At 48.5% G+C, this 143,612-nt stretch overlaps 3 long non-coding RNA genes across 4 annotated transcripts in view; 1 reads left to right on the plus strand and 2 right to left on the minus strand.

Moving 5' to 3' along the window:
• Positions 1–334, minus strand: part of LOC132532981 (uncharacterized) — a 4,106-nt gene extending 3,772 nt beyond the window's left edge. The window contains exons 1-2 of the long non-coding RNA XR_009544878.1: positions 248–334; positions 64–162 (exon numbers count right to left, since the gene is read on the minus strand). This is a non-coding gene — a long non-coding RNA (uncharacterized LOC132532981). The remainder of the gene's footprint in view (positions 1–63; positions 163–247) is intronic.
• A 46,150-nt stretch (positions 335–46,484) lies between these two features.
• On the plus strand, positions 46,485–112,101 carry LOC132533099 (uncharacterized). Of its 2 annotated transcripts, XR_009544983.1 has the most exons (6): positions 46,485–46,575; positions 78,915–79,004; positions 102,244–102,405; positions 107,209–107,303; positions 108,072–108,153; positions 111,948–112,101. It is a non-coding gene; the product is annotated as an uncharacterized LOC132533099 (long non-coding RNA). The 2 variants fall into 2 exon arrangements; XR_009544984.1 differs by lacking the exon at positions 78,915–79,004 and having other exon boundaries at positions 46,495–46,575.
• On the minus strand, positions 111,513–119,453 carry LOC132533100 (uncharacterized). The gene is made up of 4 exons (XR_009544985.1): positions 118,878–119,453; positions 118,480–118,578; positions 117,372–117,585; positions 111,513–111,841 (listed from the first exon to the last, which is right to left on the minus strand). It is a non-coding gene; the product is annotated as an uncharacterized LOC132533100 (long non-coding RNA).
• Between the last annotated feature and the right edge of the window lie 24,159 nt (positions 119,454–143,612).

Below are 143,612 nucleotides of genomic sequence, written 5' to 3' on the forward strand. Positions count from 1 at the left end.
TACTTCCCACATTTCTGTGGGCATTGAGGCCACTGTCTGTCTGTCAAGCGTGTTCCTTCTCACCTCAGAATCTGCCAGTCTGGAGGTCCAGAATTCCCTCTTCCTAGTCATGTAACAGGCTGCTGCTGCTTCTCGTCCAGATCTAAGTTTCAGTATCAATTCCTAGAGAGGTCAAAAATGAATATAAAAATATCCAATCAGATATTAAAAATGAAACCATCCTGCCTCCCAACAAATTATTGCTTACATTCAGTCAATCGAGGAATCAGTCATCCATTAGTAAGGGCCCTCTGAGACTCAGACAGCAGTATTCAGTGGACAGTGAGCAGGCCCCCTGAATGTTCAGAGCCCACATTCTTCTGGAACTGGACAGTCTGCTTTTGACAGCCCAGCCCCAGGCAGGAGGAGGGGCAGGCGAGGTGACACAGGATGATGTCACCCTGAGAAGGCAGTGGTGGGGTGCTGAGGTCCCTTCACCAGGAACTCTCATTTATTTCTCCCACTGGAATTCTAATCTGCCCCTTGACAAGCTCAGATTTGGAAAGAAGAAAGGATTCATTTTCAAAGTGACCCGAAGGCTCTCCAAAAGCACCATTAACCTTCCATATTTAAGAGTCTGGCCTGCCTCCCAGACCTAATTCCAGGAGTGACTCACTGGATTTGAGAGAGGGCACAGAGGCCCGACACATACCCCCCCCCCCCCCGTGTTTGCCCACAGAATGTTCCAATGGAAGCTCTGTTTGACTTGGGCTTTTCCCTCCTTGTGAGGAAATTGATGAGGGCTGGTTGTCATGGTGACACAGGGTACTGAGAACCTTGCTCTGAGGGGTGGTTTTCTTTGTTCTTCTTGCTGGAGGAGAAATGAGATGGGTGGGACCAAGAGTTGGGTCTGGAATCTAAAACAGGTAGATACCTTGATTCCAGAGGCCACTGGCTCTGCTTTAAAACTCTAGGCCTGCCTAGAGAAGCTTTAAGAAGCTCCGTGATCCCAGAAGGCTGACCACCCCTGGCTAGCCTCAACTTGCTCATTGGAAAATTGAGGATAATAAAGAACTTGGCATTAGAAGGTCTCTCTGCAGAGTGAACACAGCTGTCCCTTTAAGACCTTAGATCAGTGCCTAGCACCTAGCAAGACCAACAGGATCATCCTCACCACCACCACCCCAATATCATCTTGGTAGAGAAAAGAGGCATAGCACAAGCAAGTCCTGACTCCACCGTTTAGAGCACCTTCATTAACATGACTCTCCCTTTCCTGGGCTATAAGATAGAGACAATAAAAATCCATCTTTCAAGTTGTTTTAAAGATTCAGTAAATTTAATTAAAATTATCCAGCGCATGTAACTACTTAGCACAAATTAGTTGCTCCTGGATTTGAGTACAGAGCTTGCAGCAATAGAACCTTTGGTTTCAAGATGTCTTTCACTTCTAACACTTAAAAGGGAATGAATAATTAAAGAAATAACTTAAAACCCAGTTCTCCAAACAGTGAAAATCCGATAATCTCTTGTAACCTGTTTGAAATAACAACACTCTGTTAACTCCTTTGAGAATCTGATGTTATCAACACTACAGAAAGCTGGGCCATTGGCTGGATGGTCAGCAGAGATTTGTGAATGTATTCCCTGTGTTCAGTGTCACACTCAGCACTCTGCAGAAGGTGAAGAGAGACCCAGAAAGTCTCAAAGAACTTGAGGAGACTGATACGTAGGCATTGGAGCAGGAAGAAACTGGACTGGGCATCAGAAGATGCCACAGTTCCCAGAGTAAAGATTCTGCCCTGTTTCCTCAGGCTCCTGTACTGGTTCGACATCCCTGTCTTTCTAGCCATCATTCCTAGTGTTCCCACCAATGCCCACAGCCCAGTTAGTGAGATGCTTTCGCGATATTCTTTTATACACCAGGAGCTTTGCTCTTGCCATGACTGCTCTCTACATCCCCTGTCCAAATTTTTTTTTTTAATTTCATGTTGCACATTGAGCTGAAGCACCTTTCATTTGCTTGGACCAAACCCCTAGGTATGTCTGTGTATACCTCTGGGAACTGGCTCCAAACCCACCTCTACCACACATCTGTGCTGTGTGACCTGGGGAAAGTAACTTACCCACTCTGTGCCTCAGTTTCCTCATTCATGAACTGGCAGTGATATAACTTATAAGGTGGGGGGATTGCATAGGAATGTAGACTATATATAATTTAACAGAAGCACAGGTGTAAAATTAATGATAGAATAAGTGTCTGCTGTTAGGCTGTAATTGCTGATTGCACAGGTGTAAAATTAATGATAGAATAAGTGTTTGCTGTTAGGTTGTAATTGCTGATTTGTTTGACTGGCTACTGTTTAGAATATAAGCTGGAAGAGAGCAGGCCCTGAGTCCTGTTTAAATGTATCACCCTGTTGTCAAGAAAAACACCATTGACAAGTGGCTGATAGATGTTTGTTGAATACAGACCTAGGTTTCAGTTCCAGCTCAGGCATATACTAGCTGTGTGACCTTGGACAAGGCACTCAACCTCTCTGAATCTCTTTTTTTGTTTGTTTGTTTATTGTTTCATCTGTAAAATGAGAATAACAATCAAAAATTCCTTTTCTGTCTACTAACTTTTCTGTTCCTACCACATTGATATCTATTCATTCTTTCATTGATGTAGACTTTTTGTGTCTGCTATGTATGTGCCTGAGAGTATGCTTATTGCCAAAACATTCTGAAGATGAAGATGCCTTGTTGTCTATAAAAATCTAATCGTAGAATCAGCTATTGGACATGAGAACAAAGATATCTTAATATGAAAGCACCCCAGATGAGAAAGAAAGTGGAACATCCATTCTGAGACCTGAGGCCTGAGAGTAGATCAGTAACAGTTCACAATTAGCTTTTCAAAATTTGCCCTCAATGGCTCCTTTTTCTACAGTTGGAGGCCTACACTTTGCCATGTGGATTGTCAACTACAGAGGGAAGATCGGTGGGGTCACAAAACCATGAGGAGCTTCTTTGAGTAGAAAGAGGAGAAGTGGCAGCTGGAGTCAGACTGCTGGCTAACACACCTGCCTCGTGGCCCATCGGAACCCTGAGTCTTCAATGATTGCAGGTCATCAGTTGGCATGTGAATCAGGTTCAAGTACTGGTCTTAGGTCAAAGACCTTGGTGGTCTCACTGAGTGAGAAGGGGTTCTCATGACCCATCACAAACTGTCCTCACTGTACCACACTCCCAAGGACATCTCCACTGTCCCAACCCAAACTGTCCCAGCTGACATGTGGTGGAGAAGGAGGAGCCACTCTGTTAGGAAAGGGACCAGAAAGGTAGACCAGGAACTTTTTCAACTGGCACACTGCCAAGAGACAAGCATCTTCAGGACAAATGAGTATGGAGAGAATTGCTATGAATCACTATATAATCACTTCATAATTGCCTACAAAGTAGATAGATGATTTACATATATCCTGCAGAAAACACATCATTACAGAAAAATCTTTTTTTTTTTTTCATTTTATAAATGGGCAGAGTCAAAGCAGAAATAATGTGACATAGAAACAAATTGTCAGTAAGTCCAAAATTATTTTTTTCTACATCACCTTGATAGCAGTCTGTTCTCTGACTATTGATTCTTGCTTATAAGTGATAATAAAAGTCCACTGAGTTTCAGAAGACTAGGAATGCTTGGCTCCCCTTGGACCAAGATAGCTCAGTCTAATGGGAAGCAGGACCTTTAATACCCTCAAGATGATCTCGTGCCCCACTTCTTCTCTCAAGGGCTGTTCCATTTTCTTTCTCCCTCCCCAGTTTGGATTGTTCCAGTTCCAACCAATACTGCTCAAGTTTTGCATCTTTACATCTCTGAAGACATATGCAAAGCTTCTTTGTCAATCCCAGAATCCCAGGGAAGAGATCTGATTAGATCCCTATTCATGGAGCATCTGGTATCAGCTCTGTCTGGGAGTGGGGTAACGTGTGTCTAAAACATCAGCCTGCACAATGTATGAAGAGCAGATGGGTGACAGGGACATCTTGACAGACACCCAGCATGGAGGTGAAGAAGCTACGTGGCTAAGAAAAACAGTCCAAGGTGGTTACTGCAGCGTAACGGAGCTGATATACCTTAGACCCAGGTAGCCACCACATGGCAGGAGAGGAAGTGGCTCATTTCCAAGCCCAGCTCTCAGACTGGGCTTTAAGCAGGAGCAGTGCACGCAGGAGCAAGAGGGAGAGAAGCAGCCACACATGGCGTGATCTGTGTCTTGTTCTGTCGTTTCATATATCTGCAAATTTTTGAGTTTTTTTTTTATAAATCTTTATTTGTGCCTTATTATATTTTTCTTATATTTGACAGGACAGAGAGAAATTGAGGGAGGAGAGCAGAGGTAAGAGAGAATAAGAGAGAGAGACCTACATCGCTGCTACATCACTTGTGAAGCTCCCATCCCCTACCCCTAAACCTACCCCCACTCACCCCTGTTGAAAGTGAGGACCAGGGGCTCAAACCTGGGTCCTTGGGCATGGTAGCATGTGCACTCAACCAGGTGTGCCACCACCCAACCCTAACTCATTGAGTTCTTAGCCCCAGTGTGCTGATATAGAAACGTGAGGTTCAAAGAGGTAGGTGTTCAAGGTCACACATGTAATGAATGGAAAACTCACAAGTTCAATGCTGTGATGTTCCCAACACCTTCATCCATCTGAAGCCAAGCTCATCATTTTCCTCTCCTCCCTGGTGTCTTTGCAAACTTAGGAAAAAACTTCTCAGGATAAAGTTAGGCAGTGACTATCTGTTTACCTTACAGGCTTCTATACAGCCTTTGGTTCTACTCTGGCCTCAGGGGTTCTTGCCAGTATCTCTGAGTCAGTCAAGCCGTTCCTTTAAAAAATGCAACCAACCCAGCCCTCAATGATTCATGGGCCCCAACATACATATTTATAGGCTCTATCCAAGAGAGAAAGCCACTGCAGGCCCTCTTGTTCACACCCCCACGCATCTGCACGCCTGTAGCAGGCACTTGGAAGAAGCGAAAACCCTGCCACTTACTCACCCACACGTGTCTGTGATGGGGTTTGAACTCTTACTGAACCACCACCAACTCACAGAGCCAAGCTCTAAGTGCCCATATGGGGAACCGAGTTCAGAAGTGAGAACTGTGTTCTTGGCCCCAGGGAAATATTTTCTCATGCTGAGGCACCAGCCACCCTCCCTCCTTGTAGAGAGGTGGGGGGGTGCGGGGCGGGGAGCCTTGGCTTTGGAGCTGGACAGATCTGGCATTGAGGATCTGTTCCCACTGACCCTGGCCTTGAACATACCCTGTAATTGCTCTGAGATTTAACGTCCTTGTTTAAGACAGACATTAGTGGCCTGCACCATTGGAATTTTGTGGTGGGCAGAGTGTCTGACAAGGTGCAAGGAAACCAACCAGGCAGGATGAGTCCCTCTGGGGCAGTTCCAGAAGGTGAATGAGAATGATGCCGCCCCCGTGACTGAAAGAGGGAGAGGGAGCAGTGGTGCCTGGTAGCACCACTGGTGGTGGTGCAGAAAAGGCTTGCAAACTGATACAGTTGACTGATCATCCCCTGCTGCTCCCTGCTGTCCGTGAGCCTCTGGTTTCCTGATCCAGCTAGAAGATGGAGGATGAAAGGAGCCATGTGTCTGTACAGGCTGGCACCCCAGCACCCAGGGCAGATAACAGGGGTGGAGGACGACCGGGAAGGACCTATGGACGACATTCAGCTCAGGTTCCAAGAGATGAAAGGGTGGCATGCAGGGAGTTTTATCTCAGTGTCCGGCATACTGTGTGTGACTGTGCTGGAGACTGGCCTGATGATGAAGCCAAAAGTCTGTGAAATTAGACAGCTCCCACTTTGTGAATCTGTTCTGCTTCCATTTTATTGATTAATTTTATCAAAGACTCGGTAAGGGGGGAGGGAGAGTGCCCATCAGGAGAACACAAGCCTTGCATACGTGAGGTCCCTGGTTTGATCCCATCACTGCACTGACCAGACCTGAGAGGGCTGTGACTTCTCCTCTCACACAAAATGAAAACAGATGAATCTCAAAATAAACAGAAAAAAAGACAAATTGGGGCGAGGAGGTGGTTGAGGAGGTAGTGTCCCCTCTGAGCATTGCTTGTTTTGCTTGTCCAGTCTCACCACCCCAGCAGCACAGCCTTCTGGCACTTTCTACCTTTCTGCTCAGGGGAGACACTCATTCACCTGCTGGCTTATTCAGTAATGACCTCCTCAGCACCTTCTATGTGCCACGCATGGTGCAGGACACTCAGCCCGCGGTGGTGGGCATACGCCTGTGATCGCAGTGTTCGCGGGCTGGCCGAGGGCAGCGACACACAGGCCATCAGTTACAAGACAGCGTGGGAGCTGGGACGTCAGAAGGGTGGGGGCTCCAGCCCCACTTTGTCACCTCGAGACCTTTGAAAATGAACTCTCAGGGACTAGCAGAGAGGAGAAGCTTCTTGGGAAGACCCGCCTTGCGACTCAAAGGTTTGAGGACTCACAGAAACAGTCGTCAGTCCCAACTTTGGTGTCTTTCCAACTGTGGGGTGGGGTGTGTGTTTAAATGAATAAGATTAGGGTCGATTCTAATTGCTGTATGAAAAAAAAGGCTCTTGTTTATGTGCTGAACACATTCTTTTCCAGCTAATTAGCTCGACAAAGCTGAACAAGAGAATTGTCTGTGACCCTCCCCAGACAATTAAACATAAGTGTTTTATCCTGTCTGTACCCAGTCTGCTGCCTTCTAAGTTCCTGCTGCCAAGGGGTAGTGTGCCAAGGGGCATGTGGGCTGCTCCTCTCTAGCAAAGGGATCACAGTGTCAATGGGAGCTCTGCTCATGGTGGTCACTTGGCACCATTCTCTGCTTCTTGTCTCTGCTTGTCTGCAGGAAGCAACATGGCTAAGAAATCAATGTGGTGTGTGCCCAAAGATGCCCAGCTTCGTGTGCTAGAAAGAGCAAGGCTCCAAGCCAGAAGCCCAGAGAGTGACCCCTTCCCCAGTCACTTTGGCTGGCAGAGGACAAATGGAAGTGGCTAATGGTCTGTCTTCTTATTTTGAAAGCAACATCAGAGAATGAACTCGATCTTTCCCATGTGTGGTACTGCTGAGTGGCCTCCACAGCCCATTTTCTGTTCTTTATTTCTGAGAGGGGGTGGGGAGGTACCACAGCTCTGCTCCACCATTCCCAGAGTCCCCCACTGTCATCGAAGGTGCTCCCGTAACCCTAAAGGTGCTCAAACCCAGGGTCTCTCAGGTGTGGCAAGGCGTAAACTTGAATAGGGTAAGTGAGCCTCAAGTCTGAATTTTTAATACTGCCTACCATTTCTCTTCAGGTATTTCTTATTCAGGAAATTGGAAAAATACCCCATTAGGCAGATGTAGACTGAAAGGCCCTAGACAGCTGCTATTCAGGAAACAGGCTTGATGTGTGTGGTGTTTGTCAGAGTCACTAAGCCATAAAGTTATTTCTCATATCCCGGTCTGTCTGAACTGGAGTGGATCCTTTAGGAAGGGTCTTGGTCAGCGCTTACATTTCTAGTCAGAAGGAAAGCTACAGCAGAAGGGCTGGGTTTCTGGGAGTCGGGTACGGAGTCTGGACCCGGCAGAGTCCAGGGCTGTGGAGTTTTCCTTCTGATAGGAGCAAGCAGGAACCACACTGGTCCTCTCAGGTGGAGTCTAGTTTAGGAGGATCATACTGATTTGAAGACAGCATGTTGTTTCCCTCCCCCTCTCCTCCCCTTTCCTCCCCTCTCCTCCCCTTTCCTCCCCTCTCCTCCCCTCTCCTCCCCTCTCCTCCTCTCTCTTCCCCTCTCCTCCCTTCCCTCCCCTCTCCTCTCCTCTCCTCCTCTCTCTTCCCCTCTCCTCCCTTCCCTCCCCTCTCCTCCCCTCCCGTCTCCTCCCCTTTCCTCCCCCCTCCTCTCATATCTCCTCTCTCCCCTCCCCTTTCCCCTTCCCTCCTTCATTCCCCTCCCCTTCCCCCTCCTCTCCCCCCTCTCTCCCCTTTCCCTTCAACTTCCCTCTCCTCTCCTCCTTTTTTATTTTTATTTATTTTTTATACTTTATATTTTTTAATTTCTTTATTGGGGATTAGTGTTTCACAGTTGACAGTAAATACAACAGTTTGTACATGCATAACATTTCTCAGTTTTCCACATAACAGTACCACCCCCACTAGGTCCTCTGCCATCCTATTGCAGGACTGGTACACTTCCCCCCACCCCAGCCACCCCAGAGTCCTTTACTTTTTTTTTTTTTGTGTGTGTGTGTGTGTATTGTTTGTTTGTTTTTTGCCTCCAGGGTTATCGCTGGGGCTTGGTGCCTGCACTCTGAATCCACTGCTTCTGGAGGCCATTTTTTTCCCTTTTGTTGTGCTTGTTTATCATTGTGGTTGTTATTATTGTTGTTGTTGTATAAGACAGAGAAAAGTGGAGAGAAGAGGGGAAGACTGAGAGGGAGAGAAAGACAGATACCTTCAGACTTGCTTCACCGCTTGTGAAGTGACCCACCTGAAGCAGGTGGGGAGCCGGGGGCTCGAACTAGGATCCTTATGCTGGTCCTTGTGCTTTGCGCCATGTGCACTTATTAACCCACCGCGCCACGACCTGGCACCCTAGTCTTTTCCTTTGGTGCAATACACCAGCTCCAGTCCAAGTTCTACTTAGTGTTTTCTCTTCTGATCTTGTTTTTCAACTTCTGCCTGAGAGTGGGATCACCCCATATTCATCCTTCTGTTTCTGACTTATTTCACTCAACATGATTTCTTCAAGCTCCATCCAAGATGGGCTGAAAATGGTGAAATCACCACTTTTAATACCTGAGTAGCATTCCGTTGTGTATATAGACCACTCTCCTCTCTTCCTTTTTTCTCTTTTTCTTCCTCTCTCCCCCCCCCCCCTCTTTCTTTAACCCCAGGGTTATTGCTGGGGCTCGGTGCTTGCACTATGAATCCACTGCTCCTCACAGCCATTTTTTTCCATTTTTATTGGATAAAACAGAGAAATTAAAAGAGGAGGGGAGAGAGAAAGGGGGAGAGAAAGAGAGACACCTGCAGACCTGCTTTACTATCTTTGAAGTGACCTCCCTGCAGGTGGGAGCCGGGGGCTGGAACCTTACACCGACTGGTCCCTGCGCTTCATACTATGTGCACTTAACCCAGTGTGCCACCGCCCAGCCCCCAGTATTGTTGCTTAGGTCTCCAGTAGTTTGTTAATTCCACGTGTGATCTTACAAATCATACATTTCACTGTAGCTTGTCCTCTAGTCTTACCTTTCTCGCTTATTACCATCTTGTCATTATGTCCATTTATCCATTTGTTGATCCAACCAACTATCCACCTATCTATATGTCTCTCATCTTTATGTCTTCCTAGCTTTCAAAAAAATTTCCTATATTGAACTTTAGGAATTCCTATAGCTCATCTTGAGTTGCTAATAGAATAAAAAGAATAAAACATTTTTTATTTTTTTTTAAATTTATTTTCCCTTTTGTTGCCCTTGTTATTTTTGTGTTGTTGTTGTAGTTATTGTTGTTGATGTCATTGTTGTTGGATAGGACAGAGAGAAATGGAGAGAGGAGAGGAAGACAGAGAGGGGGAGGGAAAGAGAGACACCTGCAGATCTGCTTCGCCTCCTGTGAAGAGACTCCCCTGCAGGTGGGGAGCCAGGGGCTCAAACTGGGATCCTTACGCTGGTCTTTGTGCTTCACACCACGTGCGCTTAACCTGCTGCACTACTGTCCGGCTCCCAAGGGGTACATTTTTTAAATGCTCTGAACAGGTTTTCTAAAAAGGGTGAAAAAATATGAAACTTGAGTGTGACTGTCAGGTGATGGTAGGGGTCCTTCCTGAAGGGCTCAGCTGTAGGATGGGGGCAGAAATGATAGGACTCCCATCAGAGGCAGTGCTCACACCAGATCAGTACCACCAACCACCCCTCCCTGCCGAATGAGGGCTCCCTTCTCAGGGATTCCTCCAAGAGTTTCCATTTCTGTAAAGAAAATAGATGACAGAACACAAGGTCTCAGCCTTGAGAGGTGAATTTTAGAGGCAGCCCCTGACACAGAAACAGAAGAGGGGTTGGAGGTGGCGAATGCCCCGAAGTAGTAACTCCGGAGCCCTTTCATGTGTCTTAAAATATACACAGACGGCAGATTCTGTTGAGGCATGTTCCCCCTGCAGGCTCTCTTTCTAGTTAAAAGAATCACTGGATGGAAGAGGAACAGAAAGAATTTCAGATGAAAACACTGAGAAGCCCCCCAAACAAAAGATGAGCCATGAGCAGAATAAAGCAGAATAAAGTCTCAAGAAAATAGGTTTGGAGCAAGCCAGCCAAAGCTTGTCTTTTAAATACAGATGCCAATTTGCAGGGGAAGGGAGGCCTCCCCCCTCCTTATCTTTTCTCTTCATGCGTGTGCGTGTGCGTGTGCGTGTGCGTGTGTGTGTGTGTGTGTGTAGGACTGGGGCAGTATAAGAGAGAGGAGGAAATATAGGAATAGGACACTTTAAAATGAAATCCTTGTTGAGGGACAGCCCAAGTCCCCTTTCCAGCTTTATCTCCTAGGATCCCCCCTTTCACTTTCTGACTCAAACACATCAGAGCTACTTCCATTCTCTTATGATTTTACTTGGACTTCCCTGTCTGCCTAGACATTCTATTCCTTTTCTTTCTGTTTGGCAAAACTGTCCACCTTTTCCTCCAAGAGAACCTTTCTCCTCCCCCCCCCCCAACCCCCAGTCCCTGTTAGGTCCCCAGCCTACGAAAGCCCAACCCTCCTTGTGCTTTTCTCTGTCCTGATGCTAGTTACTCAGGACTGAAATCTTTGGCTGTGATCCTCCTGTCAGATGTTGAGTGCAAATGTAGATCCTTTGCGGACAGAGAGATCTCTTAGGAATTTCTGCTTCTCCAGTGATTGGTACACAGTAGATGGTGTGTGTGTGTGTGTGTGTGTGTGTGTGTGTGTGTGTGTGTGTGTGTGTGTGTGTGTGTGTATTTGTCAGGTTTCCTGAAATAACCACTGGTGAAGAAAAAATAGAAGGAAAAAAACCCAAAGGTGAGGCAAGACGCAGGTGAGCTAAGTGGAAGAACAGGGAGGGTCTACATAGTCCCAACTCTTGGGTTTCTCCTTTCAAACCCAGAGAATTAAGTCAAGTTCCTCTAAGCACTGTAATTGAAGCAAAATATCCGGTGTGTGCAATTATTGGTATGCTCTTTCCCCCTCTACAACTCTGACTTCCATGAGGGTGCATGATGTAAATGAATTCTTATGGGCTAGCTGCCATCTTTGGCAAGTTATATATAATTTTCCCCATATAAAATCTCTTTCATTCATTGTTAATGAAGGTAACGACTCCTTAGCCATTAATAATAATAATAACCCTGAAAACAGCTCTTCACTGTCACCTTAGAGTCAGTCCAGGAGCAATCTCTGAAAACTCCTCGTCTAAAATATTTTCCAAATTCTTCTCCATTGTTCTCTTTCCAATCACCATATCCTGTCTAAGTTTTCCCATCCTTGGAATAACTGCCAAGCATTCAAATTCATTATCTTCAGTCCGATCCCCTCATAGACCATTCACCAAAGAGCAAGCAGACTGACTTTATTTTTAAATTATATTTATATATTTATTGGATAGAGACAGCCAGGTATTGAGAGGGAGTGGGATGACAGAGAGGGAGAGAGACAAAGAGACACCTGCAGCCCTGCTTCACCACTTGTGGAGCTGTCCTCCAGTTGGTGGGGACCCAGGGCTCAAACCTGGGTCCTTGCACTTTGTAACCTGTGCGTTCAACTAGGTGCATCACCATCTGGCCCCCAGACTGATTTTATAAAATAGAAACCAAAGCATTGCAGCCCATCCCCACCCCCCAGGCTTAAAATCACCTGGAGAGACACCATGTACTGAGAAAACATTTTGCATGACCAACAGACCTTGCCACCACCTACAGCCTTCCTTCCTTCCACATTGTACATTTTAGCCATACTGGATCCCTTCCTTCTTCCTACGCTAAAAACCCCACCATCCTTGTGATCAGCTGAAGACCTTTGCACTTCCTGTAACCTCTGCCTGGATACTATGTTTTTACATAGTTAGTTTGCTAGTCACTGAGAGTTCACCTTAAGTAGCAACCTAAAAACAGCTTTCACAGTGACATGAGATCTCAGAAAACACAGCTCTCATGTTTTAGCATTCTTCCGAGATCTGTTCCTAGCCCGGTATTTTTATTTAATATGTCTGACGCTGTTTTTCTCCCTTACCAGAACTGAGCCCCATGGGTAAAAAATTACCTTGCATCATGCCTGGTCTTTGCCACAAAGCCTAGAATAGTTTTAGTAGTCTAGAAATAGTTACTAAAATAAATAAGCCTATAAAGCCCTACCTCTTGGTGTCATTTTGAAGATTAAATGAAGTAGTTTATACAAAGCACTTAGCCCAGGGCTTGACATATAAATAACATGCAGTGAACGTACCTAATTATTTATTAGCTTGCTTTAAATAAAGATAGCCAACTTCAAGTCTCTATTTATACACTAGCTCTCAAATCCATTGGGAGGTCTTCCAAGCCGAACCGTCTTGTGTGTTTGGGTGCGCGCTGAAGCTGATATCTGTGAAGGAAAGGAGCAGAAAGGTGTAAGACAGGATCATGCTCAGCTGCAGGTAACAGAAACAAAGTGATTAGCTCATACAAGTGAGGAAGCGGCCTAATGTGAGGGAAAAGACTCACCCAGAAAAGGGAATAGTGCTTCATGCTCAGAAAGGTCTGGAACTGCATCTGTTTCCACCAGTCTGAAACCTGAGTTTAGGAGGCACCAGGGTGAGGAGAGAGGGGAACCTTGCCGCTTAATTGGGAGCAATTAGTCCAGGACTCAGCATCACTTTGTTCCTGCTTGACAAATACTAAAAGAAAGATCTAAAAGGATAAAAATCTTCTGAGGAATTTAGCTGTGTCTCGTAACTCAAGAATATTTCTAGGACCACGAAGATATTCAGCACCTAGCAAGGCATAATTCACAATATTCAATAAAATGAGAAAGGGACTACAGAGTAGCGTAACGACAGAAATCAGGACGGCATGGATACGGCCCCAGGTTTGTTCCCCAACACTAGAACTCTAGTGCCAGAGCTGAGAAGTGTTCTGGTCTTTCTCTCCTCTCTCTCTCTCCCCTCTTGTCTCCTTTCTCTCTATATACCTCTCTCTCCTTCCCCCTCGCTTTCCCCCTCTCTCTCTCCCACTCTCCCAGCCTCCCTCCCTTGATCTCCCTCATAAAAATAAAGTGAACAGCCAGTAAAATGTTACCCACAATGAAAAGAAAAATTAATCAAGATTGACCAAGAACTGACAGATATTACTAGAATGAGCATACAAGGACATGAAAAATAATTACTATAATGGTGTTCAAAATACTCATTATTTAAGTAGATATATGGTAGATATAAAAAAGACTCACACTGTCACTCATCTAATATATTTTTATTAAAATTATTTTTTATTGTTGTAGTTATTATTGTTGTTGTTGGATAGGACAGAGAGAAATGGAGAGAGGAGGGGAGATAGAGAGAGGTAGAGAAAGATAGACACCTGCAGACCAGCTTCACCACTTGTGAAGCGACTCACCTGCAGGTGGGGAGCTGAGGACTCGAACCGGGATCCTTACACCGGTCCTTGCGCTTTGCATCACATGCGCTTAACCAGCTGTGCTACTGCCCAACTCCCTGCTGAAATGATTTTTATTAAGCTATTTAATGCAGTGTTTCTCTGCATTAAACATTTTGTAGATTTCAGGTTGTCATCACTGAAAATTGACTGTGTCCCTTTTGTCTTTACACTCCCAGGCCCTTTGCCTACTTTCTTCCCTTGGTAATGACTAATTGTGTTCTTAGTTCAAAAGCAAATTATTGTTTTATTTTATTCATCTGTTTGTTTTCTCCACATAAAATGTGTAAGTGAGATAATAGAGTGCTTCTCTTTCTCCCTCTGGCTTACTTCACTTAGCATAGGAGCTTCTAGGAACATCTATGTTCTTAAAAATGGCAGGATTTCATATTTCCTTACAGCAGAATAGCATTAGATTATGTATATATCACACTTTCTCTTTTCATCTTTGTCCATATTTATTACCTTAGAGGAAATTTTTTTATTACTTATTTAATATTGATTTACAAGATTGTAAGATAATAGGGGTATAATTCCATACAGTTCCCATAACCAGCGTTCTATGTCCCATACCCTCCATTGGAAGCTCCCCTACTCTTTATCCTGAAAAACCAAAATTCTTGATGGGGTGCAGAAGGTGGAAGGTCTGGCTTCTGTAATTGTTTCTCTTTGGGAGATGGACGTTTGCAGGTTTATCCATACCCCCCAGCCTGTTCCTCTCTTTTCCTAGTGAGGTAGGGCTCTGGAGAGGTGAAGCTTCTGGATACACTGGTGATAGTCATCTACCCAGGGAAATCAGGATGGAATCCTATTAGTATCTGCAACTTGGTGGCTGGAAAGGTTGTAAGATTTAAAGCAGGGAAAACTGTTTAATAAACAAGAACCAAAAGGTAAGAATAGAGCAGATGAAAGCTCTTAGGGTGTAAAGAAACTAGGAAGTCTATTTTTTAAATTTTATTTATTTATTCCCTTTTGTTGCCCTTGTTGTTTTATTGTTGTAGTTATTATTGTTGTTGTCATTGTTGGATAGGACAGAGAGAAATGGAGAGAGGAGGGGAAGACAGAGAGGAGGAGAGAAAGATAGACACCTGCAGACCTGCTTCACCACCTGTGAAGCGACTCCCCTGCAGGTGGGGAGCCGGGGTTTGAACCGGGATCCTTATGCCGGTCCTTGTGCTTTGCACCATCTGCGCTTAACCCGCTGCACTACAGCCCGACTCCCAGGAAGTCTATTCTGAATATGTTCCATGGGGCCCAAGACTTTTAGTACATTTTGTGTGAGCCTTTTAGCTAACATGCAGTTGACTAAAAATATTGTCTGGGGGAAGGGTGGTGTCAGATTTGAGTATCAGGCTAGATAGCTGAATCAGGGCAGAGAGTAGCTCCAAAACTCAAAGGAAGTATAAGCACAATGAACTGTTTACCCTATCGATCTGACCTAAGACTCGTGTGTATTCATATTTAGCACAGGAGCCTGTAAGACTTCTGAGGCCCTGTTCTTCTTCTTCTAGCGTTTGCCCTTCTTCCGTAGCCAGTCAACAGCGTCAGGTTTAAAGCTGTCAGGAGCTGCTTGTTGCTGGCTTTGAAAGTGACTGGGATCCATGTGGATTCAGCCGGCTAGGAAGGATCGTCAGTTTCCCCAATGAATGGGTACTCACGGGATGCACCACATGTTGATCTGAACCTGCAGACCTTGGTCATGGCTAGGAACATTCTAGGCTGTAGGCATTTCAGTACCAGTCTTTCTCGAATGGCAGAGTAGGATGACCCAGCCTCCCATCAGAGACTGGGACAGTCCTTACCACTGCTGTTTATGGTGAGTGCCAGGTCCTAAAGTAAGGCCCACAAGAGGGCTTATGATGACGTTCCTGGTGGAAGTGCCCCATGATGGTGGAGGGAGGTATCTGTTAGAGGTCTAGTAGGATCATCATATTTGTGTGGGAATCCAAGGATTACCTGACTAGGACCCCAGATGGTGGGTGGCCTGGTATTGACCAAAAAGAAAAAAAAAGACATCATTAAGTGAGCTAGTCTCTTGCCCTTCTCCAGCTTTTTTAGTCCTTTCTTTATCTGATGAAGTTAAACTTTCTCCCAGTTATTAAATAATTGAGTGTCACTTGTTGTATCCAAACCACTATTAGGTTTATGGGGTCTGGCCTCCAGTTAGGGAGGAAATATACCTAGAGGTTTAGCGGGGTCTAAGTTAACCTTCAGTTTTACTGCACTTTACTTGTTTGCTGATTCTAATAAAGGTTGTCATGGGAATAATAATTGTCCTTTAGTTGATATATATATTTGCCAGTATATCCTTGGCCAATTGTATACAGTCTTCTAAAGATTATCAGGGGGGTGACATTAATGCTATTGCTGTCAGAAGAGATTAAGAGATATCTCTTACGTACTTTCTTTGTGTAGTTAGTTGAGTTGATAGAGTGATTAAAGGAAGTGAAGTAGGGGGATAGCAGAGGAGGGTGTCTAGGCCAAAATAGTAAGTATTTGATTAGACACTTTATGGTTCCTTCTCTCAGTCTTTCTACTTTATCGCTGAGCCTATCAGGTCTAAGTCTACTCAAGTGAAACATTGAGCACTTTTACTTTGAGGTTTATAGTGGCCCCTACTGCCAGGAGCCATTTCTCTGCTTGATAGAAGCTAAGCCTTGAAACAACAGAAGCCCTTGAGACAAGTTTCTAATTCCCGTAGGAAGGATGTTTGCCAGAAACTAAGTGACATACCATATAGTTATAGTTTAACAGAAATAGTTGCAAGGGACCCTCCACCGCAATCTCTGCCTCACCTTTCCCCCTATGCTCCCCCTTCCCCAAAGCCTTAAAATGCCTGTGAACACAATAAAATTTTGCAGCTTGATCAGAAACTTGTCTTGCTGTTGTTCTTTCGTGTCTCTTGCCCCTGTCATTCCAGGTCTTTTAGGTTCCTAGTTCCTGTTCACTGCCCCGCTGGTCGGGGAACCCTACCTTAAAGGTTACAGGTATACATGTACCCTGTCCCCTAAGCCCAGCTCTATATCTAGTATCTGTAACTATGTTAGGGAATGCACCATTTGAAATGAAACTAGGGAGTCCCATGTGTTAGGAAAGGTCTCACCAGATTATTGGAGCTGAAATGTTGGCATCTCTGGCTTGGCATCTCTGGATACAATCCGGAGTGAAGAAGCAGTGGCAGCATAATGTGGCATGGTGACGCTGGTTGCATTGATTGACTTGCCTTTCTTTATCTGTCTGTCAGGTGATGAACACTTGGGTTGTTTCTGGTTCTTGGGTTCTTGGCTATTGTGTATTCACATTGGCATTTTTGTGATAAAGACTTCAATATGTGAGATTAAAAAGAAAACCACTAGATGGGAATAACAGAATAGATACAGCAGGAAAAAAAATATTAGTGTTCTTGACTACAGCAACAGAAACTCCCAAAAATTAAGTAAAAAGAATTTTTGAAAATATTGAGGGAGCATTAATGAGCTGTGGGGTGAATCTAAGCCACCCAGTGTATGTAATCGGACTTCTCAGAAGAGGCAGACATGAAAATATTTGAGCAAATATTTCAGAGCTCTTCTAAACACAAGAATGTCCTGAAGGGAAACTGGCATGATCTGGGTGGGAGACACTGCATCAATTGCTCATCCTTCTAGTTCAAAGGCATATATGTTTACAGATCAGTGCAGAGCAAGCATAGAAAAACAGCACTTGGATTCCTCTCAAATAAAAAAAATGTATAGTTTATTTATTTGTTAAAGAGAAAGATAGGAGGAGAGGGAGAAAGAACCAGACATCATTCTTGTACATGTACTGCCAGGGATTGAACTCAGGATCTCCTGCCTGAGAGTCAGTGCTTTATCCACTGTGCCACTTTCTCGAACCATGAAACCTTTCACCTCTCAGGACAGTTTTGATTCAGATATGAACACCCCTGCACCGTTCCTGGTCACCTCAGTCTGCAGAAATGGGTATCATATATCCTCCACAAGGAATATCCTAGAAATTACCGTGACTTTTAGCTTGTATTCTCTGAGGCTGTTATATAATTCAGGGTAGGTTAAGCTTTGTAGTGGTAAAAGCTCAAGTTTCAGTGGATTGACATGTAAAGGCTGACTTATTGTTCACTTGAAAGCCACTGCAGGTTAATCAGCTCACTGGAGCAACCTTGTCCAAAGTCATGCTCCTTTCTTACAACCACTTTAGTGAATGTAGTTAGGAGAGTTATTCCACTGCAGGAGAAGAGAAAGATGGACAGTTAGAGAAATACTATCAGTGTTTTAGATCAGACATCACAAACTAACTCTACTCTTAGTCTAGTCAGCAGAGTTAATCATTGCACGGGGTCTGGAAATGTAGTCTTTTGTGTTTTGATAGGGAAAAAATAAAGGAGAGATGGACACAGACGGGCACCTGGAATTCCAAACAGTGATTCCTGAGTTGTATATACAGATCACAAATGTTTCGGATGTTAATAACATAAAATTCTGATTTATAAACAAATAAAATAGCAGTGTTAGGGATGGACTTAATAACATCTCTTCAGTCCTATTGCTTTCAGCACTACCATGGTGGACAGTTCCACACCCCCTGCTCAGAGTCCCACATTTAAAACCCTGTCTTTTCAGGTCCTTGAAATAGCTCATTCGCACAGCATGCTGCTTTTGTCATATATAAAGCTCAGGTCTGAGCCTGGGCCCCATTGCACTGAGAGAAACCTCAATGCTGTGGTATCTTTCACTCTCTCTCCAACTCTCTACCTTCTCTGTCTTGAATAATAATAATAATAACAACAACAACAACAGAGGACCAGGTGGTGATGCACCCACTTGAGTGCACACATTACTACGTGCAAGGACCCAGGTTTAAGCCCCCAGTTCTCACCTGCAGGGAGGAAGCTTCGCAAGTGGTGACGCAGTGCTACAGGCGTCTCTCTATCACCTCCAGCCTTCTCAGTTTCTCTCATGTCTCTAGCCAATAAACAAATAACCAAACAAAAATCCATAGTTTAACTCGTGCTTTTCTTAATCCTGGGGTAATCTCTGAAATGATACACTCAGATTTATGGGAAAGTTTAGGTCCCTTAGCCCACGTCCCAGACAATAAGTGACATGAATAGGACAAGTAGCCTGCTTTCCTGTCCTCCAGCAGGATGAATGTGTGATGTCTACAGGAGTCCTTAGGGCATCCCCAATGAGATAAAGGCCAGGCTATCTATAAGAGTAACTCTTCCATTAATTCACTCTGGATTGCCTTTCTTATCTCTCCTGACTTGCTTTCACACTTTCCACACTCTTTTCCTTTCTTTTCTTTTCTTTTCTTTTCTCTTCTTTTCTCTTTTTCTTTCTTTCTCTCTTTTTTGAAATCTCTTAATTAACTATTCCCAAGTTTTTCTGATAAATTTGATTTAAAAAAATTAATGGGGAAACTACTGAGTTAACTGTATTTAAACAAGTTTCTTTGTTATGGGAGTTTACGAGACTTTAACATGCTAATTTTCTTTATGAAGTTTCAAAAGAGGAATACAGAAACTAGAGCTTCTTCCCCTAAGTCCATCTCCTGTGGCTGTCACTTCACAAGATGTGCATATGTCAGATCATTAGGTGGCGCCCCTAAACTTGTACAGTGTGTCAGTTATGTCCCAATAATCCCTGGGCAAGTAGAATGAGAGTTTTCCCAAATACATATTGTAAACTTTGACTCAAAGACAACATGCTGAGTAAGCACTTCTGAGACACATGTTGGGAGGGCCTGGTCCCAGTTCATTACAACTTTCCTTATTATCTGAATTCATTAAAACATTACGATATTTAAAAAGGGATAGAATAGTTAGGAGGGGAAATGTTTCAGTGCATGAGAGCAGGAGTATCTCATTCTGTACCAACAATATGGGGAAAAAATGACTGTTGTCATCCTGGTACCTAGCCCCAGGTGTGCAGTGGACAGTACCCAGAAGGAGTGTGAAGTGGTCAGACAGTCCCTGGAAAACTTGCTGCAACTTCCATCAGAAGTTTTGCTCCTTAGTTTTGAAACACAAACTCTCCCCCTTAATCACTGTGCTGGATGGTGAAATTAAGCCCAGCAGGAAGGCAGCCCCTGTACAGATTTCTGAAGTTCTCTCATGCTCTGGTTAATTGTGTCAGCCTGAAGAGGATGATTAGTATAATTAATCTTACCCCATGATTACCTTGAGGAGGAAGAAGTCCTGAATGCACAGGTGTGTTGGGCAGTACGCCAGCTTCCCCTGCTTATCCCTGGGGTCTATTTACATAATCAGTTACCTAGGAACCGCCCTGCCTGCAGGGCATTGGTTTAATCCCCACTGGTTCACGATGTCTTCTTCCTCTGCCCCCTCCTATAGTCTCCCTGATTTCCACCAGTCTCTTTTCGCTCCACCCTTTCTACATCACATCCTGTTTCCACCCTACCTGGTGAGTATATATACAGCTGCTCTTCTGTTTTAACACACTTGGGATTGCCTTCTGGCTCTGAGATTTCCAGAGTCTATCTCTGCGATGCTAGCTCGGCACGAGTTCCTGATCCCTCTCCCATGCAGCAGCCTAGGTTGGCTTCAGTTGAGTTCTCTCCAACCCAGAGAGCACTTGCTTGGGAAGAAGCACCCTCAGGCTATCCCAGAATTTGGCATAAGCAGCAGATTTACAAGAAGATGTCCCAGATAAGTATACACCATTTGGGTATCTGCAACCTCATGTTAGGGTACTGTGATTTTTTTTTCTCTTTTTTTTTTCTTATTATTTTCCTGAGACCTCTCCGCCATGGACGATCTTTTCCAAATCCTGTACTCTTTTTTTCTATATACAATTTTTATATCGCTGGGACATTTTTCTCGGGGCCACACCATGGATACTTTTGACCATGGATGCAGCTTTTAGGGGATATATAGGGCAACCTCCCAAAAGGCTAAGGGACCTTGAGGCTGAGGTCCAAGAATTAAAGCAAATGGTCATAGCACTTACCCAGCACCATAAGTACTTAAAAGATGAAGCAAAGCCTGTCCCAATCTGGAACCACCCTAAGCCCTCTGCATCTTGCCCTGAGGCTCCCGTTTTGGCAGACACATGTCCGGATTCCCCTGCAGCCTCCACAGCCGCTTCTTCAGCCACTGCTTATCCAGTGGCTTCCAATTCTGTGACTCCTCCCCCCGCTGCTACACAGCTATCAGAGCAAGTCCACACATTCCCGGTCAGTGTTGTCCCCAATAGACAAAAACCTCAGGCCTGGTATCCGTATTCTGCCACAGACCTGAAAGAACTATGCCAGGCTATTAAGGATGATGGTATTCATGCTCCATGGACCAGGTCCATTTTACAAGGCCTGCTTCAGAACCTTAATACCCCCCAAGATTGGAGGGGCATAACTTGCGCTACACTCCCAGGCCCCCTCTTCCTGCAAATGGGAGGCATTTTCTTGTGACCAGTGTTTACAGCAGTCGCGGAAAAATAGTCAAAATCAGCCAGAGTGGAATTTTGATGCATTGTTTGGAATGGGTCATTTGGAAACTGGAATTCAACAGGCAGAGGCCAAGTTTCCACCCGGGTATTTTGATCAGGTACACCTCTGCGCATTAAGAGCATGGGAGCGGTTAAAACCACCCATGGGAGTGGCCTCAGCCTCCATTCTCTCCCTTCAACAAGAACCGGATGAATCTCTGGCTAAATTCATTGCCAGGGTCCAATCGAGTTTGGAAAGGAAGATTTATAATCCTGGCGCCCATTTTCTCCTCCTGTGAGCCATTGTCTGGGATGGCATGCTTCCAGAATTCCGACAGGCATGTATCAGTCTTAAGAACGAGCACCCAGATAGCTGGATTTTAGCTACACAGGATCTTAGATCAAGCTCTTGTCGGGCACCTACTGTGCAGGCCTATGCAGCTACCCTACGTAAGCGAAAAGGGACTTGTTTTTCAGTGCGGTCGCCCAGGGCATTGGCGTAACCAATGTCCAGAAAATAGACCATGACCCTGCCTCCAGTCAGGGCAACCCCGCCTCCAGTCAGGGAACCAGAGACCATGAATGCCTTGTCCCAGATTCCAGAAAGGGTTTCACTGGAGGAGAGATTGTTGGTCAAGGTTAGATAAGAATGGCATGACCCTGCCAAATGTAAACAGGGATTTAAACTAGGTGTGGGGCGTGCCTTAGCCCCACCTTCAAGAGGGAATGAAGCAGGTTGTCTGCTCAGTGCCGCACCCTTGTTTCATAAACAGAAGCCCAGGTTGGGACCCAACCTGTTGCTACACCCACCACGCCAAGTAGCAATAGCAGAGGGTGAGTGGAAGGAGGAGCGCATGGTGTGTGGGAACTTCCAGCATAGAAATAACCAGCTGGAGCAAGAGAACGGTTCAGATTCAGAGCCTGAGATTTTGTGGACCACCCGTTTTAGAAATGGATCACCCGACTATGATGATAAGGATTGGTAATATTCCTTTTAAGTGTTTGATTGACACGGGGGCAGATAAGACAATCTTAAAACAAGCAGAGGTTCCCCAGAGTTGGGAACTCCTCCCAGGACCACGCTTACATGGTGTTGGAGGGTTGACTCAAGCATTCCTTACATGAGATTCCCTTGTGTGGGAAGATCCAGAAGGGACTGCTGGATGCTTTCGGTCTTGAGTAGCTGATATAAGCACTAATTTATTGGGGAGAGACTTGCTGGAATCTCTGGATGTAGTTATATCCTCACACACCTCTACAGTGCACCACACTCACTCCTGTGAGACTATTAGACCTGACCAGCACCCCCAATACTAACTGCCACTGTTCATAACAGAACTCCCCACTTAGATTGGCTTTCTAATGAGCCTGTCTGGGTGGAACAGTGGCCTTTGCCTAGGGAGAAGCCAGAAATTTTAAAAGAGCTTGTCCAAGTGCAGTTATCTTTGGGACATTTTCATCATTCCTGGAGCTCATGGAATACTCCTGTCTTTGTGATTAAAAAGCACTCGGGAAAATGGCGCCTCCTCCAAGATCTTCGTGCAGTTAATAAAACCATGCAGGTTCCTTCTATTAATAACGCCAGCCCTGCCGATAGATATGAATGGGTGGTACTGCCCCAGGGCATGACCAATAGTCCTACTATTTGTCAAGAGGCGGTTAAATCTGCCCTTTTTCTGTATATTCATAAGGGCCTTAAGGTTTTTCATTATATGGATGATGTGTAATATGGGGAGAATTAGATACAGATATCTCCGCCCTACGTGATTTTCTTATCCCTGCCTTAAAGAAAAGCAGCCTTAATGTAGCTACTGAGAAGATACAGCTAATTCCTCCAATGTCTTTCTTAGGCTCAGAGATTTCCCTAACGCAGATTCGTCCTTTAAAACCTTGTGTTACTTTTCCTTCTAATCTCACTCTTGCTTCTTTACAAAGTTTTCTTGGAAATTTAAATTGGCCTAGGCAGTATCTTTATCTCCCTACTAGCTGCCTGCAACCACTATTTGATCTGTTAAAAGGAAATAAACAGCCCTCCTCAAAGTGTATGTTAACCCCAGAAGCCTCCATGAACTGAAAAGAGTTAACCAGACTCTCCAGGACATGCACCTCATTTGGTTCTCCCCCTCCTCTCTGGTAAATCTTCTAATCTTTAACTCCACCCCCATGCTAGTGGGGGCACTGTGGCAGAAGCATGGCATTCTCGAATGGCTTCATACACCAGTAGGAGGAGCTCCAAGACTTCTTACAGAGATTGATGCCTTAGCATTTATGGTTCACCAAGGAAGAAACAGATCGGTACAGGTCCTCGGAAGGGAACCGGATTCAATCATTCTTCCCTTTTCTCTCACAGATACAGAGTGGCTCATACGCCACCATTCTCATTTTGCTGTAAGTTTAATGGGTTTTCCAGGACAATTAGATAATCATTTTCCCTCTAATAATTTGATAGCTTCTTTACCTCTTTTGCCTCTACTAGTACCTAAACTTTTCTCTCAAGATCCCATCCCCTCTGCTCCTACAGTGTTCACTGATGGTGGAAAAAAGGGAGCTGCTGCCCTTATATATTATCCAGACCAGAAATACCCCAAACCTCTCTTTACTCAGCTTCCTGATAATTCCCCTCAGTACAAAGAACTTTATGCTGTTTTCCTTGCATTAAAAGCCGTACCAGAATCCTTCAACCTTTTTTCTGACAGTGTGTATACTGTTAACTTACTTACATGGCTTGGTTGATCTTATGTAAGAATTGATGACAACCCACTTTCTCCTCTCTTAATTCAAATTGCCTCTATGCTCTGTTCTCGAACCCAACCACTGTATGTTCAGCACCTTTGATACCACAGCCCTCTTCCTGGTCCCCTGTCTGAAGGGAATGCTGCAGCTGACCACCTCGCCTCCACAGGAATCCTCCTAGCCTCTGTCTCTAATCCTGCTGACTTTCATTCCCTAACCCATGTTAATCTTAAAGGACTTCGAGCTCAATTTCCTGATATTCCTCTGGCACAGTTGAAACGCATTCTTGCTACATGCTCCTCCTGTGCAGATCTAATAAAAACATCTGCTATTCAAACTCTTGGGGTTAACACCTGAGGCTTAAAAGCCAATGCTCTTTGGCAAATTGATGTCACCTACATACCCAACTTTGGCAAACAAAAGTATGTTTGTCTCAATTGATACCTTCTCTAAGTTTATGTGGGCTACAGCTCAGATGGGAGAAAGCTTATAAGCCTTATGCTCTCTTGTTTTGCTGTAATGGGCATACATCTTCAACTTAAAACTGACAATGGGAGAGCAAACAATATAAATATTTTTGTTCCCTCTGGAACATTACTCATACTACAGGCATTCTGTATAATCCACAGGGACAAGGCATTGTCGAGAGGGCCCATCAAACTCTTAAGGCTCAATTAAATAAAGAAAAGGGGAAATGTAACCCCCAATATCCAACTAGCAAAAGCCTTAACTACGTTAAATCTCTAATATTTACAAAAACTCGGACCAACCTCCTATTATTCTTCATTGGCAAACACCATCCACCCTCGCAGCTATTAAAGTCAAATGGAAAGACCCACTCAATAAAATTTGGAAAGGGCATGCGTTTTTCCACAGAATTACTCCAAATCTGTCTGGGTTCCTGCCCACCATGTCCGGCAATACCCACTTGATGGTGCTAATATCTCTGAGGAACAAGAAACACTGCAAGAGGACTGGTTGCAGGACGCACCCCAGGATCCATAATATGACATGGCAGAATCTGAAAAAACTGATTCACAGAGCTCCCCCCCCCCATGAGTGTCTTATGCTATGACTGGCCAGTTGTATTTTATGAGTGAGTGAGTTGAAAAAAAAAATTTGAGTTGAGTGACCAAAATTTTTTGTATGCCCCATTTTTGCTCAGAGTACTCTGAAACTTAATTGACTTTATATAAATTTGCTGGACATAGCCATGGTTTCTGGAGATGTCCAGAAACAGTCTAAAAATTGTTTTTTTTTTCCCTCTTTTTGATTTCTTTTTATGTCTTGGTATAAATATGAAACGTTTAGTCTTAAACTGTGTGAGTAAAGGTTGTTTAACTATGACAGTACAGATCTAAATTCACATTTGAAATGATATGTCTTAGTTACAAAAGTTTTTCTCCGCCTGTGTGTTATAAACTACATGTTTTATATGTGTGTTTCAAGTTTGGTAAACATTAACTTAACGGTTAAAAGTGTAACTTTGAAGCTACATTTTTACTAGGAAAGATAAAATTAGTTTGCTAAAGTAACTGAGTATTTAAGATGAAAGTCTAAATATTCAGTGTGACAATTCATCATCTCCAAAGTTAAAATACAAATTCTCTATACAGGACATTTTTGGAGGGCCCCCCAAAATGCCCTGTAAACTAATCTTGTGGAAATTAATCCACAACAAATCTGGCATCAATCTAACATTGTAAATGTTAAAAAAAAAAAACATTGTCACTAATATGTGAGTTTGTTTAAAAGTCCAATGTAAAAAATAATTAAAAATCAATATATATTTTACCTAAATTTGGTCTGAAAATTCTGCTGTACAGAGACTGCTTGCTGCATGAGGTCACATAAGATGACCTTTAAAATTATACCTAAACCAGTTATAATCATTGAGTTATCAATTATAGTAAAGTTCTAATTTGTTACAAGTTTTTTCTTCATAAGTAATTGACTACAGCTATGTTGAGACTTCACATAGTGAAGCATCTGCTCATATGTAATCCCCAGAAATCCATCTTGGACCCCTGTCTTCTGACATTGCCCACAACTACAGATACCCCACCCCACCAAAACCCATGATGTGACCTGATACGATCTGGAGAACCTGATTCACAGACTCCAAAGGACAAGACTTTCCTACCACCTTTCTCTCACCCATCGCAGTTCGCTCTTCCTGCTTCTGCTTCGCCTGTCACATTTTGGTGGTTCCAGCTCACTCTCTACAGAGAAGAAAAGTTCCAGTGGCTGTCCTCCCCCATCAAGATAGACGTGTGGCATTTCTTCCCTGGTCATTGACATTGGACTGACGCTTCTATCGGACTTGCTGGTACGCCTTTGGACACTCCCTTTACACTGCTGGACTTCTCGAGGACTGACTGTAGCAGTCCATGGACCTTTCCACCAGCTGTCTTGGGACTTTGCAATGCCAGATCACCCCTCTTACCCCTCGGGCTTATCAGGCCCCCACTCCTCCACCCATCAGGCAGCCCTCCTCTCTGCCTACCAGACCTCTCTTCAGTCTGACTCTGTCCCTTGCTACTCTTACTTATCCCTCTCTGTCTTGTGCTAGTTCTTTTTGAAGATGCTTACATGCTATCATTCAGGTTTCTTCCCAACAGGTTTCTGTTCACCCCTACACTGCTATTCCCCTGACAGAGATGGAGCCTTTTACAGAAATTGACCCATTTATATATGACCATTAAGTAAGAGGGAGATGTTGGGAAATTGTGAGGATGTGGTTGAGCTTGGAAGGGTTCGAACCTGAGGGGTATGTCAATCCTGTTAGTCTCTCTCTCTACTGAGAGGTTGAGCAAGGAGGGACAGTAGAACCCCAATGGTGTGGCTCCTCCTATCAGTCTCCCTGCCTCACAAAGTGCCCCGCACTTCTGATACTATGGCCATTAGTTAAAAAGAAAGGGGGAAATGTTGGGCAGTACACCAGCTTCCCCCTACTTATCTCTGTGGTCTATTTACATAACCAGTTACCTAGGAACCGCCCTGCCTGCAGGGCATTGGTTTAATCCCCACTGCTTCATGATGTCTTTTTGCTCTGCCCCCTCTTGTAGTCACCCTGATTTCCGCCAGTCTCTTCATTCCACCCTCTCTACGTCACATCCTGTTTCCACCCTACTTGGCGAGTATATATACAGCTGCTCTTCTGTTTTAACACACTTGGGATTGCCTTCTGGCTCTGAGAGTTCCAGAGTCTATCTCCTACGATGCTAGCTCAGCACAAGTTCCTGATCCCTCTCTCACACAGCAGCCTAGGTTGGCTTCAGTTGAGTTCTCTCCAACCCAGAGAGCACTTGCTTGGGAAGAAAGACCCACAGGCTATTCCAGCACAAGTGGTATGTGACTGTGCCTATCTCCAGGTGACAGAGGTGCCTGGACTGGGGTAGGTCTTGGGAACCAGAGCTGGATTCACTTATGTGAGTGTGCAACTGAACTTTGTGGGATAGAGGGGAGGGGAAGGTAAAGGAAGGGAAGCATCTTGTTCAGGTCAGGCCACAGGAGTTGGGGTAGAGTTCTAGGTCTCCTCCTGCTAGGGGCTCCCTGAAGACCAGGTCCTAGTCTTCAGCACTTCCTAGAGTTGCTTCATCACTTGGTGCAGTAGTTTGAAGTAGAACAAGACATTAAAGATGAGACAAACAAATAAAAGAGACTAGGACGGAACTAGAAGAAGTCATGAAACACAGGAAGAGAAATGGGTGGCTAGGTGGATCCATAGATGTGAAGATGAACTGACAAGTGACACGGATCATGGGCCAACGTCTGTGCTATCACACTGCTGAAAACCACACTGAGCATCCTGTTTAGTCATCACAACAACCCAGTGCCTCTTGGGGCCCAGCCTTAAAGCTGCATGCGAATCACCCACAGTGCAGAGTGAGGACTTGTACCTACAGGCATGTTTGATCTGTGCTGTGAAGATGTAGCTGGGAATCCATGTGATCAGTAAATGACACACAGGTGGGCCCTGGGATCTTGCTTTGGGAAATTATCTTGAAGGAATGAAATGAATAAATGAATGAATGGATTGAAGTGAATAAATGAATGAATGTGGTAGGATGATCTGTTCATTAGCATGTAGGGAATGCATGAATGCATCGACCCCATGGTGGGTCTCACCAAGCATAAAAACCTGGACTCGAGCCCCAGCTCCCCACCTACAGGAGGGACGCTTTACAAGTGGTGAAGCAGTGCTACATGTGTCTGTCTTTCTCTCTCCTGCTCTACCTTCACTGCCCCCTCTCAATTTCTCTCTGTCCTGTCAAACGAACTAGAAAGAAAAAAATAATGGAAGAAATGGCTGTCGGGATCAGTGGATTTGTAGCACTGGTACTAAGTCCCCGTGATAACCCTGGTGGTAAGAGAGAGAGAGAGAGAGAGAGAGAGAGAAGTGGGGGACTCCAGAGAGACATACATCTGAGAATAGCCAGAGTGGACATTCTAATTCTCTAGCATGACAAAGGACAGGGATTTTTTTCCAACCAGAGTCTGTATCCCACCTCAAGGAAATGAGAAAACGGGAAGATGTCCTTACTTGAACTTGACTGTGTGACTCTGAGCAAGGCACACTCCCTCTCTGAACTTCCTCTCCTCTGCTGGCCTCCAGGAATCTGAACACATGAATATTTGTTGAATCATTGAAGATAAATATACTTGCTTTCCAGCTATAAGCTTTATATGGAATGGAGCTATTTTTTCCCCCTTTAAAAAGGTCCCTTGAAATACAAGAACATCATTTAAAAATGAGATCTTGCAGTAGATTGATATGTTCCAATATTAGATGAGAAGAGGGAATGAAACCACATCCATTTGAAAGCTGACAGAGGAACAGGGAGAATAAAGTCCTCTTAGTGCAATGGCGGGATGAGATAGGTTTTGTTGTGATATTAGTCGCTGTTAAGTTTCTCACTTCTTTTGAAGGGAGATAAAACACTCTCAAGAATAGCAAAAGTATATAACTGGCAAATTTCAGGAACATTCACACCATGCGATTTGTGGTGCAAGTCTTCCTTCCTGGATTGTTGTCACTTCCCTAGTGAGGACTACTTCTACTAGAGACAAATGAACTCCATTTGGAGTAAATTGGGAAGGAAGCAAGAAGCATGGCTGGTGACCCAGAATCCCATGCAGGAACAGAAGGGGTGAAACACGAGTCCAACACTTTGCTTTCCCCTCAGCTCTCTCCAGTAGAGGAGCCCCAGAGGGCAGCAGTTGAGACCATTCCCCTCAAGGAGAGAGAGGTTGGTACGTGTTTTACTCAAAGATCAGCGAACACATTTGCAAGACATTGGAGATCTTGCATCTCCTGTTCCTGATGCTCAGCTGTGTTCTTACAGATCTAGTCACAGCTAGCACTGCTACGTCGCTGGACACAGTGTGTATATACGGCAGAACCTTCTGCTCTGGACCTTGTCTTCAGTCATCCAGACTAGCTCTAAATTAACCAGGACAGAATCTGCTCCATGTTCAGCTCCATTTGAGAGCTGGTTCCAGGAATTATTCTGTCTATTGAGTCTTGGTCCTCAACCTGGGGCTGTTGTGCCCCTGGGAGACATTTGACAGCACTGTGAGGCGTTTTTATGGCTGTCACCGCGCTGGAAGGGGTGTTACTGGCACAGACTGGGTGGAGAGTAGGGATGCTGTCCTGCAGCATGGGGTGGGGTGGGGGTGTGTGTGTGACCTCACAGCACAAGCTGACCTGGCCCCAAATATTAATGGTACTGAGACAGTGGGCAGGAGTAGAACACAGACTGCACATATAAGGTTCTGAGTTAAGTCCCAGGCACTGCATGTGTCAGAGTGATGCTGAGGTATGCCTTCTCCCTCTCCCTCTCCCTCTCCCCTCTCTCCCCTCTCCTCTCCTCTCTCCCCTCTCCCACCTCTCTTTCTTTTTCTCTCTCTCCACCTTCTCATCAATAAGTAAATAGACCTTTGTTGAAATAGTGCCAACATGCCTAAGGTTCCACAGGCTGCAGGTTCAATCCCTAGTACCAGCTTGTGCCAGACCTGAGCAGTGCTCCAATTTCTCTCAGAATTTACGATATAAATCTTAAAGGGAGTCAGGTGATGACTTAGCCAGTTGAGTGCACATGTTACTATGCACAAAGATGGGCAGGGACAGACAGCATAATGGTCTTCTTCTTCTTCTAGCGTTTGCCAGCATAATGGTTATGCAAAGAGACTCTCAGGCCTGAGGCTCCAAAGTCCCAGGTTCAGTCTCCCCGCACAACCATAAACCAGAGCTGAACAGTGCTCTGGTAGAAAATAAATAAATAATAAAATTAAGTAAAATGAAAAAACTATGCACAAAGATTTGAGTTCAACTCCAGCTCCTCACCTGCAGGAGAGAAGCTTCATTCTCTTTGACAGAAGCTATGCTTTAGAACAAACTTTGTAATAAAATCTTTGGCCATGCTAGGTCCCTATCAACAGTGGAAGGGGGCCACACACCTGTCTGGGGGCTTCTGAAAGTTTTTACCGAAAGGGAGTACTTAAGGCTTTTCTCAGACATTAATCTTTCCCAGCTAGCTTCTTCTTCTAGCATTTGCCCTTCTTCCGTAGCCAGTCAACAGCATCAGGTTGAGCCTGATGTAAAGTTTCGAGACCTCCTTTGAATCTGGAGAGGTGGCAGCTAGCACAGGAGGGGAACAGTAGATGTAACCTTGGGGAGTTTGCGAGGACTGTGCTTCCATGACTTACAGGACTGAATCGTCAGCAGAGCGCTGGGCACAGAGGAAGCACAGAGAGCCAGCACATTGCTGTTCTCTGGGTAGTGCTCACCGTGCTGCTCAGAGCCTTTGTCAGGGGAAATGGATCAGCAGTCAGTTTGAAGAAAGAAAAGAAATGACTTAATTTGGGGCCCAGACAAGATGTAACTGGGTTGTAGAGAAGGAAGCTCAGCTTGAGACAAGGAAGTCTGGCTCTCAGGCTCCTCTTACAAAGCAAAAAACAGTATTGATACATACATACATATATATATATATATATATATATATATGTAAAGTGATGTCAGTGTTGTAATTTTTTTAATTCTAACTCATGATACTTCTTTCTAATGTATTAGAATATAGTTCATTCTTATACTCCTCTTTTTTTTTTTTCCCCAGAGCATGGCTCTGCTCTGATTTACAGTGGTGTGGGAGTATTGAACCTAGGGCCTTGGAGCCTCAGGCATGAGGATGTGTGTGTATACATTTATATGTATGTACATATATATTTACATTTCTTTATGCAAAACATCTGCACACTGACTCCAAGATGGTCAGAGCAGAATGAGGGGGTTCTACAGTACGGTTCTATAGTGGAATTCTATGGGAAACAGCAGTTACCACAGCTAGGCCCATTTTATAGGTAAGGCCATTCGAAGCACAGAAAGTTTAAGGGACAGATGTGCTGTGCAGATCTCATCACACACCTGTAGCGAGGGAGAGAAAGGAGGATGTGCTTCTGCTTCCTGTGTGAAGGAGGAAGACTGGACCTTTCATTCTGTTCATTAGCACCCCCCCCCCACCCCAGGGTGACAAGATAACTAGGAAAATGAAAATGAAAAAAGAAAAAAGCTGCAAGTTCAGCTGCACCAACTAAACAGTGAAGTAATGAGGTGAAAGTCAATGTTAACAAGCTCCTGTGATTCCTGGCCCCAAAGGCTAGGATTCAGAAGCCTCTGCCACTTAGCAGTTTTGTAGGCTCCTGGCCCAGGGGGAAGGAGGCGGCAGGAATGGAATCGATTCTCTGCCTGCTGATTAGTGGCTCCAGATTTCCCCTGCAACTGGCCAGCCAGAGCTACAAGGATGCTGCATGGAGGAAGTGGTTGAATATGGCCTGCCTGCCCAGGAGAGGAAACAGTCTCCTTCCCCACACTTAAGCAGGGAGATGCACATTAGAGAGCTGCTCCCCCTACTTCTCCACCTGGGCTCCCCAAGGCACCAAACCGTGAAGAGTACTGTCCCTCTCAACAGAGTCCGTGGTGCTGCAGTTGGGCAGATGTGGCAGAGCCCAGGACAGGTGTTCAGTGTGCAGGCCAAGTGCCCAGAATCTGCCTGGACTCGACTCTGCTCCAGGACCTCTTGATAGTTTGTCTCCAAGACCGACTGTCTGCCTCTGCAGCCCTCTCCTCCCAGCCTTGCCCCTCCCTGGCCCAACAGCGTCTGCTCCCACCCCCAATCTCCCAGAATTGCTCTCACCCTTCAGACGTGCTCATCCTTCCAGAAAGCCACAGCAAACATTCTTCACTGCAGCTTTGGCTATCCCAGCACTGTCAAAAATGTGTTTTGTTTTTTTTTTTTAATTTATTAGATAAGAGACAGAAATCAAGAGGGACTGAATGGGGACAGGAGGCTTGGAAGCCATGAACATCTGAGGCACAGACACTTTGTTACATGCCGTCACATGTTTTCCATGTCATTGGGGAAGAAATTGAAAGTAGCACTGGGGAATGGGAGTGGGCCAGATCTTGGAAAGCACAAAAGGAAAGACTTCCAGAGTGTGGAAAGATTTTTTTAAAAAAATAATGTAGCCACACCTGATAATCTTAGTGGACTAGTGGGAAGCTAGCCTAAGCTTTCTGTAAATGGGGTAGAAATAAAGAGTATTTGCAAAGACCTGTTCTCTTTTCTACTCTTAAAGGGAACTCTCTGAGCTTTATCTGCACCTTACTTCACTTCTGCACAAATCTTACCTCAAAACTGTAATAAAAGGAGTTGGAATGTTGTATACTTGATCGCAGACTATCTTATAATTCTTGCAAGAGGTGTTGTGAGGAACTCTCACAGGAGTGAATTGGTGGTCTTGGGACTTTCATAGACCTAGCCAGTTCCCTCTAATATAACCCCTTCAGCAGGATAGATACAGGAAGAGAGGAAGTAGATACCTGCAACTCTGCTTCACCCCATCAGAACTCCCCCCACTCGGTGGGGGCAGGGGGCTTGAACCCAGGTCCTTCTGCATGGTAACATGTGCACTCTGTTTAGATGGTCCCAATACAATCAGATAGAATTTAACCTCCTGGCATTTCACAGCTACCTGAGTGACGTTGGGTAGCTTTGCAACCATTGCAACTCTGAGGTATTTTTTTTCTTTTTTTTTTTTCTGAGAGTTTATTTAATCACTTGAGAGGCTAAGCAGGAGAGATAAAAGGAGAACCAGAGCTTTATTCTGGCATACGCTGTGCAGGGGATTGAACCCTGGACCGCATACATGCAAGTCCTGTACTCTCCCAACTGAGCACCTCCCCAGACTCACAGAGCTTCTAAAATGGGGCTGACAGGACAGACTGGAGGCAGGAGGGGGAGAGGCAAACTAGAGAACTGAGCACAGAGTTCCCAGTAGACAGCAAGCAAGCAATCCATAAGTACCAAGTCTTTGCCATGCCCCAATAGTGATGTCATTCCTCTCCTGGAAGGACTCAGCTGCCCGAGGCCATTTATGTGGAATAGACTCCATCTGCAAGAGGCCAGGGACTCTCCCTCTGCTTCAGAACCTTCTATGAGCCCAGTGCTGCTGGGCGTGCAGCCGACACCCACCCCTGTAGATGTACATGTTAGGGGTCAAGTTACCATCCCGGCAATGTTGACACTGACTGAGGTTGTCTAAGGACTCTGAGTCTCTTTCTCCTGTCCCCACCATCGTAAGGTAGGGCAGCTTCTACTGACCATTTAAGGGCCCTTTCTTCTGCCCCTCTGCACCAGGGTTAATTGTGTTAGAACACCTCTGTGAAGGTCTGTCGGCCTGATACGCAGGGTCAATTACAGTCTAATATTAGCAAACACCGGGCTGGCAGAGGTGAAGAGAAATGCATATTTCTCTCCCCTCTGAAAGGGAAAGCTTTCCTACCTGATAGAGAAACTCCTAGGAGTTTTTGCTGTCTGGCCCAGGGCACTAAATAATCCAGTTATGGCCTATTTCGAATCACAAAGGCGTTAAGGCCCCCAGGAAAGAAGGAACTCGAAATCTATAGGCTAGAATATCTCCAGGCAAAAGGTGAAGGCCATACACTAATTTATCTTGTTCTCTTTTTTTTTTAATTTTTAAAAATTTCTTTATTGGGGAATTAATGTTTTACATTTGATAGTAAGTACAATAGTTTGTACATGCATAACATTTCCCAGTTTTCTACATTGCAATACAACTGCCACTAGGTTCTCTGGCATCCTTTTGGACCTGTATTCTCCCCCCTCCCACCCACCCCATATCTTGTTCTCTTGATAATGCTCCCTCTGTATGCTATGTTCCTTGTTCTGTACATGGTAATGGGTGGGAAGGGGGTGGAACTGAGAGAGAGTGTGGAAGTTTGCTTTAGAAAGCCTCTGCAAAACCCTTTCTCTCCAGAGGAGCCTAGGCCAGGACTGTGCTTAATTCCTAAGGCACAGAGCATGGAGACGACCGACCTCCAGTCCTTCCAGCAGAGTCTCCATCACTGCAGTGCCCCGGGGCCCAGAGCAGCGCAGGGGTGGCAGGTGTGCAGTCTAGGTGACTTGAACCATACTGCTCACATTTATTGAATTCCTAGTAACACGTCAGGCACTGTCCTTGACAGAAAGCAAGGAAGGTAGGAAGGAGGCAGTTGAAAATCAAACAACAAGCTCCAATGGGTCACGCAGACCAGACCAAACAGATTGCAGTTCTAGCTTCTCCCCAAAGTAGAATTCTAAGCCAGTCAGTTGGAAAACTCAGGGTCAGGCCAGGTGAGGTGATCTGCCTGCTAAGAGCCCCTCAGGGGAGGTGGCTTTGTCTGAAAGTCATCTTTCTTTTCTTTTGCTAATTACCTTGTCCAGCTCTTTCTGATTCTGAAAAGCTTTCTGCATAGCTTCTCCTAGCAACTTTCTATTAGCTACAAGGGACACTGCCCTACCATCAGTTATTGACTAAAGCCAATTACGTCTTCAAATTTCCTTGGATGAACGTTATTTTTTCAAGCAGTGACAAACTAGAGATTTTCCCCTAAGACCTTGCCTAGAGAACCCTAGCCATATTTCTTATATGGAAGCATTCTCTTCTTTAATTTCCTCCTCCTTTCTCAGGCACATTGCCTGGACCTCCATTCAGGAGGTCCTATTCTTCCTATTCAGAGTCTATGCCAAGCATAGAAGGTAGAAATAAAAGTTGGGAGAAATGTATTTACAGATGGCTAAGCAGTCAATACAAAGAAACCCAGTTCAAAGGGAATTAATATTATTGTTGGCAAAATGATTCTAAATCAAATAGAAAAGGGCAAGGGAGAGTAAACAGAAAAGAATGCAAAAAAAAAAAAAAAAGACTCATACAGAAACAGGAAGCAGGTGGCTGATATTAGGGACTATATAGTTACAGAGAAGAAAAGTCACACAAGACTGCCATCAGTCACAGGCAGGGGGAGGGGCAAACCACCCTTACTTTCATGATGTGCTGACAGTACTCCTAGGCTGTGAGCTGTTATGCTCATGGTCAGAGTTCACTACAAGGGAAAGTTGTGGGCGAAAGAGACACAAGTATCTCCCCCATAATGTCTGGTTCATCACAGCAGCTTTCCACAAAGAATTGGGGAGTCCATGTTCAGACATCACAAACTTTATTTAAGAAAATGAAGATACAGGGTACTGGTGCTCCTGGTTGAACACACACACACACACACACACACACACACACACACACACACACACACCCCACAGTGCACAAGGACCCAGGTTCAAACCCCCATCCTCACCTGCAGGGGGAAGCTTAACAAGCAGTGAAACAATGTTGCATCTCTCTCCCTCTCCCTCTCCCTCTCCCTCTCCCGCTCTCCCTCTCTCCCTGTCTCCCTCTCTCCCTCTCTCCCTCTCTCCCTTCCTTCCCTCTCAATTTTTCTCTGTCTTTATCCAAAATGAATCGGTAATTAAGAAAATATACACTTATAGACACGACTGTGTTCTCTCAAGAGAATGGGCACTAGCTGGTTTCAGTTTGCCTTTTAGATCCTGACCTGTCTGCCTGGAATGCACTTGACCTTCTATTGGTCCTGTCCTTAAGGGGTGTTCTTTCTAAGCCCCACCTGTACCTATTCCATAATAAGTACTTCTTACTCAGGTGCCCTTCCTTCTCCTTCTGCCATTATGCTAAAACCAAAAACAAAAGGTCCAGGTCTTAGGTGACTCTGTAATGTCCTTATCTTGCCCTGATTTTGCCTCTAACAGGAAAGACACAGATTAGAATGAGCCAAGGAAGGAGGCACAGGGCAGGAAGCAGGAAAGGTTTCAGGGGTAAAGTTTCATGTGTTTCATGTCTGTTCTCCACACAGTCCTCACTCAGGTCCTCTGCTCATGAACAGTGTGACTTTCCCAGTACCAATGGCTGGCCATACGCACAGAGTATTGTAGCCAGGGAAACGCCTTTATTGGGAGTTTACTGACAGGCTGCTCATGTGGCAGTCAGTCCCTCTGGAGTCAGAACTGCTAATAGGAGACTGCTATTGGCTTTCAGCTCCTGCAGGGGGCGGACTGACTAATAGGCTGTGGCCCAAAACTTCTCTTAGAATTCATGGTTTTGACTGTCTGGTGTACCTGGCAAACAAAAACAAGGTCAGGGATGCATTCAAAGGGCCTAGGGATTATGCTTCAGAGAGGCTAGACCTCCCTTTCCCTGAACCAAGTTCCTCACTGCACAGTGGGCTTAAAGGATTGACCTTGGCATTCAGAACAACCTCAGTAACCCATTCTTCACTCTTCTCTCTGCAAGATCAAGTGCTCAGCACTTCAGGGGAAATGGCAGTGGATAAGGTGTGGCTCAGACACCAGCAGTAGCTGGAGATGTGAGGCAGACATAGGATACAGAAGTGATCTAGATCCTAGAGAAGACAGCCCCGGGGCTGGACACAGGGAAGTTCAAGTTCACAGTTCAGGAGCACAGGACTCTCCATTCGTATTCAGATGGTGAGAATGAGAAGGCCCAGTTATGTGGACAGGGCATGTTGACAAGTTACTCATATCCATTAAAAAAAAAAAAAAGACAAAGAGAAGTCATAGCCTGAGTTCTTATCCCAGTATATCCTCTTCTTAGCCCTTACTGTATCTGAAGTTATCTGGTACACCAGTCTGGCTGGCTTTTGCCTCCCCCAATAAAAAGAGGAAGAATGTCTGCCTGTTTGCTCAGCACTCTGCCCCCAGAAGAGTGCCTAAGATAAAGCAGACACCCGTTATCCATTTGTTCGTTGGATTTTAGTCTAATTCCACAACACAAGAAGGATCCATGAACTTTCTCAGGTTTTCCAGCCACATCAAAGAGACATTTACAACCACCAACAGGGCATCTGGCTGCACATTAATGCTTATTAATTCCTTGTAGCAGAAGAATGATGCCTTGTCTCAAGGGGAGGAGGCTGCTGGGAGTGTGGTGCATTGGTTTTTTTGCAGATCCACTTGAAAATGAAAGGGTGATTGTAGATGCAAACTTGTTGGCTTTCACTAAAAAAAAAAAACATACACTGCATTAATGAAGAATTAGACACTTAGCTTCATGGCTTTGCATCTTCACACGTGAAAGCATTTTGCAAAGGGTTGAATGAACATAATCATCAATTTCCACATGCACATTAGGATTCAGCTGGGGCCAGGCAAATGCTTCCTAAACACAGGCTGCTGACAATGGTGGTGGGCATTTTTCTTATCCTCTGGGCACATTTACATCACACTCTTTTTTTTTTAACTCCATTTTATTGACTTCCACACAAATACCTGGTGAAGGCAAATATGATAAGGCTGCCCCTGCAGTCAGTCCAACTGGGGATGCAGTCCAGAAGGAGATCTGACTTTTCTTTCTGTAGAAAATATTAGAAGGACTCCATGAGGGGTTGGGGGAGGTATTATAGGTAGGCAGAGGATGCCTTAGGGATACTACAGGGCTGGGTTTCTGTGAATTTTTTCCCCCTAGAAGGTCAGATGTGCAGGCAGAGGCTGGGGCAAGAGGGGATAGAAAAGGAAACATTTGCTGTGGAGGGGACATGTACATGTCATTGTGTCTACAAAATTCATCTGGGTGCATGGCTTATACAGATAGAATTCTGCGGCTCTGTGTATTTGGAAATAGTCTGGTGTGGAAATTAAACCGTTGGGAATAATAAAGTTGGGCAGGAAGAAAGCAAAAGGAGGTGGCTGGTTATGTCGCTGTGACAACAGTGATGAAATGGGGGCACAGGCGGGTTCATCGGAGTGGAGTGGAGTGTCAGGCTGAGAGCAAACACATGAGCTTCCCCACTTCCTGGCTGTCAGTGCCCCTTCCTTCCAGCTGATCCCTTTGTGATGAAGAAAGCACCCTGACTAGAAGTACACAGCAGCCAAAGCTGACCCATACAGACTTAGTTAGCAGCTCCCGTTTGGGGGAGAAGCCATCAGGTGGAGCATAAAGAGGTCATTCCTCTCCCTGCTGTCCATTTCCACTGTCCTCACACCCCAGGGTCTAGTGTCACATCCTGGGCCACAAGCCACAGGGCACAGTGGGGTGTCTTTTTCTGAGACAGTCTACACACAGGCATCAGAACTGGATGTGACTTTCCAGTTTTTGCTAAGTGACTTTCCAGTTCTTCATTTTTCCTCCTCCACAAAACAATGGTGGCAGCCCTTGTTTAGAATGATTGGGAGAGTTCTGTGAATTTATGCAAGTCCTAGTATGTACTGGACACTCATCAAACACTTTCTTTTTATTATTTCTTTCTTTCTTTCTTTATTCGTGAGAGAGAAATAAAGAGAGTGAGCGCATCACTCTGGCATAGGAGATACCAGGGATCAAACTCAGGACCTCACATGTGTAAGCCCCAAGCTGCACTACTACACCACGTCCCAGGCCACAGGCATTCTTCTGATACTTGGTGCTCAGAAATGAGGACCAGGAAATGGGCATGTGAGCCTGTGTGGAAGTGCTGAGCTCCTACACCACCCAAACCCATGGGACAGCTCTTAGTCCCGTTCCCTTCTGCCTGAATCCTTCCTCCCCCATTCCCTCCCCCGGGGTAGTACATGGACACAGTGCGTCTATCCTTCACTTCCAGAGTCTGCAATGGTTGTGTGTGGTTGGTCATATGTGTCCTGTAGGGGGAGCCATTCCCTTTCCCTCTGTCATCTCACCACCATCCCATGAAAGAGAAAGATCTGTCCTCTCAACAGCAAGGAGAGGGGAAGATGTGGTTGTCTCTCCCTTTCAGCTAAAAAGCAGCGGGAGGCCTCTCCCTTCTCTCTGCTGGATCCACCATGCCTGACCCTTTTCCTGTGTGGCTCCATACCCCACTTCACTACTGACCTTAAAAGGTGGTGGTCTAAAGCAACGGTGCTTATTATATATTTTTTAATTTTTTTATTTGTTACTAATAGTTTGTTGTGCTAATGTAAGATCACAGTGTGCAGTCCCACACCATACCTGCTACCAAAGCTCTGAGTCCTCACTCTCCCAGCTCACGAAGATAACCGCCATAGTTCTCATAAGTCTTAGAAACAGTTTGCTTTTGCTTGCTTCTGTTTTGTTTGGATTTTTTTTCAAGCTCATTTCAATCAGATGTCTAGATTCCATGTTGCTTATTATTTTTTAACAAAGATTCCATGTGGCTTATTATTTTTTAACAAAAGTTTTATATATATACTTTTGTCTGAAGATTTCTGTTTCTTTTTTAAATTCTATTTATTTATTTATTCCCTTTTGTTCCCCTTGTTGTTTTATTGTTGTAGTTATTATTGTTGTTGATGCCATCGTTGTTGGATAGGACAGAGAGAAATGGAGAGAGTAGGGAGAAGACAGAGAGGGGGAGAGAAAGACAGACACCTGCAGACCTGCTTCACAGTCTGTGAAGCAACTCCCCTGCAGGTAGGGAGCCGGGGGTTCGAACCGGGATCCTCAGACCGATCCTTGCGCTTTGCGCCACCTGCGCTTAACCCACTGTGCTATCGCCCGACTCCCGTATGAAAATTTTTATTTCTTAGTGCACCACCACAGCCTCGGGGGAGAGAGAGAGGAGTGGGCTCCCTGGAGCACCTTGTCAGCTTGGGTGGGCTCCTCCCACTACTGCCCACCATTGGGAGGGCTGGCTGGGACGGGCTGGTCTAGGACTCCTTAGTCACTTCTCCCCAGCAGCCGGCCCGACTTGTGTGGCGGTGGAGCCATGCTCCCTAGCACAAGGTAGCACGTGGGAACCCAAGAAGAGAGCAAGAGAGCACTTTGAAAGCGCTTTCAAACCTAACTTTGCATGAGCTTTGCCCTCACACCTCTGGGTCAGGAAACAGCAGGACAAAAGGCACCTGCCATGCTCAGGGGTCCTTAATATAGTGAATCCACCCAGCCCCAGAGTCTGCAGGGTGAGGGTTCAGGTACACCCAGCTTGTAAAGATGAAGGCCAATAGCCTTACTGGGAGCTGGGAGAACTTTCTGATAGAGGCAGCTCTTAGCCAAGTTCTATCTTTCCATGTCACTCATCTCTCTCCCATAAATACACAAATAAATACATGGAAAGAGCTTGGCTAAGAGCCGCCTCCATCAGAAAGTTCTCCCAGCTCCCAGGTAAGGGGTCAGACCTGAGCCCTCAATCACGTGATTCCTGCTCTCTGACACCCTGAGCCACCTCCTGGCCCTGCACTGGGCTTTAGACAATGAGCATGCAGACTCTCACAGGGAAAGGCGAGCCAGGAAGAGAGCACAGCTCACCAGAAGCCCGGGAGGCTGGAAGTCAGTCTAAATGTGCGTGGAGCAGCTGGAGTGTGAGAGGCTAAGCTAAGAGCCTTAGTGTTACCTGGGGAAGCTTTGTCCTCTGGAAGGTGAAGCTTGTTAGGGAGTATGTGGGGAAGGGGGGCAGGGAGGAGAGGAAGAGCCTTGCCCCACTGGGTCTGTAAGGCAGGAGACTTTTGTTAAAAACAAACAAACAAACAAACAAACAAAACAGTACTCCTTTAGCCACCAGGCTTTGTGGAGCTCTGTTGTCCACTCTCCCCCCACACCCCTCCCCCCCCCACACACACCACCACCACCACCACCACCACCACCACCACCACCACCACCACCACCACCACACAGCAGAGCACACACCTCATTCACAAACCTGGATGCCAGCTCTTCATCCTCAGACAATACTGGGTCTGGACTCCAGCCACACACAAAGAACCCTGGAAACAATGTGGGAGTGAGGAGTCAGCTTCCTGCTCCCCCCCCCCCCAGTTTGAGGCACTTTCTTGCACTTCCCTCCAGAAGCACCTATAATTAGACCCAGGAGAAGTGATGGATTTAATCCATGTGATTTCATGAACAATCATTAGCAGTGTGCGGCCTTGTCTTTATTCCTCCCCAGGCACCCGCAGTGGAGAGCAACAATGGGGTCTCACTCTTCATCTCCAGGAAGCCAGCCCATTCTGTGGAGGGGGGCAGAGTCCCCCCCCCACAGCCCCAGGTTGCCATAGACACAGGTGAGGGCTGTCACCCAGCGCTGCACACCTAGTTCCCCCGTGACACGTGGAATTAGAGGTATTGGGGAATCAAAGGGAAAAGTAGCCCCAAACAAAGGGTCCTGTCAGCTGCTGCGACACCCTTCCTTGCAGAAGTAGCCTTGCCTATCCAGACCCCTTCTCCTTCCCCCTCCTTCTTCCTGTGGCCAGGTAACTGGATTTGAGTCTCCTGGGTCTGAGCTCCAGCTCTTGCAGGGAGCAGAGACACCTTCCAGAGACCTCATCAGTGCCTCCCCCTGGCCCCAGACTTTGGGACATGCCTGCAGGTTCTGCGAGGTCTATCATCTGCCTGTCCCCAGAGTCTTCAGTCACTTCCCTGACACCTTCACTGTGGTAAGAGTGTGTGTCATTCTCCTGCCAAGCAGGTCTTCCCTTCTGCCCCCATCCCCAACATTGCTCCTTCCTAAGCTCTCGAGTCACCCCCTTGTCCTGGGTGTGACTCCCCTGACCACCCCCAGGGCTCAGTTTCCAGGTGCTTTCCTCAGAGGCCAAGCCTGGCCATTCTGTGAAAATGGCCCCTCAACCCACTTCCTCTCTGTCCATCACATCATGTTGGTCTGGTCCCTGTCTGCTTATTCTCAGAGCCTGGGATTTGCTTTTACTTCCCATTGGCTTCTTTCCAGCCATTCCCCGACCTGGGTGTCCACTGTGTGAAGACAGATGCCCATACTGTGGGTGCTTCTCAGGCGAGGTGTCAAGTGCATTGTGTGGGACAGGAAGGAGGTGCAGTCAGGGCATGGGAGAGAGATCAAAGGCAACGCCACCCTTGAAGGCTTTGTGATAAGAACTTACTGTAGACCAGAGGCCTCTGGGGAGGGGATTTCTTTTGACTCTTTCCTCAGGAACAGCGAGTTTCATGGCCCTGGAGGTGACAGAGTAGATAAAGTTTCAGACTCTCAAGCTTGAAGTCCTGTGTTCGAGCCCCAGCATCATATGTGCCAGTCATGCTCGGCTTCTCTCCCTCTCTTTCCTTAATAAATAAATCTGGAAATAGATAAATAAAATATATATTTAAAAAAAAACATTTTCAATGGAAGAGAAATCAGCAACACTCCACAGTACAAAGCACAGGGGATGGAACCAGGAACCTTGGCCTGACCCCTACCAGCTCAACTGCCCTTCTGACCACTGTTCTCTGCGATCTATCTAGCATACCCTCTACTGTCTTTTTACTTGAGACCACACCATAGATTCAATTTTATATTATCTTTTAAATGAACCATCAGGATAAAGCTCTCTCCCAAGTTAGTCACAAATTCTGCGCAAACTTCATGTTTATATGGCTTCAGATATGCCACAGAGGAATTCAGCAAAAAAATACTCGCCAGCCCCTGACATGGAAGAGATTTTAGTTTCTGGCCCATGCTTTTCAGAAATGGACTTTTTTTTTTCTATAAAGCTCGACCTGAATTTCAGACCGCCTCATGAGAACAGGGGGCACATTAGAATAATATGCTTTCTCCAAGCCCTTGATCCTTATCTCCAGTTTCCCAGGACATATCTCCTTATGTCCTTCTCCTCTGGGGACAGGGGGACACTTGTGGGCCTCACACTCACCAGCAGTGAGCACCGTAGCTGTGGATTTGTTTCTGAAGCCTGAAGGTCTCTCTGGAAAAGCCCAGCAGAGCTCTTGAACCATAAGGCTGTGTTTCTCGTCCACACAGAACAACAATGTGGGCTTCACCGTCCCCTCCCGTTTGCAAGGTCGAGATACTCCGAGTTGGTGACCTCAGAAGTCACTTTGACTCAACATCTGGAGCCATCACTGAGACGTGTGTGCGCACACAGGGAGGGCGGACAAGGGACATTGTGGTCTGCCCGAGAGCGGGGTCACAGATGGCCTGGCATTACATAACCTCCTTGGGAGTCGCACAGGCTGCTGGTCTCTCCTCTCAGCATGGGCAGGGAGAGGACCAGTGCTGATGGCCCTGAGGCTGTGACTCGGGCAGCCTGGGAGGATGCCTGGGTGCGGGCGGGTGCGGGTGCGAGCAGATAATTACAGTGCAGGGCGCAGCTGAGAGGCATAATGATCGGGGGCCAACCTAGCATTTAGGTCAGACCTGATAATGGCCTTGGAAGGCATGTTCCGCTGTTTAAAAATACCCTCCCATCTCCAGGAAATCTGCCCTTTTGCTATGGAATAAAAGGCCAGCACGCTTGCTTGCATCTTACAGGACACCTCCCGACTTGCTTCGAGGAAAACACCCCCCGCGAATGTTCTCCGTCTCCAGAGGAGGAGAACCCACCCCTGACAGCTTCCACAGAGCCCCCCAGCCACCCTTTCCGTGTGGTGACAGTCACCTCTGGGAGGGAGCAGTTCATTGAATGGTGGCCTCCATCTTGCTTCCCCCACCCCCACCCCCTGAAGTGCTGCTTCCTTGCCTGGGATTCCAAAACGCTGGTGCCTTCTGAACATGGCTTTCCTCTGTGGTTCTTGGTGTGACTTAGACTCACACAGCCTTCACCGCTGCCCAATGGTGCCTGTGGCCTGTACAGATCTGCCATGTCTTAAAAGTGATGATAACACCCAGCAGATAGCTCATGGGGACTGGGGTCGCCCTGGCAACACATGGGATCACCACAGGGGCACCAGGGGACTCCATGGGTGGCAGAGCAGGGCTTGGCTGCCTGTGTGTCTCCTTCTCTCTTCTCCCTTTCGCTCACAGAATTAAAAGTGAAGACTAGAAGGTTGAGGGCCAGCAGAATAGTTCCCCAGATTGGGTCCCTGCCCTGCCATGTGCAGGACTCAGCTTTGAGCTGTGGCCTCTCATGAGGGGGTGGGGGATGTTGGCACTGGAGGCAGCTCTGTTGGTATCCCGCGCCCCACCCTAGCCCTCTGTCTCTCTGTCTCTCTGTGTGTGTGTGTGTGTGTTTCTGTCTCTTTGCCTTTATTTGAATGGAAAAGTGGAGCATGTGAAATTCCACATTGGAGAGGCCCCAGCTTATTAAAAGAGGGAAGAGAAGGTAGGAGTGAGGGAAGGAAGGAAGGGAGGAAAGAAGGAAGGAAGGCAGAAGGGAAGGACAGCAGGACATGTAGGCCCCTCAGCTGCATCAACCGTGCACGTTGATGCCACATTTAAAAAGATGGGTAGAAAACACAAAATACACATAATTTATAACTTCTGTTAATTCATTTGATAGAGAGAAATTGAGAGGGTAGCTGGGATAGAGAGGCGGCAAGAAAGAGAAGACACTTGCCGCACTGCTTCGCTGCTTGTGAAGCGCCACCTGCCGGTGGAGACCGGGGGCTTTAACCCGGGTCCACACACAGGTTAACAGGTGTGCTCTACCAGCTGCACAACCACCCGGCCTGAGGCTATAGTTTACTCCCCCAAGGCGCGTAAACACAGGCACACAACCCAAACAGACCGGCCTTTCTTGTTTATTCTCCGGCTGAACTCCTGCTTCTCGAGAACTTCCAGGCCCCAGCTCAGTCTCTCCTTCTCCGAGAGGTTCTTGATGTGACCTCCTCCACCTAGTCAGACAAGCCACTCCCCACTCCTGAGTTCACTTTGCTGACCTCACTAAACTCATGATACCAAATTGGGTTTGTGAAACTTGCAGGCCTCCACACTTGCCTCCTCGGGCTTTAAGTCAGTACCGAGCACAGTAGGTACCCAGAAAATACTCATTACGTGAAATGTTACAGTGAGTCTGCTTCCTAGTTTAGATGAGCAATAATAATACTTACCAGGACACTCACTGTGTGCTAGACGCTGTTCTCAGCACTGACTTCTCCATAGCCCAATAAAATCTCTGCCACAAGCAGCTTATGATTCTGGAGCCTGGGGAGAGGTCATCAGGGACGGGCTGTGAACACCAGAGCACAACAGAAGGTTCTGGAGAAGTGAAGAAAAGACGCCATAGCGCCTAGGAGCTCTCCTGTTCCCTGCATCACGCAGGACAGAAATGAAAAGGGAACACGCCAGTCCTTGTCAAACGAAGAACAGGGGATGCTGAGCTCCCTGCTAAGACGGTTGTGTGGAGCACAGATCAGGAGCTGGCTGTAACTTAGACAGTGATTGCTGCTCCAGGCCAAGACTCTCTTTGGGAACAAGTCACTGGGCTTCCAGGCTGGGTCTCTGCTTTGTACAAGAAGGAAATTGCCCTTAAATGAGATTGATGTTGAGATTATTCCTAGGTGACAGAAAATAATATCCAGGGGGTGAAAATGAATAAAGACAGGCCTGAGAAGAATAATGACAGGGTATTAGTGGGTGGTTTATGATGCATGGCATTTCGTTAATGTTAAGCTTTCCCGGATGTGTCATTTAAGTCACAGAGCAAGGCAATGGATGGAAGTTTTATTTTCTTGCTTGAGACAATGCGCCCCTGTGAACTAAATAAAAATACAGGGGCTCGGGAACATGGAGAGTTGGTTACCAGAGCATAAAATTGATCTTAGCGATTACACCCCGCCATGCAGCCACCAGCCACCACTGTTTACACTTGTTTGTTACTTTAGACACCAGCAAGTGCTTCCCCCTCCGCATTACTTCATAGGATCTCAGCACGTGGCAGTGGGAAATAATATGTCACCCTCATTCCCCCACGTTAACTGCAGAAAGAGATGGAGTAGTCTTGCAAGAGCTTCCAGACAACCAAAAGCCGAGTTGAGATCCAGTCTCAGATGCATCGCTCTAAAATGCATTCATCTCAGGGCTGGGCTGTGGCACACCTGGTTGAGCACACATGCTACAAAGCTCAAGGATCCAGGTTCGAGCCCTCAGTCCCTACCTGCAGGGGGAAGGCTTTGCAAGTGGTGAAGCAGGGCTGCAGGTGTCTCTCTGTCTGTCTCCTCTAGCACCATCTTCCCTCTCGATTTCTGGCTGTCGCTATCCGATAAATAAATAAAGATAGTAATTTTTTAAATTAAGAAAAAACAAAATGCATAGATATGGCTGTGGAATACCCTCCCCAGAATATCATGCATGAGGACCCCTGGATTCACACCCACCCCCAACGTATAGAAACGGGGCCTTGGTGTTTCTCCTCTCTTTCTGTGTTCACCTCCCACCCCCGTCTCTGTGTATCTGACACTAGTGGAAAAGAAAGTTAGCTAGGAGTTGAGAAAGAAAGGAGGGAAGAAGGTTTGCTAGAATTCTTCCGTTCTTCTCCCAAGTCCCATTAGATCATCAACACTCAAGTCTCTTCCACCCAGACGAAGCTCATCTGTTGGAAACTGTTGGAATTTCAGCAATTTCATTTTGTTTTTTCTCCAGGAGCCTGCCCAGAAGTAATAGCTTGTCTTCAAAGAAGAGCCACAGGAAGCAGAGTCCTTCAGCCTAGGAACCATCCATTCTGGCCTTCTGGTGAGTTCTGACCCTGGAGAGCCAACAGCCTCTCAAAATGGGAGGCAACGAGGTTCCTTCTGCTCCTTGCTTCACTGCATTTTGATTTGCAGAGTCCTGTTCGTGTTCATTTTTGAGTCATGTCTCTCCCTTTCAGTGTTTATTTGGAAAGAGTTCTGGATTCACTGAGAGTTGCAAACATGGTGTAGACTGTCCCTTCAAGCCACTTCCTCCAAAGGCAACAAGCAGCATGAGTACAACTCAGCCACACTGTGCCGTGCTTTCTACAAACAGAGCAAAGCCGGCAAGCAGACAGACGGCAGCACCTGAGCTAGACGACTAACACGAGAGTCAGGGGCTCTGAAGCCAGGGCCACGGACACCCTTTTTTGCAATGTGGTGACTAGAGGCCACCCTGGGAATTGTGGGACAGCTTTGTGCCCACGAGACTCCAGAAGATCCCAGCACCCTCAGTTTAGAGGGGTGATTTATTGCCGTTGGTGTTTCTTCCTCTGCCTCAGCTCCCTCTTTCCCGATAGCCAGTAGCTGAATTCCAGGCACACTTCACAGGTATCTTCCGGCGGCTGGGCTTTTCCCTATGTCACTGGGAGCTAAAACTCAAGCCTTATCTGACAGCTACCACGCCTCTGTGCTCCTTCCAGTTCCCGCCACTGATCTCTTAGCTTGATTCAGTTCTTCTCCACCACCACCACCCCCCACATACACACACGTGGATCATGTGTGTGACCCTTCTTTAAGCAAAATACATGTAGGTTTTTAGGTGAATTGAGAAGACATTTGGAGAGGAAGTGTGAAGTGGAAGAAGGGAGACTGTGACAGCAGCTAATAGCCTCACTCTAACATCGGCCAAGTCCAGGCATGTTCTGATCTCAGTGTCTCACATTTGCTGTGGTTTAAAGTTAGACAGTGGCAGGGAACTGTCTCCTTCTCTCCTGCAACAGTGGAACTTGAGCTCTCTGCTCCTGATGCCCAGTCCAAAAAAAAAAAAAGTGGACAGACAGACCAAACGACTGGCATTGTCCCTTCAAGTTAAAGAGGGAAAAGGGTCATGAACTGGCAGGTGTTTATGGATTAAGTGTTTCAGGGGTTAAGAATGGGTTGGAAAGGGGCTAGGCAGGTGGACTTGCATGTTTGAGGTCCTGGACTTGACCCTGGCACTGTGTGGGCTAGAGTGGTGTTCTGGATTCTCTCTCTCTCTCTCTCTCTCTAAGTTCACTAATAAATAAATCTCAAATAAAAGAAAAAGGAGGAATCAACTGCCACTACATTATACACCATATAAGTTATTCTTTAAAAGCATGAACCTTGAACATCTTTCATTAAGGTAGTCACACACCACTGCCAAGAGCAGTAAGAACAGACATTACCTAGAAGGAAGGCCTGGCACTAACTACTGTGTCAGAATAGGGTCTGCCCAGCCTCCAGCCCTCGGGTACTGGAGTCTGGGTCTGACAAGTGACTGCAATGAGTTGGGTCACTCATTGGTAGGTCCTCAGTCTTTTGGCTGGTGCCCAGTAGGTGGAGAGGTGGCTCAGTGGGCAGAGCATAGTCAGATTTTTTTCGTTTGATCCCCGGCATTGAATAGGCTTGAGTGGCGCTTTGGCTCCTGGATCTCGTGCTCCCTCGCACGCTCTCATATACACCCAGTGGAACAAATAAGTAAATGTCTTTTTAAAGATGCTGTTCCTAAAACAAAAAAGGAGAAAAGATGTGGAGGGGAGAGGTTTCTCCGTAAGGAAGAGGAACTACACGTCTCTAAACTGAGCCCCCTCACGCCTCACAAACACACCAGATGCAGACACGACTAAGACACGCCTGCACTCACTCGGCTGTACGGGCTGCCTGATGGGGTGAGGCCAAGACTGATGCCCACCAGGGCCTTCCCATCCCCATGGCGGGAAGACTAGGACCTCCCCAGATGCACATCCTTCCCTTCCCTTCGCTGCCCCAGCTGAGCCCCTCTCCACAGCCCAGGTCACACAGGATGGACAGTCTCTGCGGTCTCAGCCCTCCTAGTGGGAAGCTTCAAAGGTCATGGGAAGCAGCAGAGCTGGCTCCCAGTCAGGCTTTTGAGAGCTGGCCTTTCAATTCCTCCCTGGCTCTGAGGCAGAAGCAAATCTTTATATCCTGAAAAGCTCCCTGTAACCAGGGTGGATACAATAGTAGCTTGGAGACCCTGACCCAGTGGGCTGAATACTCAGGCTCTAGTGCTAGGAACTAAGCAGGTTGAGGTTGCCTGGGAGGGACTGTGGGCCAGTCTTTTGCCTTCAGTGCCTGCCCTCCTGTTATTAAGACACAAACCCTAGCACAGCGGGTTAAATGCACGTGGCTCAAAGCTTAAGGATCAGCGTAAGGATCCCGGTTTGAGCCCCGGCTCCCCACCTGCAGGGGAGTCGCTTCACAAGCAGTGAAGCAGGTCTGCTGGTGTCTATCTTTCTCTCCCCCTCTCTGTCTTTCCCTCTTCTCTTCATCTCTCTCTGTCCTATCCATCAAGGACATCAAATAATAACTACAACAGGGAGTCGGGCTGTAGTGCAGCGGGTTAAGCGCATGTGGCACAAAGCGCAAGGACCAGCATAAGGATCCCGGTTCGAGCCCTGGCTCCTCACCTGCAGGGCAGTGCAGCAGGTCTGCAGGTGTCTGTCTTTCTCTCCCCCTCTCTGTCTTCCCCTCCTCTCTCCATTTCTCTCTGTCCTATCCAACAATAATAATAACTACAACAATAAAACAAGGGCAAAAAAGGGGAAAGAATAAATAAATAAAAATATTAAAAAATAACTACAACAATAAAACGACAAGGGCAACAAAAGGGAATAAATAAATAAATATTTTTAAAAAGACACAGACCCTCCTCCTCAGCCCCCAGCTTCCTGGCATGGCACACCTGAAAGGCAAGCTTTCCTGACAGGATATTCTAGAGTTACTGCAGCTAACTTTGGAAGTGCTTAACCAAATAAAATGTCCCAAGGATGCCCTTTCCTTTTTTTTTTAGTTCTCAATTACACTTTTAGAAAGACTTTGTTATTTATTTATTTATTTAGCCTTCTTTTTTCCTCTTATAGGACAAAGAATAATTGAGAGGGCGGGGAGATAGACTGGGAAAGAGAAAAACCTGTAGCCCTGCAAACTTGCACACCTGCAGACTGGCCTCACTGCTCATGAAGCCCCCCCCCCAGGTGGGCAGTGAAGGCTCCAACCCTCGTTCTTGTGCATGATGATATGTGTGTTCAAACAGGTGTGCCACCTCCTGGCTCCCTGTTAGTTATTTTTTAAAAGATTTATTTTATTTACTATGAAAGAGAATGAGAGGATATGTGTGTGCATATATATATATATAGAGAGAGAGAGAGAGAGAAAACAAGCACTGCTTAGCTCTAGTGCAGGATGGTCCCAGATTGAACCTGGGGCTTCAGAGCCTCCGACATGAAACTTTTCTGTGTAACCATTTTGCTGTCTCTGGACCCAGGGTGTATTTATATGCCCCTCCCCTTGCTACACCCTGGCGGTGTGTCCCAAATCCCTCCTGTCCCTCCTATGAGTGAGGTCACCCCTGCTCAGTACTCCTCCCTCCCCTGCTGACTTTGCAGACTCCCCTCCCTGCACTTTGCCCTGCTTTTTTAAGGTCAGCCCCTTCAGTTTCCTCATTAGTTGAGATGGCAGGGACAGAAAGCACCTCCCTTTGTGAAAAGAGGGAGGCAGTAATTAGCCTGCCAGGCCGTCTTTTTCTTTCAGAGCTAACTAATCCCAATTACTTTTAACCTTTCCACACAGGCTGCTCTTCCCGACCTTTTAATGAATTTCCACCCCTTACCTCTGGTCCTTCTCCAGAGGTTACAGATTCTTCACAGTTCACCAAAGCTTTTCAACAGTAATAATGAAATGATTACTATTTTTCCCCTCACTGTAATCGCAGGCTCCCAGATTTGAAAAATATCTCACAGTAATTAGGTGCCTAATTTTCAGCTACATTTCGGCCAGGATCTCCCCCCCCCCAGTGTGCAACTACATCAGCTGACTACTTCTTTTCTGCAGCTTAATGTTTTATCTGAAAAATAAAATCACAACTTAAGGCTTTTTTTTTTTCCTCTCTAAATACTTGTGGAGGCTCGACTGCATTGGTACAGTAAGAGACAGGTCCTTGCAGGCACTGTGGTGAAGATGTGTGTGTGTGTGTGTGTGTGTGTGTGTGTGTGTGTGTGTGTGTGTGTGTGTGTATGAGGTGGGGGGTGGCAGGGTGAGGTCCTTGTGTGCTGAATTATCTCTGCATCCCGAGAAGTTCTGAAAAACGGATGCTGCTCTTACGACAGAGGTGTAGACTAATGTCCGTGGAATTCAAACAGCTTGTACAAGTTCTCAGACTGAACTAACTAGTGGTCAGAATGCCAGGACCCCAGACTAGGGCTGCTTCTGTAGAATTCTGAAAACTGATTCTTTTTCTCTGCTTGCCCGGAAGACCTTGAATCCCTTCCTCTCTCAACCAAGGGTCACCTTGTTATTAGCGACAAGACAACTTGCTATTAGCAACTAAGGACTGTCATTCCCAGGAAGTCGAGAGGAGCAGCTGTTTTGCTCAGCGCAGGGGAAGAGTGCAGGACTTGGGGCCTGAGCCTCCTCCTGGTGTGATCTTTGGCCCTGCATGTACCAGACTAATGCTCTGACCTCTCTCTCCCTCTCTCTTTTTTTTAAAAAATTTTTTATAATCTTTATTTATTGGATAGAGACAGCCAGAAATTGAGATGGAAGGGGGTGAGAGAGAAAAGGAGAGAGACATCTGCAGCACTATTTCGCCACTCAAAAAGCTTCCCCCCTGCAGGTGGGGATGGGGGCTCGAACCTTGGCCCTCAAGCATTGTAACTCAATCAGGTGCACCACCACTCCACCCTCTGCCTGTCTCTCTATTTCTTTATTACCTATTATTCTTTAAAAAAAAAAAAAATCAAAGGGAGAGAAGAAGAGAGGTTTAAAACCATCACAGTAGTCCCAGTGGAGTCACCTTGACCTTGTTCTCCAAGGTTCGAGAGGTGAGGAGAAAAGCCTATTCTCTGGCCCAGAGTGGGAGTCACCACAGCTTCTCACACACTGAGAAGCCTTTCCCTCTCTCTGTGTCCGTTTTCTCCCTTCCTCTCAGTTACCTTCTCATCTCAGCTTGGGGAAAACTGAGCAAGTCTCCCTTCTTGTGCCCTTGGGGGGATTGGCATGTTTAGAGAGTTCAGAGCCCAGCCGAGGCAAGTGCCCCGTGGTTAGTCAGCCATCACGGAAACCTCTTCTCTCCAGCCTTGAACGTCCCTCTGTTTTTGGTATACAGCATCTTTCCGGTAACCATGGCAAGCAGCCCCTCTAGATGTTTCCATGACATTTATCTTAAGCAGAAATTTTAAAATTTTCTCTTAAGAACCAAAGATAGCTCTTTTTTGTTTTTTAATCCCAGGGCAAAGGGAATCTACATTTTCATTAGAGGCAGAACAGGGGCTAAGCAAGGAGATGGGGGACTGGACAGGAAGTCTAATGGATGCAACAGCAGCACATAGCCATGAACTACAAGGCCATCCTGTTTTAAGATAATTGTACAAACTTCAGCAGGAGCAGAAAGTGAAAAAGGGCTCTAAAGAATTTTTACCTGCAGAGGGATTTTATTCTTTTGTTAAACATAGAAATTACATTGAAATACACCATAGATATGAAAAAAAAGAATATGGATTTTTTTTTGAAGGATATGGTTTCCTTTTAAAATTTATTATTTAAATTACCGGAGACAGAAAGAAAGAAATCAGAGCACAGTAAATACACTCCCAGGGAGGGAACCCAGAGCCTCTCTCAACCAGCTGAGCTATTTTCCCAGCCGTAGGGCACATATATGTAGCTAGCATCTGCACAGAGAGACCAGACTCCCCCCACCCCACGTTATTTCCCTGTGAAGTTCCTTTTGTGTGTTCCCTTTATACACTCCATCTTAATGAAGAGTGCCAATGGTGTAGGTACAAACCACTTCGCCTCGGCTGTCGGGAAGCTATGGTTTGGGCCAAGGTTGACTTCATCAGAACTAAGTTTTCAAAGGGTTTTTGCAATCTGTGTGTTGACTACTCATTGAAAGCTACTTTTTCCATCTATGCTCCAATGAATGTAAAATTGTGCAAATTCCCACTGGAATAGATGTCTTGTCTCCCATGCTGGGCCCCATCAACCATTTTCCTCTCCCGCTGCTGCCTCGTGCACCATCATTCGCCCAATGTTTTGTTACTCAACTTTCTTGTGTGTTTATCTTCTTTCAACCCCACTCCAGATTCCTTAAGGGGAGAGTTTCTGCTGAACTGCTTTGCAATCTTTGCATTCCTGAGAGCTCATGACACAGATTTATCGCACTGTATTTACTGAGGAAATCATTCAGTCTGGCTGCAGCAAATCTACTCAGGCAAGGTACACAGTTAACATACAGAAGCCTTACTACACAAAACCGCAAGCAAAAACAGCACCCTGATACCTCCCTTAGAGCTGGTGTTTTCATTCATTAACATAATGGATCAAGTAAACAGGGAAGAAGTTATGTTTGAAAAAGAACGGATTACCTACGGGGGCTGAAACTCCTCATGCGATCCTTTGCACTCTGAGTGTGGCTTTCATTTTAAAGAGGGAATATTAATTAAGCCTGCAGGCATCCCCTGTTCACAAACTCTTTGGAAACACACCTATCTGTTTCCAAACAAAGGAGAATCCACTTGCTCATTAATAAGAACAGTGGAGGATATGCAGTTTGAACAAGGCTGAGTTCTTTAGCTCAATCTTGGCTGCAAGGCCAACCCCCTTCACTCATTCCTCACTCCAGTGAGAACTAGCAAGAACCTACCTCAGACCAGACATAGCTTTGTCTAACAAAATCACCACTACGCTGACAAAAACCAGGCACTTGATGGTCTAGAACCAGAGCAGAAGAGGCTGTCTCCCCTGGGGACATGCTTGTTAACAGATTCTTCCCCCAAGCTATGCTCCAATCTCACCCTCTCTCATGGTTCAGTGGATCCGGTCGCCTCTGATTCCCCCAATCCTTCCATTTCCACTGACTTTCTTTGATCTGTTATTATTGTTACCTTGGATACAATGAAATTCAGTGGCGAGAACATGCAGTTTTGAGTCAGACGGAGATTTGCATGCTAGCTCCAGCCCTTCCTTGCTCTGTGTCCTTGAATGTGGACCTTCGTTTCTTCTCCTGTGAAATGGAGTCAATAAAAACTGCCATAAGACCTAGTGAACACGGTGTGCTTCACACACGTGGAGTTGTCTACATTCTTTTAAAAATATTTCTTTCTTTATTTATTTATTCCCTTTTGTTGCCCTTGTTTTATTGTTGTAGTTATTATTGATGTTATTGTTGTTGGATAGGACAGAGTATTGAAGAGGGAAGACAGAGAAGGAGAGAGAAAGATAGACACCTGCAGACCTGCAGGTGGGGAGCCAGGGACTTGAACTAGGATCTTTATGCCAGTCCTTGCACTTTGTGCCATGTGCGCACTACCACCCAACTCCCTAAGTTTCATTCTTACAATAATCTCACGGTGGCTATTTAAAATGACAGACTTGAGAAAAAGAGAGGGCAGAGGGAGTTCTCTCAGCATCACATTGTGGCTTAAGTCCAGGGTCTGAGTTGGGAATTGAGGTGTCTTTCTGTCTTCCTTCATGTTCTCACTACCATTCAGCTATCCTGATTGTTCTAGAAGAATGTGGTGAGAACGAATAAGCGATGTCTGCTACTATCCTTATAGCAATTACGCTGTTAATCTCCTCTCCCTATCACTATATTTATAACATCTTGAAGCACAACCTTGTCATACCAATGGGTCTTGACACACTTTTGTGTTTTGTACACAGTAGGTTCCGGCTTATTTTTAAATGTATTTTGTAAAAGAAAAAAGTGTAAAAGAAAACAAAGAATGTCTAAGGGCCAGGCTCGATTATATTATAAATCTATTGCTTTTATTTCTTTTTTCTTTTTTTATTTATTTAAAAAAGAAGACATAACAAAACCATAGGATGTGGAGTACAACACCACACAGTTCCCACCACCAGCTCTCCATATCCCATCCCCTCCCATGATAGCTTTCCTATTCTTTATTCCTCTGGGAGTATGGACCCAAGATCCTTGTGGGATGCAGAAGGTTGAAGGTCTGGCTTCTATAATTGCTTCCCTGCTGAACATGGGCATTGACTGGACGATCCATACTCCCAGTCTGTCTCTCTCTTTCCCTAGTAGGTTGGGGCTCTGGAGAAGCGGAGCTCCAGAACACATTGGTGGGGTTGTCTGTCCAGGGAAGTCTGGTCGGCATCATGCTAGCATCTGGAACCTGGTGGCTGAAAAGAGAGTTAACATACAAATCCAAACAAATTATTGAGCAATCATGGACCTAAAAGCTGGAATAGTGCAGATGAAGTGTTGGGGGGTACTCACTGCAGACTACTGTGTACTTTTGCTTTCTGGAGCACTTCTTCTTCTTCTAGCGTTAGCCCTTCTTCCGTAGCCAGTCAACAGCGTCAGGTTGAGCCTGATGTAAAGTTTCGAGACCTCCTTTGAATCTGGAGAGGTGGCAGTCATTGACTATATGGGTCATAGTCTGTCTGTAGCCGCAGGGGCAGTTCGGGTCGTCTCTGGCTCCCCAGTGGTGGAACACTGCTCAGCACTGCTCAGTTCTGGCTCATGGTGATGCCAGGGACTGAACCTGGGACTTTGAAACCTCAGGTATGAGAGTTTCTTTGCATAACCATTATGCTATCTACCCCCAGCCTGTCTTCTTTTTTTTTTTTTTTGCCTCCAGGTTTATTGCCAGTGTTCGGTGCCCCTCCCCCTTCTTGTTTCAAGCTGCTGTTGTGTTGCTTGGTTTTATTTATTTATTTAAATTTATTTATTCCCTTTTGTTGCCCTTATTTTATTGTTGTAGTTATTACTGTTGTTGTTATTGATATCATTGTTGTTGGATAGGACAGAGAGGAATGGAGAGAGGAGAGGAAGACAGAGAGGGGGGAGAGAAAGACACCTGCAGACCTGCTTAACCATTTGTGAAGCGACTCCCCTTCAGGTGGGGAGCTGGGGGCTCGAACCGGGATCCTTAAGCCAGTTCTAGCACTTGTGTTGCTTGGTTTTTTTTCAGCCAGTGGGGGTAGGATGTTAGAAAATATAACCAAGAAATCATCATATGACTGAGTTGTGAGTGGAGATTTACAGATTATCAGCCCCCTTCCCTGAAATCTCTTCTTTATTTTTTTTTCATTTTTTCCAATACTTTCTCGTCAGAAAGAGAGAAGTGGGGGGAGAGACAGAGAGAGAAGAGAAGAAAAGAGGAGAGAAGAGGAGAGGAGAGAAGAGGAGAGGGGAGGGACGAGGAAAGGAGAGGAGAGGGGAGGAGTGGAAAGGAGAGACATTGAGAGGGGGAGAAGGAGATAGAGAGAGAGAAAGATAGCTGCAGCATTGCTCTTCCACTACTGAAACATTCCCCCTGTAGATGGGGATTGAGGACTTGAACCCAGGTCCTTGCTTGTTGTATCATGTGTACTCAACTTGGTGCACCACTACCTGGTCCCTGAAATCACTGTGGCTAGTCAGTTCATTTCTGTTTTGATATCTTTTGAGTAGGTGCTCAGAATAATGCTCTAAGTGTTATCAAGGGCAGTGAGGCTAAGGAAGTTAGTAGCTGAGAACTCGGTCCATAGATGTCAGAATTATTTTGAAGCAGCAGATGAACAAGTAGCTAATATAGAATCTTGGAGGCAGGAGGAGGAGATGGAGTTCAGGTTGCTGAATTCATCTCAGACCATGGGTCTGGACATGTCTCCTTAGCTAAGGACAGCTGAGCTGGGTCTTGGCAGACGTCAGGGGGTTTCCTTTAACTAGCTAAGAAGGTTTTCTAAGCAAGGCCTTTACGGGGGAAGGCATCCCTGCTTCATCAGTTGGCTGTGTTGGTGTACTTCTTCTTGTAGCACTTCTTATTATCTCTAGGTTTGTGCTTGAAAAAAAAAGTATTCTCTATTAAAGATTTATCTGGGGCCGGGGAGACAGCGTAAGGCTTATGCAAAGAGACCTTCATGCCTGAGGCTCCAGTGTCCCAGGTTCAATCCCCCCAGCACCTTCAGAAAACAGCTGAGCAGTGCTCTGGTCTCTCTCTCCTCTCTCTGTACCTCTCATTAAAATAAATCAATAACTTAAAAAAATTTATTAATACAATATATTTTTTAAAGACTTATAGACTTATTGAGGTGGGGTAGGGGAGTGAGAACCAGAGTGCTACCTTCTAGACCGAAAAAAAAGCATTTTGTTTTTAACAAGATCCCATCAGATATTTATTTGAACAGTCTTCATGGCCTTGGTAACTTTCATTTGTCAAAACAGATATTTGGGGTCTGGGGAGATAGCTTCATGGTTCTGCAAAAGACTTTCATGCCTGAGGCACTGAGGTCCCAGATATAATGTCCAACACTACCATAAACCAGAGCTAAGCAGTGCTCAGGCAAAAATAAGGAAATGAATAAATAAGAATGGGGGAGGCTTTTTTGTTAATTGAGAGATAGAACAGAGCACACTGCCCCCACCATTTTGAACAGTGCCAGGTATTGAACACAGGGCCTCACACATGGGAGACCTGCCCTGTGCCGTGTCCCTGGTCTCAGCAGACATCTTGTAATCACTCCTCATGTGGACTATAACGCAAAATCAGTTCTTTCATCTCTGCCATTAGTCTTCACTGGTAAGCATAAAGTTAAGGATCGACTGGGTTCTTTCCAGGCACAGGCCTAAGTGCTTTTCATTAATCTCCTCCATATTTAATTAGACTTCATTAACTCAATAGCATTTAAGTAGTCATGCAGCCACTGTACAACTACACCACTACAACCCCAAAATGTCTTGGAAATGGATTCTGTCTCGGAGTTGATTTGTCCCCACCTGTTCAGATGTTGAAGTCCAGCCCTGCATACTCCAGATGTGACTTTATCTGGAGATGACCTCAGCAAAGGAACTTGCATCTGTAGAAATTATTTGCGTAAATGGATTTCCCATCTTTGCAGATGTGATGAGTTCAGGAAAGGGATTACAGGAATAGGATGGGGTCCCTGGTCCAACATGACTCGCATCCTAAAAGGGGACATTTGGACACGGGTTGACAGACACACGTTGGGCAGAGGTGATGTAAACACACCCAGGGAACACACCAAGGGGAGCTGAAAGCAGAGGTCAGGACAGTGTCACAGAGAGGGAAGCCAAAGAAAAGTGACAAACCACCAAGAGCTAAGAGAGAGGACATGGAAGAAATCCTCTCTTAGGGCCTCAGAAAAAGCCAGTCCCACGGGCACGTGGGTGTGGGGCTTCCAGCCTCTTGAACTCTTAGGACAAACATTTCTGTTATTCCAGAATTTGCAGTACTTGGTTACAGCAACCCCTCCAGCTGGTAGGGCTGCCTCCTCTATGTATCCCCAACAGCAGCTCAGAATGAGACCTTCATTTTCTCACTTGCCTTACTGCAGATACCTTGACACACAGGTGCCCCTGAAAAGCTAGCCTCCTCTCCACCTGTCCATTCCCCACTCACCTGTGTAGAGAGCACTCTACAACTCAGGTCTAGAAGTAACGATGGACCATTAACCCAGCTATTCAGTGGACAGTAAATACTTGCCAAAGGAAAGGAGAGAATCACTCAGCCTTAGAGCACAGGACCTACATGTCTGAGGCCCCAGAGGCCCCAGGGTGAAATTCCAGAACCATCATATGCCAGAGATGAGTGAAGCTCTTGCCTCTCTCTCTCCCCCTCTCTTTCTCCCCCTCCCCCCCTCATAAAAATATTTAAAATAGACATATACCTGCTAAATCCTACAGTGAGTTAAACCAAGACCATCCGTCCAGCCTACAAGTACGAGGCTCTCCATCAGTCAGATCATCTCTTTTCCCAGTGTGTCCTCTGTCCGGCTTTTATACCATGTGAGTTCTTTCTTGACTTGGACATGAAGCAGGAATGATGACAACATCCACATCCACGTTGCTGAGTTACCTGCAGGGAGCTGTCTGTCAGGAGCCAGTCTGTCTCTCTGTAGGGTTGGAGATCACCAGGGTCAGATGTCTCTTTCCTCTCAGAGTGTGTATTTTAGGATGAGAAGCTCCTCCCCCCCCCCAGTGTATTTTGAGCTCTTGGTCAATGCCCTTGACACTCTAGCCCTCATTGCCTCCAGTGTGGTCCATCTGAGCAGATCCCCACTGATGGAATCCACTCAAGGGTGTAACTCAATTTTGAAACTGCTTTGTGACTGCCTCTCTCTTCCTTTCCTGCTGGAGATTCGAAGCATGAATAATCAGCTTCATTATGCTGGGCTAGGAGAGTGCACTTGCACAGAAAATTACACACAGCAAATGAAAACAGTTCCATATGGCAGCTCCGCTCCCTGCAAGACTAGTTGAACCTTGACCACCGTTTGCGCTAGCGTTTCATCTTTCTTATGGTCTTGGCTGTTTGCCAACACGTTGGTATTCTGAGATTTCAGTAACAAACTCTTCTTCCAGAATATTCCTTGCAGGGTTCCTTCCCTTCACCCATAGATTTCTTCCAGTTCTTCCTGGTTCATCGTCAGAGCAGATCGTGAAGCTCTCAGAGTCGAAACACTGCTTTTCCTAGAAGTCACTGAATGGCCACTGAATGTGTATTAGACACCTACCGTGGGGTGTGCCAAACACTCCCAGAACTCCTGAAAGGCTGCACTTCCAGAGAGGAGACATTGACTCATTGTTGAGTAGGCTTGTGACTTCAGTGCGCTTTCTAGATGTGTGAGTGAGGTATTCCAGAATAATACTTGTTTGTGTCTCTGACCGGCTACGAGAACAAGACCTGTCATCTGTCCCCAGTAGGCCTGTGACCTTGCCCCTGGCTATGCCACTGCTTCCTGTCTGCTCTCTGGCTCCCCCTCACCCTGAGCCAGGAACTCAGCTCCATCTACCCAGTCACTCAAGCCACATTTCTTTCCAGAGGTTCTTGTTTATCCTTTGGCAGATACTCTATCCCCCATTGGAGTTCTCCCCCCCCCCTTACATTTCTTCTGTTGTCCGCTGCTGTTGCCCCTTAATCCAGCGTGCATTCCATTAGCCTGAGTATGGTTCTGTCTCTGGGAGATAGGATGAAGCTTGAGCCAGGAACGTAAATCTTGCCCTGTTTGCTGGGTTGTCAGAAAAGTTGTGACGTATATCTCTACGTTTTCCTATGCAAAAATGCATCGTGACTTTTCTGACAACCCGGTAGCCATCTTTGGCAGCCACCTTTGCATCATCTGTTGTAAAAAGTGGGAGATTAATCACACTTGCCTTAGAGGCAGTGTTTCCTCTTCTCTGTCATGCAACTGATAAGTTCATACAAAGGGGACGTGGAGCATTCGATGCTCAAGCATTAAACTGGTGCCGTGATATGCTTCAGAGCAGTCTTCTCTTTCTGTGACACCCCCAAGACTGCTCCAGATAGTACTCACAGTGCTTCCTGGTCATGAGGAGCAGAGGCCCCAGCTGACCATCACAGACAAGGAGTGTGAGTAAGGAATAAGTCTCCTGGAGCTGGGGTGATAGCTCAGTGGCAGAGCACAAGACTTGCCTGCCAGAGGCTCTGGGTGTGATCCCCGCCTTGCTATGTGCCAGAGATGCGTGATGCTCTGGTTCCTCACTCGGACATATAAGTAAATGTGTCTTCAAAGAAAAAAAAATAAAACTTGGTCTCAGGCCTCTGTGATTTGGGGGCTCCATGTTACACAGTCTATCCTAAACTCCTGTGACTCTTAACAAGGGAGGGTTAACATGGAGTTGAAGCAGAATACTCCATGAGACTCATTGGGCAGTGCTCTGTTGCTGAGAACACAGGCCAGCAGCACAGTCAAGGAGAGATGAGACCCATCTCAGTTTCCATCTTCCATTTGGACGTGGCCTGAGAGTTCCCACAAGTGATGGAGCTGGCTGATGGTATCGGGGTGGCACTCCCTCCTGATAGATTGCTCTGTCTGGAATTAAGCCCTCTAGCCTGCCTTGAACATCAACAGAAGAACTTTATTTTTTAGTTTTTTATTAAATATTTATTTATTTATTTATTGGATAGACACAGCCAGAAATTGAGAGAGAAGGGGGTGATAGACAGGGAGAGAGACAGAGAGACACCTGCAGCACTGCTTTACCACTCGTAAAGATTTCCCCCTGCAGGTGGGGACCGGGGACTCAAACCTGGGTCTTGGCACACTGTAACATGTACACTCAACCAGGTGTGCCACCACCCGGCCCATCAGAAGAACATTATTAACTGGCCTCTGTCTGCAGAAAATGTCAGGACTCTGCCGTGCCCTTGATGAAAAAGGTCATTTCATCCTTCCATCACCTTGGGGACTGACCAAGGGAGCCACACAGGATGGTGGAACCTGAGAAGGAGTGGTGGACTGGTGGTGGGGGTGGGGGGAGACTGGGTCTCTCGGGTGCAGTAAATGGCTTTGTAGTGAGAGCCCTGTGTTCATGATCGACTCCAGGGCCAGACAGAGCGAGAGAGAGCTCACCAGGCAGGGTGCCTGCATTGCTTCATGCTCAGCCCACGTTTGAGCCCCAGCTCTGCTTGGGGGTGTCGTGGCCCCAGAGGTTATCTGTCCCTCCCCCCACCACTCCCGTCTCTCCATCTGAAAAAGTGATAAAATTGCTCATGTGTGAAGCCCCGACTCCATGCACAGAAAGAAATACAAATCAGACAGACTCCACCCCTTTACATGAGACAGGAGAAGGAGTCGTATGGGCTTGTTGTGAGAATTCAATGAGATAACACATATTAAACACTTGGCAAGGTGCCGGCTGTGTAGTAAACTCCCAATAAATTGTAGCTATTATTATTACAGCAAGTTGCAGTCAAGCTAGGTTTTCTGCCAAGTCAGCCGGCGAACCCATTGAACTGTGAAGTTCCTATTCTAGCTGGAAGGGAAGAAAAGCAAGGAAGCAGGGACCTTTGGCACTGGCTGGGGAGTGAGGAGAGAACTCTTTTGGGCTTTGCTTCCTGCCCACTGGCTTCCCCTGACTGAAAGGCTGCCCAGGAGGAAGCCAGGTCACTCCATTTAACCTCTAACCTTTGCTTCTACTGGAAAAGCAAAGCAATAACTAGGACTCCAGTTTTGCAGCTTCCTCCTGGCTTTGGGGCTGTTCAAGAATGGGGTTGTATTCCATTGTGTATGTAGACCACAACCTTCTTAGTTGTTGAACACCTAGGTTGCTTCCAGGCTTTGGCTATTACAAATTGTGCTGCTATGAATGTAGGTGAACACAGATCTCTTTGGATGAGCGTGTTTGGTCCCTTAGGATATATCCCCTTGGTCTATTGTACCAAGGCAAAGGACTCTGGGAAGGAGGGGAGGCTTTCGGGTCCTGGTGCATGATGGTGGAGGAGGATCTACGCTGGGGTGAGAGTGTTTTGCAGAAAACTGAGAAATTTTACCCAGGTATCAACAACTGTATTTACTGTGAACCAATTATCTCCCCCAATTAAAAAAGAAAAAAGACGTCACACACACACACACACACACACACACAGGAAAATAATTATTCTGGGGAGGAAGCAAAGGAGTAAGTAAACACCAGCGAGTCTCATACTGGTCTCTCCAAGGTGATGTTAACCCAGAGTGGGAGCCAGGACAATGGGCAGCTGAAGGTGACCTCCACGCTGATGTGAATGAGCGGCTCTCTCCTGTCCACTTTGTTCTCTCCTGTTTGCTTGCTTTTCTTTCTTCCTTTCTCTCTTTCTTTTTTTCCCCCAGGGTTATCGCTGGGGCTCGGTGCCTGCACTATGAATCCACTGCACCTGGAGGCCTTTTTTTTTTTCTCATTTTATTGGTCTCATTGTTACCCTTGTTGTTGTTGCTATCATTGTTGTCATTGCTGTCATTGTTGTTGGATAGGACAGAGAGAAATGGAGAGAGGAGGGGAGACAGAGGGGGGGAGAGAAAGACAGACACCTGCAGACCTGCTTCACCACCTGTGAAGCGACTCCCCTGCAGGTCAGGATCCTTTACGCCAGTCCTGGCACTTTGCACCATGTGCACTCAACCCACTGTGCTACTGCATGACTCCCTCTTTTCTTTTTTATTGCAACCAGAGTTATCACTGGGGCTCAGTGTCAGCAGCCATTATTTCCCATTATTTTTTTTCTATTTTATTTGACAAGACAGAGAGAAATTGAGAGGAGAGGGAAGAAAGAGAGGAGCTAGAGAAAGACAGATACCTGCAGACCTGCTTCACCACTCATGAAGTGTCCCCCCTGCAGATGGGGAGTGAGGGCTCAAACCTGGGTCCTTGCACACAGTGATATGTGTGTTTCACTGTCTGGGTGCACCACTGCCTTGCCCCCTACTTTCTTTTTTTTTCTAATACTTTATTTCCATTTAAATAAGGGATGGGGGAGAGGGAGAGGACAGAGCACTGCTCAGCTTTGGCTGATGATGGGGATGGGGATTGAACCTGGCACCTTGGAGCCTCAGGCATGAAAGTCTTTTGCAGAACCATCACACCAGCCCCTCCTGTATACTTTCCTCTGGTGGCCTGGGCAGGGGTCCCCCCTAACCAGAAGGGATAAGGTGACTCACCCCATCTGCAGTAGAGTATGTCACAGCATCAGAGAAGCCATATCCAAGACAGAGGTCAGCAAACTACAGCCCAAAGGCTGATTGTGGTGTATGAAAGTGAGTGTTTCTTGTGAAGTAGCTGTCGCTGAATGAGGGTTCAGTTGGGTCCTTGTGAGAGGTGCTGGAACAGGGCCTGGGAGGTGAAAGAAAGTGCACCTTGAACCCAGGTGCAAGTTCTTGTGAGAGCCTCCAAAGGATTCATGGACAGAACGGATCCCAGTGGAGGACAGGACAGCTGCATTGGGGGGCAGAGTGAAAGCAGGGGCTCAGAGGGGAGTGTAGCCAAACTCGGGGTGAAGCCGGGTCACCGTTACAGGAATGGAGAATGCAAAAGTACATGCGTAGAGAGAGTGTGGGCAGATTCTAGGGTGCATCACATGCTCCCCTTTTCTGAGCAGGCCTGTGGGGGTTGGAAAACAGCAGCTCAGCTTCAAGCCTCTCATCTTGCATCACCCCGTCTCAGTCTCAGTTCCCAATCAGTTGGCAGACACTGATCTGTCAATATATGGATACATTTTAATATTTTTATTCATTAGGGAGAGACAGCCAGAAATCAAGAATCAAGGGAGAGAGAGGGGGGGGGGGGAGAGGGAGGGAGAGAGGGAGAGAGGGAGAGAGGGAGAGAGGGAGAGAGAGAGAGAGAGAGAGAGAAACCTGCAGCTCTGTTTCACCACTCACAAAGCTTTTCCCCTTCAGGTGGGGACCGGGAGCTTGAACCTGAGTCCTTGCACATTGTAACACTTGTAATCAACCAGGTGCACCCCCATATATATATATATATATATATATATATTTGTACTTTATTGTGAACCCCGTAATACAATCCATTTTCTGTAGTTTTACTGCAGTACAGTATATACTGTTGAATCAGTATATAGAACTATGTTCAAATTGTTCTGAATGATGCGAGGGTGACGCCATGCTCTGGAAAGCTGCTTGGCACACCCACTCCAGAGCCAACGCGTTCTGCCTGAATTTCCCATTTCTTGGCAGGTTCACTCTCTGACTAGTTTTGGGGAAAGGCAGCGGGTCCCTGGGTGGGGAATACCTGCGTTCAGGAAAGGAATGGGTTTCCTGCACTGCCACAGAACAGGATACATAGTTGGTAAGAGTTTGGTGTGACACTGGAGACTCCTGTCCCAGCAGCTGCTGCACACACTCCATCCTGTCCTCTCTCACTTCAGAGTAGTTTGGAGCGAGTGCCTGGATATAAACCCAGCACTTAGGCTACCAGTCAGTTAACTTCAAGTTCACGGAAGCTGGACGGGCCTTAGCTGATCAGATGTACCCTGAAGAGGGACAGAGCCCTCCCTAAACAGAGAGTGGACGCTGGAGAAAGACCCCGCTGGCTTAAAGATGAGGAGATAGCCTGTGACGGGAGTTGCAGGTGTCACGAGAAGGGAACAGGACCCAGCGACACGGCTACAAAGACCACATTCACCCCACAGTCCAGGCAGCTACCCTTCCCAACCACCCTCTGCCATGGAGCCCAGGGTGACTTGCACCCTGACCCCCGTTTCCTCAGCCCTCAGAGCAGAGACCCATCCACACCCCACCTGCTCTTTGTTGAGATCAGCTCCTGAGTGGTGGGAATTGACTGTGCAGAGACCATGCAGGGGGAAATGAGTCATTTTATTTGGGTCTTAAGTGAAAGATCAGTCCCAGGCAGCTGGAAAGCTTAGAGTCAGTTTAGGGAAAATGATGTCCCTCGCTGGGAAAGACCGAGAATGGTTCTCAGGCTCTGAAGCAAAAACTGAGCTGCGGCTGGCTGGAGTGGGGTGGGCGAGAGACGGTGGGTGCTACTCTCCTGTCTACTTTTCTCCTTCTCGCCTTCTTTGGACAAGTCTCACTTTTGTAATAAGACAAAAATTATGAATATCCTAGACAAAAGCCAGAGAGCTGACTTAGCAGGTAGGGCATGCATCTTGCCTCTGTGTGGCCCAGGCACTGCGTGGAAGTTCTGTTGCTGTGGTCTCTCTCTCTCTCTCTGTCTGTCTGTCTCTGAATAAAAAGACAACCTGGAGCTCCTCGGGAAGGCTTGCAACAGATAAAACAATGGGAGAGAGGAGAGGGAGGGAGAGAGACAGGGAGAAGGAGAGAAAGACTTAGGAAAAAGAGAGGGCGAAAGAAAGTAAAGCAAAGAGAGGACTGGGCAGTGGCACACCCTGTGGAGTGCACATATTACCGAGCACCCAGGTTCAAGTCACCAGTCCCCACTTGCAGGAGAGTAGAGAATCTTCACAAGTGACAAGACAGGTCTGCAGGTGTCTTATCTGTCTCTCTGTCTGTCTATCTATCTACCTCCCTCTTCCCTCTCAATTTCTCTCTGTCTTATCAAATACAATTAGAAAGAAATGGCCACCAGGAGTGGTGGATTCATAGTGCTGGCACCAAGCCCCAACAGTAACCCTGGTGGCAAGAAGGAAAGAGAAAAGGAAAGGGCCTTCTGGAGTGGTGAAATCACACGTATGCAAAGCCGAGACTCTGAAACGGGAACAATCCAGGTAAACACACCAGGCACATGCCAGATCCTTAGGGGCTAGTGATTTTTTTTTTTTTTTTGCACAATTGGTACATGAATATTTCTACATCACCTGGCAGAGAAAAGCCTTCATTATCTCAGTCAAACATATGGATGGATCCCTGACTCCCAGGAGCTCGGGGTTGCTGTTCTGATAAGAAACCAGGAGCACCATGCCCTTTGCATCCCTGCCTCCTACAACCTGAAACTGATAAACCCCATGACCTCCTGTTGGAGGTTAGTGGACGGACTCCCGGAGGGGCTGAATGATTCACCCAAGGCCAGGCCTGATGAGTGGGCCGGCAGAATTGCTCACCAGACTGTGCACCTGCTTTGCCAAGTATGGCATCAGATTCAGGCCGGACCCCCCACCACATTTAAGGAAGCTTCAGTACTGTCTACCCACCTCCCCCATCCCTCTGAAAAATTCAGCCCAGAGAAGTGAAGCCCTGCTGCTAACAAAACAGAATTAGGCTAGGAATTCAGGTTCCTCAAGATTCAAGACCAGGGTCCTTTCTGATTTCTCCCAAGGTCAAGGAGGAATGGTTTCACTTTAGAGTTGAAAGAAACTTTTATCTTCATCTGCAGTTAGACCCTCAGTAGGCAGCCGAGAGAAATGGAGACACAGGACTGGTGAGTTGGTATCACTGAGCTCACCCGCTCACTACTGGAAATTATGGGGCTAGAACTCAGGTTCACCGTGAAGCCCAGTGGTCGTCAGCCAGCCACCTCGGACATAGTCATCTCCATCCTCCTCAATACTAAGAAACACATTTTCTTTTTCTTGTTTAAGTCATTGGTGCCAAGTTGCATTTTTTTTAATTTAATTTATTTACAAAATAGAAAATATCAACAAAACCTAAGGATAAGAGGGGTACAATTCCACACATTTCCCACCACCAGAGTTCCCTATCCCACCCTCCCCACCGGAAGCTTTTCTGTTCTTTAGGCCCTCTGGGAGTATGGACCCAGGATCATTATGGGATGCAGAAGGTGGAAGGTCTGGCTTCTGTAATTGTTTCCCTGATGAACATGGGTGTTGGCAGGTCGATCCATATTCCCAGCCTGTCTCTCTCTTTCCCTAGTGGGCAGGGCTCTGGAGAGATGGAGTTCCAGGGAAGTCAGGTTGGCATCTGCAACTTGATGTCTGAAAAAGCATTAAGATATAAAGAAGAACAAATTGTTTAATCATCTGGAACCTAAAGGCAAGAATATAGCAGATGAGATTTGGGGTTTCCATTTTGGAAAAAGTTAGTAGCTCTATGTTAGGTATATTCCAAGGGGCCTGTCACCATCTCCCCAGATAATACCTTTGGCCCACCTGCGTGTTAGCTGTCAGGCTCAGGCAAAAATTAGTAAAGTCATGGATGGGCCCCTTGGAATATATCTAAAAGAAACACATTTTCAACTCGCTGTTTTTAAGAAGAGATGAGTATGTTTACCAATCGCTGTGCTTTAGCCTGGGGTGGGGGGTGTACACTCCCAAACCTGTGGCCTCCCCTTGCACCTCTGTCTTGGCTGGGGGGGGGGGGCATTTGCAAAATGCTTCTGAGTGTGACATACCTCCCCATGGGGCTCAGAGCCCACCCACTCCACCCCCCACCCCCCCCCCACAGCTTTTCCCTTCCTGCGCATGGGATAGTTCATGGAAAGGATTTGTTCCAACCTGAGATTTGTTTATGCAGATGCCCCCAAGGCATCTGGTGAAGTGGAAAATGTGGCCATTCAATGGGAAATGAGAGGTTTCATGAGATCTCAGGCAAGAGTGTACAGCAGAAACAGCTTGGAGGATGTTTGCTGACTCCCATTGCATGTCCAGGAGTGGGCCGGGTGGGCTCTTGCACAAAAAGCTAAAGTATAGAAATTAAAAAAAAAAAAAAAAAGGCCAAGTGTTTGCTGTGTCTCAGCAAATGATGTTCCCGCCTGGGCTGATTAGTCCCCGGGGACGTGTCAGAATTGCATGGCATGCTGCTGTCAGCCCTGGCACGCGGGCAAGGGTGGAATACCTTGTTCCAAGTCATCTCCAGGCTGGCATTCATCAGTGCTAGTAAAATCAGTGGTTGACAACGATGTAGAAATTGAGTCTCTCCCCTTGGCCTGCTGTGTGGGACAAGCAGAAGTTGGCTCACTGCTCTGCCCTGAAGCCAAGCTGAACTGATTGGCTGGGAGTGACCAGACCGCCATGTTTCTCATGAATGGAGTCAGTGCACGTGAGGGAAGGCATTCCGAGGCGTCTTTCAGCTGCAGACTCACAGCTGTTTACAAACAAGATTGCTTGTGACCCACCTCCCCACCCTGTCTCTGGAGAGAAAAGGCGCCAGTGCTGGGGGACAGGGACATATCCTCACTTGCAGAGAGCTTGGGTGATTCCCATTTCTGGGGGCCTGCAGTGTGATATTTCACTCATCCCTTCCTCAGTCTCTCTGCTGCAGCCTGACTGAACTTTCATCCCTCCCTCTGGTGAAACGCTCTGCTCTCTCGCCCTCTGTGCTCCTCAGACGTGTTTCTCCTGCATTAGCGTATCAGCCCTTCTTAGCCCTTCTAACCCTGTTTTTGCTTCCACAAACCACCTGTGCCTAAACAGAGTTCTTCCAGCTGCAAATTAAATGCCACTTCATCGGGGAAGGCATTTCTGGCTCCTCCAGCCCTTAAGCTCACATTTTACCAAGCGCAAGCATCCAGGTTCGAGCCCCCACTCCCCACCTGCCGGGAGTCCGTTTCACTAGTGGTAAAGCAGGTCTGCAGGTGTCTGTATTTCTCTCCCTCTCTCTATCTCCACATCCTCTCTTAATTTCTCTCTGCCCTATTTAATAAAAATTAGAAGAAGAAGAAAAAAAAGGTAAAAAAAAAAAGCCACTAGGAATGGTGTATTCATAGTGCTGGCACCAAGCTCCAGTGATATCCCAAGTAGAAATAAAAAAGTAAGAAAAGGGAGACCAGGAGGTAGCACACTGGGTAAAGCTCACATAGTACTAAGTGCAAGGACCATGCAATGATCTGAGTTCAAGTCCTGGCTCACCCTTGCAGGGGGGAAGCTTCACAAGCAGTGAAGCAAGTCAGCAGGTGTTTATCTTTCTCTCCCTCTCTGTCTTCCCCCTCCTCTCTCAATTTCTCTATCCTATCCAAAAATAAAAACTGCCAGGAGCAGTGGACTCGTAGTGCTGGAGCCAAACCCCAGCAATAACTTGGAAACTATATATATATATTATTAATGTCATTTTGCTCCTGGAGTCTATTCCCTTTTGTTGCCCTTGTTGTTTATCGTTGTTGTTATTATTGTTGTTGTTATTGCAACCATTTTTGTTGGACAGCACAGAGAGAAATGGAGAGAGGAGAGGAAGACAGAGGGGGAGAGAAATCTAGACACCTGCAGACCTGCTTCATCGCTTGTGAAGCAACTCCCCCCTGCAGGTGGGGAGCCGGGGGCTTGAACCCGGATCCTTATATGGGTCCTTGCACTTCGTGCCATGTGTACTCAATCCGCTGTGCTACTGCCAGGCCTCCTTAATGCTATTTTATCTCCTCTCCACCTGTCATCTTCCCTGATGGGCTAAAAAGCTCTGTTGCGGTGAGGAGGGTCACCTCTCCCCATTGATTCCTGCACCGTCCCATCACAGGTGACCACCACAGTGCTAATCACTCAATGGGGCTGGAGTGCCTATGGTGTAAATGTTGGCATCTCTTGTTCTTACTCATAGTAGTAAGCTTAACACAGATAGTAGGAAGCAATCACAGAATGCAAGTAATGTCTTAAGGCACTGGGTGATGGTGCACCTGCTTTAGTGCACATGTTACTGCGCACAAGGATCCAGGTTCAATCCCGTAATCCCCGCCTGCAGGGGGGAAGCTTCACAAGAGCGCCAAAGCAGTACTGGAGGTGTGTGTGTGTGTGTGTGTGTGTGTGTGTGTGTGTCCCTTCACCTCTCAATTTCTCTCTGTCTCTATCCAATAAATAAATAATTTCTCTTAAAGAAAGTGATGTCTGGAACCAGAGTACCAAACTATAGCTCACAGTCAAGTCCGGTCTGTCAGGTGGGCCTATTGGATTGGCCTTATGATATATACTCCTGTCCATTTGCTAATGGACCTCTTGTGCTGTGAGTTGAGTAATTCCCATAAAGAATGAGGCTGGCAAACCAGCTCACCTGGGCAGTGCATCTGCTGTGCCATGACCATCAACCAGCTTTGAGTCAACTCACACCATGCTGGAGGAAGCCTCAGTGCTGTGGTGTCTTTCCCTCTCTTATGCTTTCTCTCTATTGGAAATTGATGACAACTGAAAACTGGGGGGTATGACAAGGATTGGAAAATGGCTCTGTGGTTATAGCATGTGCCTGTTGATACCAGAAGCCCTGGGTTCTGCCCTCACTACTGCACGGTAGTGGAGGGGACCAAAGGGACAGGAAAAGCCTGGGGCAAAGCCATGCATAGCATAGAAAAAGAGTTGGGCCGGGTAGGTCACTCAGTGGTATCAGAAATCAATGAGGGTCTGAGTTCATTAAGCAAAGAGAATGCGTAGACCACACAGCCAAAAGCATCTGCTACCTCGCTGACTTCTGCTCTAGATTCTTTCAAGTCTAAGAAGTGGACTCAGAAAACTGCCCCAGAATACCTCCTGCCCTTTGGACTTTTCATTCCCCTCTTAGAACCACATCTGGTCTTTTCATTGATTGCTAGGTCCCAGACTCCACATGGAAAATGGTGGAGATGAAAAAATATGGGGCCAGGCGATGGTACACCTGGTTAAGCACACATACTACCATGCACAAGGACCCAGGTTCAAGCCTCCATTCCCTACCTGCACGGGGTCGCAGAAGCAGGTCAGTGAAGTAGGTCTGCAGGTCTTTCTCTCCCTCTCTCTCTCTCTCTCTCTCTCTCTCTCTCTCTCTCCCTCTCTCTCTCTCTCTATCTCCCCCTCCTTTCTCAGTTTCTTTCTGTCCTGCCCAATAAAATGGGGGGGGGGGAATGATCTCCACAAGCAGTGGATTTGTAGTGCTGGCACAGAGCCTCAGCAATTACCCTGGAGGAAAAAAAAAAAGGTAAATGTTGAGCTGGCAAGGCAGCTCACTTGGGAGGGTGCCTGATTGGCCATGGGTGAGTCCCAGCTTCAAGCCCAGCCCACACCACACTGGGAAAAGCTTCAGTGGTAACTTTCCTTCTCTCCATCTTTGTCTCTTTCTATCTGAAAAAAGAGGCCCAGGGTGCAAAAATAATAATAATAACAGTGAAAAATGGTCAAGAGAAAATAACTGTGTCTTGGATCAAAAGCCATTCAGAAATTTTCTGGTTTTGAGATTTCTTCTATTCTCTGCTTCTCCTCTTACCTAATTAAAATTTTTTTCACCCTCCAAAGCACAGATCAAATCTCCCTCTTCCAGGAGTCCCTGCTGTTCACCCCCCCCCCCAGAAGGTCTGCTTCCTCTCCGGTTGTTTCTACAGAACCTAACGTGGGAGCCATTTGTCTGAAGCTCCCTCTTGAGCAGCTCTTGACTCTGTGTATTGCCATTATTTAATGTGTATTAATTTATTTTCCCAGCCAGATGCTGTACCCCTCCCTGAGGGTGAGGTCATTAAGGACAAAGCTTGAACTAAAAATGTTGCCAAATAGAATTCCTATCTTCACAGTTCACTTTGTAGAAACAGGCTTATGGAAAAATAAAGAGCCACATTTTGCGTGTCTAGCTGCCAGGACTCTCAGAGAACCTCCCTTTCCACCACCACCCCCCCACCTCCTAGAGTACCCATTCCTAGGTGTTTTGTTTTGCTTTGTTCATTGCTGAGGCTCAGCGTCTTTCTGATGACTCCCCCATTACTGGTGGGCATCCACCCTCCCCTCCTCCCCCACCTTTCTTTCTTTCTGATAGAGGGTAAAAGACAGAGAAAAATAGGGAGTCGGGCAGTAGCATGTGGCGCAAAGCGCAAGGACCTGCATAAGGATCCAGTTTGAGCCCCTGGCTCTCCACATGCAGGAGAGTTGCTTCACAGGCTATAAAGCAGGTCTGCAGGTGTCTATCTTTCTCTCCACCTCTCTGTCTTCTCCTCCTCTCTCCATATCTCTCTGTCCTAGCTAACAACAAGGACATCATCAACAACAACAATAGTAACTACAACAACAATAAAAAACAAGGGCAACAAAAGGGAAAATTAAATTAAATTAAAAAGACAGAGAGAAATAGAGAAGCTGAAAGAGACCTGTAGCACTGCTCTGTCCCTTGTGAAACTTTCCCTCTGCAGGGGCCCTGGCGGGGGGGGGGGGTGTTGAGCCCTTCTACTTTCTTCTTCAAAGATTAAAATAATAAAAATGGACAGGTCAACCACTCCATCAGTAAATCAGAGATTCCTAGACAGGCCGATTTCTTAAAGATGTTTGTCACCTAGTTTCACACTAAGGCTCCTGTTCAAAAGTAGATCAGGTTGGGCTCGGGAAACAGCATGATCATGATACAAAAAAACTCTCATGCCTGAGGCTCTGAAGTCCCAGGTTCAATCCCTTGTATCACAAACCGATAAGCAGTGCTCTGGTAAAATAAATAAATTAGTAAATAAATAAATGTAAAATAAGGTGAGGTATCTACTGAGTGACAGTAAACTGGGCAAAGAGGGAAGGGATTCCAGAAGGTTGTGAGGGAGAAATAAAACCCAGAGTTTCCATAAGAGATTAAGATAGCCTTTGTGTAGGGAACCAGTTGGTGTGAACTTTCTGAAGTTTCATCAAGGTTCTTCCAACTTTGTCACATCAAAAGCGTCTAGTGGGGGCGGGGCGGGGTAGCACAGCGAGTTAAACGCACATGACGCAAAGCTCAAGGACCAGGGTAAGGATTCTGGTTCAAGCCTCCGGATCCCCACCTGCAGGGAGGTCATTTCACAAGTAATGAAGCAAGTCTGCAGGTGTCTATCTTTCTCTCCCCTCTCTGTCTTCCCCTCCTCTCTTGATTTCTCTCTGTCTTTTCCAACAGCAACAACAATAATAAACAACAAGGGCAATAAAAGGGGAAAAAGAGCCTCCAGTAGCAGTGGATTTGTAGTGCAAGCACCGAGCCCCAGTGATAAACTCTGGAGGCAAAAACCAAAAAAGTGTCTAGCATTTTCTGCTGGGTTCTAGTGTTTGCTATGTGAGTGGTAATGACCACATCCGCAGGGCCACCTGCACCCCCTCACTGTGCTGCTTCTTGGAATCAGTCCAGCATTGTCTTTACTCAGGGAAGCTCCATGGGGCTGATCCTTGAGCAAGAGTGGCCACGCTTCCTTCATCCCACCTTGCCCTGGCTAGTGTCTAGTGAAGATGGCTGTGAGGGAAGATCTTCCTAGTCAGTGTAACGTCTGTGACGCCACCATTCAGTCAGGCTACCTCAGGAGGAGGAAGAACAGCAGAGGCCAGCAGGTCTGAAAGTGAAGACTTTTGGGAGTCGGGTGGTAGCACAGCGGGTTAAGTGCATGTGGCGCAAAGAGCAAGGACCAGCTTAAGGATCCCAGTTTGAGTCCCCGGCTCCCCACCTGCAGGGGAGTCACTCCACAGGTGGTGAAGCAGGTCTGCAGGTGTCTCTCTTTCTCTCCTCCTCTCTGTCTTCTCCTCCTCTCTCCATGTCTCTCTGTCCTGTCCAACGACGACGACATCAACAACAACAGTAACTACAACAATAAAACAACAAGGACAACAAAAGGGAATAAATAAATATTTCTTTAAAAGAAAAGGAAAGTGAAGACTTTCAGAAAGAAACAGAGGTGTCATGAGATACCTTACCTGATGGAGTGAGTGCCGTGCCATGCAGGAGACCCTGCGTCCGAGTTCAGTGCCATGTGGGAACCCCGTGGATGGTTGAGCAGTGCTGTGGTGCCTCCCCCTTTAAAAATACAGAAGATTGAGCCAGGGAGGTCACTCAGCCCTGAATGTCTTCCTAGACACCACATTAAATGAAAGGAGAGAGAGGACACCATGACAGTACACTAGCTTCTAAAGAGAGAGAAGTGTGGAACTGGCTTGCTGCCGACTCTTGACTGCTCTGTGCTTCCAACCCCTTTCCAAAGAGGTATTCACTCTCTTCCTTGTCTCTTCATGGACAGTTGGTCTGTGATTCTTCTTTATGTGTTGCATTTAAAAACCTCCCAAAGAACGCAAGTGATAGCAAGAGGCAGTTGGCTTCCATTTTTACTTGGTAAGTGGCTCCATCTCTGAATTCGTCCAAGTGACAAAACAGATCATAAATCACAAAGCTTATATCCTTGTCTGCTTTGGGTGCCAGCCGTCTTTCAACACATCATCATGAACTCAGCTCCCCCCAAGTGGCTGCCCCCCCTCTGTGGCTCCTGAGTAGCCTCAGAGTCCTGGCAGTGCTGGCTTATCCCAGCAGGGCCCTCAGTACACAGAGCCGTATGCTCATGATTTGCTTAGTGGCTGACTGAAATTCTGACAAAGTCTTCTCCCAGCCCCGCTCACATTGGATTTTGACTTACACACCTCCTTTTCAGAGACTTTATCCTGTTAACTTTGCTTCTAGGGTACTTTTCACAGAACAAAACTTATGAATCCAGGCACTTCTGGGGTCCCTGGGGGGCCCCCATGTGTGAGAAGTAACACAATGTGGCAGTGAGGAGATGGGCCAGGGAGAGGAGCCGCTGTGGTCTTGCTGTTGTTTTCGGCAGAACCAGGGTCTTCTGTGTACGCACTACCACTGCTCTGCATCCCCACTCTGTCATTCAGTCACAGGGAGAGACCCAGAGCACTTCCCAGGTGGTCCCAGAGCTTGAAGCTGAGCCATGCAGATGGCAACACAGGCACCCTACCCAGTGAGCTACCCCTTGACCCCTAGCTGCCCTGGTTGGAACGTCTGTTCTCGTAGTTTGACCTATGGTGAGGTCTAGGGCAGGGTCACTGCACTTTCACATCTTGTCTGCCCTTCTAAGAATGGGGTGCCAGTCAGATCCACATTGTGATGGCAAAAGAATGAGGTAGACACGTGCATAGTAATAAAAGACTGAGTGACAACGCTCTAGCCACTGTTGTCATGTCTACGTATCCCACCCATGGCTGCAGCTAGCTTGTGTCTTGACTCTGTGAATCTGCATTCGTCCTCCGCCTCGTTGAGCTCTCATTCCTGGAGGATGCAGGAAGGTGCCGAGGGCAGACAAGTATAGTTCAGAGGATTCTCACAGACTCATCACAGGCACCAGACCCTGATCAGGAGACAGGCTCTCGGGACACAACCCTTCGGCCTCTGTGAGCCGTGGTTTCTCAAACAGAACTGTTCTTCTCACTTCAAACATTACGCATGCGTGTTGCCCAGTTCTGCTTGTTTTTATTTCATTTTTTTAAAGTTCCAAATAACCTTCCTAAATGCACTTACTCTGTTCAGTGCTCTGTGTAGTTCGCCTCTGTTGCTACGTAGATAATGTCCCATTAGCTACAGTATCCCAACGTTTATCGCATCTGCTCCACTGTTGATGGGAGTTTGGGTAGCTTCCCACTTGGCACTGCAGACATTCTCACACGTTCCTTTGGGTGGACATATGGGCACATCATGTTGGCAGGAGGTGGGATCATCCACAGGAGATGGCTGAGTAGACAATGCCAAGCAATTTCCCAAAGCCTCTGTGCCACCTTCGCCCCCACCCCTCGGGAGGTGAGAACTGCTGCTGTCCCCCATCTCCATTACAAGCATTTCTGTCTTTTCCACTTTGCCCATTTTGCTTCTGAAAATCCATCTGACAGGGAACAATGAAAAGAGCACTACAGTCGAAGGAGAAGGAGAAGGAGAAGGAGAAGGAGAAGGAGAAGGAGAAGGAGAAGGAGAAGGAGAAGGAGAAGGAGAAGGAGAAGAAGAAGAAGAAGAAGAAGAAGAAGAAGAAGAAGAAGAAGAAGAAGAAGAAGAAGAAGAAATGTCAGACTCTAGTCACTGAATCTTTCATTTTCCGCTCCCACTTCCAACATGAGGGACATTGCAAGTCCTGTAACTTCTTGGAGGCTGTTTCCTTGCATCTCAAACCAGGCTAATCATGTCCCCCAGGGAATGCAAAGCCCTGGTTTTAAGGAATGCTGTGTGGGCATTTGTGAACTCCTACTCCATCCTGTTTCGAGTCCATTTTCTTCTCGTGTGTAAGAATTTACTCAGCTGCTGGGGCTGTGCCCCAGTAACAAACGGCAATCATTAGGTCCAGAAAGTCATTTCTGTGGTTAGAAAGGCAGAGTTTAGTGGGTCATGCTGTCTTCGCACCTGGGCCTTTGAATACAAGATTACAGCCCAGAGAGGTGTTCCGAGTTCATTTTCCTTCTGTTTACTAAATTAGGAAGTGAAAACAGAACCCAGTGGTGATTTAGAACTGGGCACATGTTTTAGAACCCTGAACTCTTACCACACTTACTGGCTACGTGTGATATCATGGCCACGAGAAAGATGAAAAGTTACAGAAGGGACTTGCCGAGATGATGCTTAAATAGCAGGGCTCAGAGGACAGATTCATCTGAGCACAGAAGTCCCATATTGTCACTTCGACCCTCTTCACCTCGAGCCATGGCTGCGGTTCTAGAGTAACTTCACACAACGGGATAAAATCAGCCAGGGTCAGCTTAGAGAAGGCAGAACACGCACACACCTGTCAAACGACGTGCTCTCACAGACTCTTGGGTTCCCCAAGACAGTGGCGTACATTGAACCAGAATCTCAGCACTGAAGACCTGCCACTCCACATGCCAAGGGAGTCATGATTTTTCAGGAGGGAAAATACCGGCTTTTAGAGCTGCAAAGTCTCAAGAACTGTTTCACCTGCTTGTTTTGCAAAAGACAGAAAGAAATGGTAGCATGAGAGGATAAATGGCTAACACAGGACAAACTTAACGATAGATTCTGATGATCCCAGTCCGTGATTTTATTTCATTTTAATTAGTCAATTGATTTTTTTTTGCCACCAGGGTTATCACTGGGGCTTGGTGACTGCATTGACTCCTGACAGCCATTGTTTTCTTATTTGATAGGACAGAAAGAAATTGAGGATGGGGAAAGAGAGAAAGACACCTGCAGACCTGCTTCACGGCTTGTGGAGCTTCCCCCTTGTGGGTGGGGAGTAGAGAGTCAGGTCCTTGCACTGGGTAGTGTGTTTGCTCAACCAAGTGAGCCATCACCCTCCACCCTGTCCCCTCCATCTCTGAATTTTTTCTTTCATGGAATATTCTTCACATTCCATGAGGACAGTTGGAGGTGAGCGTGTAACTGACAGGAAACAGCTTAATCATGATTTCAGAGTGTGTTTTTCTTCTAGAGTCTAATTAAATGTGATTTTCCAGGAAACCTTTCCTAAACTTTCACCTGACCCAGTGAAATTAGCCCCTCCTTTTTCTGTGCGTCTGGAATGTTTTTTGCACATTTTCGCATTAAGCTGTTCCATCCGCTCACTGTATGATTGACTCAGAGGAATGTGCTCCCCAAGCCTGTCGCACTGTATTGGAGCTTCCTGGGTCTTAGGAGATGCCTGAAGTCAGGCAGCAGGTGACGCACCTGGTTGACACATAATCATGTGCAAGGACCCAGGTTCGAGTCCCCACTCCCCACCTGAAGGGGGGGGACTCTTTACCAGTAGTGAACCAGGTCTACAGATGTCTCTCTTTCTATATTCCCTTCTCAATTTCTCTCTGTCATACCAAATAAAATAGAAAGAAAAAAAAAAGGAAAAAAATACCTACCAGGGACAATAGATTCATAGTGCTGACAATCCTGGTGGCAAGGACAGAGAGGGAGAGGGAGAGGGAGAAAGGTAGGGAGAGGGAGAGAGAGCGAGAGGAGAGATTTGCCTGAATTCCAAGATCATAAAAGACTTGTTTCTGTATCTTACACAAAAGTTTTCACGGTGAGACCAAAAAAAAAAGAGAGATGCAGAGACAAAGGAGAAGGGAGAATGAGTAGAAGAGAGGATGTGGAGAACAGGAAGAAGCAGAAGGACTGAGGGGCTGTTGTGGACATCTGCTGCTTTTGCCTGATGAATATACACCTTTCTGTCTTCTGTCTTTACTAGTTTTTGAAATTGGCATACAGCAGGATTTATTTGTCAAAGCAGAAGTAGAGATAAGTAAAGAGAAAGGAATAAACCCCAAAGGTGTGGGAGTGGGCTGCTTGGAGGGTAGCGGCAGTAGCCCTACCTCTGTCTTCAGCATCTGCGTCCCCTCCCCATAAGTCTGACCTATGGCCGTAAGGATTGACGTGTGTGGCCACATCAGACTGGGGTGATTTAACTCTGGAATTTGTATTAGAACCACCAAGAGAAGAAATCCTCTTTCCACTCATTCCAAGAAAGTGGGTTTGGGTCCACTGGCAGCAGTCTGTCTGTGTGAGGAGAGCATCTAGCAGCAGGAAAAGGGTGTGCAATGGGCTAAGCACACGTGGCGCAAAGCGCAAGGACTGGCGTAAAGATCCCAGCTCAAGCCCCCGGTTCCCCACCTGCAGGGGAGTCGCTTCATAGGTGGTGAAGCAGGTCTGCAGGTGTCTGTCTTTCTCTCCCCTTCTCTGTCTTCCCCTCCTCTCCATTTCTCTGTCCTATCCAACAACAGTAACAGCAATAACAACAACAACAATAATAAAAACAACAACAATAAATGACAAGGGCAACAAAAGGGAAAAAATGGCCTCCAGGAGCAGTGGATCTGTAGTGTAGGCACTGAGCCTCCACAATAATCCTGGAGGAAAAAGGAAGGAAAGGAAGGAAGGAAGGAAGGGAGGGAGGGAGGGAGGGAGGGAGGGAGGGAGGAAGGAAGGAAGGAAGGAAGGAAGGAAGGAAGGAAGGAAGGAAGGAAGGAAGGAAGGAAGGAAGGGCAAAGGAGGGAGGGAGGAGTTCAGAAACCTTGGGAGAATCAGCTTGGCATTTCCCTATGTGAGTTTTCCCCTTCTTCCTTCTAGAATCACACTGGTGTGGGTCAGTTTCTTTAAAGATAGGGGCCACCATCTTTTTCAGTTCCCTTCCATAAATGGAAGTGTTCACGTGTGTGAATCTTCCTGCTGTTTCCTTAAAGAAAGGAGGTGTGTCCCACTCCCCTTCCTAGGCTTCCTTCAGCTTCCTGGCTGGAGTCCAGATAGGCTGCCCACCTTTGCTGATGCAGATGAGAACTAAAGGAGGAGGAGGGGGAACACTGAATGACCTCATGGAGCAGAGATCTCCCTCTCCCAAATTCTTGACCGCCATGTGCTTTAATCTTCCAGAGTCTGGGCTGCAGATACACAAGTACCCTAGCTCACTCAAGCCCGTTCTTCCACCTGGCCTCTGTGATCGCTGTTTCTGAAGAGGAGAAGGTCAGTGCTCTGCCCTTGACTTCATACCTGGGTAGTGAATTCTGAGTTCCCAGCAAAATCCTCTGGTCACGATTCCCCGACAGTTCAGGATCCGGGTCACCAAGCTCCCCTCCCCTGCCTGCTAGTCTCTGTATTGTGCTGCCTTTGAGTTTCCAGTGTCTTCTGTAGTCACAGTCTCAATCAGGGGGCAGGACTTGCTGTGGCCTGGTGAGGGATCTGGAATGAAAACCATTGTCTCCAGACTTTGAAACTTTGCGCTTGACACTGGACCTCACCAAACTGGTCCTTGTAGAAGCTCACAAGCACATGTACCTGACAACTCCACCAGCCTGCCCAAACATTTTTTAACATCTTAAGCAGTCTGTTAAAATATATCTCTATCTCTCTATCTCTCTATGTGTATATTATTTTATTCAGTGTTTCTTTCCATTGATTTCTGTGCATCAATACACACTGGGCAGGGACAAAAATTCACTTGTTCATCTAACAGAGATGAAGTTATGGTCAACTGCAGTCTCGGCTCCCACAGATGGTATCTTTCTTCTTCACTAGGCTTATTCATAATTTTTATCAGTGAGAGGAAATTTGCTTTAAACACCAGCTCTTTGAACAAACCAATGATCTAATTCCGGCACAACCTGACAGGCTTTGTTTATGGAGATTTAACAACGTTACATAATTCTTATCATCAATTTAGCGTCCTCAAAACAGCCCACTTAGCTCCCCGGTGCTCAAGTTTCTGACAAACACTCTATTTTTCTTGCCTATTTTCCAAACCGTGGGTTCTAATTCTGTGTTCCAGTTAATTAGCACCGTCTGTAATTTTAGACAACCCATATTTGTTAAGGCACCCAGAATTCCATCTTTGTTTCCAAAGGTGGTTGTTTGTTGTGCCAGAAGGTGCTCGGCTGCAGAAATAAATAGATGACGTGTCGCTGATGGAGAACGCTGCTGGCTTATGGGCAGATGTCTGCTGGTGCGGCGGGCTAAATATAGCGCACCAATTTTAGGGCAGCCAGGCGGCTTTTAAAAGTAATAATACACGTATCGATTGGAGAGATGTCACTTTGATTTCCTGTTCCCATAACTGTGGAGGCAGTCATCCTCTTCCAGCTGGGGAATATTTAATCCCCAAAGGCGAAAGGCCTAGCACACGCAAATGGCATATCAGAGAGAACTGACTTATAAAGGGCTTGTCCACCCAGAGGCTGAAGACTGAGGACCAAACGCTTGTCTCAGCACTTTGAGTACAGCTATGAGAACACTTCCGAGGGGCAGGAGATAGTCCAGCAGGTAGAGTGCAGACCTTAGTGTGGGCAAGGTCCTGAGTTTGAATCCCAACCACCACATAGCTGACACAACGGAAGCTCTGCGGAAGATGGAGCTGTGGTGTCTCATCTCTTTGTCCATCTCTCCCTCTCTCTAAATATAAATATAAAAAGTAATCAGACCCATGAAGTCACTCAGTGGTACTGCACATGTGCAAAGCCCTTGGTTGGTTCCCAGAGTCGAGTTAAACACCCACGTGTGTGTGTGTGTGTGTGTATGCACGCGTAAATGCAAACGGAAACTCTTTAAAGAGGGGGGAAAAGCACTATTGGGGGGCACTGCCTGAAGTAATGTTGCAAAAATATACCCTATCTGAAAGCTCACTGTGTGCCAGGGCATCATGCTAACATCTGGCGTGGGCGGCGGGGGAGGTAGGGGCTGAAACCCTGGGCCACTCGCTCTTGTGCGCCGGAGCAGTGTGCTCACTGGCTGTTCTTTAACAATCGACAGCGTCCAACACTTGGCACTTGATGCTTCAAAGCCATTAGATTCTTTCCACCCAAACTTCTCCTTTGCTATATGCATCCCCTCTCTCTGCTTGGTGCTGAAGCGACTGGGAGCTTTGGGGATTTGGAGCTGAGCTCCAGCAGCGCATTTGGATGGGGCTGAGTGGAATACGTCTGCGAGGCTGCATCACTTCTTGTGTACGGTTACTTTAGTCCCGCCACCTGCTTTCAGACCGCCACCCACCTCTTTGCCGACTCCCATGACATCTCAGTGTCAGACAGCAAGGGATGTGCCGCCGCAGTGGGCATGGCAGAAACGCAGGAAGGGCTGAAGTGCCCAGCGACAGTCACAGCAGCTGGGAAGCTCTGAAATGTGCAGTTCATGTAACAAACAAGACTCACCAGAGCTTTCCCCAGACTTGATGGCAGTCCTGAAAATGTCCAGGGCGTGGTGATTAATAAGTTGGGAGGCTAAAAGAAATACCTTCTGAACCATCAGTGACACTACTGCATTTTTACAAGAAGAATTGTTTCACCTGTCTGCAGAAAATGCTTTTATGAAATCACCATCTTGTGAAAAGAATATGCAGTGTGCACCTACAGGATACAGGTATTAGAGTTTTGCTAGTCAGTTACTTGTGAAAATGTACTTTAAATGTGTGTGTTAGAGAGAGAGAGACAGAGAGAGAGAGAGAGAGAGATCTGGGCACTACTCAGTTTTTATTTAGTTATTGTTGTTGTTATTATTATTATTTTGCCTCCAGGGTTGTCACTCAGGCTCGGTAACTGCACTATGAATCCACTGCTCCTGGAAGCCACCCCCCCCCCATTTTGGTGATGATATATACCCCCCCCCAATTATTGACTGTACCTACCTTTAACTATGTCATGGAAGCAAAGGGTCCTGTAGATTTGCCCCAGGACTCATGTGATCAGGTCTGAGAAGCACAGCTTTGCTCTCGAGTTTGTTCTGGCCCCCCTGCAGCAGCCGAGAGCAAAGCCCCAGTAAACATCTCAGCACAGTGCCCTGCGTCACTCAAGGTGACTGTGCACTGTGACAAATGCTGTGACAGTGGACACTCGAGGGACCATGGGAACACACTGCAGGGGCTGTTAACGTCTCCTCGTGAGCTTTCAAGAAGATTTACTGGCAGAAGTAGCTTTAGACTGAGAATCACAAAGTGGAAGGAGTGAGGCAGGTGAAAGGGTTGCGGGGACATGAAGAAGAGAAAGTGTTAGTGATTCAAAGCCAGGTGAGAACATGGCACAGCATTTTCAGAGTTGGACTTGCTTGCTCACTTAGTGACTTATTCATTTATTATGTGAGAGAGAATGGGGGGCGGGGAGCCAGAGCACTGCGCAGCTCTGGCTTGACGTAAGGCCAGGAATGGAGCCTCTGAGGCCTTGGCTGTGCAAGTCGGTACTCTGTCAGGCTAAGCTCTCTCCCTGGCCCAGACGCAGCACATCTGCAGACTGACCTGATGATGCTGTGGAGAAAGGCAGCCAGTAGTTGGTGAGGAATCTGAGGTTCAGGAAAGATCACAAATTTCAGATAGAGAAGTTGTCCAGCATGGACATCAGTTCATGTCTGGTGATGTCAATCTACAGGGCAGAGACCTGCCATGCCTGCTGAGTGGTCCCGGCAAGCATGTCAGGTTCACTTAAAGGTCTCTGCAGAGGTGGTGGCTCAACTGGTCCCAGATAGGATGGGTCTAGGCTGGGTGTGCTCCATCCGTCTCCTCATCCTCTTTGTCAAGCCACAAGCCTGTCACTCGACACATGGCAGAAACACAAGGAGGCGAGAGGAAACCTGTAATGTTTCTCAAGGCCTTAGCTAGAAACGCACACATTGGCATCTCCACTCACAATCCATTGACCAAGCCAGCATCAGTGGGACTGGAAGGAGGACACTCCACAGAGATGCATGGGGAAGGACAGGAATCAGGGAGGTGGGGAAAGCAGCCCAGCATGTCACAAAGACCTAGAAGTAAAAACGTCAAGTCCAGGGGTCGGGCTGTAGCGCAGCAGGTTAAGCGCACGTGGCACAAAGCGCAAGGACCTGCGTAAGGATCCCGGTTCGAGCCCCCGGCTCCCCACCTGCAGGGGAGTCGCTTCACAGGTGGTGAAGCAGGTCTGCAGGTGTCTGTCTTTCTCCTTTTCTGTCTTCCCCTCCTCTCTCCATTTTCTCTCCTATCCAACAATGACAACAGCAATAATAACAATAATAATAATAACCACAACAACGATTAAGAAAAGGGCAATGAAAGGGAAAATCAATAAATAAATATTTCTTTAAAAAATTTCAAGTCCATCATTTCAAGTGAGCTGGGAATAATATGGTTGTAATATGGGAGTAATATGGTTGGGTTTGCTAACCTTCCAGTGTGGACAAGCTCTGCTTAGAACAGTCCCAGTGCTGCAGCATGTCACCATGACTCTGTCACACACACTGGGTCACCCGGGCCAGAAGCCACACTCCCAGGAGGCACGTGGTCTTTGATGGGCAGCTGCTTTTCCCCTCAGCCACCACCCCACCAGGACCATGTGAATGATGCACAGGAGTCCAATTCCACTTGGAACAGCTGATCCCCTGGTCTGACCTCACACCTTCCTGCCACCCGTCCTGTCCCTGCAAGGGATGGAAAAGGAAAACTTGCTGGTGACTTAACTAGTAACTGGCGCATGACTCTGTGTGTATGTGTGTGTGTGTGTGTGTGTGTGTGTGTGTGCGCGCGCGCGTGTGTGTGCACGTGTGTTGAGCCCCAGAGGCCATTACTACACCAGAAATCACAAGAAATCCTCATTAGGAAGCAAATGGGATCATAGTGGTGAAAGGGAGGCTTGGAAATATCAGTGGCTACGGCACTTTCATGGCCCAGTGCAAAATGAGAATTATGAGCTTTTGTTAAAAAAGAAAGAAAGAAAGAAAGAAAGAGAGAGAGAGAGAGAGAAAGAAAGAAAGAAAGAAAGAAAGAAGAATTTCAAGATGCTGACTCAGTGGTTAGAGCACAGGATTTACAAGTGAGGCCCCAAGTTCAAGCACCAGCACCACCTATACTGGAATGATACTCTGGTGCCTCTTTCTCAGGGGTGAGTAGCCAGGTGGGTAGGTAGGTAAGTGGGTAGGCGGATAAACTGATCTCTAAGAAGAAAAACAGTTCAAGATGGCAACTCCAGAGCTAATGTGAGGCCCACACAGGTTCCATGTCAGGAAGCCTGCCCTGCTTAAGATTTTGGTCCCCCCAAGAGCAGGAGGGGGGTCAGGGGCCACCATAATTGAGAGTACGTTGGAACCAAGACAGGGTTCCTGGCCCATCCTCTCCCAGGCCTGGAGTCCACTGGCTGCAGTCACTGAGAAGTGGTTATCTCTGACTGGAATGCTGTGTGTTCAGGCTGCTGTGACAACAACCCCCAGCCTAGGTGATTTAACTTTTTTATTTTTAATTTGTGATTCACTGTGGATTACAAGATTAACTATACATTGTAAGATTACAGTGTCTAGTTCCACACCCCACTCTCCCAGAGATAACCACCATAGTTCTCAAAGTCTTAGAGACAGTTTGCTTGCTCCTGTTTTTTGTTTTTTGTTTTTTTTTGGTTTTTGTTTTGCTAGTTCATGTGTGTTAGTTCTCCAGATTCCACATATGAATGAAACCGTCTGGTAGTTGTCTCTCATCTCTTTACTTATTTCACTAAGCATCCCCTCCAGTTCCATCCATTTTTTTTTTGTCCCAAAAGACACAATGCTGTCTTTTTTATTGTAGAGTAGTATTCCATGGAACATATAGCCCATAACTTCTTGAGCCAGTCATCTGTTGATGGGCATGTAGGCTTCCCCCACTCTTTGGCAATTGTGAGTAATGCAGCTATGAACATAGGGTGCATATGTCCCTTCAAATGAGTGTTTGAGTGTCCTTTGGATACATGCCTAAGAGCTGTGTTGCTGGGCCATAAGGTACTTCCATTTGTATTTGTTTAAGGACTGTCCATACCGTCTTTTAAAGGGGCCACACCAGTTTGCATTCCCAGCAGCAGTGAAGTAGAAGTAGAGTTCCTTTTTCTCCACAACCTCTCCAACACCTGTTATTTCCTGGTTTGTTAGTGTCGGCCATTCTCACAAGTGTGAGATGGAATCCTAGTGTAGTTTTAATTTGCATTTCTCTAATAAGTGAAGTGGAGTTTCTTGTCTTTTCTTTTTTCTTTCTTTTCTTTTTGCTGGGGCTCGGTACCTGCAATACAAATCCACTGCTCCTGGAGGCCAGTTTTTCCATTTTGTTGCCCTTGTTGTTATTGCTACTGTTGTTGTTATGTAGGCCAGACAGAGAGGGGGAGAGAAAGACAGACACCTGCAGACCTGCTTCACCACTTGAGAAGTGACCCCCCTGCAGGTGGGGAGCCGGAGACTTGAACCAGGATCTTTGTGCTTTGTGCCATGTGAGCTTAACCTAGTGTGCTACCCTCAGCCTTCAAAGCATTTCTTCATATGTCTGTGGAGTATGTGTTTCTGTTGTTTAGAAAACTATTCAGTTCTTTGGCCCACTTTTTTTTTATTGGGTTACTATTATTTTTTGTAGAGCTATACCAGTTATTTTTTGAATATTTTGTTTTTACTTATTTTGGATAGAGAAACACTGAAAAAGGAAGGAGGAGATAAGGAGAGACACCTGCAGCACTGCTTCATTGCTTGTGTGGCTCCCCTGCTGCAGGTGAGGGTAGGGGGCTTGAACCTGGGTCCTTGTGTATGGTAACATATGCATTCGACCAGATGTTCCACCACCCAGTCCCCCAATTCTTTATCTGTTTGATAACAGAACCTTGTCTGATGTGTGATGTGCAAATACCTTCTCCCCTTGACTGGGCTGCCTAGTTATCCTTGTGTAGTTTGCTTTAGATACATAGAAGCTCTTACATTTCATGTAGCCCCATTTTCTTACTCTTGTTTTCACTTCCCATTCCCATGGGCTAACCTAGATGATTTAAGAACAGAAATGCACTGGACTGGGAATATAGCATAGTGGTTCTTCAAGACTCTCATGCCTCACTCAGGTCCCAGGCTCAATCCCTGGTACCACCATACTCCAGAGATGAGCTGCATGTTGGTGAGGGAAAAAAGTCCAGAAGTGCATTTTCCCAAGCTTAGGGCATCAGAGTCACGGTGGCAGCAAGGTGGGTGTCCTCTGAGGGTAGCGTGAAGGGGTCTGTCCCTCCTCTTCTCCAGCTGCTAGGCCATCTCTGGGGTCCATGGCTTGTGGGAGCATCACTTAGCCTTCAGCTTCATGTGGTGTCTTCCCTCTGCCCAAAAGCCCACATCCAGTGGGACAGGCACTGGGGCCAGGGCATAGCTCAACAGGTAGAATGAGGTCCTGGGTTTCAGCCCCAGCACCACATCAGAGCACCACGAACTGCCCCAGGGGGAGAACTCCATGGAGGGTGGAGCAGTGCTCTCTGCCAAGGCACCAGAAAGACTCGCTCATTCTCTTTATTACGGAAGAGATGAAGAAACAGAGACAGAGGTCCAGACACCACAGCACAGCCCCAGCCTCCATGGAGCACCCCTGCTGCTGCCCCTGAGGCTCACATGCGCTGCTGGGGTTCAACCTCCAGGGTCCTGTACACGGTAAGGGGCGTATTGTACCAAGTGAGCTATCTCCTGGCCCCAAGGAGGGATGCCCTGGTATCACTCCTCTTCTCTCCTCTTTATTCTCTTTCCTTCTGTCTCTCTATCTCTCTTCTCAAAAATCTATTGAGCAAAAAAAAAAGAAAGTGGGGGCTGAGAGAGGGTTGACTCGGTAGAGCACACACGTGACTATGTGTGAGAACTAGCCAGGTTCAAGCCCCCAGATGTTGGGGTGAAGCTGCAAGGGGGAGGCATTATGGATAGTGCTTTTGTGTGTCTCTCCTCTCTCTCTCCCCCCCTCTCTCTCTGTCTCTCTGTCACACACACACACACACACACACACACACACACACACACACACACTCTTAAAAAAAATTAAAACATTCCATGGGAGTAGAAGAATCATGCTGGTGTGGAACCCCAGCAATAACCTCAGTGGCAAAAATAAATAAATAAAAATCAAGCTCCAGAGAGGCCCCTCTGTAGTGTCACACAGGAGCAAGACTCTGGACTTGCCGCCCCCCCAGGCTGTATTTCCAAAGGCGCCGCAGTCACTGGGTGAGGGCCCAGGCTACTCCATCATGCCATCACTTGTGGCCCGTCTCTGGGTGACATACATAGGCACAGGGCTAACACTCCATCACACGAGTCTGTAAGGAACTCACTCCCTCCCCCCACACACACCCAGCTGTGCTCCAGGCCGTCACTCCCAGGACACCAGCAGGTAGGAAAGCTTCCCAGTGCCACCCCTCCACCCGCCACAGTCACAGGCAGCAGATGGTCCAGGACAGACTCCAGCCCCCCAAAACCATTGCACACATGGAGGGCAGACAGGCTGGCGAGGAGGAGGCCACTCTGAGGAAGCTGACTGAGGTGTCACCTTGCCGACAGATGGGCTTCTCCCCATCTTCTGCCAGGCCCTTCACTGCCTCCGGCTGCCTTGCCCCTTCAGGGCTGCAGGGTTCAGAGACTTACTGGGTGCCCCACCCCCGAAGTGATCTGAGAGACCTGCTGTCAACCGGGGGAACTTTAGGACCTTCTTGCTCTCCTGGGTTGTCTCAGGGCTAAGGGGTCCATGCAACAGCCAGAGCTACTGGGATGAACACAGACCACGTATGTCCCTCGAGCTCTTAGCGTGCACACGTTGTCTCTGGGCAAGATCTGAGGAGACTGCAGCGTGGAGAAGGAGCCCAGGTCTTCCTCCCCTCTTCCCTCAGCCTGCCAGGCTCCTCTCTCCCAGATCCTTCTCTTTCCAATCTGTTCCATCTGTTTGCTGCTTCCAGAAGCTGCCTGGGGCAGCTGGCTCCACACTGGGGGATGATCACAGTGATGGGCTCTGAGCTGCTTGTTGTGTGCCTGGCGCTCGTAGCACGTGTGACACTTGGAGGTGAGAAGCACAGGGAGTGGAGGTGACTTCAGCACAGGCTCTGCTCCAGGCTCTGCATCCTGGGGTGGGCCATAAGCTGGAACCATGAGCTGACTGGCCTCCCTGGGCTGGTTTTTCCTTCTTTATTTTAGGAGGAGAAGGGAAAGCGAGCAGGATAGACAGATGCAGAGATAGTTCCAGACACCTCAGTCCCGTTCCTCCAGCTACGGAGCTGCCCCGGCTCCTTCCCTTGCGATGCTGGGGCTCGAACCCAGAACGTGTCCAAGTGCGTATTTTACCTGGTGAGCTAGTTCTGGATCCCAAGATTTAAGAGTCTACTCTTCTTTTTTGCCTCAAGTTTTATTGCTGGGGCTTGGCGCATACACTATGATTCCGCTGCTCCTGGCAGCCATTTTTCATATATATATAAAGGAAACACTAACAAAACCATAGGATAAGAGGGGTACAACTCCACACAATTCCCACCACCAGATTTCCATATCCCATCCCCTCCCTTGATAGCTTTCCTATTCTTTATCCCTCTGGGAGTATGGACCCAGGGTCATTGTAGGTTGCAGAAGGTGGAAGGTCTGGCTTCTGTAATTGCTTCATGGACATTGACTGGTTGATCCATACTCCCAACCTGCCTCTCTCTTTCCCTAGTAGGTGGGGCTTAGGATAGGACAGAGAGAAATTGAGAGAAATGGGGAAGATAGAGTGGGAAAGAGAAATATAGACACCTGCAAACCTGCTTTAGCACTTGTGAAGTGACCTTCCCGCAATGGGGAGCTGAGGGCTGGAACCAGAATCCTTGCCTGAGTCCTTGCATTTTGGACTATGTGCCCTTAACCAGCTGCACCACCACCCGGCCCTCTAAGAATCAATTTTATATTATAAACAGTTGAGAAGGAGGCAGGGGGAGAGGAGAAAGATCACCTGTAGAGAAGGAAAGAGAGAGAGAGAGAGAGAGAGAATAGGCAGAACGAAGGGGGGAAAAAAAGACACAGAGGAACATAGTGGACCAGAGACAGGCCACAGAAACAGAACCAAGCCAGAGACCCAGTGAGTGCATCTTTGAAAGGGGGTCAGAGCTTAACTAAGACGAGAGACTCCAACCGTATGAAAGAAAACATCTGGTTCAGGTGTGGTTTGGAGCACGTTGTGACCTCGTGGTTGACTGGTTTTTAGAAAATGCATGATTGCTTCTGGGGCACTTGACTTCTTGAAAGGGGAGAGAAAAGAAAATCCTCTTTAGGTGGAGGTGCAGTCCAGCAGAAAAAAAAAAAGAGCTTAAGAAACCACATTTAAGTTTTATTTAGTTCAGTCCTCAGCAAACCGAAACAAAGCATTCTGATTTTATTACCAGGTGTTATCACTTGCACCTCCCAACTGGGGGTCTTCGAAACCCCCTTTAAGGCCAGCTGCCTTTGGGGGTTAACAGTACTGAGAAGTACCAGACATTTATATAAAGTAGCAGAAATCAACATCAAGGAACAGCTGTGCCTCATGCTTTCCCAGGCTGCATGTGTAACAAAAAAATAATGTCAGTTGTCAAGGGATTGTTCTAATAGTCTGACACATTAATTAACTAAATTCTCAGAACAACTTAAGTGCTGTTATTACATTTTACCTATTTATTTAGAGGGGGCAGCAAAATAGCTCAGCTGGACAGTGTATCTGCTTTGTTAGTGGGTAACTTGGGTTCAAGTTTGGCCTACCCCACTCTGGGCAGAGCCTCTGTGCTGTCGTGTCTCCCCCTCTTCCCTCTGTCTCTGTCTATGTCTCTCTCTCTCTCTCTGAGAAAGGAGGTTTAGAGCCACAAAATCCCAGCAAAGACAACTGTAACTAAACACAGCAGGGTATTATATTAAGACAGAATGGTTACGTTGATTTTTCAAGGCTGGGATAGAGGAGTCAGAACTTGAATCCAGGCTTGTCTGAGTTCAGAGAGGGATTCCTTCTCTTGCCGTTTGGTACACTCTAGAAAAATCCTCAAACCTCTGGGGGCATGAGGTAAACAGGAATCCGGTCCTCCAAACAGTAACCAACGTGGTCTTAGCCCTAATTCCTTGACGGGTGTAGGGAATAGTAGGGGGAATCCCTGCCTATTACTCCGTTTCCCCAAATGCTAACAGCATGCAAAACTGTAGTGGATTATCACAACCAGGGGCATGGATGTGATTCACTGACCTCTTCCGTTTCTGTCCATTTTTACTCAGACTCACCTGTGCTTCTGTTTGTACTTAACTGTATAAACTTGTTTCCTTGTTTTCATATCTTTTTTAATTTGCTAGGACAGAGAGAAATTGAAAGAGCAGGGTCAGGGAGAGAGAGAGAGAAAGAGAGGGAGAGAGAGAGAGAGGGAGAGAGAGAGAGAGAGACCTGCAGCACAGCCCCATCACTCACAGTGCTGCCCCCAAGAAGGTGAGGACTGGGGATTTGAACCCAGGTCCATGTGCATGGCAAAGTGTGCACTTCACCAGGCGCACCTCACACCAGCTTCTTTCTCAGATCTCAGAATCTCCAGCACGACAGCCATTTTTTATCATTTTTTTTTTATAAAAGGAAAATGTAGAGGTCCTGATGAGGACCCCGCTTCTCAATCCAACCAAGCTGGCTGACCCACTCTGTTGTGCACCAGAGGAGGGGGCCGAAGAGGTCAAATCAAGGGCAGCAGAGGTGAGTATGTGTATGCTGGGGGTCTTTCCCTGCAGACACTATTTACCTATGAGTAGCGCGTTTATTGTATGGCAAGCAGGGGTTTTTATAGGTTGGGGTAGGGGAAGAACAGGGCAGCTATGGCCTAGCCTTATATGGTCAGGAATGGTAAGGGAGAAAGGGGCCGCTGGGGGTCTTCAGAGACAGTTACTTGTTTACACCATATATGGTCAGGAGAGCTGGAAACAGGGAAATGGTGAGGGTCTTTGCAGTAACTGTTGAGTAAGTGGTCAAGCTAGTTTGGGCAACCAGGAAGCTAAACCCAGAGCTAGCACAGAGGGGACATGAGCCCTTGCTCGAAGGAGGCTTACAGGGGGGGCTGGGACCTGTTCTGCAGGTTCTCTCTTGCTCAGCCCAGAGAGGCGAAAAAGCCCCTGGGGAGACTGACAGAAAGCCTTTACCTCCCAGGCATCCAGGGGTCCCCACGCCATGCTTGACCTTGGCTTATGCAGGGCCCCACAAGGAAACACTGACAAAACCATAGGATAAGAGGGGTACAACTCCACACAATTCCCACCACCAGATCTCCGTATCCCCCTTCCCTCCCCTGATAGCTTTCCTATTCTTTATCCCTCTGGGAGTATGGACCCAAGGTCACTGTGGGATGCAGAAGGTGGAAGGCATGACAGTCATTTTGTGTAGCTAGTGAGCTTTCAGAGCCTAGCCACTTGTTTCATTTTATATTTTGAGCTTCACAAACTGAAAGGAAGGGTGAGTTTCCCCATAGACTTCCCACCTGCACAGCCTCCCACTAACCTGTCTTCCTCCAGAGGGGAACTTTTATCACAGCTGATGCCCAGCATGGACGCCTCATGACCACCCCCAGTTCACAGCTTACATCAGGGTCACACTAAGATGCTGTGTGTTCTGTGGACTTGGACAAAGGCGTCATGATATCTGTCTACCTCTGTAGCTTTATACAGAGTATTTCCACAACCCCAGAGAAACTCTGAGGGCTCTAGTTGCCTCCCTCACCACAGCCTGGTTACCACAGATTTCATTTATTTTTATTATTTATTCACTTGTTTATTTATTGTCAGTGGAACTTTACGGCTATGCTCCAGGCTGACTCTTTTCATATAGAAACACAGGGGGGTGGGGGGGGGGGAAGAGCACAGGAAGCAGAGAGAAAGATACAGATACCAGGGCACTGAAACTTCCCTCAGTGCCATGTGGGCAGTGTTCTCGCCAGGACTGTGCCCACAACAAGTAGGTGGGCTGCTCAAGGGAGCTGTCTGCCGACCCCCACAGAGCTTTTGGTTACTGCCTGGTGGGGGTGGGGTCACTTTCCATTCAGAGAGACAGAGAGAGGTGGAGACACCAGCCCCAGCACTTGCTTCAGTGCCAGAGCCCCTGCCACAAGGTTCCAGGACTTGAACCTGGATGGCACCCATGGCAGCGCATGTGCCCTGCCTGCTGAGCTGTCACTCAAGCCCACAGTAGCTTGCCGCTGTCTTTTAGAGCAACAGTTCCCTTCCAGTCGTTTCATAGCAGCATATCTTCTTTGTCCTTGATCCATTTTGAGTTTTTTTTTAACATTTGCTTAATTTGATAAGACTGAGATAATCTGAGAGGGAAAGAAAGATAAAGAGGGAGAGAGAGAGGGGCTGGGTGGTGGCACACCTGATTGAGCACGCATGTTACAAGGAGCAGGGACCCAGGTTTGAGCCCTCAGTCCCCTCCTGAAGGGGGGGGAAAGCTTTGCAAGTGGTGAAGTAGTGCTACAGGTGTCTCTCTGTCTGTCTCCCTACCCTCTCAATTTATGGCTGTCTTTATCCAATAAATAAAGATAATAATTTTTTTATTAAAATAAATAAAGAGAGACGGAGAGTTAAAAAAAAAAGAAACACCTGCAGCCCTGCTTCACTGCTTGTAAAGCTTCCCCCTTGCAGGTGGGGACTGGGAGCTTGCACCCCATCAATCAGGTGTGCCACTGCTCAGCCCCTTGAGTTTTTGGTTTTGTTTTTTTAATGTGGGGTTTAGTTAAATTTCTCTGCATGTGGGTCCGTGGCTTTCTCATGACTGTTCAGGACTGTCCTCTGCTCCTTCTCCTTGGCATGTTCTTGGCACCTTGTGGGACACCAGCTCACCACTCGGGTGTAGAGAGCACACAGCCCCATTCCAAGAACCTGCAAAGCTGGAAGGAAGTCAGGTCTCCCTTGGGCCCGATGTATAGCGTGAGGGCCTATATAATTCCTTTCTGAAAATAGTTACTGATCAGGATGTTGAAGTCATTGCTGTTTTGCCTCCTACTCCCCGGTGTTACTGTTCAGAAATCGGAAGCGAAGTAAAGTGGCAAACCAAGATATCCCCACCCAATATGTTGCTTTTTAAGATCTTTTAAAGTGTTTATGTTTTTCTTTTATTCTTCTTCTTTTAAAAGCATAATGATAATATAAATATCTTAGTTTGCCACTTCGCTTTTTTTCAGTTCTGGTCACTGGGTTAGAAAGAAAATGTTTTTTTTTCAAACAAGGAAATGTTCCCCCCCCCCTTTTATTTTTCTTGTGATAATTTTTCTTTCCTCCATAATCTCTGTTTTATTTTTCAAAAACTTTTCTTAGTGAGATTTTGAACCTCATGGGGATATGCTCAAATTGAAGATGTGTGTGTATGTGTTGGTTCTTTTAAAAGAACATAGTAAGTGCTTACTTAGTTCTTTATAACTGTTGGCTACAATGTCTGGAAGAGTTCTCTCCCATGCCCTGCCAGTTCCTTTGCTGTGGAGCCTGCTTCACAGGTGTCCCCGGATGGAATATGGTATCATCCTAACTGTGATGATAGCTAGTATTAATTGAGACAGGGAGTATTTTAGGAAATTTACCAAATTAGCTTCTATAATCCCCAGAACCACACAGGTGATGCAAGGGAGCAGCTCTTCAAAAGAGAGTAAAGGGAGGCACTGACAACAGACAGACAGGAAGTGGACGAGGAAGGCCCAGAGTGGTGTCTGCCTGTGACACTGAGAGGTGCCCAGCGGCCCGGGGTTGGAGAGAGCACATGGGTGGGCACATGCACACGGGGAGGGAAAGAGCCTCCAGCACACAGGGAAGGCTAATGTCACTTGCCACTTGTCAGCCCTGATGAATTCCTCCCCCAGTGCCTGGAGCTGTGAGGAGCTCTGTGGGGAAGGAAGGATGGGGGGAGGGGGGAGTGGCTTCTTCTTTGTGAGAAACTTAGATGGGAAAATTGTCAGCTGCACTCCCACTCTGCCTGAGAGCCAGTGTGACGCTGCATCCATCTTAATCATCATGGGAGAGAGCAGGCATTTTAATAAGAAGCATTATTCACAAAAACTTGGTTCTCCTTTCCCACTCTCTTCCCCAAAAGAGAGATGTGAACTTGGCATGAACTCCTCATCTGCCTCCTCCTCTCTCCTATGCCACGCCACCACTCTCTCCCCCTACCCCTCTCACTCTCTGAGCCTTTTCTGGGTGGGGCTTAGCACCTGCCCACCAGGCCAGGGTGGGGGGCATGGCTGTGGGTCCTGGGAACTGAGAGACAAGGAGATGGCCTCCCAGAGGTGGTGGAACTTAGACCTTACTCAGCCAAACGTTTCTTTTTGATATTTGTTTTAAATTATTTATTAATTGGATAGAACAGAGAGAAAATTAAGAAGAGAAGGGAAGACAGAGAGGCAGAGGAAAGGAGACATGCCTGCACCGCTGCTGCAGCACTCATGAAGCTTCCTCCCTGCAGGTGGGGGCCAGGGGTTTGAACCTGGGACCTTGCCTATGGTAGCATGCACTCTACCTAGTGTGCCACCACCTGGCCCCCAGCCAAACATTTCTTTTTTTTTAATGTTTTTTATTATCTTTTTATTTATTCATTGGATAGAGACTGTCATAAATCGAGAAGGAAGGAGAGGGTTGGGGAAGAGAGACAGAGGCACCTGCAGCCCTGCTTCACCACTTGCAAAGCTTTTCCCCCTCAGGCGGGGACCGGGGACTCAGATTATAATGTGTGTGATTAAACAGATGCGCCACTACCCCCCCCCCCAACATTTCTTAAGAAGTGTTACTTAATGTGAAACTACCAACCAGGAATCAGGTCTGACTTCTGACCCCAGAGGACCTGTCAGTTCACCCAGAAAGCGATTCTGAACTGTGGGGCAGCTCCCGGAAGAGCTCTGGCGAACGCATGGGGCCCTTGTAACTCTGCACAGCAGAAACAGCAGCCGCCCCTGTGTTTCAGGCATCTTACTAGATACAGAGAGACACCTTCTTTGCCTTATTGTTATTATTATTATATCCCTTTACTTACTGGATAAAGGCAGAGAAATCAGTAGGGAAGACGGAGATTGAGAGGGAGAGAGACAAAGAGACACCTGCAGCACTGCTTCACCCTTTGTAGGGGCTTGAACCCAAGTCCTTGCACACTGACTGTAACATGTGCCCTCTACCAGGTGCGCCACTGCCCAGCCCCTGAGATGCCTTATGTTTCACACTTAACAGCGCATGGTGGACATCCTTACATATCAGTGTACACTGATACTTCTCGCTGCTGTGGACAGCTTGGTGGTCAGTCTGCTGGCGGTAGGCATTCAGGTGGTTTATACCCTGGGGCAGTTGCAAACATCACGGCCGGGGTAGAGCTGACTGGCTGACGCCTCTACATGTAGGATGACACCTCTGCTCTGTAAGGTGCACTCACAGAGGCTCGGTCACTGGACCAAAAGGAAACCAGGTTGTCGTTGCTTTGGCACCTATTCCCAAAACTGCTCTCGAAAGGATCTGCATGCGTTGACATCCCCACAGAAGAGAATGTCTGTTTGCTGACTCTCTCACCCTTCACCAGGCTTTACCCATCGTGCTAATGTGTAGCAGTTTGGCATATAGCAGTTTGGCACCCCTGCTAGAGAGACTCTCCTCTCATCCCTCGAGCGGGCTGGGCATCTGGGCTGCCTCTGTGTGAATTCCAGTTCCTGGAAGTGGTCCCTGGGGCTCAGGAGCAGGAGCTGTGCCCTTCCCAAGGAGCCTGAGTTTTCACACTTCCTCTCCCACGCCCGCAGCAGCCTGCCAGCTCCTTGGCTGAGCCTTCAGAACGCGTCAGTATGATGCCAGCGTGCTGCTCTGTCCAGGCTTCTTGGCAGCCTGCAGCTCAGAGCTCAGAGGGGAACCCCAGGTCAGCCCACACACACCCAGAGTGGCCCAAGTCACTCCGCTCCTGACCTCTACACTCCTGGTGGCTTTCCAGATGGTCCCAGGGAAAACAGGCCCAGGAAGCCAGCGTCTTAGCACCAGGCGCTCATGTCCACACACTAATGGCCTCACTGGCTAGAATCTCATCTCTCAGGAAACAGTCCTCTCCCATTCACCGAGATGCACACCCCTTCACCTGTATAGCATTCCCTCATCCCACGCACAGTCAGTCCCATCTTAAATATTAGTGAAGCTGGGGGCCAGGCAATGGAACACACACACCCAATGGAACACACACACCACCAACCACAAGAACCTGGGTTCAACCCCCGGTCCCCACCTGCAGGGAGAGAAGTTCCAAGAGTGGTAAAACAGGCTTGCCGGTGTCTTTTGTCTCTTCTCCTCTAACTCCCACTCTTCTCTCAATTTCTCTCTGTCCTGTCAAATAAAATAGAAAGAAAAAAAAAAGAAGAGGGGTAAATGGCTGCCAGGAGCAGTGGATTTGTAATGTAGGCACTGAGCCCAGCGATAATCCTAGTGGTAATAATTTTAAAAAATTAAATTTAAAAATATATATACACATACACACACACATATATATATATATATTAGTGAAGCTTAATTTCCTTTTTGATTGTAAATAAAAGCATGCATTATTTGGATCTCTAGTGCTTTCTAACTATATCCCAATGGGATTTTTTTTTTTTTAGGCACTAAGCCACAGCAAAACCCTGGTGGCAAAATAAAAAAGAAAATTGTCTGTGCCAGTCATTATTAATAGAGTGAGAGCAGATGAAATTGAGAAACAGCTGGAGTGTCGCAGTTGATTGAAAGGTTCACAAGCAGGGGCTGGGGGTGACTCACACAGAGAGCCCATGTTACTGTGCCCAAGGACCCGGCTTCAAAGCCATGTCAGGGGGCTTCTCTCTCCTCTCCTCCCCTCCCCCGCCCCTCCCCTCCCCTCCCCTCTCCTCCCTTCCCCTCCCCTCCCCTCCTCCCTTCCCTTCCTCTCTCTCTCTCTCTCTCTCTCTGAATGCATGGGGTGGAGAGAAAAAAAGAAAGAAAAAAACAGCCAGTAGGAGCTTTGGAGTGGTGCAGACACACAGCTCCAGCAACCACCCTGGTGGTAAACAACAACAATAACAGCAACAGCAGCACAGCCCCTCTGTGTCTTAAATGTCTTTGTACAGGCTGGTTAGCTTGGCATTTCAGGTCACCTTCACTGTTGACTGGTTCTTCAAATAGAACAGAGAGAAAAATTCTTAGCTTAGAAGTCAGGGTGTCCGTTGGTGATAAGCCCTTGACCTTGTGGGGAAAAAAAACCTGCATCCCTCCGACAGCTAGTGTCTGGGCTTGTCAGGGGCCACTCCTGAACCACAGCACATACACACAGTACTTTCATTTAATTTTTAGATTTTTTTTTTGTGACTGATAAATATGATACAATAATTGGAGAAAGAGGAAAAAAAAATCCAAGTCTTTTTTTTTTTTCTTTTACTAGATTTAATGTACTCCAAGGGAAGAGTTTGAGCAGTGGAGGTATGTAGGAAGGTAACTGTATTTTTACGTATTTCTAAAAGTACAAACTATTGAACTGCACTTTGAATGCATGTAGAATTCAGATTGGCATGTTGCCGAGCAGTTACAAAGAATCGGATGTGATTCTAGGTGCTAAGTGTGTGTGCAGTAGGTAAATTGACACTCCTTCTGTGTTTCATCTGTAGTTTCTATACTTTGAGTTACTCATAAGTTATATTCCTACTCAAGAGTCTTTTTAAAATATTTATTTATTTTCCCTTTTGTTGCCCTTGTTTTTTATTGTTGCTGTGATTATTATTGTTTTGTTATTGATTTCGTTGTTGTTAGATATGACAGAAAGAAATGGAGAGAGGAGGGGAAGACAGACGGGGAGAGAAAGATAGATACCTGCAGACCTGCTTCACCATTTGTGAACTGACCCCCCTGCAGGTGAGGAGCCAGGAGCTCGAACCAGGATCCTTACACCGGTCCCTGAGACTCGTACCACGTGTACTTAACCTGTTGTGCTACCTCTCGATTCCCAAGAGTCTTTCTTAATAGAGAAATTGCAGCAGTGTTTCAGCCACTGATGCTCCTATGTTAGCAAAGTCTGAATCTAAGGGAGTTTTCCTCTATGCCTCAAAGACAGTAGTGGACAGGAATTCTCTAAAGGTGGGAACATTGGAGCTTCATGCAAGAAAGTCTCTTTGCATAACCACTATGCTATCTACCCACTATCCTTCAAAGACAATTTTGAGAGAGAGAGAGGAGAAGAAAGAGGAGGAGGAGGAAGAGGAGAGAGGAGGAGAAGGAGAGGAAGGCAGAGTGAACCCAGGGCATTCCACTTGGAAGTCCTGCACTCTGCCATCTGAGCTGTCTCTGTGGCCCTAGACTGCTTTGACGGGTCTGTGCTGTCTGTGAAATGCTCTCTGAAAAGCAGATTATCTTTGAGGATGCTGGCTAGGGGCAGAAGTCCCCAAGGGGCCCCAGATCTGTTATAGAGGACCCCAGAGCAGTTCAGAATGCAGGGAAGTCCTGGACACTGGCCCAGGCCAAGGGTTAGGCCTTCAGAATGTGGTCAAGGTGGAGGGTGGGCTGGGCAGAAGTGCCCAGACGTGTGTGCTCTCCCCTTACCACTGCTGCTGTGAAACTGGAGAGAACTCTTCTAACCCAGGGTGTCACAGCCTCGCTGTGTTATGAAGACATCAGTGACTGCACAGGATACTTACTGAGTCGTATGTTTCTACAAGTACACGTGAATCACACCGAATTCATTATGCTTTTATCAGTTGGCAGTTCAGAACTGTATTGATTTCATATTAGTGCACAGTTCCGTCGGATCCTAGGAGTGTGGTTTCACACCACGCCAGTCATCAAAGTTCCTGTGTCGTTTTGCCTTTTGTTTTGATATTTATCTCCATTTTGTTTATTCATTTTAACAGCTTTCTGATGCTCCATATGTAAATATCTAACACTTCATTCTAGTGCATTTTTCTCTCTACCGACAAGCCACTTAGAATGTTTCCAAACACATGCGTTCACACACACATGATCTTTCGGGCTAAAGGCCCCTTTTCTGTCAGGAAGAGGTGTTTGATGGTTCCCCGAGTGTGTGCTCCTGCACTGGCATGTCGTGAACTTAGCCGAATGACGAACGAGAAAGGCTGAAGTGGAGGCATTAGAACAAGCTCCCATGTCATCTCACTAGACTCAGTGGGCTGTTGACGCTGCGCGCTGTTTGGAAGACCATTGCTCTAACCACGTGCGTCTCAGATGCTCATTACTCAGCCTGGCGACTCTCCACCCTCCAAGCAGAGGGAACTCTGTTCTAATAATGCCAGTGACCATTTCCCCCACTAGCCTCACTTGTGCATGGAGGGTCTCCTCTACTTTAAAACATGTCCCCACTGCATCCCCCACCTTCTCTTCTCCATCGCTCACGTCTCTTCTCCCCTCAGACTACGAAGCTGCCTAATCCGATCAGACCCCACAGCTCCCTCCTGATAGTCATCAGCCACGGCCCTCCAGTTAGCACAGGCAACACCATCTTTCACGGGGCCTGGAAATGCTGAGGTTGCCCTGTAGCCACCTGAAGGTTAACAGGGACAAGTCAGAGCCTGCTTGTGCTACCAGACCTCCCACTCACCAAATGAACCTTTCCTTGGAAAAGGTCTGGCTAGGAGCCAGCTGGTGATCTTCCAGGTATTGTGTACCTGTTACCATGCAGAGGCACCCAGATTCAAGCCCCTGGTCCCTGTTTGCTGGGGTGAAGCTTCACAAGCAGTGAAGCAGTTCTGCAGGTGTCTCTCTTCTTTTCTATCTTCCCCCTTCCCTATAGATTTCTATCACCATTCAATAAATTAAAAATACATATTCACAGAAAAAAAAAAAAGCACGCCTGGTTGCAAAAGCACGCCTGGAATCCCATCTGCCTAGCGCCCACCACTCAGACACGCTGATTAGAGTGTCTTTGCGGGCCATCTCAGCCCGGCTGAAGGGCTCCCTGATGGACAGGCCTGGCTGATTAGTCACTCGGCGCACAGTAGGGAATTGCCTGTCTGGGTAGCCTGGGGAGGAGGCTTTTGTGAATTATACATGATTGCAGCTACTGACAATATGGATCAGGATTGTTGAGTGGGAGGTGGCTAATGGCCCCGAAGGCCGTGGGATGCCAGGGAGAAGTAAGGGCTTGGAAACAGGTCCCTGCTCTCGGCCCAGGCTCAAGGGAGGAAGACAAGGCCAGCTCAGCTCCGTGTCTGCATCTGCATGAGCTGCTGGGAAAGGGCTCACCATTCTCTCAGCCCTTCTGTTTACTGCTAGTTTCATCTCAGGGCCCGGGGCCTACTTATCCACTGAGGAGTAATGCCAGCGTGAACAAAAAACTTTACTTCCCTGCATCTCGGTCTCCAGCTCTCAAAATGGGGGAATGATAACATTGTGCTCCCACACCCCATCATTATGGGGATTAAGTGAGAGAATGTATGAAAAGTGCTTGGTGTAGCACAGAAGTGCCCATGAACGGTGCCCACGGTGGCATCTTCCCTTCCTAGTACCTGTGTATCCAGCTTGGCAGGCTTCAGGACTCAGTGTGACCGGGTCCCAGGCAGGAAGATCTGCATGGGGCCTGGCATTCAGCAGGCTCTCAACACAGGCTCATTGCAAAACTACAGTCTGAGTGGTTGTCAGCAGTCACTGCTGGACATTTATTCAGATGGTCACCCTGGAAATGATCTAATTATCTTGGAGTTTAAATCTGATCGATCAGACCTCCTGGCTATACAGGCTCCGTTGTGTTTGTGGCTGTTAGGATTTCAGAGCCAGGAGAGGGACGGTTCACACCTGCTTACTCAGAGCTCTGCAGTCCGAATCCTTGCTGTTCTGAATGGAGTCTGGGCACTAACGATGCTGGTGCTGGTGCTGGTGCTGGTGCTGGTGCTGGTGCTGGTGCTGGCGCTTACTTGTTAGCAGTGTAGAGTCTCAGTGTCCCCACCCCAGACTTAGGGAATCAGAAACTGTGTCCTGAGGTCTGGTGGGAGGGTGGGGGGGACTAGGCAGGTGAAGCACAGTACTCGCTCCCATGAGGCCTTGGCTCCACTCCCCAGTGATGCTCCACTTCTCCCTCTCCTGATAGAAATACACAGGTCTTGGGACTTGGGCGGTAACGCAGCAGGTTAAGCACAGGTGGCACAAAGCGCAAGGACTGGTGTAAGGATCCCAGTTCAAGCCCCCAGCTCCCCACCTGCAGGGGGGTCACTTCACAGGTGGTGAAGCAGGTCTGTAGGTGTCTTTCTCTCCCCCCCTCTGTCTTCCCCTCCTCTCTTTATTTTTCTTTGTCCTACCCAACAACGATGACATCAGTAACAACAATAATAACTAAAAGAACAATTGAAAAGGGCAACAAAGGGGAATAAATAATTTTTTAAGTGCACAGGTCTTGAAAAATAATATCTTGATTAAAAAAAAGAGTCTGAATCATAACAATATCCTCAGGTGATTTGTGTGCACACTGCAGTTTGAGGGGTCTGGCCCCATGTGTGTGCTCCCTGGGGAAGTCCACTATGCTCCTCTTAGACGGCTATGTTCTGTCCACCCCTTGACCCTGTCTACAGCTGGCTGCATTGTCAGAAGGGTAATGGGCCCCAGACGCAGCATTCCACGTAGGCACTGTCCAGTGTGTGGCCTGTGGGATCTCCCTAAATGGCACGAGCCCCCCGTCAGCAGGTCAGCAGCTGGTGCCAGCTTCCGGTTACCATCTTCACATATGTCAGAGAGCCCTGGGCAGGCTGCTTACTCTCTGGACACGCCTGCAGAAGAGATTGGCAGAGCGTCAGGTGATGGTGGCACTCCTGGGAGGGGGGGTCTGTGCCTCTCCACTCAGAGCTACCTAGAGGCCTTCCCCATCCCCACCCCCTACAAGGTCCCACAGACAGACACAACTCTGGGAGCCATTCTGTTTCACTGCCACCGTCACCCTGATCATCAGTCACCACCACCACCATCATCACCCTTGCTGTCCTTTTGGAAACACAGTGACATCTCAGGGTCCTTATCTGTCACTGTCCACATCTGTCCCTTCCATTGTCTCTTATCCTAAGTTGATCGCCTTCTTATTCTTATGACCCACACAAGGGCTGAGTCACTAACCAGAATGTCACCAGCAACATGCTCAAGTGAAATGAACTAAATTAACTAGATATAGATGTTTCCATTAGAACTGCCACCTGCAGTATTTAAAAAAAAAGACTAATGTCCAGAGGAGGAACCCACTCAGAGCACAATCCTTCAGACATCTTCCAGCAGTTGATCACAGAGTAAACGAAATATAAAGTAATCTCTCAGCAGACTTATCATTAAATTGTCTGCTTAATAAAAATATTCCCCGGTGTTCATTATAATTGGGTATTTTATGTTTAATATTGTCTATATGGTATATTGTCTCTGGAACAAAACTACTGAATGATGTTAATTATATTTGGGTGAAAAGAATCATCCTGCATATTCATTGAAAGACATAAACCACCCAGCTTCTGCAAGTTGAATGGGGGCTGAATGGGAAAATACTTGCCGTTGCTTGTTCTAAATTCACTTCTCTTTATTTTCCCAGGGCTTCTCTTTCTCTGCAACTCAAGTGTCGCTGGCAAAGAGACGACTGTGCTTCCCTCCTCCTCGGAGAACGTGACATCACAGAAGCCCCTCTCCTCCTTCGCTGGCCCAGATTCACTTCCTGTTTCCAGCAGTGAACACAGGCCTGGCCAGGGAAACCCAGGTCAGTTCTTTGTTCTTTCTTGTGATACAGGTTAGTTCTCAGAGGCAGAGCAGGCTGTCAGTGTGGTGACATTTCACTTTGACCACACGCGCGTGTGCGCACACACACACACACACACACACACAGTCACATATATTTTATTGATTCTCAGTGACAATAAATCTAAAGGGGGAGGTTTGGAACAGGCAGAGCATCAAAGATGTGTGTTTTGATTTTGTTTTTAATGTTTTAGGAATTTTACGGGGGTTGGTCAGTGGTGCACACACACATTACCTTATGCAAGGACTTGCATTCGAGCCCCCACTTCCTACCTGCAGCAGGGCGGGTGCTTCATGAGCCGTGCAGCAGGTCTGCAGGTGTTGCTCTGTCTCTCTCCTTCTCTGCCTTTACCCTCTCAATTTCTCTGCCCTATCAAGCAAAGTAGAAAGAAAATAATAATAAGGGAAAAAAATGGCCACTGGGAGCAGTGGATTCATAGTGCTGGCACTGAGCCCTGGTGATAACCCTGGTGGCAGGAAAGGAAGGAAGGAAGGAAGGAAGGAAGGAAGGAAGGAAGGAAGGAAGGAAGGAAGGAAGGAAGGAAGGAAGGGGAAATTTTATGTGGTAGAGGCAAGAAACCCCAGGCCTTACACATTTGAGATAGGCTAAGCAGAATTCTTACCCTCTTTGTTGAAAGTGAGAGGAAGGCGTGGGAGGAGGGAAGGAGAGGAACAGAAGCTCTGAGCTCTCCTCTTCAGAGGGCCCCTTGGTGCTGTCCAGGGAGCTCCCAGCCAGAGACTCCTCCCAGCTGGTGAAGCGTGCTCTCCACTGCTGAGCCATCTCCCAAGCCTCCATCGTGTTTTAGTGTGTAGACTCCCAGACCCACACACCAGAGGTCCTCCAACTATGAGAATGTCTGTCACGAAACACATCACTGACCCCCAAGCCCTGAGTTTCTGACCCAGAAGGCCCAAGAGTACCAGAGAACATGCATTTCTGACAGGTTCCCAGGAGATACAGGTGTTTCCTGTCCACGACTCATCCTTTAGGTACTTAAGAGTCTGAGGAGACAGCTGTCTGACACGCCTGCTGGGGCCCAGAGGTGCCTCATCCAGTACAGCACACACCATTGCACACAGGAGCACCCAGGTGTGAGTTCCTGGCCACCCCATGGGGGACCCACGCTGGACAGAGACACTGCCAGACAAGGCCATGCTGAGCTGTCTCTCTTTCTTTGTTTCTCCCTCTTTTTTTCACCTTTGATCTGGAAAAAAAAGGAAAGAGGCTGGACACTGTACCCCCCAGCCCCAACTGTGACCCCCACCCAGCCACCCAGCCACGGACGGTTGTCCACCCCAAGCTGCTCTGCGGCTGCCCATAAAGCAAACAGCCCCACCTGCCGTCACAGTCACAGCTGCCTCTGTGTTTCCCTGGGCCGTACACACATTTCAGTATTGAGTCTAATCGCTGCTCTCCAGGCCTGAGTCTCCCCTAGACTCTGGTTCCTTGGGTGGGGGGGGGCAGCTCCCCATCTTTTCATCTCTCTGACACATACTTTTGATTATTTCCTCTACGCCTTCTGAGTTCCACACAACTTACTCTTCTTCCCAGAGGAGACACAATCTAATACCAACACGAGCGTGGCCGATGCAGGAGTCTTAATTACAGCGTCAGCTGCCATCAGAACGCCCTTCATACGCGGGGCCTGTTTCCCTTGCGATAAATCTCTTGAGAAGCCCTTGGGAGTGGCAGCAAAGCTCCGTGTTCTTGGACGCTGGGGGGGCCCAGTGGGAATCAGAGCAGCCTAAGGCAAGACTGTGTGAGGCAATGGGAGGGAGCCAGCTTTGCTGGGGGGGGGGGGAGGTGGGGCACAGCAGGGAAATAGGACTGGGAGTGTGGAGAGTCAGAGAGACGGAGAAAGAAATGAACCTGTCGCCAGTGAGATAGGACTGCAGGTCAGGGCGATGCTCAGGCAGGAGAGAGCCCAGGAGGATGCTATCAGCTGGCGAAGGCCCCAGCAGCAGCCCTGTGGCCTCTCCACAGTGTGTCCCTTCTCCTCCTTCACTTCCCGTAAGAAAAAGCCTCTCAAACCCAGGCCTGCACCCAAGTCCTTGGCTCTGTGTCTGCTCTGAGATTTAAACGCACCCCAACACTCTGGTCCGTCTAAATCCTCTCTCCCTCTCCCTCTGTGATTCCCCTTATCATGGCCACCTTTCTAGAATTTGAGGAGATTCACCACTTTATTTTCTTCCATGTCTCCTTTATTTCATTCTTAGGAAAATAAGACTCATCATTCTCTGTTGTCAACACATTTCCATGTTGTCTGGGGAAGAACTGACTTTTTTTTTTTTTGCCTCCAGAGTTATTTGCTGGGGCACCTATGAATCCACTGCTCCTGGAGGCCATTTTTTTCCATTTTATTGGGTAGGAAAAAATTGAGAGGAGGGGGAAGACAGAGAAGGAGAGAAAGACATCTGCAGACCTGCTTCATTGCTTGTAAATTGTCCATTCTGCAAGTGGGGAGCCAGGGGCTCGAACTGGGATCCTTACAATGGTCCTTGCACTTAGTACACTCTCTCTCTCTCCCTCCCGCCCCCCCTCTCTCTCTCCTACACACACACATAAACACATACACATGGCCAAAGGGTATATTCCCCACTCCCACAACTCTTATTCGTGAAATTTCATCTGAATACATTTTCTATACTTATTGTCAGCATAGTTATCTCTGGGGCTTGGTGCCCAGATGACGAATCCTGCTGCGGGAAGTCATGTTTTTTACCTTTGTTTCCTGATAGAGAGAAATAATTGGGGGGGAGGACTATCAGGACATGGACGTGATTTCATTTTTAATTTTTATTTATTATTGGATAGAGACAGAGAGAATTGAGAGGGGAGAGGGAGAGAGACAGAGACACCTGCATCCCTGCCTCTCCACTCGTGAAGCTTTCTCCCTGCAGGTGGGGACCAGGGGCTTGAACTGGGGTCCTTGTGTGCTGTAACATGCGCATTCAACCAAGTACGCCACCGCCTGGCCTCATGAACGTGATTCCACAGCATTGCTTTGCCACTTGCAAAGCTTCCCCATAAGCAGGCTGGAGGCTTGAACCCTTGCCCTCACAGGGAAAGCTGTGCATTCCAACAGGTGAGCCACCCCTAGCTCCCTTGTTTCATTTCTTGAATGGATTTAGGGGGCCTTGTGCAAAAAGCAAATCAGTCAAATTGTAGGGTGTTTTTTTGTTTGCTTGTTTGTTTTTTAGTGCTTTTAGCTATTAGGAATTACTCCAGCACTCGTCTGTCTCCTGTGCTCCTTCTTCCAAAACATCTCCAATCAGGGTGTCATCTGGCCTGGAGAGGAAGCCTTGGATTGCTAGGGCCGCCCCACCCCCAAATGGCAGGGGTCCAGCCAGGTGGCAAGCAATTCTCATTTTCTCTCTCTCTCTCTCTCCCTCTCTCTCCCCCTCTTTCTCTCTCTCTCTCTGCCTCACTGCACCTGTTCTGATTCCCACCCCTCACTTTGCCGCCCCCCTCCCAGGAAGCTGTGAATTCCATACATGTGCTGACATCCCCCAGTCTAACCTAAATCGAATTCTGACACACTTAGGGATGGCTTGGGCCCCACCCCCACGCCCAGGCTCCTCCGAGGACCATATTCAAGGCTTCCTTTTATTCTGCGCTTGGAGACTCCACACCCGGCTGCCTGCTTGGTGCCCCTTCAGCAAACAGGCCGCCCTCCAGTCTCCATCACATTCCCCAGGCTCCAGGGCCAGGCCTTTGTCTTCTGGCTCTGGTGTCGGTTTTGTTGGAAGAGAGCAGGATCTCTGTGGTCGCTGGGTTAAGTGGGTGACTCACAGAGAGATGCGGATGGGCACGGAGAGCACAGCATGCTGCCTCCCCTGTGGACACGGGGCTTGGAGCGCCTGCAGGAGAGGGCCCTGCTCTGGGTGCAAGAGCTCAGCGCACTGCACTCTGAGAACAGGGCCAGGCTGGCGGGGCAGGGCGGAGCCCTGAGGAAGGGCCAGCCCAGATGGGGCGCCTGCCTCCTTCTCCCCAGCCCCGGCCCTGCTCCCCGACAGGTGGTTCCTGGGGACTGTCCCAGGGCACAGGCAGGACAGGTACCCTCACCTCTTAAACAAGTGAGCAATGCCCGGCTGGCAGAATAGCTCAATGGATAATGTGCCTTTTTGCTATGTGCACGACCCAGGTTAGAGCCCAGCCACCACCACACTGAAGGAAGCTTCAGTGCTGGGGTCTGTTTGCACAGTCTCTCTCTGGGAGACTTCAGTACGAACAGTTAAGTAAGTCAATTATTTTCAAAGAAGGAGGGGAGGCGGCATTGCTTTGCACTGCCAACAAAGGGGCTTCTCTTCTGCCTGTCTGGACTCAGTGGCTGCCTGGACCCCTCTGGCCTGGGGCCACTAAATAAATAGTTGCTACCCAGTTCAGCAGCTTGAGCTAGGTTCCCCAGTGTGTGTTTAAAGACCAGACCGGGAGACGTGGCCTTGAGGAAGACCTTGTCTGCCCCCAGGCCACTGTCACTATGTCACTTACTCTCCTCTGTGACATGGGGAAGGCTGAGAGCACCTGTGACCTGAAGCAGAGCTGGTTCTGGGCTGGAGGGAGGGAAGGCCCGCTTGCCGCCCCGGACATGAAAAGGAGCTTTGCCACTAGGGGGCGTCTGCTCTGGCCCCATCCTCTTCCCTGAGATCAGGAAGGGGGGCAGGGGGCTCCTCTGGCCCATGGGTGCTGAGGCAGGAGCTGGTGGACTTGGTCTGTCCTGTTCATCTGCTCAGGGCTGAGGCCTCTCATCTCTTTCTTCTCCAGGCTGAGCTGCAGACCAGGGGAATCTCAGGGGCTCAGGCTGCCAACAGGCTCCTCGCACCACACGCTGCCCAGCTCACAGCCACCCGCTGTGCAAGGTAGAACACAGCCCTCCCGCACATGGGGCCAGGGTTCGAGTCACATGGGAGCACTGAGGGTGGCACCAGGGAAGGACCCTGAATGGTCCCGAGGCTTTACCCTCACCTCCATCCTGCCCCAGCTACCCTCACCTCCTTTCCCTTCCCCCCTCCCCCTCCAAGGCCTGGACAAAAGACTAGAACTTGATCTAGAAGGTCCATTTCTCTCTTCTGATTTGCCACCAGGCTTGTCGCTGTGGCCTGGTGCCCACAGCAGCCCACAGCTGCGTCCATCTTTCCCTCTCTTCCTCCTCCCTCCATTCCTTCCTTCCTTCTATTTTATTGGACAGGACAAAGAAATTGAGAGGCGGAGGAGAGGGAGACAGGGAGAGAGACAGACACCTAAGGACCTGCTTCACAGCGGGAGAGCTGGGCACTGAACCCTAACCTGGGTATTTGTGCATCTTCACATGCACTTAACCAAGTGTGCCCCCACCCGGCCCCCCACACCGACTTTGTCAGCTTCCCCCAGCTGGCAGGTGACACTCTGCCCCCCCAGGGCTCCCCGTGCCCACTGAGCCTGACTGGTGGACACCCCCTGTTGTCAGGGAGGGGGACACAGCAGCCCAGGCCCTCAGAGAGGCACTCTGAGCCTGGCCCTCTGGGCTCTGAGACAGGCAATCCTGACATCCATGCCTGAGAGGAGACCCTGCCTCGCACCATCCACACAGGCCCCACAGCACAGGGAATCCACACAGGCTGGGACCACAGGTTTACTCTTTATTGCAGATACAGAGGGAGAGAGGAGACACCACACACCTGAGCTTCCCCTGGTGTCCAGGCACAGGAGTCTGCCTGGAGGAGGAGTCAGGTCAGCTAGGGGAGGAGTGCAGGCAGAGGCCCCTCCCCTTCCCCAGTCACCTGCAGCCTACACTCTGCTCCCTCCCTTTGCCAGCAAAACTCTCCTCCATCCCCCAGCACCCCTCTCTTCCTCCATCCCCCAACACCCCTCTATCCTCCATCCCCCCAAGAACCCTCTCTTCCTCCATCAACCCAACACCCCTCTCTTCCTCCTCCATCCCCCCAACACCCCTCTCTTCCTCCTCCATCCCCCCAACACCCCTCTCTTCCTCCTCCATCCCCCCAACACCCCTCTCTTCCTCCTCCATCCCCCCACACCCCTCTCTTCCTCCTCCATCCCCCCAACACCCCTCTCTTCCTCCTCCATCCCCCCACACCCCTCTCTTCCTCCTCCATCCCCCCACACCTCTCTCTTCCTCCTCCATCCCCCCAACACCCCTCTCTTCCTCCTCCATCCCCCCAACACCCCTCTCTTCCTCCTCCATCCCCCCAACACCACTCTCTTCCTCCTCCATCCCCCCAACACCCCTCTCTTCCTCCTCCATCCCCCAACACCCCTCTCTTCCTCCTCCATCCCCCCAACACCCCTCTCTTCCTCCTCCATCCCCCCAACACCCCTCTCTTCCTCCTCCATCCCCCCAACACCCCTCTCTTCCTCCTCCATCCCCCCAACACCCCTCTCTTCCTCCTCCATCCCCCCAACACCCCTCTCTTCCTCCTCCATCCCCCCAACACCCCTCTCTTCCTCCTCCATCCCCCCAACACCCCTCTCTTCCTCCTCCATCCCCCCAACACCCCTCTCTCCACCCCCTACCCCTCCCTCCACCCCCTACCCCTCCCTCCAATCCCACACCCCTCTCCCTCCACCCCTTCACCTCCCTCCACCCCTACACCCCCCTCCACCCCCTACCCCTCTCCCTCCATCCCCTACCCCTCTCCCTCCACCCACCACCACACCCCCTCCCTCCACCCCCTACACCATCCCTCCACCCCTAACCCTCTCCCTACACCCCCTACCCCTCTCCCTCCACCCCTCACCCTCCACCCCCCTACACCATCCCTCCACTCCCTACCCCTCTCCCTCCACCCACTACCCCACCCCTCTCCCTCCACCCACTACCCCACCCCTCCCCCTCCAGCCCTCACCCTCCACCCCCTAACCCTCTCCCTCCAACCTCTACCTCCTCCACCCCCTACCCCATCCCTCCACCGCCTACCCCCTCCCTCCAGCCCCCCACCCCCTCCCTCCAGCCCCCACCCCTCTCCCTCCATACCCACCCCACCCCTCTCCCTCCATACCCCACCCCACCCCTCTCCCTCCATACCCCACCCCACCCCTCTCCCTCCACCCCCACCCCTCTCCCTCCATCCCCCACCCCACCCCTCTCCCTCCACCCCCAAAACCTCTCCCTCCACCCCCTACCCCACCCCTCTCCCTCCACCCCCTACCTCACCCCTCTCCATCCACCCCCTACCTCACCCCTCACCCTCCACCCCCTCCCCCCTCCCTCCAGCCCCCCACCCCTCACCACCCACACCCACCCCTCTCCCTCCACCCCCAACCACCCCTCTCCCTCCACCCCCTACCCCACCCCTCTCCCTCCACCCCTACCCCACCCCTCTCCCTCCACCCCCTACCCCACCCCTCTCCCTCCACCCGCTACCCCAGCCCTCTCCTCCACCCACTACGCCCTCCCTCCAGCCCCAAACCCCTCTCCACCCAAACCCCTCTCCCTCCACCCCCAACCCCTCTCCCTCCACCCCCTACCCCCTCCCTCCAGCCCCCCACCCCTCTCTACCCAAACCCCTCTCCCTCCACCCCCAACCCCTCTCCCTCCACCCCTCTCCCTCCACCCCTCTCCCTCCACCCCCTACCTCCTCCACCCCCTACACCATCCCTCCACCCCCTCCCCCCTCCCTCCAGCCCCCCACCCCTCACCACCCACACCCACCCCTCTCCCTCCACCCCCAGCCCACCCCTCTCCCTCTACCCCCTACCCCACCCCTCTCCCTCCACCCCCTACCCCACCCCTCTCCCTCTACCCCCTACCCCACCCCTCTCCCTCCACCCCTCTCCCTCCACCTCCTACCTCCTCCACCCCTCTCCCTCCACCCCCTACCTCCTCCACCCCCTACACCATCCCTCCACCCCCTCCCCCCTCCCTCCAGCCCCCCACCCCTCACCACCCACACCCACCCCTCTCCCTCCACCCCCACCCACCCCTCTCCCTCCACACCCTACCCCACCCCTCTCCCTCCACCCCTACCCCACCCCTCTCCCTCCACCCCCTACCCCACCCCTCTCCCTCCACCCCCTACCCCACCCCTCTCCCTCCACCCCCTACCCCACCCCTCTCCCTCCACCCCTCTCCCTCCACCCCCTACCTCCACCCCTCTCCCTCCACCCCCTACCTCCTCCACCCCCTACACCATCCCTCCACCCCCTCCCCCCTCCCTCCAGCCCCCCACCCCTCACCACCCACACCCACCCCTCTCCCTCCACCCCCAGCCCACCCCTCTCCCTCCACCCCATACCCCACCCCTCTCCCTCCACCCCCTACCCCACCCCTCTCCCTCCACCCCTCTCCCTCCACCCCCTACCTCCTCCACCCCCTACACCATCCCTCCACCCCCTTCCCCCTCCCTCCAGCCCCCCACCACCCACACCCACCCCTCTCCCTCCACCCCCAGCCCACCCCTCTCCCTCTACCCCCTACCCCACCCCTCTCCCTCCACCCCCTACCCCACCCCTCTCCCTCCACCCCCTACCCCACCCCTCTCCCTCCACCCCTCTCCCTCCACCCCCTACCTCCTCCACCCCTCTCCCTCCACCCCCTACCTCCTCCACCCCCTACACCATCCCTCCACCCCCTCCCCCCTCCCTCCAGCCCCCCACCCCTCACCACCCACACCCACCCCTCTCCCTCTAGCCCCCCACCCCTCTCCACCCAAACCCCTCTCCCTCCACCCCCTACCCCACCCCTCTCCCTCCACCCCCTCCCCTCTCCCTCCAGCCCCCCACCCCTCACCACCCACACCCACCCCTCTCCCTCCACCCCCTACCCCACCCCTCTCCCTCCACCCCCTACCCCACCCCTCTGCCTCCACCCCTCTCCCTCCACCCCCTACCTCCTCCACCCCCTACACCATCCCTCCACCCCCTACACCATCCCTCCACCCCCTACACCATCCCTCCACCCCCTACCCCTCTCCCTCCACCCCCACCCCTCTCCCTCCATCCCCCACCCCACCCCTCTCCCTCCACCCCCTACCCCAACCCTCTCCCTCCACCCCCTACCCCTCTTCCTCCAGCCCCTACCCCTCTCCCTCCACCCCTCTCCCTCCACCCCTCTCCCTCCACCCCTCTCCTACCCACCACCCCACTCAGGGCTCTGGGTACATAAATTGTAGGGCAAGGGATGGACTCATTGGCCTGCGCACAGGTGGGAACTTGGCACCAAGGATGCAGTCAGCCTGCTGTGTGCCCGGCAACCCCCACACACAGTCACCCTGCTGAGGGCACAGGGGTCTCTGAGTCAAGTCCCATGGGGTCAGTGTTCGTTCATCTTGTGAGGGCCCAGGCCTCCTAGGCCTTGTCCTAGTTGAAGCCAGGCGCTCAGGCCCTGACGAGAGGCGCTGGTCCACAGAGCAGATGCTGGAATCCAGTGGGTCCTGCCTTGCTAGGAGCGGTGGTCGTCCTGTAAGAAAGTCTGTGGTCAGAAACTGCCCACATTGGGGGGCTTGGGGGGTGTCTCAGCTGGGCTGGGGGGCAGGGGACCCCCCCATGCCGGCCTCCCCCTCCAGGGTCGTCCTCACACTCAAGTCTCTGTGGAAGCCTCGCCCAGGGAAGCAGACCCTGTAAAGTGTGGCTCGCTGGCATGAGAACACAGGAAATGAAGAGCTGGGGAATAGCTCGCCCTGTTCCTCTGAGAAAAACTAAACCTGTGTTTAAATCACACTGCTGAGGAGTTTGGTTTCTTAGCAGATGTTCCCACAATTCCACTTGCGGTCGCTAACCAATCCCTGTATCTGCCGGCCCTCTGCACACTTCCTCCCCCCCCCCCCCAGTTTGTCCTGCCTTCCGTCAAGTTATGGCGTATATAGTACACGTTCTGGGCACCCTCTGTTTCCTGGCCCCTTCCTGTATCCCAGCTCATCACCTACCTCCCGACTCAGTGCTGTTTGCTTAGTTCTGCCTTCACCCTGCCCCACTGGCCCTTGTGGACCAGGAAGTAGTGGCTCCTGGAGGCTTCTGGTCTCTTAGTTGGGCTCCGGGGCAGCTGGGGGTCCAAGAGGAGGCCCTGCCCCTCCCCTGCCCGAGGGCTCCTGCTTCAGGGTCTTCCAGATGACCACAAGAACCCAGGACTCCCAAGCGTTTTTTTTTTCCTCCAGAGACAGGAAATGTCCTCAGCACCCACCTCAGGGTCCCTGCCTGCTACTGCTCTTGTGCTTCCAGCTACTAAGCAAGAAGCCGCAGGGAGAAACTGCAATTCAACAGGGGGGAGTCGGTTTCCACTCTAGCAGAAAGGAACAGAAGTCCCAGGCTGGGGCAAGGAGACAGAGTGGGTTGGAGAACAGGGTCGGTAGTCCACGCTCTGGTCCTGAGCCAGGAGCACCAGGCTGAGTCTTAAGAGAGACAAAGCTGGCGATGGCGGAAAGGCTGACTGCTGGCAGAGGGGAAGCTGAGAATGACAGGATGGGGTGGGGGGGGGGGCAGCACAGGGACAGTTCACCAGTGGTGTGGCGGCCTCCCTCTGAAATAAAAAACTTGGAAGCTGGCTGCTGCTTTTGCTCTTTTTTCACAGGAGCACTGCTCGGGCTTATGGTCCTGTAGGGAATTGAACCTGGGACTTTGCAGCCTCAGAGTCTCTCTTTGCATAGCCATTATGCTGTCTACCTTCACCACCACCTCCTCCTTCTCCAATATTATTACCACCAGAGCTCTGGCTTGTGGTGGTGCTGGGGATTGAAGCTGCCCCTTTCAGGGCTTCAGCCATCAAAGACTTTTTGCAGAACCATTAGACTGTCTCCCGTCTTGAAAGCTGGTAGTTAAAATGTGATTTTTTTTTTCCCTCTGTCCTTTCATAATTACTCCAATTTCCCAAACTGGCTGAGATTACACATGAGTTAGAGGTCTTGGAAGAGCAGCTCCAGACTTTTTTTTTTGGGGGGGGGGGGAGTTGGTGGTGCTCTGGGGTGTTGGATCAGAAGAGTGTTCAGGGAAGCAGATGACACTTTTGCTTCCTTTATACAGCCTTACAGAGTGGACTCTTCAGTTATAGCTAAATCGAGCCTGTGATGCTGTCATGAGATTCCCCCCCCACACACACACATAATGTATCAAAATGATTGAAGGCCCAAACAAGCACTTTCTTAGAGGTTCCCTGACCTGCCAATAAGAAGGTGCAAGTCCCACCCCAAGCCCCACCTACAAATTCCTCCCCTCCAGCTGGTGTTTACCCACAGCCCCAGGCCATAGAGGCCCTCAGCAGGCTCCTTCCTCCAGGTAGGCCAGCAGGCAGGTGTACGAGGAAGAGTAACCAGGAGCTTGTCTCTGTCATAGTGATAACGCTTGATGCTTCCTGGAGGCCAGGCTTCCCGAAACTGGTAAACACTATGGCAAGAGCTTAAATCATTGTTATCACGCTGTTCAACACCTAAACTGTAGATAGTGTCGCTGGTGGGTGTTGAGGGGGTTGGCTCCAGGGACAACCAGGTTGAGAGTCACTGGGAGATGATTCCGAGTCACTGAGAGAGAATCAGGCACAGCCAGGAGAGAGCCAGGAATAATGGCAACAGCTGCCCTGCAGGGAACCCCTGTGCCTGTCAGCCTCCCTAGCCCCAACTGCCCTTGACCCCCCCCCCCCCCCCGGGGCCAGCCAGGGGCCAGGCACTCACTGAGGTGGGCTCATGCCACAGCTGGCACCCAGGGAGCCCCGTGTCATCCTGAGTGTGTCTGGTGGGTGTTGTTTTGATATATGACCCCCTGTGGGGGGAGCATGTCCATTCATTCAGTTGGAGCCCACACAGACAGGAAGGCAGAGGCTGGGGAGGCAGTGCAATGTGGGTCTTGAGAAGGTCTTGAGTTCTATCCTTGGGCACCACTGTGCTAGGTTTGTTCTGTCCCCACACACACACCTAATAGTGTTTTTTAAAAAGACCCATTATCAACTCAAATTGTTTTAAGTTAGATAAGCCCCAAAGAAAAGGAATACAGGATGATCTCATTTATAGGTGGAACTTAAGGACGGAGAGGGGAAACACACAGTGTAACTTGAGTGTGGTGTACTGCACCAAGGCAAAGGGCTCTGGGAAGGGGGTTGGAGAGGGTGCTGGGTCAGGTGCAAAAGGCCCTACATTAGGGCATGAGAGTGTTCTGCAGACACCTATCATGGGGACATGATTGGACCCATGTGTCAACTGGGCTGCAGACAACTCTCTCCCCCTCCAAAATGGTAAAAATAAAAAATAAATAAAAAAAAAAAGGTCATTAGTTTAAAAACAGAAAGTAAAAGCAGAGAGAGTGAGTGAGTGAATGAGTGAGTGAGTGAGTGCAAGCTCTCTGTTCCTTCTGGAGCTGGAGCCCCAGACATTAGCTCTTCAGCTTGGGGTAGGCCTGGCCCCACCAGCACTTTTGGTTCTTGGGGCTTTCACACGCAGGCTGCAGCCACACCAGCCATGTCCCTGGGCCCCTGGCAGAGCAGATAGGCATGATTTGTACAGCACTATCTACATGTAGCCCCCCCACCCCTGTTCTGTTTCTCTGGGGAGCACAAATCCCCCCAGGCCTGGCGAACCAGGCCTTCCACAGATGCCCAGAGATCTCTGCTATTGTCAGCTCACTTGCGTTCTGGAAGCTGGTCCATCCCTTTTCCCATGAATCCCTCTGCACTTCAACAACCCACATCCAAGATCCGCCTCTTGTGACCAAAGCCCCACAGCTGAGTGGTCACCGCTAGTCAGCAGATGAGCTCGGATCCCCATTGCTGGTGACAGCAGACGGAGGCACAGGAAACCCCACTGTAGTCCAGGGAGACCAAGTTCTATTTCCCAGCTGGTGAAAGTCTGGATCGGGGTTCGAATGCAGCCTGCTTAGAACCAGAGTGGCTGCTCCTTCCCATTGTTGAAGAGCGAGAGGCCAGGCGGTGGTGCACCTGATTAAGTGCTCACAATACAGTGTGCAAGGACCCAGGTTCAAGCCCCTGGTCCCACCTCACCTGCTGGGGGGGGCGGGGCTTGATGAGTGATGAAGCAGGGCTGCAGGCGTCTCTCTGTCTCTTCTCTATCTCCCCCTCCCCTCTCAATTTCTCTGTCTCTATCCAGTAACAAGTAAATAGATAAAATTTGAGAGAACCAGTGCTGTCGGTGTCTGTCTCCCTCTCTATGTCCCCATCCCCCTAGATTTCTGGCTGTCTCTATACAATAAATAGATTCCAGGGAGCCAGCCCAGCCGGTGGGGCGCCTGCCTTGCTGTGTACACAGGCCAGGTTCCAGCCCCAGCACTGCAGGGAGGGGTCGGGTGCTGTGGTCTTTCTTGTTCTCTGTCTCATTCTGGAAATGTCAGCCCCATGTGCAGAAAGCCGTGCGTGAATGAGGCCCTGGCAGCGCCGAATAAATCCACACACCACACCCTCATTGTTGTATACATGGGGAAATCAAGGCACGGGGAGGGGGAGTGGAGAGTGAGCCCACCATTAGCCCAGCTGTAAGTGGGAGGGTCCAGTGCCTTTGCCAAATGACCACACACACACACACCCATCCTGCCCACCCCCAGCTCAAGGCTCAGGGCTCACTGGCCTCTGCAGCACACAGTAGGGGTGAGGGCTGAGCCCAGGGCTCTTGCTCTTCAGAAGGACCCCATTTCCGCCGAGATATCTCCACACCCGCCACACAGCAACAGCCCTATCAGAGCAAGTGCCCGTCTGTGAGGCTGGTCCTGGCCTGCACTGCAGACTGGCCGTCACTGTTACAGTCCATGAAACCAGGTCTCCTTAAGACTCATCTGCTGCTTGAGGCCACCCAGCCACAAAGAGAGAAACCCCAAGTGGGCGGGGGGGGGGGGGTTCCACCTCCCAGTGTACTGTAGGACTAAAATGTAAACAAGAACCAGCCTCCTTGGAAAGAAACGCATAAGTGGGGGGTCTGGGTGGTAGCGCGCAAGGACCAGGGTAAGGATCCTAGTTTGAGCCCCTGAATCCCCACCAGCAGTTGTGGGGGGGTCACTTCACAGGCGGTGAAGCAGGTCTGCAGGTGTCTCTTTCTCTCCCCCCGCCCCCGTCTTCCCCTCCTCTCTCTAGTTCTTTGTCCTATCCAGCAACAACACAGCAATAACAACAAAGATAAACAACAAAAGCAACAAAAGGGAAAAAAAAAAGCCTCCAGGAGCAGCGGATTCTTAGTGCAGACACTGAGCTCCAGTAATAACCCTGGAGGTAAAAAAAATTAAAATAAAATAATAATAGTAATAAAGGAAATGCAGACATGGCAGAGGACTGTAAATTGTCATGCAAAAAGAATTTCAGGCTCTTGTGCCTGAGGTTTCTGAGCTCCCGGGTTCAATCCCCAGCCCCACCATCAGTCGGAGCTGGGCAGGGCTCTGGTGGAAAAGGTGGGAATGGTGTGGAGTTGTACCCCTCTTATCCTATGGTTTCGTCAGTGCTTCCTTTTTATAAATAAAAATAATAACAACGGTGGGAGGAGTCAGGCAGTGGCACATCTAGTAGAGCTGACGTTACCATGAGCAAGGACCTGCTGGGTTCAAGCCCCAGCTCCCCACCTGTAGGAAGGAAGCTTCATCAGTACTGAAGCAGTGCTGCAGGAGGGATCTCTTTCTCATTCTCTCTCCTTTCCCTTTCAATTTCTCTCTGACTCTATTCAGTAAAATAAAAATTAATTAAAATGCCAATAATCAAAATCCAAAAGATAAAATAAATACTAAAAAAATAAAGTCCCCCTGGTACCTATTCCCATGTGGGGTCCAGCATTTCAGCTGCTCCTTCACTCACTGATACCCACCCCACCCCCCTCTGCCTAGTTTCAGCCGCTTTTCAATCAGACAGTTGCTGGCGTGGGACTCTGGACCTCTAGGGCTCTGCCATATTCTAGAAGCAGCTAGGACGTTCATCAGTGGGACAGGAAGGGCTGCAGGGTATGAAGACAGACAGACCCGAGGCTCAGCCAAGGAACTGGGCTGCCTGGAGGTCAGAGAGAGGAGGCGCCCCCTCACACCTGGTGGCTGGTGGCCTGCAAGCAAGTGGCCACAGGCCTGCCTCGGGATGCTCAGAGGGGAGGGTCGTGCTTCGTTCCCACTCGGGGGCACCGTGTGCATCTCTGAACCAGTCTTTCCTTTCCACAAGAAGGGCGGTGTGTCCATGGAGGAACCAGGGTGTTCACGGTGCACGTCCTCTCTCCTGTGGCGCCATCTTTCCAGCTCTGATGTGCTCTGAAAATTGGAAGGTGCTTTTCAACTGGTGCCAAGTCCGACATTACTGGACCTGTCTTTTTCCTTATTGGCGTAGAGTAACAGTGAATCACTGAGGGCCCGGACACAACACACCCAGTAGAGCACACATGTTAACACACACACTGGAGAAGGCCTGCGTCTGAAACCCCAGTCACCACCTCCTGTGGGCAAGAAGCTTCCTGAGTGGTGGAGTGGTCTCTCCTCTGCCTTTCTCTACTTCTCTATTACTCCGTGTCTTTCACCCTCTATCTGAAAGGAAAAAAAGAGGGCCCGGCAGTGGCACACCTGGTTGAGTGTACATGTGACAGTATACAAGGACCTGGGTTCTAGTCCCTGGTTCCCACCTTTAGGGGAAAAGCTTCATGAAGCAGTGTTGCAGGTAGGTCTCTCTCCATCTCCCTCTCTCCTCCCCTCTCACTTTCTCTTTATCCTAAACAAATGGAAGGAAAGAAAGAAGGAAGGGGGAAAAAAAAGAAAAAGAAAAAGAACATGGCCATCAGGAGTGGTCAAGCAGGCATCCAGTTCCAGAGATAACTCTGGCGGCAATCAAAGAAAAACAATCAGAAGAAAAAAAGGCTGCCAGGAATGGTGGAGCCATGCAGGCACTGAGCCCCCATGATGCTGGCAGCACCAGAGCGTAAGTGGCTGGTGATGTCCTGGATTCAGTCATGTGTTAGGCTAACATCTGCCAGCGGCCCCCACTCCTCACACACCGGAAGCCCTCAGAGATGGCTCATGAACCTGACCTGAAGGCAGATCTGAACCCGAGCCCAGTCATGATCTGAGCAGAGGTGGCAATCCCGGCTGCCTTCCTGGGGAGGGAGGGCAACGCAAGCGTCCAACAGAATAGCCAGGGAGGGTCCCCACACGCACCTGCCAGGGCTCACGTATCCAATCCTACGTGTCCTACATGTCCAGGTGGGCCCACAGGACATCTGTCCAACTGTTTTCAACCTCAAAGGCCTCCTTGGTCTGTAAAACAGGAGTAACGGTGGGCTGTGCTGTGACACCCAGAATTCCCCTCGCAGTCAGACTCAGACACCATCAGTCACTCTGAGGAGCTGCTCTCCTCTATGGGCCTGGCCCAGGTATCTTCAGCAACAGGCAGTTCAAAGGCCTGCTGCCTCCACTGCTGTCTCCCAGCCTCCCAGCCTGTCACCCATGGGCTGGGGGTGGGGGTGGGGCATCCAGGGACAGCCAGTGAGTGAGTGACCCGCCCAGGCCCAGCCTGTCAGCTCAGCGACAAGCCCTTTCCCAAGGCCACAGCTCACCTTCAACTTGGCCACCAATTTGGGTCCCTGCTCTTCCTCCAATCGCCATGTCTGCTGGTGCTGTCAACTCTGGGGCTTTAGGGCTCCGGGATTTTTTTTTTTTTCAGTGAGGGAGAGAGCGAGAGAGAAGAGAGAGTGAATGAGAGAGATGGAGACACACACACTACCTTTGTGTTTACCGCCTTGGTAATCTCAGGTGGCGGACCAGGGGCTTGAAGTGCCCTCCCATGTGAACTCTCTCGCCAGCCCGTTTTTCAAATGAGTGAATTTCTGCTTTCTTATGAGGGAGACTCAGCTCCGGCATACGCAGAGCCAGGGACTGAACCTGGGACCTCAGGCATGTAAGTTCTGAGCACTGGATACATTTTCTCAGCTTTACTACAGCCCAGGGCAGGCAGGCAGGTATTCTGGGCATGGCTGTCAGCAATCACTCCTGCTGAGAGCAGAAGGCAACCCCCCGACAGGGGCAGAGAAGTCGGCCCCCACACGCACCTGCCCGGGCTCACAGATCCGATCCTACATGTCCAGGTGGGCCCACAGGACATCTGTCCAACTGTTTTCAGCCTCAAAGGCCTCATTCATCTGTAAAACAGGAGTAACGATGGGCTGTGTTGTGACACCCAGAATTCCCCTCACAGTCAGGGTCACCCAATGGCTTCCATCCTCACAGCCACCTGGGAGACTGGCGTTCTGTTAGTAACTGCCCCCCCCCAACACGCCATTTCTCTCAGCTTCCCCCAGCGACTCCACGACTCCATGACCACAAACCCCGCTTGGGAAGACAAGGTTTGAGCATCAAAGAGGTCTCAGTCCACCACTGACTTTAGCAGCCCCATCCACTGAGCTCTGGGGCTCACAGTGACATCAGAGGACAGGAGAGCAACCTGCCTCTAAGAGCAGCCTCTCTCCTCCATCCACCCAGTTTCCAACAGCAGTTTCTATGTGGCCCAGCTGCAGAGACTGTTTCCAGGGACCAGCAAGGCTGGGGGCCAGTGCTGGACTGTGTTAGTCAAAGAAGCCATCACAGGTCACCCTGGAGCGCTCCTGAGATTGCTGGCGCAGGAAGGCAGCTTGGCAACATTTATCTCTGCTTTTAAGTTAGAGAAGGGAACCTGGAGACACATAGGCCCAGAGAGGCTGCTCCGGAGCTGAGCCAGAACAAAGCCTCAGGGACTGACCCCCAGCCAAATGGCGCTTCTTAGGGGCCACTCACAGAGCACAGCCCACTGCAACCAGGAGCCTCCTTCCCAGTCTTTCCAGAGTCAGGGTCTGCCTGCACCTAGGCTGACATTTTCGTTTCATTTATCATTATTTTTTAAAATATTTATTTATTCCCTTTTGTTGCCCTTGTTTTATAGTTGTAGTTATTATTGTTATTTGATGTCATTGTTGTTGGATAGGACAGAGAGAAATGGAGAGAGGAGGGGAAGACAGAGAGGGGGAGAGAAAGACAGACACCTGCAGACCTACTTCTTGTGAAGCGACAACCCTGCAGGTGGGGAGCCGTTGGTTCGAACCAGGATCCTTATGCCGGTCCTTGTGCTTTGTGCCATGTGCACTTAACCCACTGTGCTACCGCCCCACTCCCTCATTGCATTTATTCTTTTTTTTTTTTTTAAAGAGGGACCTGATCAAAGTCCCGTACTTTTTTTTTTAATATTTCTTTTATTTATTTATTCCCTTTTGTTGCCCTTGTTGTTTTATTGTTGTAGTTATTATTGTTGTTGTCGTTGTTGGATAGGACAGAGAGAAATGGAGAGAGAAGGGGAAGACAGAGAGGGGGAGAGAAAGATAGACACCTGCAGACCTGCTTCACCGCCTGTGAAGCAACTCCCCTGCAGGTGGGGAGCCGGGGCTCGAACCAGGATCCCTATGCCAGTCCTTGTGCTTTGCGCCACCTGCGCTTAATCCGCTGGGCTACAGCCCGACTCCCGCATTTATTCTTTATTGGATAGAGACAGCGAGAAATCAAGAAAAAAAGGAGAAACAAAGAGAGATCCCTGCAGCCCTGCTTCACCACTCATGAAACTTGCCCCCTGCAGGTGGGGACTGGGGGCTTGGACCCAGTTCTTGCTCACTGTAACGTGTGCGCTCTACCAAGTGTGCCACTCCTGGCCTCATCCAGTCTAACTTCTATAGCTGCTACCCCCCCTCCCCAAAGTGGAGCCAAACCAAGCCAGGCCTCTAGAAGGCCCCCTGTGAAGACACAGAGGACAGGCACTACTCCATCATCTGTGCAACATACGTTGGTCCCAGCCATAGTGGTGTCACGGCTGGAAGCCGAGTCTTCACACATGGTAGGGTGTGTGCTCTTCAGCATGTGTCTCCCATCCCCTCAAAGTCTTTCAACACGCAGTTAATTTTGGCATCTGAAAGGCTATGCTTGTTTTGCAGGAGAAAATTGGAAAGTTACAGAATCACAAAGAAGAAGGAAGGAAGGAAGGAAGGAAGGAAGGAAGGAAGGAAGGAAGGAAGGAAGGAAGGAAACAGTCCTGTTTCTACCACTCAGAGGATGGCAGATAATTGGGCATGCTTCCTTCCTATGCATGGATTTGTGTTGGGTTTTTCTTTTCATAATACTGGTGAATGCTGGGTATATACTTGGTTACTAGCCCTCCCACTAGCATTATATCAATAAATATATTCCATGTTATTAGGACTCTTCAGAAACAGTGGTCCCAGGTTCAAGCTCCTAATCTCCACCTGCTGGGAGAAGGGGGGAGGGATGACTGTAAAGCAGGGCTGGTGTCTCTCTCTCCTCCTGTGTCTCCCCTTTGCATCTCAGTAAAGCAGGGCTGGTGTCTCTCTCTCCTCCTGTGTCTCCCCTTTGCATCTCAGTAAAGCAGGGCTGCAGACGTCTTTCCTTCTCTCTCTCCTCCTCTCTATCTCCCCTTCGCACCTCAATTTTTTCCTGTCTCTATCCAAAAAGCAAAAGAAAGAAAAATGGCCACCAGGAGCAATGGATTCGTCGTGCGGGCACTGAACCCCAGGGACAACCCTGGCGGCAATCAATTAAATTTCAACTTAAAAACAGAGGACTACGGGAGTTGGCCTGTAGCTCAGTGGATTAAGCGCAGGTGGTGCAAAGCTCAAGGACTGGCCTAAGGATCCCATTTCGAGCCCTGGGCTTCCACCTGCAGGGGAGTCGCTTCATAGGCGGTGAAGCAGGTCTGCAGGTGTCTGTCTTTCTCTCCCCCTCTGTCTTCCCCTCCTCTCTCCATTTCTTTCTGTCCTATCCAACAACAACAATAATAACTACAACAATAAAACAAGGGCAACAAAATGGAATAAGTAAATATTAAAACATTTTTAAAAAGCTATTTTAAAAAAGTCCTCTCTGTGTCCCACCCCTCTCTATCTGTGTCCCTCTCTATCTGTGTCCCATCCCAACACATACTCTGATAGGCTCTTGGAACCCGCCCATAACCATGTACTGATACGAAGCACCATGGCCACAGGGCCTAACAGCGCCTGACTTCTGGCTTTCTTTTCTGCGGCAGTTATCTGTGAGTTTCCTGCCATGATGAGAGAGTTTGTTCCCACCATCACCTCCTGCAACACCCTCCCTTCTGCCTCTGCTCCTGACAAGTACGCCTTTGCCTTTGTTTTTTCACCATTGCCACTGTGATTATAAAACAATATATCCATGCCTCACTTTCTCAGTTAAGTGCATTTTGGATGATAAAGATCTCATTCTCCCTGACACTTCTCAGCTTTTCTTTGTTGCAGCTTTGCTCTGTTTTAATGATGTTTATAGTCTCCCTGGGCTTCACAGGGAAGCTACAGAGGCTCCTTTCTAGGTTGGTTCTGGAACCTGGAAACTCTTAAGCAGTGTTTTCTTGATTAGGAAGAGGTGTGAAATACCTCAGGTTCTTTTATTTATTTATTTATTTTCTTCACAATTGCCCTCAGCCCACACTAGCCCGATTTTAAGGAGTTTTTTTTTTCTCAATATTTGCCATGTATGTAACATGGTAATGAAGTTATTTGCTTTTTTATCGTGCGTGTGCGTGCGTGTGTGTGTGTGTGTGTGTGTGTGTGTGTGTGTGTGTGTGCACCTGCTCCTCTGATGATTCCTTGAAGGAACAGACCCAACAGAGGTCAGGCAGGATGTTCAGCATATTTCAGCGTTTAGATCGGTATTTCTCAAAGTAGTGGATAAAGTGTGGCAGGGCTCGAAGTGCTCGAAGGTTCTTGTCATAGTGCAGAACTGCTTTTTGCCAAGTGCTGTACATAATCCCCACAGAATGTTCGTGAAGTCCGACTAAGGATAGAGAAAGAGTAATAACTTACGTCAGCTCACAGGGTGGGGGAGAGTGAGGGTCCTGACTGTGGGGGCAACCAGAACAGAGGAGAGTAACACATGCTCACCAGCCTTATCCAGCCCACCGCCCCGCTTTGTAAACAGTTTCCCTGGTGTCCCAAACGGCCTAAATTCACCCGTCAAAAGACTCAGAGCAGCTAAATGGATTAAAGAACAGGATCCATCTTCAGGAAACACACATCCAAAAGAAAGACAAACACGGGGGTCGGGCGGTTGCACGGTGGGTAAAGCGCACGTGGTGGGCAGGAAGATTTATTCTGTGTTCAGATAAAATACACTTTCAGGTAAAGAAAGTAAACAGAGACAGAGTGGTGAAAGGATTAATCCAACAAGAAGACATAACCATTATAAACATATATGCCCCAAACATGTAAGACAAATACTTAAGGGAGACACTGACAGCAACAAGTAATAGTAGATCTTAATACAACACTCACAACAAGAAACAGATCATCTGGAAAAAATAAATCAACAGCAAGATAGCCAACTTAAATGAAACCATAGATGGAATGGACCTAAAAGATACATACAGGACCTTCCATCCCCAAGGAAATGAATACTCATTCTTCAAAAGTTGCACACGAATGATGCACCAGGATTGACTATATGCTGGACCACAGAGACAGCCTAAACAGATATGTAAATATTAAAATGACAATATTCGGTGTCTCCCTAAAGGGCACAAAGCATAGTGAGGTCAAGTATATTATGGTAGATCTCCACAGAAAAATAGAGCCTCAACTAACTTGGTCATAGTAATTAACTTTTTCTATTTTTTTTAACTATTTCTATTTTAAACTCTTTTTTCCCTTTTTTCCCTTTTGCTGCCTGTGTTTTTTTTAATTGTTGTTGTAATTATTATTGCTGTTCTTATTCATGTCGTCATTGTTAGAAATGGAGAGAGGAAGGGACGACAGAGAGGGGGAGAATAAGATAGATGCCTGCAGACCTGCTTCACCGCTTGTGAAGCGACTCCCCTGCAGGTGGGAAGCCGGCGGGGGCTTGAACCGGGATCCTTAGGCCAGTCCTTGCACTTCAAGGCACCTGTGCTTAATCCACTACGCTACCGCCAACTCCCCTTAAACTCTTTTTTTTTTTTTGCCTCCAGGGTTATTGCTGGGGCTCGGAGCCTGCACTACGAATCCACTGCTCCTGGGGACTATTTTTTTCCTTTCTGTTGCCCTGGTTGTTTATCATTGTTATTATTATTGCTGTCATTGCTGTTGGTGTAGTTGGATAGAACAGAGAGAAATGGAGAGAGGAGGGGAAAACAGAGAAGGGGAGAGAAAGACAGACACCTACAGACCTGCTTCACCACTTGTGAAGGGACCTTCCTGCAGGTGGGGATGAGGGGCCTCGAACCAGGATCTGTATGCTGGTCCTTGTGCTTCACCCCATGTGCGCTTATCTCGCTGCATTACTGCTCGGCCCTAAACTCTATGACTACAAGGAACCCTTCCCATTCTCTTTAAGATCCTTATTGCTCCTAGTCCTGGACCTCTAGGACTATGTCCTTATTTCTTGATCTTTCTTCTCTCTGTCCCCATAGCCTCACACTGCCTCTGTTGACCTCAACTAAATTAACACTACCAGTGCTGCCAGGCCACATCACACTGCTACTGACTAGTTACTACAGTTGTCACCAGAGAATATACATACATACATTCGCCTCCAGGGTTATCACAGGTGCTCCGTGTCTACACTACAAATCCACTGCTCCTGGAGGCCATTTTCCTATTTTTGTTGCCCTTATTATTGTTGCTGGATAGGACAGAGAAATCGAGAGAGGAGAGGAAGACAGAGAGGGGGAGAGAAAGACACCTGCAGACCTGCTTCACTGCTTGTGAAGCGACACCCCACCCCTGCAGGTGGGTACCCGGGGGCTCGAACCGGGATCCTTACACGGTCCTTGTTAACCTGGTGTGCCACTGCCCGGCCCCCAGTGGTATTTATATATTACCCTCATGCTTGGGAGCTACTCTCTGGCCTAATCCAGCTTTTTAGTCCTATTTTCAACTCTGACACTATCTTCCCAGAGAATATTTTTACTTCACATGCAAGTTAGCTATCAGGGTCAGGCAAAAATTACTAAAGTCATAGGCCCCTTGGAACATACCTAAAATCGATTTCCTAGCTTCTTCTCATACAAATTTCATCTGCTTTATTCCTAGCTTTGGGTTTCTGTTTATTAAACAATTTGTCCTGCTTTATATCATACCACCTTTCAGTCCCCAAGTTGCAACCACTACCATGATTCTATCGTGACTTCCCTGGGCAGACAACCTCACCAATGTGTCCCGGAACCACACCTCTCCAGAGCTGTACCCCACTAGGGAAACATAGAAAGAGGCTAGGGGTATGGATCAACCTGCCAGCATCCATGTCCAGTGGAGAAGCAATTACAAAAGCCAGCACTCTCACCTTCTGCACCCCAAAAAAGAAATTTGGATCAACCTGCCAGCATCCATGTCCAGTGGAGAAGCAATTACAAAAGCCAGCACTCTCACCTTCTGCACCCCAAAAAAGAAATTTGGTCCATACTCCTAGAGATAAAGAATAGGGAAGCTTCCACTGGAGAAAGCGGAGCATGGTGGTGGGAACTGTATGGAATTGTACCCCCGTTATTTTATAATATTGTTAATCATTACTAAATCACTAATACATTTTTTAAAGAAAGAATTCTTTAGTCAAAACTGTGAACAGCAACATATAAAATCAGTTGTTAAGTACAATGTGGCAGAGAATTCACAGCCAAGATTTGAATTCATCCCTTTGATTTTTTTTTTTAAGAATTCTTCAAGCCAGACTGATGTAAGCAGACACATGGTTCCACAAAATGTCTTTTCTTTCGCCCCCCCCCTTACTGCGTTACAGTACCACCATTAGACAAGAGAACCATTCTGTGGGTCTAGAAGGTTGGCTGAGACTAAGAAGGCACACCCAGAGGACTTGGATCTAAGGCACTGTGTTTTATTTCTCCCATTCAAGTACTAGCCAGGCCCGACCCTGCTTAGCTTCTGAGATCAGACGAGATTGGGCGTGTTCAGGGTGGTATGGCTGTAGACTGTGTTTTATTTCTAACATCTGTGTGAAAAATAAACACCTGGATAGTCACTAAAGTGCTCTCTGTACATGTTTTATCTCCTGGTTCGTGGTGGAAAAATAAAACTTTCTCTTAAAAAGCCTAGCAGTTATTCCTGAACTGTCTCAATATGAGCTGGTTGGAAAAGCTATGAGATCTGTGTCTGCTTGACACTTAAATTACAAGATTCCTTGTCGTATTCTGTCTCCCTCTTTCTTTCCTCCCTGCCTGCCTGCCTGCCTGCCTTCCCCTTTTCTCTTTTTCTTTTTCATTCCTTCAGGCTGGGCCTGCAATTTCCAGGGAGGTGGTTCTGTGACCCATCTGGAATCCCAGTACCTAGTTTTCAGCTCCTGGAAGAGCTCTGTTCGGACTGTCTCTGCTCACTAGAGACTGAATAAAAAATAAATAAATAAACAAAACCAAAAAACAGCTGAAAGAACACTGAATTTGCCACTTTTAGGTTAAACCCTCTCCCACCTCCTCCCACACACTTTGGCAGAACAAACAATAATAACAACAACAAAACAACCCCGTGATGCTAAGAGTTTGGCTGACAGAGGGACAGGACTGGCAAGAGGACACTGGAGGGACTATTGCTATTTTCGGATACTGTTGTTTATTATTTATTTACTTGCTGTGTGTGATTACTAGTAGGTCACACGGCTGTAGGCTTACAGGGTGTAGCTCCACACCACACCCACCATCGAATTTCTGCACCCACCCTCCCAGTGGTAACCACCAGAGTCCTCACAAAGTCTCAAGACAGTGTTTCTGGTGTTTTTGTTTTCTCAGGGTCATGTGTTCCAGTTCCCTAGATTCCACATGCCTGAAGCCATCTGGTAGTTGTCTTCCCCTGGGGGCATCTTTGATTGGACACCTAGGCTCCTGGGGAAAACTCTGCGCCTGACGTCATTTCCGTAGCTTTTCCTGCTACAGGACCCTCTGTAAATGGCGTCACCTTGGGCTCTCATGGTTCCAGGGACAGACAAAGAACAGAGGCCAGTGCAGCAGAGGCCCCTTCTTGTCCCCTCATTCCACCTCGACCGACATGTTACTGAAATGCCTGTCGTGTTTTTCCTCACAGAGTAGCACCCGCACCCCCCACCCCAGGATGAGCCCAGAGCAAGGAAGCCTCTGTTGAAGTCACAGGGCAGTGTATGTACAACCTACTGCTATGGTCTTTCAAATGTCCCCAGAACATTCTATTCCCTTCACCATCCCATTATTTCTGCACTACCTCAAAAACAATTATAGGGCTGGGAAAAGAGCATAGTGGCTTTTGCAAAAAGACTCTCCTGCCTGAAGTGTCAAGTTCCTAGGTTCAAACCCCAACACAACCACCGGCCAGACCTGAGCAGTGCTCTGGTCTCTCCGTCTCTTTCTCTCACTAAAATAGTAACACAAATAAACTGTAGTTTTAAAAAGAATTATTATTTCTGAGCATCCCAGATGCACTTTTAATGTCACGAAAGAACAGAGACAGCATGAGAGGTGGCATGACCAGCAACAGAACACAGTTCACCCCTAGGTTGCAGGCTGTGGTCCCAGAGTGAAGCCAGCGGGCTGTGCCTTCAAGCTCTTTTCATTCCTACAGAAACGGCGCTGTGGCCTCTAGTGCTGCTGTCCTCGTGGCCTTGGGAAAATAACTCACCTGACGTCTCCTGAAAAAACTCATCCTGTCTAGTTAGTAGAGAAAAGGGACAGTGTTCTTTTTTCCTCCCTCAAGGTAAAACGTTTAAAAAGTCATCTTCATAAACTGGCAAAAAAAAAAAACCCAAAACACCCACTTTCTGTTCATTTCCACTCTATTAAAGACATATAAACAACTTATTGATCCCTGTAAAGAGAAAGAACAGAGGGAAAAAGATCATGTACAAATCAAATAAAGACTTAGAGGCTGATCACATTGGAGCTATAATTCCAACAGGCTTGGGGAAGAATTTTGTCTAATTAGTCATTTTAAGCAGGTATCTATAGGCCTCAGCATTAATGCTGGGACCAGACCACCAATTAATCATGTCTAAAATCTACAAAAAAAACAGGCTGCTGGCAGCTCCCATGCTTTCTCTGCTCCTCTCTCCTCTCCAGCACCCACAGAAGGGGCTATTCCCCTGAGCTGCCACTGCAGGGGGAGGGGAGGGGGAGAGAAGGAAGGGGAGAGACAGAGAGACGTCCCCTGCCAGCAGCACAAGGCCCTCAGTCTCTGAATCCTTACATCTCAGTGCTCAAGGCCCCACTCCCCACCGGCAGGGGAAGGTTTCACGAGTGGTGAAGCAGGGCTGTGGGTATCTCCTTCCCTGCCCCCTCTTTTAATTAAGGTCTTTTAAAATAACTTTTATTATTCACTTACTTTGCGGATAGGGGCAGGCAGAAATCGAGAAAGAAGGGGGAGATAGAAAGAGAAACACATGAAGCATTGCTTCACTGCTTGTGAAGATCTCCCCCCTGAAGGTGAGGGGGATGGGGTCTTGAACCCAGGTCCTTGCACGTTGTAACGTGTGCTCAACCAAGTGTGCCATTACCCGGCTTCTCTCTCTTCCTGTCTCCCCCTCCCCTATTGATTTATCTCTCTGTGTCTCTAACCAATAAAGAAATAAAATACTTTTTCAATGTGAACACTGAGATCTCTCCTCACACTGGTGAGAATGACCTACGTCAACAAAGCAGGAGCCTGCTAGGTGTCAGCAAGGAGACTCATTTACACTGAGAGAGAAACTCAGTCACACTGCTGCTGCTGGGAATGCAAAATGGCGGCACTGTTACAGAGAAGAGCCTGGGCCCATACTCCCAGAGGGATAAAGACTAGGGGAAGTTATCAAGGGACAAGGGACGGGGGTGGAGTTCTGGGGGTGGGAATTACATGGAATTGTCCCCTCTTATGCTATAGTCTTGCCACTATTTCCATTTTATAAATAAAAAGAGCACGGAGTGTTCTGAAACAACTATGATTGGAAATGCTTTATGATCCAGCATTGTCACTCTGAGGCCATTTGTCCCAAAGAGATAAACACTTACTCAAAGGGTCACATGCACTGCCATGTTCCTAGCTGTATCACTCACAGTGGCTGTTTGACTGTTGTGAACCCAACAGGAGTTTGGGGCTATTTGCATATGAATGGCATCAGCCTGAGGTAGGACACACAGAGAAGGGAAGGTATAAAAAAGCACAGACTAGGGAGTCGGGCAGTAGAGCAGTGGGTTAAGCGCACTTGGTGCAAAGCGCAAGGACCCACGCAAGGACCTGTGTAAGGATCCCGGTTCGAGCCCCGGCTCCCCACCTGTAGGGGAATCGCTTCACAGGCGGTGAAGCAGGTCTGCAGGTGTCTATCTTTCTCTCCCCCTCTCTGTCTTCCCCTCCTCTCTCCATTTCTCTCTGTCCTATCTAACAACGACGACATCAACAACAATAATAACTACAACAACAATGAAAAACAACAAGGGCAACAAAAAGGGAAAATAAATAAATATTTTTAAAAAAAGCACAGACTATAAAAAATATATAAAAAGTATTTTAAAAAGTATAAAAAAAAAAGCAGGTCGCTCTCTTTGGCCGCTGCTGCTTCTCTTGGTCAGAAGCATCCCAACTGAGGTATCCAGGCACCCGGCATGGCTACTTCTCCTGGGAACTGAACACGTGTGACTCTGCTAGGCCGTAAACTCCACAGCCATGAGCAACCTTTACCAGAGCTGATAATTCTTTATCTTATGGGGCTAAACTCAGACATTATGGACCCAGCGTAGTCTTAACCCTTGATGATAAGTGCTTATTTTGCCTTTGTTTCACCCTAATAAACCTTGTATTGTTTAAACCCATTCACAGCTCCCCTCTGTGAATCCTTTTAAGAGTCACAGCTCCCCAAACTCCTTTTTAAGTTAAAGTTTCCACAAAGATTGGAAGCAGCCTAAATGTCCATGGGCAGATGGTCGGATAAAGAAGTTGTGGAACATATACTCAGTGGAGTGCTACCTCGCAATTTAAAAAAGATGGTACTGGGGGGCTGGGTGGTGGCATACCTGGTTAAGCACACATAGTGCTATGTGCGAGGACCCAAGCAAGGACCAGGGTCCAAGCCCCGGGTCCCCACTTGAAGTGAGTAGTAAAGCAGGTCTGCAGGAGTCTAGCTTTCTTCCTCTCTTGTTCCCCCTCCTCTCTCAATTTTTTCCTGTCCTATTGGATATAACAGAAAAAGAAAAAAGGGGAAAAATGGCTACTGGGAGCCGGGGACTTATAGTGCAGGTGCCAAGCTGCAGCTATAACCCTGGAAACCAAAAAAAAAAAAAAAAAAGTTATTGTGTCCTCTGGACAAAATAGATGAGACTGGAAACTGGAGGTGATTATGTTTAGTGAAAGAAAGAAGTGAAAAACAACTCCCGGGTGGTTTTGCTCAGATGTGGAATACAGAGAACTGAAACACATGAACATGGAGAGAGAGAGGGAGAGGGAGAGGGAGAGAGAGAGAGAACAACCCTGCAAACCACTATTGCATCACTACTTGGAAAGCACTAAGGTGACTCAGCTGAGCTGTAAGAACCCAGATCACCATGCATGACGGGGACTCTGGGCAGAGGAAGGGCAAAGGTGTGTGCTGAGTGGCACTGGTTCAGCCACACAGAACACTTGGAGTCCTGTTCTACCATCTCACTGGACTATAGTTATGTCCAGTAACTCCCCCCCCCCCATCTTAAATGCTTTGGTCAAATTCCCAGACAGACAACACATTTAAAGCGAACAATTCAGGCACCAAGAGATAGTTATAGCACATGTCTGGCTTGCTCTTTCTCTCTCTAAATAAAGAATGGGGTGGGAGAGACAGCATGATGGTTTTGCAAAAGACTGTCATGCTTTCAGCTCCCAAGTTTCCAGGGTCAATCCCCAGCACCACCATAAGCCAGAGTGGAGCAGAGCTCTGGTTTCTCCCCCTCTCTGCATCTGTCTCTCATTAAGATAAATAAAATATATTAAAAGCAAAAGAACAGAGGAACAAATCAGTCAGGGAGGTGCTCAGTGGGGATATCATGCATGCATGAGGACACACACACACACACACACACACACACAAATTCAGTGGCACTTACTACATTCATTGCAGTGGGACCACCATCTCTGGCTCCAAAACATCTTCATCACAGTTCAAAGGAAGCAAAATCATCCCAGACTCCTTTGGGCTCTTCAAGGCTGGGCACATACTCAGACTAGCATGAACAGACTGACAGGAGAAAGAGAAAAGAAAAGCTTAGAACACGTTCACTCCTGTACACATGGCGGTGAGGGGGGAGGGTACCCAGCAGCTCTGAGACACTTGACACCCCACTTTCCAGAACTTTCCAGGGCCACCTCAGATCCTCTGGAATCTTACATGTGCTTCTGGCCCCATGTCCCCTGTCCCTCTGCAACAGTGAAACTGCCACTGTCCCCTGATCTGCCCACTTGCACCAGCCACGTCCCCCAACAGCTCAGCCAGGTGAGGTGGGCGAGACCCTGTGACACTGACCAACATGGGGAGCGAAGATCACCAGTTTGGCAGGCCAGGGTCTGAAGGCCATGCTGCCCTCACTGCTGGTCTTCTCAGCAGTGCTCACCTACCTGCAGCCCCACCTCCCCCCACCCTGCCTGACCCACACCCTCAGCTGAGACCAGCACCTCTCCACCTCCTCTCCCCAGCCTGTTAACCACCCTGCAGTGTGGGATTCCTCGGCTTTGGCTATTCCAGTAGCATTGAAATCTCTCTCTAGACAGGCATGGTGTTATGGATTGACCTGCCGACACCCATCTCCAGCAGAGAAGCAATTCCAGAAGCCAGACCTTCCACCTTCTGCACCCCATGATAATCCTGGGTCCAGGCTCCCAGAGGGATAATGAATAGGGAAGTTTCCAAGGGAGGGGATGGAAATACAGACCTCTGATGGTGGGAATTGTGTGTAATTGTACCCCATTTACCCTACGGTCTTGCCAATATTTCCATTTTATAAATATATCTAAAAAAAAATTCTCTATATATACCTATATCTGTATCACTAGTGGGGGCTGCCAGGTGGCTCACCTGGCAGAACAAACATGGGACCATGTGTTGGGACCCAGGTTGAAGCCTCAGGTCACTGGGGAGACCTGCAGGAACAGGGAAGCTTTGTGGTCTGTGGAGCAGGGTGAGTTGTCTCTCCTCAAGAAAAGGCAAAGCATGGCAAAGGAAATCTGTGAGCAGTGCAGACACTGAGCTCCAGGGATAACCTTGAAAACAAAGAGAAGAAATAAAAGATGCCTGTGCTTGTTTTTAAGACCAAATAATAATATAACAATAAGGATAATCAAGATCACAGCATCCCTCTGGCCTACTTGGCGCTACGGAGGGAACTCAGGAGCTCCAGCAGGCAAGTTCTGTGCACCACCGCTGAGCCCCTGCCCTGACTGCTTGATAGCAAAGCTCATTTGATTTGACAGGAAGGAAGGGTTGGAGATAAAAGAGAACAGTCAAGAGTGAATATATAACCAAAAAAAAAGAGAGAGTAAGTAGAGGGGAGGAAGGGAGGAAGAAGGAATGGGGGGGGGGGACAGAGGGACTGGGAACCCCCCCCCCATTTGCCTCTAGGACAGAACTCCCCTTCTCCCTAAAGACAAGCTGAGTCCTTAGCCTGCTCTCTGGAGACTGGGGGTGGGGCTGGGTGGAGACAGGAGGCAGCCATACAGGGGAACCATCACTGATTTCAAATGGACCCTCCTGGGAACAGATCAGAATGACTTCCAGGTTTCAACTGAATTGGCCAGTTGCTCAAATTAAATTCTTTCCCTGTAGCTTGGTTTGTCACAATCGAGGGGGGAAGAGGGTCCAGTCCCTGTAGCTTGGTTCGTCACAATCGAGGGGGGAAGGGGGTCCAGTCCTGGGTGTGGGAGGGTCATCTCTAGTTCCCAATTAATAAATTAAACGGGGGAGGGGGGTCAGAAGTTTTGTGGGATGGAGGACAAGAGATATAGCCGAGGGGGTGGGGGAAATGCAGGAACAGAAGCAGCCCCAGTCCGACCCCGCCCCCAGCTGTTACTGGACCTGGGGGAGCCCCCTGAGTTTTGGAGGAGGAGGCCCAAGGGAGCAGAGTGATATTTGCAGGGAAACTCTCAAACAGGTCTGCCTTGCAGGGGGCTGGCTTGGTGAGGGTGGAGCAGGCAGTACCTCCAAGTGCTGGGTTGTGAGGGGAATAGGGGCTCCATTGGCTAGACCCTCTCCTCCCCCTTGATATCTGTCCCTCTCCTCCAGCCCTCTCCCTCTCTCTCTCTCTGGCTTGGATGAAAGGGGACTTCCCACCTACCCTGGGAGACTGGAACAGCTGGCTGGCTGCTTTGCGGAGGGGGCACTGGGCATCAGGCAGGGGCAGGAAGGGGAGTAGGACAGAAACTTGAGGAGTTCCCCTGCGGAAAACAGCCCTCCCACCTGGAGCTCCTGTTCTCACAGGAGAGAAGGGGCAGACACTGGATTGGAATCAGCTGCTGGTGGCCCTGGAGGCCCTGTCTGCAGGTGTCTCTCCTTGTCCTCCTCTCAACTTCTCTCTGCCCTAGCAAGTCAACTATAAAGGAAAACAACAACAGGAAAAAATGGAAGTGGTGAATTCACAGTGCAGTTACTGAGCCCCAGAGATAACCCTGGTGAAAGGAAAGAAAAGGAAAAGACAGAGAGAGGGGAGGAGGAAGAGCAGGAGAACAACAACCACAACGGAAGGGAAAGGAAGGAAAGAATTATATGTAAACCACTAGCCCACCGGGAATACTCACCTCTAATAAAATGATAAATAATAAAAAACAATGAAGCCGGCACTGACGGCCTGGAGGTGGCAGGGCAGACGGAGCACAAGGTTGGCAGCCTGCGGTCGGTCCAGAGAGCAAAGCCCAAGCCCAAACCCACAGGCTCTGATCCTCTTGTGAATAAATCTGGTAAACAGCAGATGAGTCCATGGGCGGGTGTGGCCTGGGTGGGGTGGGCTCCCCAGGACCCTTAGGGGCAGGAGAGCTGTTGGGGGAGGGGTTTTATATGTGCTGCAGCTGCTGCTTCAGGCTGCTGAGGGCTCTCCACAGGCCAAGGCCCCTGTGAGTTCTGAAGCCTTCTGAGGGGCAAGGTCACAGCCAAGAGGCCTGCTGAGAGTTTCTGGGCAGAAGGGAGTTTCTCTATACCCCTCTCCCTCTCTCTCATGTTCTATTTTACTAATTTATTTTGGATAGGAGCCTCAGGTGCCAATGGTTTGGCTCAGTCACCCAGACATATTTTCCTTTTTTTTTTTTTTTTTGGCTGCAAGTTCCCTGAAGCTAAGAATAAGAATTGCAGAAGCCAGGAGCTATGTGCTTGGAGGCAGGGGCTGGCCCCACTCCCTGCTCACCTAGGCAGAGAGAAGCCCTCGGGCACACCACCCTTCCTGCTAGCTTTGGCAAAACCAGGCCTCTTCCTGCCTGGGGATTCAACTCTTCCCTTGGGAGGCTCGCTCGCCTTGGCCAGTCTGCTGCCAGCTGCCCATGGTTACTCCAGGGACAGGTGTGTATGTGAGGGGGTGTTACAGATATCTCACAGCTGGGGAGGCAGATGGCAGGGGTTGGTGCCCGTGTGGTCTGGCCCCTGGCTGCAGCTGGCAAAGTCCCCGCAGTCTCCCCACTGGAAGTAAGCAGGGCAGGGACACTGGACTCCTTGGACTCAGATGAAAACACCAATGACTGTGTCCCGGGAGGTGGCGCAGTGTGTAGAGCCCTTGACTAGCAGGCAGGAGGTCCCGAGTTCAATCTCTGACATTACCTATGCCAATGTGATGCTCGGGTTCTGTCTCTGTTATAGACAGACAGACAGATGAATTTAAAAGGGGGTGGGGGAAACAGCATAATGGTTATGCAAGAAACTTTCTTGACTGAGGCTATAGACAGAGTCCCAGGTTCAATTCCCCTCCCCGCTGACCCCACCCTGTACCACCATAAGCCAGAGCTGAGCAGTGCTCTGGTAAATAATAATAAATTAATAAAATAAAAATGAACAATTATGTTATCTAGTCCTACTTACCCAAAGACCCCATCTGCTAGGACCACTATGTCACAGGACAGGACTTCAATTTACAAACTAGGGGTGTGGGCTCAGGGGACCAGCAAATCCATCACAGACATCCCCCCCATCACCACCCTGGCTAGTCCACCCCAGACCCCAACTCCACCCCAGGCAAAACTCTGACATTCCCCCAGTCCCACCCCACCCCCCAGGACAAAGGGGTCAGTCCCAGCCCCAGGCTGCGCCTGACCTGGCCTCAGGACACTCCGAAGTCTAAGTAGGGGCCAAGAACCACACCGCTCCCCAGACATTTCTCAAATGTCTTGAAAGTCTGACCACAGGACCTACTCACAGAAACAGCTTCAGACGATGATATGAAAAAGACAAAAGGGATGGGCGGAGGAGACAGAGAAAGATCACTCATCTGAATAGATGGATGCAGCTGGAATATTGAAAATCACCCAAATGCTTCACCATGAGGGCTGGGGGAAGATGGGACAAGACACTGGTACCTTGCTGCACCCTGTAGGCATGTCAAGCCTTATATGTTACTTAAATTTTTTTTAATCTTATTTATTTATTTTGGATAGATATTAAGAAGTCAAGGGGAGATAGAAAGGGAGAAATAGGGAGTTGGGCGATAGCACAGCGGGTTAAGCGCACATGGTGCAAAGCACAAAGATGGCATAAGCATGCCGGTTTAAGCCCCCAGCTCCCCACCTGCAGGGGAGTCGCTTCACAAGAGGTGAAGCAGGCCTGCAGGTGTCTAACTTTCTCTCCCCTTCTGTCTTCCCCTCCTTTCTCCATTTCTCTCTGTCCTATCCAACAACATCAATAACAACAATAACTTCAACAGTAAAACAATAAGGGCAACAAAAGGGAATAATATTTTTTTTAAAAAAGGGAGAGATAGACATCTGCATCCCTGCTTCGCCACCTGTTAAGCCCCCCACACACAAGTGGGGACTGGGGGCTTGAACCTGGGCCCTTGCGCATGGTGATATGTGTGTTCTGTCAGGCGTGCTACCACTGGCCCCTGAGTTTCAGGCCTCTAAGACCATGGGGCTGCCATCAGAGGAGACTCAACCGGGGTGTCAGGATCTGCTTACACTGTAATTCCCAGCTGCCACCATCCTCTAAGCTAATCTTGGGGGAGAAGTGAGGCTAGAGATGGGGAGAAATCCAGGCGATTACTCCCCTAGACTTCCTTTGTGGTCTCTAAGAGCTGTTTACAGCGAACGCAACTTTCATGTGTAGTAAGGGAAAATGATATTGTAATCTGCGGGAGTTATTTATTACAAGGCCCCCACGTGCGTCCTGGTGGTGACTGTCCTGCCACTTTCAAAGGCGGCAGATTCTCTAGAAGGCACAGTGCCCCCATCCCAACACCAAACACACCTCCCCTGTGCTCCTGGACACAGGAAAGCAGGAATCTGCTAGGTTTTTATTTTATTATTTTTTTCCCTCTGTGCTGTTCAGAAAAACAGCAGGCACAACAAATAACAACCCCCTAGATAATACAAATGAGTAAATATTGCCGGGACTTGTTACATAAAGTGCTAAAGAAAATATAACTGGGGGATGGAACCACTTACTCTCCACCTTCAGGATTTCCAGTGTCTATTCCTGCCAGAAAAGATGGAGGGTGGGGGCGGGGATCTTACAGAAGAGACTAATGTAAATTCAACACTAAACTGGCTAGGTATTTGCTCTCAGACTGATGGAGGAGGAGAAGGGGGAGGAGTGGGAGGAGAAGGAAGGGGCAGAGGAGGGCAATGAGGAGGTAGAGGAAAAGGTAGAGGAGGAGGAAGAGGAAGAGGCAGAAGAGAGAAGGCAGAAGAGGAGTTAGAGGAGGAGATAGAGAAGGAGGAAGAGGAAGAAGCAGAGGAGGAGGTAGAGGGGTGGTGGGAGGGAGAGAGGTGGGTTGAAGATGGAGGAAAACACTGCCCAGAATCAAACTCTCTGGAGCTGAGTCTCCAGCACCACTGTCTCAGGGGGAGCAGCGGGCGGGCTGGGGACTAGGGGTGCTTTTCAGAGTCCCCAGGAAGGTGACCCGGCCTGGGAAGGGGTCAGCACTGGCCCCAGGCCTGCAGTGTAGCCCTAGCCCAGTTCACAGTGGACTCTGGCTCTCCAGAGGACAGGCTGCAGCCAAGGCCAGGCGGAGCCTCGCAGAGGACACCCTGGGCCGTGGCCAAGCCAGGAGGCCCAGCAACGCCATGAGGACACTGCTGAGATCTTGAGGGTTGATTTTGGAAACGCGGAGTTCAGTACTTTTCCAGAACAGTAGGCGGGCTGGAGTGGCCAGGCAGCCTCCCTGGATTCTGGCTGATGGAATTGCCTGAGCAGACCAGCCCTCCAGGCTGAATACTAATCACAGACACCAGAGGCCACTGGCAGATTCAGCCCAGGAGTGTACTCAGCCTGACCGAGTGCTGTTACTGAAACTATTCATCAAGATGTGAAGCTCTGAAGGAGTCCAGGTTAAGTCTGCCTTCCTGAACACCCCCTGCCCCTAAGCAACCAAGCACCTAGAAGAGTATGGCATTAAAAAGAATATATTTATTTAGTGAGAGGGAAAGATACAGAGAAAGACCAGAGCATGGCTCAGCTCTGGCTGATGATGTGCTGGGGATTGAACCTGGGGCCTGGGGGGCCTCAGGCATGATGACCTGTTTGCAGTCACATTCCCCAGCCAGAATGTGACCTGAAAATATTTTAGGGTGGGGGGATTGTGCAGTGGCACCACGCTGGACTAGACTGTGAGTGGCCCTAGGTTCGATCCCCTGCACCACCAATGCCAGCACTGGTTTGAGTAGTGAGTCTGAAATAAAGTATTTATGAAACAATCAGGGCTGGGTGGTGGCTCACCCCACTAAGTGTGCAAGGACCCCACCTGCCAGGGGGAAACTTCACAAGTGCTGGAGCAGGTCTGCAGGTCTCTCTCTGTCTCTGCATCAACTGTCCCCCCCATCAACTTCTCTCAGGTCTGCAGGTCTCTCTGTCTCTATCTCCAACCCCCCCCCCATCAACTTCTCTCTGGCCTGTCAAATAAAATAATCATCATAATAATTTTTTTTAAATAGCCAGAGCTCTGGTAAAAAAAAATGATTGATCAATTAATTTATGAAGAATTCACAGGGGTTACATACACATATTCCCAAGTGCAAAAGAACCAGGGTTTGAGCCCCAGATCCCTACCTACAGGGGATCCGCTTCACAAGTGGTGACGCAGGCCTACAGGTGTTTCTCTTTCTCTCCCTCTCTCCATCTCCCCATGTTCTCTCAATTCTCTCGGTCTCATCTAATAAAAAGAAACTTAGAAAAAAAAACAATAGGGAGTTGGGTGGTAGCGCAGCGGGTTAAATGCAAGTGTCGCAAAGTGCAAGGACTAGAATAAGGACTGGGGTAAGGATCCCGGTTCGATCCCCTGGCTCCCCACCTGCAGGGGAGTCACTTCACAGGCAGTGAAGCAGGTCTGCAGGTGTCTGTCTTTCTCTCCTCCCCCTCTCTGTCTTCCCCTCCTCTCTCCATTTCTCTCTGTCCTATCCAACAACGATGACAACAATAATAATAACTACAACAAAAAAACAACAAGGGCAACAAAAGGGAATAAAGAAAAAAAAAGGTGCTGGATCTTCTATCCAATAAAACGTTAAAAAAAAAAAAAGGAAAATAAATAAATAAATAAAAAGAATCCCCTACAATCAAGAGCAAGTTACCAACTGCTGTGGGCTCCTATCGCCTCGTCTATAGTGTGAGAATAGTAATAATAATAATAATAACAGTGCCCAATTCAAATGCTTGCAGTGAGGGGTGCTCACTGAGCACAGGTGAGCAGGGCTTGTAGGGTAATGCCACCCATTACTGTGCTGGGTCTGCCTTGCACTCTGTAGACTCCATGCAGTCACTCACCGCTCATGCTCCTCACTCTGGACAGAGCACTGAACAGCTCAGAGAGCTCACAGAAGCTCATTTCCAGGTACTAGAAGGTCTGTTAGGATAACAGGAGCAATACCTTAACATGCCTTATCCTGTTTCCCACACAACTCAGAGGCTTATGGATTTTCTCAGTCCCCATAACTTTTTTTTCTCATATCTCTTATCATTTCCACATCTTTCTGATACAAACAATATCACCAAACTCTTGTCTGTGTATCTACTATCTATCTATCTGTCTATCTATCTATCTATCCATGCACCTACCCATCCATCCATCCATCCATCCATCCATCCATCCATCCACCTACCTACCTATCTATCCATCCATCCATCCATCCACCTACCTATCCATCCATCCATCCATCCATCCACCTACCTACCTATCCATCCATCCATCCATCCATCCATCCATCCATCCATCCATCCACCTACCTACCTACCTACCTACCTACCTACCTACCTATCCATCCATCCATCCACCTACCTATCCATCCATCCATCTACCGACCTACCTACCTACCTACCTACCCATCCATCCATCCATCCACCCATCCATCCATCCATCCATCCATCCATCCATCCATCCATCCACCTACCTACCTACCTATCCATCCATCCATCCATCTACCTACCTATCCATCCATCCATCCATCCATCCATCCATCCATCCATCCATCCACCCAATGCTTATGCAGTGCCAAGGAATGCAGCTGGGGCCTGGTGCATGCATGACAGTGCTCAGCTGTCTCTCAGCTCAGTCTTTACTCTCCATTGTTAAGAACGACAGGAGAGACATCAAAGTTGTGCTCCACCATCCATGGAGCTCGTCCCGGTGGCCAGGTCTGGAGGAATGATGGCTGCATGACTGATGATGTGTGGAGTTCTAAGCCCAAGCTTTTCCTCTAGGACTTTCACCACTGCTGAGAAGGAAAACCCCGTGCTAGCTGAGCACCCAGCAAGAAGAGCAATACACAGAGCAGGCTCTGTCCCAACAAGGGCAACCTATCCGAATCCAGCTGACCTGCAGAATTATTAGCAATCCCAGAGGAGACCTAGCACATCCAAGCTGGGCCAGCCAGTCCCCCGTGGACCCACATTCCTGCGGGGAGTCATGACAGATGGCCGTGGTTCCAGCCAATGAGTGAGGGGCTGCACACGGCCCGCAGACACACTGGCCATTGGAATCCCTTGCAAGTGACCTCAGAGGGCACTGCCATTTGTCCCTGGCTATTATGAAGGTCAGTCTACATTTGATGTGACCAGAAGCTGTCTGAGAGCTGGACAGTTCTCTTGGTCACAGCGAGCGTCCAACAGTCAAGGCTTGCTGTGCTGGAGAGCCAGCTGTCAGCTGGGTGTCCCCAGTCTCTCAGACAACCACAGACAGGACCCCAGGACACAGTGGAATACAACCCAGAGACCTTTATGGATTTTTCTCGGTGGTCACTAGTTTATTCTCTCATGATTCTTCTCATACCCACAATATCACCAGATGTCTGTCTGCCTGCATATCTATCTACCTATCTATCTACCTATCTATCTATCTATCTTTATGCAGTGGCAGGGAATGATGCTGCGGTCTGATGCATGCATCATTTTGCTGAGCTGTCTCCCAGACCAGTCCTTGTTCTAAATATTTTAAGAGGGAGAGGAGAGACCTCAGAGCACTGCTCCATCATCTCCTCCTGGTATTTCATGGACTTTCTCAGTGGTCCTAAGTTTATTTTCTCATGACTCTTCTCATTTCCACATTCGTCTCATACCCACTGGAGACTGAACCCAGTAAGGCATGCACGTACTCTACCCCCTGAGCTACCTCCCTGGCATCCTCTTCTGTCTGTTTTAATCATTTATTCTAGCTGTGCAAAGGTGAAAGCTGAGTGATGCAAGTGAGAGTGGAGGCAGGGCAGGGAGAAAGTGAAGAGGCTGTTGGAGTGGCTTGGGTGAGGACTGGAAGATGGATGGAAGGAAGGAAGGAAGGGAGGGAGGAAGGGAGGGAGGGAGGAAGAAAGAAAGGGAGGGAGGGAGGAAGGGAGGGAGGGAGGGAGGGAGGAAGGGAGGGAGGAAGGAAGGGAGGGAGGGAGGGAGGGAGGAAGGAAGGGAGGGAGGGAGGAAGGAAGGGAGGAAGGAAGGGAGGGAGGGAGGAAGGAAGGGAGGGAGGGAGGGAGGAAGGAAGGGAGGGAGGAGGGAGGGAGGGAGGAAGGGAGGGAGGAAGGGAGGAAGGGAGGGAGGAAGGAAGGAGGGAGGAAGGAAGGAGGGAGGAAGGGAGGGAGGAAGGGAGGGAGGAAGGGAGGGAGGAAGGGAGGAAGGGAGGGAGGGAGGGAGGAAGGGAGGGAGGGAGGGAGGGAGGAAGGGAGGAAGGGAGGGAGGGAGGGAGGAAGGGAGGGAGGGAGGAAGGGAGGGAGGAAGGAAGGGAGGGAGGAAGGGAGGAAGGAAGGAAGGAAGGAAGGGAGGGAGGGAGGAAGGGAGGGAGGAAAGGAGGGAGGGAGGGAGGAAGGGAGGGAGGAAGGGAGGGAGGAAGGGAGGGAGGGAGGAAGGGAGGGAGGAAGGAAGGGAGGGAGGGAGGGAGGAAGGAAGGGAGGGAGGAAGGGAGGGAGGGAGGAAGGGAGGGAGGGAGGGAGGGAGGGAGGAAGGGAGGGAGGAAAGGAGGGAGGGAGGGAGGAAGGGAGGGAGGAAGGAAGGAAAGGAGGGAGGGAGGGAGGGAGGGAGGAAGGGAGGGAGGGAGGGAGGGAGGGAGGAAGGAAGGGAGGGAGGAAGGGAGGAAGGGAGGGAGGAAGGAAGGAAGGGAGGGAGGAAGGAAGGGAGGAAGGGAGGGAGGGAGGGAGGAAGGGAGGAAGGAAGGGAGGGAGGGAGGGAGGAAGGAAGGGAGGGAGGAAGGGAGGGAGGGAGGGAGAGAGGGAGGAAAGGAGGGAGGAAGGAAAGAAGGGAGGGAGGGAGGAAGGGAGGGAGGAAGGAAGGAAGGGAGGGAGGAAGGAAGGAAGGGAGGGAGGGAGGGAGGAGACAGATTTAACAAGAACACTGGAAGCAACATTGATCAAGTGTCTCTTAGGTGCCAGCCAGGGTCCCAAGAACATCACATATATTCTGTCAACAAACTCTTGATTGAGCGCAGTTAGTTCCTCTGCTTTGCAAATGAGGCTGTTGAGGCCAACAGGACTCAGCCTACAAGTAGTGGATTCAAACCCAGAAGTCCAGATCCTGGACCTTAAACCATGTGTGATTCTGTACTAAGTGCAGAGCTTCACAGGTGGGGAAATACACAGGACACCGCAGCTGATCAGCCTTAGTGAGTTCAATATGGTTTAGAAATAACATGGTCTTCTAGTTTGTTCCAGAGGAGAGAGACAAGACGCAGAGTCCATTTACAGTGAAAAGCAAGTAAAGGTCTGCCAGATTTTTCACTCCCTCTCAGAGTAAGATTCTGAGTAAAGAAGACTTAGGAGAAAGAAGAGACGACTTACGAGATGGGGCCTGAGTGGTGGTGCACCTGACTGAGTGCTCACATTATAGAGCTCAAGGCCCCGGGTTCAAGCCCCTGGTCCCCACCTACAGGGGGAAAGCTTCACAAGTGGTGAAACAGGGCTGCAGGTGTCTCTCTGTCTCTCTGCCTCTCTGTCTTCCCCTTCCTTCTCTGTTTCTCTCTGTTTCTATCCAATACATAAATAAAATATTTTAAAAATACTTCAGAGAGAAAGATCACATATTTGGGGGACTGTCAATTATTTGGTTCTGACTTATTCTCTGGAGGCCAAGGGATTATAATCAGAACCAAAAGGCAGAAGTTTCCCAGAGAAGGATCAGGTTTGAAGAGAAATCACTCGAAGTAGTCAGAATGCTGATGGGTTGGATGGGCGGCCTAGGAGGGGAGATGTCTGGCACAGTGGGTGTCTAAGTGGGGGGCTCAGCATTGCTTGACAGGGACCATGAGTAGGAGAATCCAGCGTCTGAGAAAATCCTCAGCTGGTAGAGTGCAGGACTTGCATGCTTGAAGCTTCCAGTTTGATCCTGGCACTGTCTGTATCAGTGTTGGGCTGGTTTTTCTCTCTCTCATCAAAGTTTTCTTCATCTCATAAGAAAGAAAGAAAAACCAATCATGTTTTACAAATAGGAGAGTCCAGCAATGATGTGGCAGACAGGCAGATAAATAAATGGTCCCCAAACGATCAGAGGACTGTTGTAGGGAATAACTTGTTTAGAAGATGTCTACTGCAGCTGAGAACTCATTTCAGATCTTGGGGGAGAGTGGAGGATGTCTGGAATACCTCAGCTTCTTTTTGTTCCAGTGAATACTGTCACCAGTTTGACAAAAGAAACAGACATTTGGAGGAGAAAAAAAAAAAACCCTGGGTATAATTGGCTTTGTCTTTTTCTTGGGAGTGTTTGGTGGGTAA

This window comes from Erinaceus europaeus, chromosome 15 (genome assembly GCF_950295315.1).
Source record: "Erinaceus europaeus chromosome 15, mEriEur2.1, whole genome shotgun sequence".
Classification (NCBI taxonomy): Eukaryota; Metazoa; Chordata; class Mammalia; order Eulipotyphla; family Erinaceidae; genus Erinaceus; species Erinaceus europaeus.